The sequence below is a fragment of the Pteropus medius genome, unplaced genomic scaffold (genome assembly GCF_902729225.1).
Source record: "Pteropus medius unplaced genomic scaffold, Ma_sr-lr_union100, whole genome shotgun sequence".
Taxonomy (NCBI): domain Eukaryota; kingdom Metazoa; phylum Chordata; class Mammalia; order Chiroptera; family Pteropodidae; genus Pteropus; species Pteropus medius.
Genome location: NW_024351647.1, coordinates 5,464,303 through 5,608,481, shown reverse-complemented (window position 1 = coordinate 5,608,481; position 144,179 = coordinate 5,464,303). Strand labels below are relative to the sequence as shown.

Below are 144,179 nucleotides of genomic sequence, written 5' to 3'. Positions count from 1 at the left end.
GCCTATGCTTGCTGAAATAACACCATTAAATTTCAGATTCATTTCCATGGGATTGGTTGTCCATGGACTTTCCTGTTTCTCTGTGCCTACTCAAAAGTCATTTTGGCATCCAGCTTCATTTCCCTTCAAACTCGCCTTACTTTACACCCTGCAGCTATTTTTTTTCTCACTCTACCTTTACAGTTTCTCCAGGACCCAGGTCTTGCTATCCCTCTCCCTCACAAACAGCCGAGTGTCTTCTCGAGCCCTCGCTCCCTCCTCTCTCACCCTGTGCTCCATTTCCCAGCCCTTTGGACGGGGCATTCTGCTGTCACTGAGTGAGAGACACTGCTTTGAGTGCCTCTTGTTAATGTCAGCATCACCTCATCACTTAGGCAAAGGGGAAAATCCATAAAAGAGATGGAAAATGCATTTCTTTTTCATTTTATTCTATTTTATTTTAAGAAGTTCGAGGGGAGGGTTGTTCTCGTCCTTCTCAATTTCTCATAGATTTTACTTTAACTAGGACCATTCTTTTGATAAATTAGAAATCAGTCCAGGTCACCAGCTCTGATGATGCATAAGACTAAATTTTTGAAGCTCAAGTAATTTTTCTGTGCTGCTGGACAAATCGACTCAAATCTGTGCAAATATTTTGAATCATAGGCCTTTAATTGCCACTCCATCCTTATTGTTTCTCATGATTCAAACATCTACATGAGTCTGGATCAGAACGTTGATGATTTGTGGTTGTTTTCAGATCAACAGTAACTCGTAGACTTTTGGAAGTGCAAAAAAATAAAACTATAAGCATGTCCAAAAAGTCAACAATTTGACATGGAAAAACATTGGCTTTTCTGTTCAAGTATAATAGACAAATCTGTAGAGGTAATCTTAAAGGATTTTAAGCAATAATGAAGGCAGTTTGAACATGAGAAGGCACTTTAATGACATGAAACCTTACATTACATGGTCTTGGATATTTTTTAATATGTAATAAGCTAATTGAATTCAGGTATTTTTTTTCCCTTTAAATTTTTAAAAGTACGTATTTCTAATTTGTTTGCATATTTAATTTTGTCAAAGCTGGAAATGCTTATTGTTTGAATTTGTAAATGTTATTTGCAACCAAATGAAGTATTTATTTTTAAAAAGAAAAGGTGAAGGAACCAATATTGATTTGTACATAATGAAAATATGTGTGCGTACGTATATATATATTTTTTTCCTCCTTGACACTACTTGGTCACCACATCAAGTGTATTTTTGTACATAATATGTATTGATTAGAAAATGTAGATTGTCTATCCAAAGAATTCTATCTCCGTGATAGATCGTATTTGTCCTAATCTGTAGATACCACTGTTAATTTAAGAGATAAGAACTCTATTTTTTTGGAATTTACAGAGAACTGCATTCATGGCTTCCAGTTGTAAATATGCTAAGGGTATTTTAATAAATCTTGGTTTCATGTCTGTCTGGTGTGCTGTGCAGATTTGTTTTCAAGAGGCATTTAAGGAAGTGTCCCAACAGTACTCTAATGTGATGAATACCAGTCACTTCTAACTTTCATTACTGCCTAAGCTCAGCATTACTACTAAGCTGAAAGAGTTGGGTCTCAGTAAATCCATTATTCACATTTCCTTTTTTCTGTCATATCCACCCCACCAAAAGTGGGCACCCTGGCTAGGCATTCAAGGCTAACATCAAATAGACAAACCCAGTCAGGCATTGTCTCAAAACTAGGCCGACTCAAAATAAATCGTCCAAGATAGGGCATGTGGAAGGAGAACCACAGGGATTGGTGACTTCAAGTTGTGGGTTGGTAAACAATGTACTAGAGAAACAGAACGTAAGTATAATTGTATTCTAATGCTAAACACAAGGTACAAATTCTTTTTAAGCAACGATCTGAACGAAATGCAGGTATTTATGAACAAAAAACGAAGACTTTCAGCAGAATATTTTTCTGTTTAAATAGAGATATGATTGTTCGTTTTTTTTTTTAATTGATTCATTTGTTTAGTGTTCCCAAATGCCATGTACTCTTGAGTTCTAGAAGTTAGCTGAAATATGCCCCAGAGTGTGTAGACATTTAATGAACAGATATAGCTATCATCTGAGGAGACATTTCATCACTAGAAAATCTAACCCTTTTCTTGTTTGCCCCGAGAACATCGCTGCCAGTGCTCCTGGCTGCAGCGTTTACCCCAAGATAACTTGCAGATTACAGTCCTAATCTTATCCCCAAAGTTTGCCATGAAATGTCTCACTGTTATTATTATTTTCATATCGCACTAGTGTTTCAATAGTCTTTGGAAACAAATGACATCATTATAGCATTATAGCATTCTGTTTTTAGTAGTGGTATTTCCATTTACAAAATAGAGTCATTCTCGATCACTAAAAATGTCAAATCCTAGAAAACAGCATTCCTATGTGTGATATTAAATGAATTCTGGCAGCGAGCTACACTGTTTTTTTTTCTAAATGGGAAAAGGGCTAAATCATAGAGTCATAGAGCTGCAAAAATCTTCAGACATTGGATAAAATCTCTTTATTTCACAGAGTAAAAACTAATGAAGCTCACGGGACTTGATGAAAGTCACCCTTAGTGTTAGTGAACATATCGAGACCAGAATCCAAATCTCTTGACCCCAAGGCCAAAGCCCTTCCCACTGCTCAACTCACTCATCATGTGAAACTGTTCTCTTCTTTAAAAAATACTCCATTATGGAGAAATGTTCTGGAACTGTTGATTGAAAAGGATGCTCTTAAGGGTTTGTAGTAACCATTATTAAAGTTCTGTTCTGAATTTGAGCACCCAGGAGAAAATGCAAGCCTGTGTATCTTAAAGACCTAGGAAATATATAAGTCCACCGTAGGAAGACTGTCTCCTCTGGCTTAACCAAGATGACTCTTTTTGCTGAGCATAGTGATACCGGTTGAATTTATAAGCATACATTTTACCCTATTCTTTAAGTCGTCCATGTATGCTGATGGTCTGACTAACAGGCCATAAATTCCTGAGAATGAAAATTCCACTTCTCCACTTCAGACTCTAGCTGCCCACTTTCACCTGGCTGTGATATATTTGTGGAAATAAAAGATTTTAAAGTCGGCCTGCACTGGCCCTGCCTGCACTGATACCTGCCTCACTTTGGGTGTCTCTGAATTGATCTTCTCAAAGTAACATTTGCTTCATGCCAATAATTGTGTGATGACGAATGGTAAGAGGAAGTAACTATATTAGTTATCGATTATTACATAATAAAATATCCCAAAACTAAGTGGAGTAAATCAACAATAATCCCTTCTTATTTTTTTGTGTTTTTTGTTAGTTTGAGGAGAGCTCGAGTGGACAATTCTCTCTTGGCATCTCTTAAGATTGTAGTAATATGTAGTCATCTGAAAAACGGTAGGCTTGAGTGGGGCTAGACATGCACTTCCAAGATGGCTGACTCACTCAGCTGGCAACCGGTACTGGCTCTTGGTTGGGGGCCTCAGTGCCTCTCCACCAGGATGCTTGAGTAATCCAAGGTGAAACAGGTAATACTTTTAGGACCAAGGCTCAGAAGTACAGTTACTTTCATCATATTCTATTAGTTGAGGCATTTACTAAGTTCTGCCCAGGTTGAGGGGGTGAGGAAGTAGACGCTGCCTCTTGATGGAGGAATGTCAACACCACACTGTAAGAAGTACAAATGAGATGGGAATTACTGGTACGAACCATCTTTGGATTATGCAATCTGACTGTGTATCCCGCCCTGCTCTTTCTCTCTGGTCTTCCACTTTCTTGTTCATTTTTTTTTTGGTCCTAAAACTAGATTTGTTTTTCAAAATGTTTTCTACTTCTTTCCCCCAAATCTTTCTTCTGTCTGCCTGCATAGCAGAGCACAGAAATGTTTGTCTTTCTCCTCCAAATATAAGCATTCTTTACCTTGAAGAAAGTAAGGGGACTTTGGAAACATTCATGGAGAAAAAAAAGGACTCAAAGGTGATCCTAGGCTTTTACCCATTATCATAAGCCTGTATTTCTTAACATATGAGTAGTAGAGGTACTGATCCCCACTAAACCTTTCTTAGCCATAAGTAAATAAAATCACACTTATTCAGTGGCTAGAATAGAGTTTTCTTTGACTATTATAACACTATGTAGGTATTAATACAATGAAATAGCCTTAAAAAGGAAGGATTTTATGTCACATACTACAACATGGATGAACATTGAGAAGTAAGGGAAATAACCATCACAAAAAAAATACTGTATGATTCCACTTATATTAAACACAAACAGAAGTTAAATTCATAGAAACAGAAAGTAGGACAATGATTGCCAGGCGCCACGTGGGAGAGGGGATGGGAGTTGTGGTACAGAGTTTTAGTTTGGGAAGATGGAAACATTCTAGACATAAACAGTAATGATGGTTGCACAACAATTTGTACTTAATGCCACAGAACTATCTATACTTAAAAATGGTTTTAACGGCAAATTTTATGTATATTTTACCATGATAAAAAAAAATAATTGTATGTATTAAGGGCTTCCTATTCGCCAGGTGCTATATTAAGCATTTTAAATGTATTACTTTGTTTAATCTTCATAATAATATTATGAGGTAAAAATTACTATTCCCATTTTACAGATGAGAAAACTAATGCTTGGAGAGGTTGCTAACTTGCCCATGCAATTGGTAAGTGGAGAAACCAGTATTCAGACATGACAAAGAAACACTCTCAGCTGCTTTCCTATCTCTAAGGTCACAGAAATAGAATCAGCTGATTCCAGAGAAAGGATATATAGACAAAGTTTATAAGGCCATAACAATAGGTAGTCTTATAATTTTATTTTTTAATATGGTGAACAATTTTTCCTTCTAACAAGATGTTTCTTTTTTTATATATTACTACTCTTTCAAACTTTAGTGTACTTTTTGTCAAATATCTAACCCAAGAGTATTGGAGCTGCCAGAACTTTTGTAAAAACCAAAGAAACTAATGGAATGTATATATATATATCCATATATATATATCCACATATATATATATATGGATATATGGATATATATATATGGATATATATATATATATATATATCATATCTTCAAGAAACAGCGCCAATACCAAAGAAAGAAAAAAGAAAAGAAGCAGCTAAATATACACTTTCAGAATTTTTCTTTCTGTAGATGAGATAAAGTAGGGCAAGACAAAAAAAAACAAAGAAAAGACAAAGAATAAAAACAACCAGAAGTTGGTGATAATCATACGAGAAATGCTGTGTGACTAAGAGAAACACTTTTGGGTAGTTCTTCTAGAGTAACCTGGTAATAAATCAATCTGGAATTATATCTGATAAGGTAAAACAATGTTCTATTCACAGAAAAGAATGTTTAAATAAAACTAGGTCATATAGTGCTAGAATTTCCCAGAGCCCTCTTACTTATATTGTGGTATATCTGTTGGTTGATCTGAGGTCAAATTGAAACCCAGTTGAACCTCATTTAAAGACATTTTGAAGATCCTTGCTGCTGAAATTAAACCCTTCTTTTGAGAGAGTATTTTATTGTTAGTGAAAGAACTACAAATAGATAGATAGTTATATATTCAGTTTTCTTATGCTGGCCAGAACCAGAAGTAGAAGGAAAGAAAAAAATCCTTCAAGAAAGTAAAGGCCCTCCCTTATACTTCAAGTTCTAGATAACGTCAAGAGTTACCAAATTATCCAATACTTTGCTTGATCTTCCAAGACTTCCAGCCTATTTCCAAAGACTGGAATGGTTTTGGTCACCTTTGAGAAACTATTGCATTTAGAGGGATTTGTCCCACAGAAGAAAAATGTGAGCCTAAGAAGTGAAGAAAGAGTGCTAACCTAGAAAGTCAGAGCAGCTCTGCTCTTCAGCTTCTACCTCTAGTTTTGTGTGATGGGTAAAAGAACATTGACACCACCAAGGGCTCTCTGAGTGGTCATCTTACAGCCTCTCAACAGGCCCTTTCTGATATGAGTCCCTCGTCTCATTGGATCCCCACTTAAGACTCAATGGTAACTTAGAGAAAGATGGTCTTCTAAAATACAAATTTATTTTACATGCCCTCGAATGAGAAGTCAACTCTAAGAAAACCATAAGGGCAGCAAAGCATGAGAAAAAATTATGGCTTTGAGGTCAGACCAAATCTTATATCCCAGCTCTGCCACCTACTAACTTGGTGACCTGAAGCAAGTTACAGCATGCTAAACCTCAGTTTCCTCATCTAAAACTGGGGGTAAAAAGATCTCAAACAGATAGCATAAGATTGTCAAAGATGAAAAGAAATGATGCAGAAACTTGTGATACAAAACAATAAACGTTATTTCTTTTTCTCACGTAAGAGAGAACAGTCTCTTATAAGACCAGCAAGTACTGCTTTTGCTTTTCCTTGGACCATCCGCTGTCAAACTTCATAATGGGAAAGAATTGTCCCATCTCCTTAACCCAAACCTCATCACTTTATTACCTGGTTTGCATGTGAGATTGATTCATTTTGGCCCTTCTCATTTCTCTAGAGGCGACACATGCTTTCAGTTCTAGCTATCCCACAACAGTACATTACTTCTATGGACTTACTGCACTTTAATTTCCACATTTGTTTGGACTAGCAGCTAGTATAGAAAGCACTGTATAATCCCTTGTCTTCAAGACATACAACATAGCAAGGAGGAAACACATCACTAATGAAAATGGATGGGCATTTACAGTCAACACATATTCCAGACAGTTATTGAAACTGAGAGCTGAAAACTAGTTTTTTAGACTTTGTCTTGAAGAATGTTTTAAGAGCAGAGAGGGTACAGGCAGGGCAAAGAGAGAGCCTCTACCAGGTGGGCAGAATGGCCCATATGAGAATCAGTATAGATAGAATCCCTTATCTATAGCTCCAGATAAGCCATAAGATATGACAGGGTGTTCTTCAAGCAGCAGGAATGTGTGCACATATATACATCAAATCTGGATCTAGTCTTCACTGAAGACAATTAGAAAAGCAGGATGATTTTTTTTTTAATTTACTTGAAAGACTTTGGGAAAGTCTTTAGAAACTGAAAATTACTAAACTAAGATTTCAGAGTAGATCAAAAACCAGAGAGATAAACGTGATATTTGGTATTGCTTTCCACCTAGGGATTCTGAAAGTGATGACTAAGAGGCTAAACTATGCTTTGGATAGTTTTGATGTGCGAGGGTGACAAAAAAGGAGATCAGGTCCCATTGTGTTTAAACCTGATAAAATCCCTTGTTTGGGGTTCATACAGTGGTTCTCAAATACCAAGTGGCATTTGGCAGTATCTGGAAACATTTTTTATTGTTGTAACTGGGAAGAGGCATCTAGTGGGAAGAGGCTGAGATACTACTAACCATCCTGTAAAGCACAGGACATGCACCCACAATACAGAATTACCTAGCTTGACATATCGATAGTGCCAAGGTAAGACGATACCAGTTTGCTAGTGCTCTCAGGTGCCTGGAACAACAACAACAACAACAACAACAACAACAACAACAATTTTTTCTAGAAGAATATAATATCATCTTAGTTCTGTAGAAACAAACCAACTTTTCAAATAAAATGGCTGTCACACAAGTCTAAACAAGCATATGAGGAGACAACAATCATGAATGAGAATCAGTAGGAATAATGCTCCATAAAAGCAAATAGGGAGAGGCTCTACATATTAGTACTATCAGTTTACTGACAAGCAGTAAAAATAAAGGATTGTAAATTTTGGCAGAGAACTGAAAGCCACAAAAACATGGGGCAGAACTGGGAGAGAAAAATTCTAGAACTGAAAAATACAATAACCTCAACTGAGAATGTACTGAACGGGTATAACAACAAATTAGAAATAATTTAATAGAGAATTGATGAACTGGAAGGCAAATCAGAAGAAAATATTCAAAACAAAACCCAGAGATATGAAAAAACTGAAGAGAAGAAAAGCAGATTACACAGTGATAAGTAATAAAGCTTCATCAGCAGAATTAATGATAGAATTTCCAAAACTAAATAAAGACATCAACCAATTCAAGAAGCTGTAAGAAATCCAAGCAGTATAAATAAAAACAATTCATTCCTAGGTATACCATAATTAAATTTCAGGAAAACAAAAATAAAGTCTTAAAAGCTTAAAGATTTTTAAACAGTACACAAAAAACTACCAACCATAAAGATTGATAAATTTTACTATATTAAAACTAAGAACTTCCCTTCATCAAAAGACATCTTTAAGGCACAGACTGGGAGAAAATATTTGTAATACATATTTCTGATAAAGGATTCCCATCCTAATAATACAATAAAAGAATCAACAAGAAACTAGACAAAAGAGGGTATCCAAATTGCCAATACATTTTGAAAAGATATTCAGCCTCATTACTGATCAAGGAAGTCCAAATTAAAATCACAATGAGATATCACTGTGATTTAATATATACAGCAGAATGATTGAAATTTAAAAGGCAGACAGTACATGCTGTCGGAGAGAATGTAAGTTGAGATGGTTACTTTAGAAAAATAGTTTAGCATTACCTACTAAAACTGAGCAAACACTTCATGACCTAGCAATTTCATTATTAGGTAAATACTCAATAGAAGTACATGTACTCTGGTACAAAGATACACATACAACAATGATTATAATAGCCTTACTCATAATAGCCAAACTTGGAAATGAGTCAAATTTCCAACAAAAGTAGAATAAAGAAAAAATACATTATGATATATATCTATTACCATATTTTACAGCAATAAGACTGAATGAATAACAGCTACAAATAAATAAATAGCAAGAATAAATCTCATAAACAAAACTGACTAAAAGATGCCGTACACACAAATAATATGCCATATAATTCCATTTATATCAAATTCAAAAACAAAATAAGCTATAATGTTTACATATGCATCCCAAGGTGATAAAACTATAGAGAGAAGTAAAGAAGGGATGTAAAAGTTAGGATAATGGTTATTTTGAGGGAGGGGACACGATTGGGTAGGAGCATGACAGGATACATAATTTAATAGTCCCAGAGCAAAATAAAAATTCTATGAAGAATTTCAAAACAGTAGCACCAGAGCATTAAACCAAATGTGGAGCAATCCTAAGCATAAACTCCTATCTCACACCCATGAAGTTGCCCCAGGTAGCACACACGAAAGGCCTTCACAGTGCTGGCAACATTACAGAGGTCTTCGTTTTCTAACAAGTCATAAACTTTACTTTGTTTTGTGTATTTTTCTGTATGAATATGATAAAGCATGATAAAGAAAGCAAATCTTTAAAAGGACCAAAACAAATCACAGAAGCCACAATTTTATTACAATCCAGAGAGCCTTGGAGGCTAATACAGATCAGACTATGTGGCGATAGATGATAGATAGATGATGATAGATAGATAGATGATAGATAGATAGATAGATAGATAGATAGATAGATAGATAGATAGATAGATAGATAGAGGCAGATTGGTAATTTGAAAAGCTCTGAATTCAGCATTGAGAGGCTGAGTTCTTGTCAAAACTCTGCACTATGACTTCAAGCAAGTTACTGGACCTTTTAGAATCTTGCTTTCTCAGTCTGCCAAATATACATTCATACCTCCCTACCTCACAAAGTTAGGAGAATCAAATGATATCTCTCAGATAGTAGCATTTTAGAAAGATTGCTGTACATCATAAGACAGTAGGACTGTACATCATAAGACAGTAGGACTGGAATATTAGTTAAACTTTAAACTTCATGTTTAAATATCCCTATGCTACATACAGCAGATGATTTTTATTTAAACGGTATCACTTGGCTCCCTTCCTCATGTTTTGATTTGGGCTAGGCCAAGGGATGACAATGGAAGGCCGTGCTGAAATATTAATCTCGGTGACAAGCAGTGATCTCTCCCTCGTACAGAATCCAAGAAGCAGCAGCCTGCTTCACTGCTCACGGCATAGTGTCACCTGCAGACCAGACCTCATCACTGAGAGCACCCAATTCCATCCACCAGACTGGCAGTCAGAGGGAGAGCCTGCATGTCTGAGCTAAGAACTGGGGCCCATTCTCAGGAACTGACTACAAACTGAGGTTCTGATTTTTGGGATAAGATCCCACAGTCCCTACATGACTCTTTCTCAGGCCGTCTAAGATAATTTGATGATATAGTTAGAACTTCCTTGGTACTCATTCAATACATTGGAGGCCTTCATTCAGATAGGATGATTTCTAAATTTTTGGAAAAGGATAAAAGTGTAGAGAAGAGGCAGCTGGGCCATAGGTCTGAAAGGATGCCTCATTTTAAGAGACCACTATATAAAACATGAGCGAAGCCAGCCACATCAACAGTTCCATGACGGCTGAGTCTAGCTCCATGTTTACCTATTTGTATATAATCCTGTAGGTGCTGACTTCACAGATTTTTTTTTTTTAAGTGCTTCTGCCACTATTTTGTCTGTAATGCTCTTGGGTATACAGCCTGGGTCTTATATTTTTTTAAAAACATCTGGTATAGTGCTTTGTGACCACGAAGGATAATATATTAGGGAGACCTGATTATTAGGTGTGGTGAGGGCCTGCTTTTGCTCCCAACTTCACAGCCTCTCCCGACGATCCTTTAGTCTTCTAAGAGCTCGTATTGAGGGCTGTCCCCATCAGACTTAAAAGCTTCATCTGTGGCCATCGTTCATATTTTTATATTACCATAAAGTAGAAAAGAGTGCTTTACGACCTAATACCTGATATCCAAGGAATTGATTGAAAACGGACTGGAAAATCTGATAGATGCGTTGACTTGAAGGAGAGCCCTCTGGGATTTTGCTTTCACACTGCAAAGGTGAGCTGCACCACAGAATGAGGGAAAAGTCAGTGTTCACTATTTTCTTATTCCATACTTCTCTTAGTGCTTTCATGTCTTGTCCTTTCTTCAGGGAGAAGTCCCCAGAGGACTCTATGGGAGAAGGAATCAGAATTTTGCTGTAATCACTGTATTACTTTGCAAACACTTCTTACAGACAAAGCTCCCTCCGGTCCTCATGGCTCACAGGCAGAGAGGCAGGGCGAGTCTTATTAATCGGACAGAGCTCTGGAGAAGGTGTCAGGAGATCTGAGTCCCAGTATCGCCTTTGTCTCAGCCTAGTAATGAAGCTTCCGAAAAGCCTTCATCCTTTAGCTCAACTTCCTCATCCTAAAATATGGACAGTGCTGGCTGGCTACCTCACACGTTGATTATTGGGCTCAAATGAGATCTGCCTGTGGAAAGGCTTTTTAATCTAATAAAATGCTGGGTCAGTATGAGTTCACCTAATATTCCAGAGAAAATGGAGATGAGGAGAAGCCAGGACGCACTCAAGGTCACGTAGCTGCAATGAAAACATGTTGAGACTTGAATAACTTTTCCTTCAGTCCTTCTGGTGTCCTTCCCAGAAAACGTTGACTTCTTGGGACCATTGTCCCGCGTTTGATCTCCTCGAGGGCAGAAACTGAGCCAAATGCTTTTCCTCGTTTGAGTGCCCAGTCAATACTGTTCACTTACCATTAATTGAAGGAGGTTTCCAAATGCCATGTAACTCTTCTCTGGGAGTGAGGTTGGATTCAAACATTTGCATCTCTACCACCAACAGGACTAATGAAATCAAGCTCTTGGCCTCATCTGACTGCCTCACACAGGCTGCATCATCAAGGACAGGAATAAAACCTTAGTGGGGGTGAAGGTTACAGAGGGCTGAGAGAAGGGAGACACTCTGATTTAGGTTCCTTTACTTAAATTGGATTCTTCTGCTTTAGTGCTTTGCTGAGAGGGGCATTCTGCAAGGACCTTTTTCGCAAATCTGGCTGGGGCTAGGAGTGGGAAACTTCATTTTGGAGTAAAATGACTGGAAATGAAAAAGTTCCTGCCCCCGAGTAAGTCGTCTTTGTTTCCTCGCAGAGAAATATGCACCAGGCTCCGCTCGGCACTTCTCAAAAGCTACTGGCATTTTTTTGGCCTCCATTGAACCACCCCAGTTGCCTATATATAGCCCTGTCTTGTGTAAAGAATTTAAAAAGCATTAGAATGCAGAAATCAAAGAGACAATAAATTTAAAACCAATCTTATTGTCTGCAGCCTAAAGTGTTATTCAGATCAAAGGGGAGGGGACATCTGGCTTCTGGCTTGCTACAAAAGGCAGATCACATTACCTACCAATTGCTAGATTCATCCACTCTCTCAATTTTGGGGTCTAGAGAACATGGCTTTTTTAGCTCCCAGTGAAGCATATTGGGTGATTCAGTCAAACTTCCTGATACTTTTGAAATGAAACGAGCTCCGCTGGATCACATAAAAATGTACTGATGAGTTCAACCCGGTGCCCCTCTGTTCATGAGTGAGGCCTTCAAGAACTCAAAGCCATGGCCGTGCTGTCATCACACAGTCCATCCACTGACCACTCTTCTCTAGCCCCCTCCCCCAAAGCTAGAACTTTGGGTTTGCAAAGGTAACTTTATAATTGAGGATTCGTAGTCGTGTTAGATTACTTGAAGCTGTTTTGCCCAAGTGAAGTTGAACTGAGTCGCAGAATGTTTAGTTGAAAATTTATGTACTTCTTTTCCTCCATTTGGATTATAAAGCATAGATTTGTCTTACCATAAATTTTTCACAGCTTTGAAAGAAAGCTCAAATGTGCTCTTGGTCTAGAAATTTACCTAGTATCTGTACAAATTGTATACATGATTCAGTTCAAAATTACTGAATAAGATATCTCTTGTAGCATAGATGAGAGAATTATAGCAATTTAAAGGTCATTATTAATATCCAAACCTAGGGACTCTTTAGTCAGTACATGGCTCTGATTTCATTTGTTCTCCTATGAGCAAATATCATAAATGTAGCACTTTTGTTTTCAGATTTTTTCAGAGGGGAAAAAAAATCAAAGAAGTAAGCACCACAATTAAGAACATGTTTCAGTTACTCAGTGCCTCAAAACAACCCTCTCTCCCCTCAACCCCTCACCCCCAAAAGTCTAGAGAGGAATGCAGACAATGACTTTATGAGTTCTGTATTTCAGGACATCACATAAAGCTCCCAGCAGCATTCTCTGATTACTAACATGATTCACTCACTTCCCAACATAATGGACAAGGTTTCTACTGAAGGATCCCCACGAAATTACTTGATATTGCTCAGTACCTCTTGTATATTTCTCTTCCACCACAATTTCCTTTTATTGATTTCGGTTCTCTCCCTGCATTAAGGGCCTTTTTTGGAAAGTTACAAAGAAAATCAAAATTTTCTGTCTTCACTTACTACCTAGGCCTTCTCTTCTTACCTATTCTCGCCTACCCCAAACGTTCAGGTTAAAGGTTCTCTGTCAACCAAAAGTTTTTAAAAATCACCAAGAGATTTGGCATGGTCCTAGCCTGATAATCTTCTCCAAGAGACATGATTCTCTTCTATAATCTTACTTTGTTTTTTACTAAGTATGCCATTTTGTTGCTGATGGAAGACTGTCATTCACAAATACAAAGAATCTTGGGGAGATTTAAAATTTTTGCATGACAGGGTCTCAGAGTAGAAAGATATTTGAGGGGCTTCATTTTCCGAAGGGACTTGGAATTATGATTTTCTTTTCAACTAGTATTTTATCTACATTAATGACTCTTTAATTCTATTTTGAGAGCAATACCTAGTTTTTTTGAATCATAGATGAGTGTCAGAGGTGAGATTTTGGTATGGTCCTAGCATTCAAGTTTTGACAGTGTGTTTGGAGAGGACGTGAAGAGTTGAAATGTTTAATAAAATATAGAGGGAGAATAGTCAATAATATTGTAATAACTATGTATGGCATCAGGTGGGTACTAAACTTATTGGAGAGATCACTTCACAAGCTACATAAATGTTTTAACCACTATGCTGTCCACCTCAAACAAATATAATATTGAATGTCAGCTGTAACTGAATTTGTTTTTTAATTTAAAAATATATAAAAGGGGAGAGACCAGCAGGAAAGAAACTAATCCTTCTAGCCTTGTTTTGAACAACTGGAAAGGCACATTTTCAGTGTTGAATATCAGGACTCTAAACCCAAAAGACTTATCTTCTTTAACACCATCTTCTATTCTTTTTCTTATTTTCTTTACAAATTCAACCTCTCTCTGGGGCTCAGTGCCCCAATCCATAAACTCTTTTCTGATGCCTTCCTGCTCTCAAAAAAGCCTGAGAGGTGAGGTTATACATATCCTAACTACTAACTACTAAACAAAAAACTTAATGCTTATCTCTTAATTAGGGTGTTGATAACATAAAGTTACCTATGGCTCTGAAAAGACCCAAACGGTCTTTTCCAAATACCTCCAAACAGTCTCTGTTCATTATGATATGGCTATGTATTTATTGTGGATACAATAACGAAAATGTTATATCTTCTCCCCCACCACCGCCATGAGGGAGCCTAGGTTTTATTTTGATAGATGTATAATTTTTCTCGGATGTCTAAGAAGTGGACCTTTTTTCTACGACTGCTCTCTCCCATGCCTCCAGAAAGCTAAATATAGCAGAAACAAAAAAAAAAAAAGTGGAGAGCAGGAATGAATGTCTAATAATTGAAAGCATCATAGACCCCATTATGGTTTATGGCCTTATTCTAGGGGTCGGATGAGCACACTGTAAAGAATGTGGCACTAAATTTATTAGCATGGTTATCATCTTTCAGACAAGACATAAAGCTGAGGGAACCCACTTCTTCCATCACCTGCTATCACTATAGATCCCATGGCACCTTCTACAAGAAGAGTTGAGTTATCCTGGCCCAGATCCAGATCCAACTATCTGATGACTTATATTTCCTTTGTAGTAAGCCTGGGAGACATTATAAGATCTTCCTCTTTGAAACTCAGTCACTATCATTAGAACAGCAAAAATGGGCTCCTGCAAAGGGATGTGAGAAAAACTTCTCACATCTCAGCATGTGGATCAAGTGAACAGAATGAGCAGTGTGGCCTGAAGTCGGAAGCTGCGCTAGGTCATCAGAGTCTTCTTAGTTTCTTACTGGTAGGTTCCTGAACCTCCCCACCTCAATTGCATATTTGCATAAAAAATCCTATATTGTGTATTGGGTGCTCCAATGCTATACAGATTCTAGTTTTTCTGGACTTCATGTACTGCGTCTCCCTCTCAAATAAAAAGAAAAACAAGTTTTATTTATTTATTTTTTTGACTTCTTGTCACTTTTAGACTTAATTCCAGAATCTTTCCCTAGAGGATTTGAAAGAAAGCAAATCACTCATGTAACATTGTGCAAATCATTTTATGTCTTTCATTTCAGCTTGTTCGCCTCTAAAATGGAGATCATCTAAATGTCTGTCTTGCCTTTTTTTCAAAATTAATGAGGATCAAATAAACCGATGTATGTCAAAGTACACTTTTTAAATTTTAAAGCACTCTACAAAATCAAGTTGTTTTCAAGTACTAATAGGTATAAATTTTTGTTGGAATTGGATAAATGCACCTTATAAATGTATCATGTTTTTCTTGGGGAACTCTACTAAAGTGAAAGTTAGGAATTTAAACATTATAAACATATAAGGACAAAGAATAAGAAAAAAAGAGACAATAGCAATTGAGCGATTTCACTAAATACTTTAGGAGATGGAAGGCAGACAGGAGAGTGAACATCAACAGTATAATGAAAGAATCTTCAAACTGATTTTAAAATCCTAAGAGAATCAAGGCTCAGAGGCAGGGTGCAGCGGAAGGCAGATGTTACCATGAGCTGCAGGGCTGAACCCAAGGAGATTGAGTCAAAGTTTGTATACAGAACAGCTGAACCCTTATGTCCCACCTCCCAGACAGTGAAGTCAGATGTAGTAGATTAAAGATGGCCACAAATTATTTGACATTTCCTCCCAAGCGGTGAGGATATCCCTTTGCTTGAATCTGGGCAGGTCTAGAAGGCTTTAACCAATTGAATATGGTAGAAGTGACACTATGTAGGTTTTCGGTCCCAACCTTAAGAAACTGGCAGCTTTTAACTTCCTTTTCCTGGAACACTTGTTCTTGGAATCCAACCACTATGCTCTCAGAAGCCTAAGGCATGTGAAGAGACCACTTGAAACTAAGCTTCCAGCTGTAGCCAGCATCCACTGCCAGCCATGTGAGTGAGTCATCTTGGGCATTGACTCCAGCTGAGCCTTCTGCAGTGGCAGAAGAAACAGGCAAAAAGAACCGAAAATGGCTGACCCTGAGAAATGAGACTGAGGAAGGTCAGGTGAAAGAAATGGGACCAGAGACTGTTGCTTTTCATAAAAGCCTTTAAAATCTGTGGGGTTTTTATTTCACCCCTGTGTTTGAGTTTCTTTGGTATGGCATCTTGGCACCTATACCAATATCCTTTCAGATTGCTTTCTGTATTATAGAGCATAGGAAGCTAAAATCAGGCACGTCCCAGTTGCCCATGAAGTTATGTTTATAATTTGCTCTAGGTTCCAATGAGCAGAGCACCACACTAGATGAGGCAGAAGTAACCAAACTGGGTTAGCGACCATTCACAGTAACTCATATCTTCTGTCAAGCACGGAGAGGGAGTCATTGGGTTCTCAGGCATCTGGGTTGCAGTTTCTACATCTGTCTTGAGTGACATAATAGTAAATGGTGGGCAAACCAGTGATGCTTTCTTATAATAGCCCCATGATGTGTAGGGTATGTTTTTTTTTTCCCATAGCTAATTCATTTCTGGATTTTATATTCTTATGTAGCATCTAAACATCCTTGTCCCCGCCCCCACCACAGAGTCTGTGAGCTACCTAATAATTTTTAATATAATTCTTTCTGATTAAACTACCTAGAGTGGATTCTGTCATCTGTAACCAAGAACACTTACTGATATATTTAATAAAACTAAGATTTAACTCTTTAAATCTGTGATAATTTTTCTAGTAAACTGGTTTATAAACGTAATTCAAGGGCCAATTTCTTTTCCATGATTTATGGTCCCTCCCATTTAAAGCATCCTTTACTTTGGTCCTCTGGTATAAATTTTCAAAAATGTGATATTTAGGATTTCAAACGCTCATATTCTTTCTGGAACTTAAATCAAAAACTGAAAGGTAGATAAGTGCTCATTTTTTTCTTCAAATTGAAAATTGATTCCAAAATTTGACCTATGAAGAGGGATACCTGGGTTTGAGATTTGAAGAGGAAATGGGAAGAAATAGAAAGGCAGTGTAACAGTTCCCTCCATGGCACTTTTATTAGCTTCTATCTAGAAAACAGTGCTCTAACCCCACTGGAAGATAAGTTACCTCTGCTATATGTTAAGGTCCTACCTTCTGTAGAACTAGGTTTGGCGCCTCTGACGATATAGATGTAGGACAATGAAAGTAAAACTGTTCTGCCTGCATTAGATCATAAGAGATCAATTCATTAGACTAAAAGCAATAAATAATAATGTCTAAAATTTTCTTAATGACTCAGATATAGATGTTGGTCAGGGCTCTTTGGGTTTGAAGTGACATAAACCCAATACTAACTAAGCCAAAAATTAATGATTCATGTAGCAGAGAATATGTTGATTTTAAAATATGAACACAAATTCTTTGACATTTCTACCTTCAAGAGGAATTAGGCTTTAGCCTAAAAATGTTCCTCTTGAATGTGGGCAAACTTAGTGACTTATTCTGACAAATAGGATAAAGTGGAAGTAAAGCTGTGTGATTTTTTTTAGAGGCTAAGTGAAAGGTACTTGAGTTTCAAGCCCATTTCGAAAATCAATAATGGTAGCACAAGTATTCCGATTTTCCAATGTGGTCTTATGTCACCCCTGTGACTAGAGAGGGAGCAGGGATGAAAGACACAGTAATAAGAAGCCTAAATGACACAGAATGAGGAAAGGGTAGCCCTAAAAATAATAATAATTTAAAGAAAAGAGATACAGGAAGTCAAAAACAATAGACATCTACTTGAGACCCTTCCCGTTTGGATTCCTCCTTGCTCTCTCTTGGATTGCTCACTCTGGAGGAAGCCAGTTACCATGTTGTGAAGAGAGGTCCACACTCTGAGGAGCTGGACTCCAGCCAGCAGCCATGTGAGTGAGCCATGTTAGAAGGAGATTCTGTAGCCCCAGTCAAGCCTTTAGATGACTGAAGCCTCTGCTGACACCTTGACTGCAAACGCATGAGAGATTTTGAGACAGAACTACCCAGTTTAGTCACTCTCAGATACCTATCAGAAAATGTGTGAAATAATAAATGTTCGTTGTTTTAATCTAAATTTTGGCATAATTTGTTACAAAGCAATATATAACTAATACAGGGTGACTCAGAAGTTGGCCTGGCTTCCAGGACAGCTTGATCCAGGGAAAAAATTATTTCATCAAGGTACTTACTCCATCTTTTGGCTATGCTTTTCTGTGCGTAGAGGCTTCATTCTTCAGACAATTTCATCCATAGACCTGGGAAAGATGTCTGTCATCAGATTTTGATCTACAAGCTTATTATACATAACTTGTGATCCTAGAAAAAGAAAAAGATTTTGTTTCTCCCAGTCTCCATATTCAAATCTTAAGGAAGATTCTTATGGACCCCGTTTGAGTTTAAAGCCCATTTCTAAAATCAATCATGGTGGCCAAGTAGAATGAGTATTCTGATTTTCCAGCATGATCTTATGTCACCCATATGCCTAACGCCCAAAGGTAATGCTATTGTATTACCTTTGGAAGATGCTTAAGTCATGAGGGGGGAATCCTCTTGAATGGGATTAGTGCCATAAAAGAGGCTCCTGATACATTCCACCATGTGAGAATACAGCAAGACCTGGAAGCTAGCCGTTACCTGACCATGCTGGCATCCTGATCTTGGACCTTCAGCCTCTAACACTGTGAGAAATAAATGTTTGTTTTAAATAAGCTACCCAGTCTGTGGTATTTTGTTATAGTAACCTGAATGGATTGAGACAGCTCTAATATTTCTTTTTTGGATTCCTTAGGATTTCTACATACAAGATTATGTCATGTGAAAATAGAAATAGTTTTATTTCTTCCTTTCCAATCTGGGTGATGTCTGTTTTCTTTTCTTGCCTAATTGCCCTGGCTAGAACCTCCAATACAATGTTGAAAGAAGTGGTGAAAGCAGATACCCGTAGAGGGAAAGCTTTTAGTCTTTCACCCTTAAGTAATGTTAGCTGTGGGTTTTTCATAGATGTCTTTTATCAGGTCTTTTATCAGAATTCCCTTATATTTGTAGTGTGTTGAGTAATTTTTATCATGAAAGGGTTTTCGATTTTGTCAAGTAATTTTTCTGCTTGATTGTGTGTTTTTTGTCCTTTATTCAATTAATATATTACATTGATTGATGATTAAACCAACCTTATTTCCTAGTACAAATCCCACTTTTTATATGTTGCTAAATTCGGTTACCTAATATTTTGTTGAGGATTTTTGTCTGTAGTTTTCTTAGGTGATGTCTTTGTCTGGTTTTTGGTATCAAGGTAATACTGATCTCATAGGATAAAATAGAAAGTGTTTCCTCCTTTTTTATTTTTGAAGAGGTTGTGAAGAACTGGTATTAATTCTTTAAACATTTGATAAATTCACCAAAGAAACCATCTGGTCTTGGGCTTTTTTTGGTGGAAAGTTTTTTGATTGCTAATTCAACCTCTTTATTTGTGATAGTTCTATTCAAATATCTATTTCTTCTTGAGTCATTTTCAGCAGTTTGTGTTTCTAGGTGTTGTAGACACCTGCATAAATAGAATGAACCTTTACTTAAAGTTTGGTTCAGATGTCAAGACTTATGACACCACATACACACACACACACACACACACACACACACACACACACACACCAATGTATGAAAAGTTTTATTACTCACATAACAAGACTTTCTATGGGGAACAGGGAAGGCCTCCCAACTTGTTCTGAAAATAGCATGAGAGAACAGGGAAAAGAGGACTGACTTGGAGTTTTTTTTTTTATTATTTTTTGTTCTTTTGACTTGGAGTTTTTACAGTGGTTAGAGTAAGGCTGGAAAGAGGGTTCTGACATGCAGGCGGGCCCTTGTATGGTTCGATCATCTCATCAGTGCCAAATGGGAGAGAGCCTGGGCTTTCTTATCAGCTCGTCCAGATGTGGAGCAAGAGGGAGGAAGGAGGCTTAAAAGGTGTTAGTAGTCAAATATCAAAAAAAATACTCAAAATTTTATTATTTTAGGAATTTGTCTAGTTCATCTAATTTATTTAATTTGTTGGCATACAGTTGTTCATAATATTCCCTTATAGTCTTTTTTATTTCTATAAAGTCCATAGTAATGTTCCCTCTTTCATTCCTGATTTTAATAGTCCTTTTCCCTCTCTCTGCTCTATGTCTAGGTGAAGATCTCTCAATTTTTTTCGGCCTGTTCAATTCTGCTACTCAGCCCCTCTAGTAAAATTTTTATTTCAGCTATTATACTTTTCAGCTTCATAATTTCTATTTGGTTCTTTTTAAAGATAATGTCTCTCTTTATTGGTCTTCAGGATTCTATGAAATTTCATTCTCCTATTTTCCTGAAGTTCTTTAGAATGGTTTTTTTTTTTAGTTTTTGAACATATTTAAAGAGTTGATATAAAGTCTGTGTCTAATAAGTCCAGTGTCCGGGCTTCCTGAGGGAGTTTCTTTTCTCTTTTTTCCTGTATACAGGCCATATTTTCTTGTTTCTTTGCATGACTCATAATTTTTGGTTGAAAACGAGGCATTGTAAGTAATATGTGATAACTCTTTAAAGCATTCTCTTTTCTATTCCCCCATATTTGTTGCTGTTTGTTGTTGTCTCTTTGCTTAGTGACTTTTCTGGACTAATAACTAGCATACGATTTAACATTTCCAAGAGCTGGGAGGTCACCATCTGATGGCAGCTCGGTGCATTGCTGAATCACTCTTATCAATAGAAATCTCTTCCTGCTACTGAGCCCAAACTCTTTCTCCCATTTTCCCCTTGAACACCTCAAAATAAAACTATCGTCATTTCTGTGACAGTACTTCCACTATCTGAAGGCTTCTCATAACCCTTTCTAACTCTTCTCTCTAGTTCTGGAAAAAAGGTTGGTGCTTTCCCCTGAACATCAGCTCTCTCCTACCTCTAACTGCCACGGCCTGAGCTGTCCTACTGAAACTGAAATCAAGAGGGATCTGGAAAGGCTAGGTGGAAGAAATAAATTCCCTTTGAGCTCACACGAGATCTAATTATCTTTTTTCTAACTCCTTTCCCATGACAAATGAATCCCTGCCCCACTCCTACCCCGTGAATACTACCAGTTAAAAATACATGCATATACACACACACACACACGCAAACAGAGAAGAGGTTCAATTTATTGGTTGCTCTTTGGGAAAGGTTATATAGAACATAATTTGAGAGAAACTGAATTCTAGTTCCAGATTCATAAAACTTTGCATTAAACCAAATTAGCTTTTATAAGACTATCAAATCCCCCTCATCCTCATACACAGCAAAGTACCTCAATCATAATCTATATAATCCTCTGTTGTTTTTAAATGATTAAAGCAGATATAATACATAATGCAGTTGATATTAAATATCTTGAGAATGACAAATCAATAGAACTACTTTCACTCTTAAGCATTAACTAGTCATTTATAAATGTTCTGCACATACATTTTTCATTTTAGATTTTCTCCTTAAAAGGACTTGTGAACTATTCATTATTATCTGCTATTTGTTTGTACACACACGTCATGTCTTCCAAATAATATTTAAAATTACACTTAATATTGCCTCAGAAATGTTAACCTTTAAGGAACATTCAGTCAAAAAAATAATAAAAGCTCGGGTCTTGACTCTGTAAAGCATGTTCAGATGTGTCAAGGTTATACTGTTTCCCTCTGACCGGATAAAAGCCTCCAACAGCATATAATGTGCCAGCCTCTTCTTTGCTCACCTCAAAGGAAGTCAAATAAGGAGAAAAAAATGCTTGAAATCACAGTGACCAAAGGATTTGAATTAATAATTACATTAAATAACCATAACTTTTTGTTTAACTATTCACATTCCACACAGTGGAAATTATCCTTTCCTCCAGATTTTTCGCTTACATTTTGAACTTTGAAGAACTACAATAACAAAAAACAACTTACAGACTTGCAGGATGTATGTTTTTCTCATTTAATGCCAAGCACAGAGTGTACGTCATAAAATTAATATTTGGTATTTGGCATTAATAGGAAAGACCAAGATTGCAAATATCTTGCCATTAAAAAAATTCTACTATAGTAATGAAAAAACATATCATTACATCATCGGTGATTCCAATACAATATGTAATAGATATGGTACTTTCAATAAATGTTGGAAGGCACATTGTACTTGTGCTAGTCTTAATATAGGCACAGTAAGAAAAGCAGACGTTTTCCTCCTTGGCTAGTGCTGTGTTTTTTAGGGCAGTTACGCTGATTATCCCAGTGAAGTTAATTTCGAGGAAATTCTCTTTACTTAAGCCAAATTCGACTTACATGCAAGACTGTGGTACAAGCTACTAAAAGGAGATTACTGCTGCCAACTTAAGTCAAATCTTTTTAACACAATTGCATGCTTGTGGCAGAGTTAAAACAAGAGAAATTCAGTGTGTGCTTGTTCTGAATGTCATTTTTCCTCTCTAGTGTGGTTTTACATTTCCAGCTCTTTCCCCTTTCTCTTCCTCTCCCCCACCCTCAAAATTCTGGCTTAACATTTGAGTGCTTAATTAAATCCATTCTGTGCTTTATTGTTGGAGGATGTAGACGATAGAAAGATGTAGGGCAAGGGCATACAGTGTATACGAAATGCACAGACTGTGTCTGCACAGATTTGCCTAGTGTAGGATCATCAGTAGTGAGTTTAAAAGTTTTAAAATTAGACCCAATATTTTGGGTGTTCGAAATCACTTCTGCCTCAAAGTATGGGTCCTGTTTAGTTGTTAGATGGGTGAACACTGAACCAAAACAAAGATAAAATAAAAACAGCCTCTTTAGTTGCAATGGTCCTGTGAATACTGGAGCCTTGATGGGCAACTGAAACCCAAGTCTTTGGCGTTTTGTTTCCCATGTCGCACATGACTCAGCTAATGAGGTTGAGAAGAGACAAGGCAAAAAGAGTGTTGGGAGAGGGGTGCAGTTTACAGATAAAACCTCAGGCTTGAAGAGAAGAGGTTAGCCAAACCCAAAATGCAGTAAGGTTTACCCACATAGAACTTTAGCCATCACATAAATCTTACGTAGGTATTGCAAGTAGCCCACGTTTAATCAGAGGACAGCCTCTACCAGTAGGTTCTGAAGAGTTACAATGTTACAGGATGCCCCAGCAGTAGACAGAGAGCTAAGGAACCCAAATGCTCTGATTTCTTACCTGGGGTTTCCTACTAGACCCTCAGAGAGCAAAAGAAGGCCCTTCACATCTCTCCTCGAGGGCATTAAACTACTCGTGAGCCAAAAGCCATCTCCTTTATTTCCTTACCCTCCTCTGCTCTCCAGCTCAAACTCTTATCAATGGCTAAAACAAAGAGACCCAAAACAAACTTCTAGCTAAAATGGAGCAGGCCCTAATCTTAGCCTGGTTCTTTATTGTCAGGTACATTAAGCAGAGGCAGCGTCTATATAATACAGGGTTGTGGCTCTCAGAAGCATTACACAGAAATAATGAACTGGGAAAGAAGTGATTATAACCAAATCAAAAGAAAGCTATTAGAACTTAGTACTTACGAGGTTTTCATTTTTTTCCTATCCCTGCATTGGGGGTTCTGAACTACATCTATTGTCTCCGTGAGGGGCAAAGCAAGAAATGGCTCTTTGAGTTTACCTCACTCATTTGGTTCTGAAAATACACGTTTTAAGTCTGATATTGGGACACAGTTACTTTCAGCAGACCACGGCAACGGCCAAAATTAGTAATTTTTTTGACAATTTCATTTCTCCTCCGTTCGCTTGGGTTCTGGTTAAATATTAGGAAAAACTTGCTGAAGCACGGGTCTCACTGTGTTTTGGGGTTGGCCTTCCAGGACTCTGCACATTTCCCAACTGAATTTTGCTGGGCCCAACTGGTTCTCACACTCGGTCCCTCACTTCTCTCACTCCTCCATCCTTCTTGCCCGTGCCCTTACCAACCTCCCTGCGAGTCTGAAGGGTCTTCTCAAACTGGGAAACACTTACATCCATGATCAAGTGAGTTAATTTAGAACCCTTGGCAAATAGGGGATTAGACTAAAATAGTCACTGAGATCCTAAGCAGGGATGGATCATGGAAAGGAGGAGGAAGGGTGGAAGCAAGCACAGGTTGAAATACCTTTCCCTCGTCTAAGACAGCACTAAAACAGGTCTCTTGCCCTCAGAGTCACCTCTTTCGTTAACATTCATTCTGAAGGGAGACTCTGGTCCCCAGGAGGGCACATGGAAGACAAAGGCAAAACCGGACCACAGCCCTCCCCGCTTGAATGTGCCTCAGGTGGTGTGGGCTTTCTGCGCCGTTCCCTTTGGAAGCAGGTTCATTTAGGTAACAGGAAGTGCCCTCTAGCAGAGACTGTGTTTCCTCTGGTGTCTGCACGCACCCACAGGCACCCAGGCACACTCATGCACACAAACTACACACTAGCAGACGCCTGTCGGGAGGCAGCAGGTGGTCCTTCTTGCCTCTCTCTAGGTTTAAGCCAAGTTAGAATCAAGCTGTTCTAGGCCTGGCTCTAGGCCTGGCTCTGGGCCCGCCCGGGGCTGCGTTCCTAGGACAGGCAGGGTGTCCGGGCTTAATCCAAATCGATGGAGATGCAACGACACTGCTTCACTCGCGTGACTCTCTTCTTCTTGGTGGGTGGCTGTAATTCGGGACAGTTGAGTGTGACCATCATGGTGGTAAATTTCTTGGGCTTGCAGAAGGAGCAGGACTGAAAGGAGCCTTCCTCCTTCCGGATGTGCCTGGGGATGTAGAAAGAGTTGCACTGGCCGTAGCAGAATCGGTTGATGATGGTGCGGCTGTTACAGCCCTCCTCGTGGATGGTCTGCTTGAGGGGCTGGGTTTTGCACCAGTCTCGCTTCAGGTATTTGCGCTCGGTCACATGCAGGGCCTCCTGGCTGGACTCCAGCACCTCCTCCCCCGGCATGGCAGTGCCACGCCCTTGGCCCCGCCCCCGGTTCCTGGAGCCTGGCTGCTGGGGAGACTGAGTCTGCTCTGAGTCATTATGCTGGGCCTTGTCTGGCGGGGGAATGGCACCCTGCGACCCCTTCTTTTTCCCTTCAGCAGCTGGCAGCAGCGTCCCCAAGAGGAGAAGCAGGGCTCCTACAGCGTAGGCAGTGCGGCTCATGCTGAAGGAAGGAAACAGAGGAGGAGACATGAAATACAGAAGAGTTAATTAGTCAAAACATTAACACAGCCACGTGCTGCACAACAGCTTTTTGTTTGATGTCGGACTGCATGAACAACAGTGGTCCCATACGATTACCATGGAGCTGAAAAATTCTTATTGTCTAGTGACACAGTAGCTGTTGTGACAGAGCCCAGCATATAACTCAGGTGTTTGTGGTGATGCTGATGTAAACAAACCACCTGCTGTGCTGCCAGTCATATAAAAATGTAGCACATACAATTATGTACAGTACATGGTATTTGAAAATTATATTAAACAATTATGGTAGTGGTTTATGTATTTACTACACCATATACTTTACTGTTATTTTAGAGTGCACCCTTTCTATTTATGAAAGAGAAAGTTTCCTATGAAACAGTATGCTGTGTTACACAGGAAGCAACCTCATACATGTCATGATTATTACATCTCTTGATTGAGCCATTTTCTCTTGTGCTTCAAGGATTTAATCTCGTGTTGTTCTGTTCAGTAACATGCTATACCATACAGTGTAGGTGTGCAGTAGGCTAGACTATCTAGTTTTGTGTCATTGTGATGTTCGCACAATGACAAAATCGCCTATTATATCCCATTGTTAAGCGCTGCATGTAGCAGCTAACATTTTATCAGGCACTTGTTAAACATTTTATGTAAAATATTTCATTTACTTCTCACAATATCTCTATGAATTAAGTACTATTATTCTCATTACCCTCCGAGCCATCAGGCTATGAGGTCGCTTGCCCAGGGTCACACAGCAAATAAGCCAAGATTTGAACTCAGCCAGGGCCCATGTCTTCGTGGCATGGTCCTGGCTTGACACCAACTACATTTGACTTTGTATTATGGTCACTTAACTGTATTCATTCTGGTATTTGACAATATTTAGTAAGTTCCTACTATTTCAATGCTGGATCACCTTGTACATCTTTGGGGAAAGTTATTTTCTATTTTGTTTTATAGCAAAGATGAATCAGCCTCATTGCCTAGAGGGCTGCCAGGAAAGTCGCTGAGTCTTTTCTCCCCAACTAGCCTGAGTGCTTCCTGAGTTGTGCCTTGTTCAGTTGGTTGGATGCTTGTGAGATGCTCACTGTTACCAGGCATTGGAAGGAGACTGGTGGACTGGTGGAGACCAGAAAGTACTTGACAGAGGGAGAATACTTCACAGAAAGAGCATTAGACAAAAAAGTCAAGACTGAGTTTTTATTTGAAATCCTGGGGTAACTACTTGCTATCTGACCTGAGGAAAGTCACCTTACTTCTCAATAAACAATTTCGCTTAAGCAAAGCTACAAATACCTCATCTCCCCAGATAGATTGTTCGGATCAAATTTGATGTAAAAGTGAAAGCAATTTGAGAACTAACAATATAGTAGTACTGCAGACAAATGAATTACTTTACCAGAAAGATCTCATAACTCAGAAAGACTTCTAACTTTTTCTTATTTTTAATCTGAGAACAGATATTCATTATGTCATTCTTTATACTATGATCTAGATTTTTTTTACTTTATATGGTGAAATACATCATTCACATGTGTGTGTACATAAAATTGAGAAGGTAGAAAATGGGCACAAGAGAACAGGTATGTGCAAACTCATGAATAAATGCCGTAGACATGTTGAATATATTAATGACAGTGAATTAGTGTGGACAGGTCTGGAGTTAGATATGGGTCAGAAAGGGAAGTGGCATATAAACAATGACCAAAAAAAAAAAGAGAAAAGGCAAAAGGAAAACAGTCCAAAAAACAAACAAAAAACAATAAAATAAGAATGGAGAGAGAAAAAAAATGAAGTTAGGAATGTAAATCAGAGAAAAAAGGACTACTACTCTTGGTAAGGAGTTCAGGGAAGGTAGGGCAGACAGAGAAGGAGGAGTAGAAGTCTGTTTTTATAAATAAGAGTGCAAGAGAGAAGCATCAGACTATTAGGAACAGTACTTCTCAGACCCGAATGTGCAGGCATTCACCTGGGGACATTGTTAAAATGCAGATTCTCATTCACTAGGTCTTCCTCTCTAACAAGTTTTGAGTAGCAAGGTCTGTAGCATTTGTAGCCATGGAGTACAGAAGGACTTACTAAAATGTGGAAGGATTTTCTTTTCCATGAGCGCACCCTCCTTCCTCAGGCCATCACACCAAACCTGACCTGAGTTCTGAGGCTTCCCCTGCCCCTAACCCCATCCCCACCATGGTTTTCCGAATTAAGGACACAGCTGTGAAGCACCTATTTCCCAGCTTTCTTCTGAACACCAGTGTTACACATGATAACCGGGAAGTGCAATTTAATAGTAATCTTATTGTGGCCCCCCAAGGAGCTGTACAAGTAGGTATTATTAACAAGAGCAATTACCTTTCAAAGACAAAGGCAGTGTGGAATCTACATTCTCTATGGGACAGTCCCTGTAAGTAAAAACCATGCAACCCTAAGGATAGTTTCAAATTAGGATAATTAAATATTAAATTTAAAATATCCTCAAATGGCACCATCTTCCCAACATTAACCTAATATTGTTGGGCAAATTCAAGTTTGGAGCTGATAATGTGACATTTAGCTCTTTGCTCTGACTGCAGATGCCCTGGCTTTTGTCAGTTTATGTTACAACATCCCTGTTCTTTAAACAGAGTCTTTTTTTGCCTCAACAACAAAAAAATTAATTTCCTTGTTTTGTCTTAAAAAAAAAAAAATCACTCATGAAAAAAGTCCAGTTATAAAACAGTGCTGACTTTCTCCAGAGACCAGGATAACTTGAGCCATGACAATTTAGTCTCCTAAGCAAATATATAGTGAATTTGAGAAGCTTTCACAAGTTTCTGCTATTTGTTTAAACTAAAATGCAGTCTCTGCCCATTTCAAAGAGGAGCACATAAGACAGCCCTAGGCCTACACCCACGATCTTCCCCCATCCCTACTGAAACTGGCCTCCAGGACAGTTCAGCCCTCCTAGGGCAAGACCCCCAGAGCCCACAACACAGGAGCCAATCTGAGATTGACCGGGAATGTATGTTGACTACATATGACAGGTTCACATAATAAGGCCATCCCCTCCCACAAACATCTGTCCAAAAATGCATTTTTTTTTTTCTGCAGACCAACTTAGGACCTCCTTTACACTCAGCTTTCCCTTCCTGGCATTTTCACATCTGTGATTAAATAAATACCTAGTCTGAGTCATGAGGGCTTACTCATCACCTTATCCTCATTGTCTGGCACACAGTAGGTGCTCTTAAATGAATGACTGTCACAGACCATATTGATTTGCACAGTTTCTATTCTTTGCATTTTAAAATGCCTTCCCACATACCAATGACAGCACAGCCAATAGCAACCCTTTTGTTCTGACCCTCAGTATAGCAAACTCCTTATAGTACAGGGAGCTTCTTGATATTTGCCTTCCTTTTTCTAGAAAAACTCCAAAAACCCACTAATTTTTACCCAGTCTCATGCAGAATGCTGCGGGTTTTAAATTCTAATTGAAGCCATTATATTCTCTATGGCAGAAACCAATAATAAAGAAGCAAATCCAAAATTAGTCAAATGTGGTTTTCAGTCTTAGTTTGGACAGACTTCCTATTCCAATGAGAACATGTGTACCCCATAAGCCAAAGGGGTCTAGAGTGAAAGGTTGTTTTGTATTTTTTTATTAAAAAAAACCATAAATTTTTCTCAAAATAAGATTTATTAGATGTAGAGAAATTACGAAATGGTTTTTCTTTTTTAAAAAGCCAACTCTTCAAAGATCTTCAGCGCTTATTGTGAGATTTTTGAATAATTAATTACTTAATTGGAAGTAAAGTAAAAATTGACTTCAGGAATCTCAGTCAACAAGAGACCTCAGGTTTTCAGAGAACAGCAGTTCTCCTAGGGACTCTGCATATTCCACATGAGTAAGAGTGAGGGGGATGAGGACTATAATTAGTACTGGAACCAGGGCTCTGTCAAGTCATTGCGGTCAGTCGCCCAACCTCCCCCCACACCAAACTGTCTTGATTACTCAGTGAAGGAAACAGGACTGTTTTGCTCTTGAAATCCCATTTGTATTGCCACCAAATAATCTGCATTATGTAAGTATCAAAGACATGGAGAGAGTCAAGAAGATGTAAATTCCCTGAGGACAATTATTTTCCCCATTAACACCTAGCAGAGTGCCCCATCATCAAAACTCAATCCAAATGCTAATCCAGATTTAGGCTCCTATGAATTATCACCCATGTTCAACCATGAGCGGAAAAGCTTTAATAATTTGCATTCATGATATGACTCACTCACATCATTAAATTAAAGCTGCATCTCATGAATCCAGAGTGCATCGTGACACCCACAAAGACCTCCCTCGATTCTCCCTTACTGTGTTCTTTTCAAATCCTGCCTCAACTTCTCCTTAATGCACTTCTCCTCTAAGTAATGTGATCATATTTTCATGATGAGCTTTCTCTGCAACTGTTCCCCAGCAGCAAGACCCACCCCACCCCCCACCTTTTTTTATCCCTTTACCACTGTCCTCCCCTCCAATCCACTCGACTCAGAGGGCAGAGATGCTCTCACAGAAGGCCTTCTCTACCTGACGCTTTCCTTCAAGTTTTCCTTAGTGATCAAGAGCAAACATCTGCACGCAAGAGAAACCAAATTAGCTACCTCAGCCCTGTGCAGGTCAGAGTGATTTATTCTAATCTTCACAAGTCTCTAAGAACACATCAGCTAATTCTGGGAAATCAGAAATAAAAATGCTATGTGTGACCAGTTTGCAATGGTCTTGATGTCTTTGGGAACGTTTAGGCCAGCTCCTTTCCACACTCTTCTTGCCATATTTCTCATTTTAGCTAACCAACCTGCTTATAATCAGTTAAATGGAGTGCTGAGTGGGAATTACAGTGAAGAGACAATGGTCAGCAAGCCAGATGTCTGTGCCTCAACATCCGATCAATTCCTCCTGATGAATTAAGTTTCAGAAAGACATTCAACAGGCACAGCATCAAATTATTCTCCCAGCATAAAAAATATGCTTTAGAATGATTTGGTTTTAAAATAATCTACTCCTTTTTCTCAGAACTAAATCTTTGAGAACGGCAAAGGTTATTTTTATTTTGATCTTTACTTTTTAAAAAGGTAGCCAACTTTTAAACTTAAATAAATAATTTCTTAAGACTATACTGGGTTGATTTTATTTTTTTCAGTTGCACCGAGAAGATAAGAATTGATGGTTGGCAAACTATTAGAGCATAAAATCTCATCCTGAACGGATTGCAAGTAGCCTAACCACAATCTCCCAATTTTGAATACCATTCAAACTAAAATAGGCTGGGGCCCAACATGGCATAGGGCAGGGAGGAGACCACCTGGTAGTTAAATATCTCAGGAACTCCATGTTCATTGTAAGATTTTTTGGTGAAATTAACGATTGCATACAATTCTTGCAATCAACAGGAAACAAGTTAGAAAGTAATGACTATTAAATGTTCACTGAGCAGCACTATGGACAGCCAGCCTGCCAAGTTATAGGTTCTGTCGTGGAGTGAAAGATGTGTGTTAGTCTCTGTGTATGTGAAATTTGGGATTTAATTTCAGAACCACTTGTAAAATATTTCAATGGTGTATTATGATACTACCTCTCCTAATACCACAACTAATAACAAGAATTATCTACATTTTTGAACCTTTACTATGCCTGGCATTATGTTAAATTCTGATCAAATTTTATCATTTATTTTTCACAACAAAATATGAGATAGATATGATTGTCTTCCTTCAACATCAGGGAATCCAGACTCAGAAAAGTTAGAAATCTGTCCAAGATCACACAGCGCCCAAGCAGAAGAGTTAGGGTTTGAGCCTAGTGCTATCCTGTCCCCAAACACATGTCCTTAACCATTATTCTATGGACAAACACCCAGCACAGTATTTAACAAAAGACACACAGACTTGTTTCTAATGCAATAAAGTTGAAAGAATATCATAATTTAAATAATTATCTATTTTGTACCTTCATGTTCACATGTGAAGAAAAAAATTTCTCTTGTCCCAGTAATTACTGTTATATTTTGCATTTCTAAGAGCATATGTTAAAAAGAAGAAAATTCCTTGCAGATGTATGACATGGGCTGGTAACACTTGCCAGATCTATGTCTTTCAGTAGATGCTACAGACACTTCTCCTACCTCCTCCCACTTTCCTTTCCATAAAAGGTTTTTGTCCTTTACTCTCTGTTCTAGAACATGCTCCACAGCTTTGCCGCTGACAAGCATTTCTTAGGAGAGGGGTCTCTGGCATAAAATTTCTCGGCATTATATCACTTTTAATACTTAAACATTAAGACTGAGAGCTTCAGTTAGAAGACAAGGCATATGGCTCTCATTCAGAGATGTGGGGACTTAATAACTTTCTATTCTTCCCTATGTAATCACTCACCTAAAGACTATTAGCCAACTTGGATTTTCTACAGATCGTTTCACTCAAAATGAACTTTTAATAGGAAATCTGTGAAATTACGAAGTTTACAAAGACTAATTCCTACAAACACCTGAGGTTACACACACACACACACACACACACACACACACACACACACACAGCAACTATAAAGAACACTTAAATAACTAACCATTGGAGAGTGTAATTTATCCAGTGATAGTACTCAAATCATCTACTGCTGTAGACTTCGGTGTGCCAAGGAGAAGGTGAGAATCTGTAGTTTTCTTAATATCTTCCCCTCATTGCTTTGAAAAATTCATCCCTTCAAGTCCCCATGCCCCTCTTCCAAAAAAAAAAGTCGGGGGAAGGGTAGGAAAGAAAAAGGGCTAGAAAGCTCTGGGGTGAAAGAAGACTCCTTACTCTCGAAAGAGGGTTATCTTAACCTTTTCTCCGCTATTTAACTTGTGTGCACAGATAGGAGGAAGCAACTACTCTGCGGCCCCGGGACAGTTTAAGTTCCTAGTGATTCACTTAAGACAATAGATTCTTTTAATCAAGTAGTGTCCTGGCACCACCTCGAAGGGGAACATAAACAGACGCGCACACCGCTCGGATCTGCTCTTTCTAGCAGGAGATCCAATTACCTACTGATGGTCGCCCCTATGCCCTTGTACCATTTTTAAGAAGAGATTTTAACCCCTAATTTCGAGGCTATATTTCTGTCTAAAAGAGCCGGGGTTCAGAGTCGACAGGGAAGGAGAAGGCGGCAGCCAGGTTCGACCCGGGAGCCCATTTCAGGCCATCTCCGGGAGCGCGGGAAGGGCTTAATGCAGTCTTGGTCACCTTCTGACTGACCCCCACTTCGCCGGGGACGGTCGCCGGAGCCCGGTGCGGGGAAACACCAGGCTAGGTGTCCCCAAAGCGGAGCTGGGATCCGAAGACAATGCGAAGCCAGAGCTGTGGTGCGCCCGCTATTCTCAAGCCTAAAGTCTACAAATAACTCTGGCTGATGAGGTGACAGCCCGATGTCCCTCCGCCTCTGGCCTCGCTCCGCAAGCTGCAGAGGTCAGCGGGGTGAGCAAGGCGGCGAGCGAGGACGAGGGACGACCACAGCCTCGGAGCCTGAGACCAGCCTCCCACCACCGGCCTCGCGTGGTCCATCGTTAGTCAGGCGCAGCGACGCTAAGCAAGGATCCCTAGTACACAAACTAAGGGGTACCCGCGGAAGTGGAACCCGGAGAATTGTCGCTGCCCGACGCCTGGGGGTCCGCGGTTCAGCCGAGGCGGCCGTGGGACCGGGAGACGCCTAGAACAGAGAGCCGAGCGCCCACAAGTGCGCGGCCAGGACGTGGGTGTGCGTGGTGTGAGCACCGAGGGCTCGCTGAACTCCGTGTCTGGGACCGACGGTTCCATCGCCCGAACCTCGGTCTTCCACTGCGGCCGGATCCCGCGCCTCCGCTCTTGCAAGAGCCTCCATCTCACCTTGAGGATGGGCAAATGGGCCCAATCGTTGATTCTTCGGATCCTCCAGCCCGCGGGAGGATCACTCACGCCACTCCAACAGGAGCCCCCAGACGTCCCCAGCCCCAGAGCCCCACCTCAAACACACGAGACCCTCTCAGCATAACTTGCTCCGCGGTCCGCGGCAGAGATGCAGGTCCCCGCTGCTCCCCACTGCTTCCGCTCACTAGCCTTCTGCTCCCGCGCTCACGGCACTGGGACCGCGCGCCCTCGCCTTGCGGGCGCGGCTGCCTCAAGCACCAGAAGCACGTTTAGCGGGGCTTCGGGAGGGAAAAATGGGATGCAGGGCTATAGCTCTCGTTCTTGACATCCTCTTTCCCAGTCTTTCCCTGCCGACCGCGCAAGGTGATATCGCGGCAGCCCCGACCTTGGCAGGAAGGACCCGGCGATGGTTCTTCATGATTCGCCCCAGGGGACCGCGGGTCCTCAGCCTGCGCTCACACAGTGCTGTCGCGCGTCTGCAAGGAGCGGAACGCTGGAGTCGTTTTGCAAACCTCTGCGCGAGCGCGCGCACGCACACGCGCACACACACACAAACACATACACACACACCCCCTCTGACCCGCGCCTCTGCGCTCACCTGTCAGTGCGGCGGGTCGTCTGGACCTGCGCTCTCGACGCGTGGCGTGGTGTGCGGCCGCGGCCGGAGCCTGCGAGGCTCGGCGCGGGGTTAGCCGGGCGGAGAGTAACGCTCTCGCCTCACACTGGGTCGCCCGGTCCGCGGAGGGCGCACCGAGTGCGGGGCATCGCGCAGTCTCCCGTTTAAATGCCGGCAGCAGAGCGCGGCGCCCGGGGCCGCGCCTCTCCATTGGCCAGGCGCCGCCGCCGCCGCGGGACCCGCTATCCACCCACTTTCCCGGTACTGCCCCCGCCCCCCGCACCCCTCCTGCCTCGCCGCGGGGTCCTCTCTCCGCCTGCCTCGCCTCTTTGTCTGCTCCCCCCGCCCAGGGCTGCTGGGAGAGGTCACCCCAGGGAACCGCGCCTGGAATGCACAGCAAATCACATTTTCCGCTCCCGTTGGAGGGGGAAGAGCAGGAGGAAATCCCCCCGGCTCCCGGCCCCTCATTCCTTCTTCGCCCCAGGCTTGGGCCTTTCCTCTCGCCAGCTCCGCTTCGCCTGCGTCGGTCCTGCAACGCGCTTGGTCGCGGAGACGGCTTTGGGAAAAGCAAGTTCTTCGTGAGATCGTGACAGATTGGGCGAGTCTTTCCCCGTGGAGGGAGCAAGACTGCGGCATGCTCTGGTAGAGTTGTCGCCGCGGCTCCGACTCGGCTCCGCCCAGGCCCCCAACTTCGAGAGTGCTGACCCCGGCGCCCCGGTTAACCCCGGCGGGCTTGCGGGCCTCCAGCAGGAGCCTGTCGCCAACATGACACCCTCCTCTCCTCGCCCTCCACAGGCTCTTTCAGCTCAGATGCTGGCGGCCTCGGCTAAGGGTGTACAGAAGGGAATCATGAACGGGGAAGGAATGGGGAGGATAAACCTAAGAAAACCTTCAAAAGTCAAGGTTTCAATTTCTAAGCCATCTTAAAAAGGGAGAGAACAATAGCTAGGAGAGGAGGTTTTCTGTAGCATGTTAAAGATGAATAAATCAGGAAAACAAAACGTCAGACGAAGAAATAACGTCCCAGAAATTTAAGACAAAACCTTCGTATGTGAAAAACCGATGTCACATTCTGTATTCATTACTGAAAATCCAATGAATGGTGGCGAACACACCAAACGCATATTTTTCGAAAGATGAGCGAACACTTTCGTTCGTTCTTTTAGCTTAAAAATTGGTTCTTCAAAGAGGCCGTTAAGTTTTGTGTGTGGCAGTTGTAGCCTGTGCAGAAATCAATCTGGCTGCAAAGTCTCCATCAGCCAGGTCAGACGACGGCTCTGAAGAGAGTTTGTTATAGAAGGAAATTTGAAAGTTTCTGCACAGACTAAAGCAAAATAAACAAACAATGAAACCCATCAAAGGGTACTTAAGAAACATTCGTGATTTAAGTACTTGGCTAAGAAAACAAAACAAAACCACCAAACAACATGATTTTCTTTCTCTTTTAGGCAGGCGTTAAGTGGACAAGGGGACAAGACTCAAAGAACACCTACTAGATGCTGTTAAGAACTTGAAATTGATTTTTCAAAATAAATGAAACAAGGAAATCTGCATTAAATCAATATCTAGAAGACCTTCATTGTCTGAATGTTTTGTTTGTGCAAACGGCAGTTTCTCCCCCTGAACAACTCAGTGATGCACTTAAAATGTTTTCAATAATTTTTTGTTAAATCATCTCGAGCCATAGTTTGTAGTTGCCTGCAGGATATGACTATTTAATAGGACTTAAAAACTTATCTTCTTGGAATGGGCTGCAGGAGAGACAGAGTCACAAATACAGGAACTACTTAGGCAAGTAACAGTCCAGCCAAAGCCCACCACCAAGCTGTAGGAGCCAGTAATTCTCTCATGTGTAAACTATTCCCCCAAAGAAAATGGAACATATTTTACGAATTCATGAACTCCTTCTTATCATCTACAATCAATGCTTTAGTCACTTATTTTTCAAGACTCATAAACTGCCCCAAATAAGCAAGTAAAGAGACAGCGCTTACCTGCTGAATTGGAAGTAATTGTTTTGGAGTCCTGACAACTGTAGTTTTATATATTTCAATCTGTCTCTATCACTCGCTATCTAGTAAATGTTGCTGATAATCACTATGACCCCTCCTCAGGAGGCTTCTCAGACCACACCCATCCCACACCACAATTCTCATTTCACTGCATCATTTTTCTTGTCACTATCTCTCTCTGCCACTAGAATGTAAGCTTCGTGAGCATGGGGGCTTTGTCTATCTTGGTCACTTTGATTACATGAAGTGCTTGGAATACAAAGTGTCTAACATAGAATTGAGATTCAGTAAGTAGTGGTGGATTGGGAAAGGTCAGCACATGCCCAGTAACTAGGATTATCAACTGAACGGAATGTTGAAGATATAACCATCACAAAATGATAAACCCAAGCCCTCACCTCACAGCTATAGCCTAAGTATGTTTGTAAATATTTATATAGATATCCAAGCTTTTTGCCTCATATTTGTGTTTCCACAGCTCTCAACAAGTCATTGCAAACCACTATCCAATCAGGATGAAGGCATAAGAATAAGAACTCTTCAGTCCTCTTTAACCATAATTACATAATTGAAACCTGCCTTCCGTAAGGGGAGAAAGTAGAATGACTCCACGCAGTAGAAGTTAAATTTTTAAATCATATGCCTAAACAATGATGAATAAATAATAAATTGCACTTACAGAAATTACTTTCAAATTACTTTGAGGCTGTTGGGAGAAGTGGAGAAGCTGCTCAGCTACTGGTTTGTAAAAGGAAAGTCCATTTCTCTTGTTTTGCTCACCTATTAAAAGAATTTCTCCATCTAACTCCCAAGATGCTATGAGGGAGCTACTCTCCAGATTTAGAGAAACACCTTGAAGGCCTTTGTAGGGAAGTTTTTGCTTGGATCTGCAAAAGCTACTTATGGCTGATCATCTAATTGCAGAGATCATCTTGCATTGGATTAAAAAAGAATAAAGCCCTTTAACTCATTTGGAACTGGCCTTGTGTTCCCTTCACCCCCCCCTCCCCCCAAATGTGGTAATGAACTCGACAATGGTTAAAGAAAAAGATATCTGCAATAGTCAAATAACAGTCATGTGATTCATATCCAGAATGGATTTCTCTTAAAAATTAATAAGAAAAAAACTCCACAAATCACCTAATGGGAAAAAAAAGTTAGCAAAGCACATGACCAGGCACTTCTTAAAAGAAGAAACCCGAACAGCTAATAAAGATACTAAATGACACTAGTAAACTGGGGAAATACAAACTGAAATAAGAAGATACCTTTGCCTATATAGCAGATTAGCAAAGGTTTGAGTCCGCCAATATCCAGCTTTGAAAGGGGCATAGAGAAGCAGGTACTTACATGCATTGCCAGTGAGACTGTAAACTGGTACAACCATTTCAGAGAGTAATCTCTCAATATGTGATAAAATTAAATAATGCCCCTAGTATACCACCCAGCCATTCCACTTCTAGGTAAACACCTTAGAAGAACCTGAGTGCATGTATGAGGACTAGAAACTCGTGTGAGTACTTCTATTGCAGTACAGTTTATAACAATCTTAGTGTCCGTCAACAGGAAAAAGAGAAGACATAAGAAATTATTTTGCTCATATAACAAAATGCTATATAGCTATTAAAGGAATGGACTAGATTTTCATATTTCAACATAGACCTCAAAAACATAGTAATATTTTTAAAAAGCAGCAAGTTGCAAAATGATACAAGCAGTATGACACTATTATGTATATTTCATATAAACATATAAGGCAATAGTATAAATTGTTTAGGAAAACATACGTGTTCATGTAAATGCATAAATAATGGATTGGAAAACAGACCTTTGACGGTGCCTACCAGAATGGTGTGGGGAAGGCGTGCATTGGGGATGGAAGACAAAGAGATTTCAACTTTATAATGCTTTTTAAAACTTTATTTTTAAAAATCTTAAATATGACAAAAGGATGACAATTTTAATTTCTAGGTGATGGGTACATACATATTTGTTAGATAGTCTATTTACACTGAATTTTTTTAATTTCTCAAATTTAAAAAAACAATCTGATCTTTTTATGACAATCAAAATCATCATGTGGACACTGAGGATTTTTCCTTTCTGTGTCCTCTGTAACCAGCTTCGATCAAGGTAGGCACATTTTCAAAACACATACAAGCCCATATTAGCGTTAATCTATTGATCTCTGTCCTCCTGGAGAGGGGCGGCTCCTGACTATTCATTTTGCTCTCTACACTTATACAGTAAAACAATTACCAGTTTCTTGTATGTGAAGAATGCACGTGCATGTGACAATTCTGAACAGTGCGGGCAAATACTAGTATATATAAGGATGATTCATGCAGACAATTTAAATACAATTCTGACCCAATTCCATATGAGTATTTATTGTGTACACTACATGTCCTGTGCAGTATGCAAAAGGTGAAACCGTAAAAGTATGGACACGGTCCTTCACGGTCAACATGTAGGCATAGTGGAAAATGCATTGAACTTGGAGTCAGAAAAATCAGAATAAATTCCTGACTCCTCCTTGTAGGAACTAAGTACCCCTGGGTTAGATATTTAAACCTTCGGAGTCTAAATTCAATCATCTGTGTTATAGGAATGGTAGAAATACCTACCTCTGGGTGGATGATGGAAGTAAGTAAAATAAGCTTCGTGAAAGTGTCAGATACATGACAGACACCTGGTAAAGAGCAGTGTCTGCAAAGAGACTAGAGTTCAGTTGGAAGCTATAACAAAGACAATGAAAGTATATCAGCATTGGTCATATCTTATGTATCTTGATAATCGCTGTGCATAATGCAGCGATGACACATAGTAGGTGGTTATTAAGCTGCTAAATGAGTACTTGCATAGGGGAAAGAAAGAAAGAGAGGGAAAGAGGGAGGACAGGAGAGAAGGAGGCAGATATGGAGAGGGGAGGAAAAGAGAGGAGGAGAGGGACGGGAAAAGGAGGGAAGGGGAGAAGAGAGGAAAGGAGAGGAGAGGAGGGGAGGAGAGGGGAGGGGAGGGGAGGGGAGAGACTAAAGGAATGATGCCATTCCAGTAAATGGCATAGCAACTTCTATTTTTGGTAAAAACCAGTCAATGGTATGACTACCCCACGGAGTGGCACAGGCAGAACAGCAAACTTTTCTGGTTCTCTTTTGCCTGCGTCATAAGAATCACTTGAACTAATAGTTACAGTTTTCAGGATGTTTCCACTGCAGTGACAGAACCTGAAAAAAAGAGACCAGAAGATGCCTGACCACGTAGCAAGAGAGGCTGAGACTTCCATGCCCAGGACTGCTGGCAGAGACGGAGTGAAACAAGACAGAAAGGCAGAGATAGAAATGTATTTCTCAGCATTTGCACACTCAGTGCCAGAATATAATGGAACTTGCTGCACATGAGGCTCCCATCTTTGTCTGCAGACTGGGTGACTTGTAAAGTCTGAAAAGTTTCTATTTGTTTCAAGCTCTTTGAGGTGACTTCACTCCTGGAAAAAACTGGATGGTCCTTTAATCGGTTCTTGATTTTCTGCTTTCCCTTGGGGCTTGAACTGCTGTGGTTCTGAATTTTCTCAATCTTTTTAGGTATATTTTCCAAGAAAAGCTCATTCTATTACAATTGTAAAATGCCAGTGCTTTGGAGAAAATCTGCTGACAGCACTCGTTAAACCAAAGTTCTCTGAGTTTCACGCCGCTGTCTTGGCCGCCCTGCTCCTCCTTTTACTTTTGCCTTATTGAATTTATTTCCAGGCTTTGTTCCCTTGAGATCTCTACTGTTTACTAGCAGCCATGTTTTAAGTTTTCACTTTTTTGTCCTTTTTTGAGGCACGGAAGCATCTGTGTGATTTCTGTCCTAAAAAGTCACCGTACTGGTTTATTACATCTTTTAAAAGATTTTATAACATTATAAAAAAATATTATAAACTCATCATAGAAAACTTAGAAAATAGAGAAAATACAAAGAAATTAAAAATTTTCTATAATTCTACAACCCCCAAATAACCTCTTTATTCATACACATACCAAGTAAACATATATACGTATATGGATTTCCTTTTAGTTATATAGATATGTGTATGTATCTTAAAGTTGGTTTTTACTAACTACTTAATATGTACCAAAAACTAGACTTTACATACATTATATATTTTGATCTTCACAACGATCCTATGGTAGTGATACTATTATTTGCTCTTTTTAAAGGTGAGGAAACTGATGTCCAGAGAGGTCGTGTAACTATCTCAAGGGTACATGGCTATATGAGCCAAAGGAGGAATTTATGGCTGGCTGATATCTATGCCCGTTCCACTTACCTTCTATACCACACATTGTGTAGAAGAATCTACACTCTATCCTGTGTTAGAACTGATATTGAAACACCATAATTCTCCACAAAAAAGCACCCTAAATGCCAAATGATTTAAAGAATCCAATAGCTGGTATTGTCAAGACATTTGGTTGTATAAAATATGAACATATATATGAGAAATATGAGTTTAGATTCTACATGACTTTACTTACAAAGACTTCTGAACACATGGCCATTCAAAACTCAGATAAGCCCGGTCTTCTTGAGGTTTTGTATAAGTTCTGCCTTATTGCCATTATAATTGTTATTAGTGATAGTATCAGTCTAATTTTTTAATTAGAAGCTCTTATAAGCTCAGTGTTTGGGGATCTACTCAGGGCAGAGAAGCATGGAGCTGGAGGTGAGAAAGTAAATTCAAGACCCGCTTTCCCTTCTAAGAACCAATGTGAGCTGGATCCCAGTGTGCACAGGGCTCACAAAGGGCCCAGATTTAAATCTCTTTTAAATCTTAGTTCCGTCTTCACTCCTTCCCTCCCTAGCTTAAAGAGTGGATCATCTGGAATATGATTTCTCCATCATTTTTAAAAGAAAGACAAAAATGTAAACTGTGGGCTCCTCTCTGCTTATGTCAGAGCAATACATGTGTGCTTTATATAAACTAACCATTCGTCTATTAATGTTTGTAAAGAGCTCCGTAGATATAAGGCATTTGGGACACGCTCTCTAGAGAAATGTGGTGCCTTTGGAAAGAGGATCAGAGAAGGAAGGAATCAGTGGTAGGAGAAATTCCTTTGTATTCCACGGTAAGAGAATGTGAAAAGAAATCTCTAAGATGAGCATTGAGCTGCATTTCCCCCTGTGTTGAAGGCTAGAGCAGAAGGAGAGAAACATTTCCAAGGAGATTTGGCAACCTAGCCTGTATGTCTGTTTCTATATTTTATGTTATTTGTCTGTGTGACAAGAAAGAGAAAATAAAGAGGACGTACTTTGGACTGGACAACATGGCAGTGTGTCCCCAGAAACTGGCTTTCAGATGATGTCCCATGGGTCTCCCAGAGACAGCGAGGGTTTCAGGGTGATCAGCTTCAGCAGTGAGGGACCGTCAGGATCTCCCAGGGACCCACCATGTTGTTGAAAAGTGCAGGGCTGAGCACAGAACAGGCTCTTAAAGACTGTAAAGTGTGGTTCTTTGCCACAGTAACATAGAAACAAAGAAGAGAACCTTTCTGAAAATAAGTCGTAATGATTTCTGCAGCAGCTACTCTGCTAACCAGAGTAATCTATGAATGTCCGTGAATAGATTAGGAGATATTATGCTCCTAGACAAATCTCTGTGGCTACCTCTCAGTACCAGCAACCTCAAAAAGCCTGCCTAGCCAAAGCCTCAAGACACTAGCCTGAGCCCCTGGTTATGTTTTCAATCTTCCCTAAAAGGAAAGAAGAAAGGAGAGAGGGAGGGAGGGAGTCCGGGAGGAACAGAGGGAAGGGGAGGGATCATTCCTTTTAAATAAGAAAGACAAGTTATTTCAGAAAACAACAGCTTTTCTTAATTGGTACCTAAGCTCTGTAGTCCTGTGTCTATTTGAATAGCAATTATTATTATATGAGCTCTGTGCTGTCAATCTGGGAAAAAGAATCTTCTCACCAGGAAGCATTTCAAAGTGAGTATTTGTTTTCGATACAAACATTCGATACAGATATAAAGTTGCGCAAGTACAGCCCTGGACGTGAAAGGACAAGAGGCTGAACTGCAAGTGTCGCTCCTATTCCTGGAGTTCAGGGCTTGACTGACTGTCCTGGTGGAACTTTCTGCAAATCTAATACTGAGCCAAAGGGAACCACAGACTGGTCTTTGAGCACAGCCCTCAGATCCCCAGGCCCATGCCTTCGCTCCTGCTGCTTTCTCCACTTAGACTTACCCAGTCTCATCTCTTCCTGTTGAAGTCATTCTCCTACTTCAAGGCTCCTTCTTAGACCCTTTAGCATTTTCTCTGATTTTTGTCATACTTTTACTTTATTTTAGCTACATATATACTTGACCTATATTCTCCCATGGGATGTAGACTGCTTGAGTACTGGCACCGTTTCTTTTCTCATCTTTGAGTTCCCTGTGTGTCCAGATCAGTGTCCTAAAAAAAAGAAGATGCTCACTCGGATATTTGTTGAAATGGAAGCAAGGATTTCTCTTAAGATAAAGGAGGCTGAGTTGAATTTAACAAAAGTGCTCTGTGTCACAAGTACTATCTACGTAAGAAATGTCAAACCTGTAGAGAATTGTTATAAGTTTATTTGAGCCAAATTGACAATTGCTGGGAATTAAAATCTCAACAGATTGAGAAAACGCTCCAGAGAATGGAGGTTTTGAAGCTTATTTTATACACTGGAATCAAAGGAGGAGGCGTAAGGAGGACTACAAGGAATCTATTGGTGGTCGATTAAAAGGAGGGGAGAAAGCAAAGCAGAGAAATCTCTGGGATTGGATAGAAAGTAAACCAGAGAGGTTCATATTTCTTTTATATTGGTGGGTACAGAATAGTTAATAATTAAAATTACAGCACATAGAGATGGTATTTCAGGAACAAGATAATAGCGAGGTGTTCTGTGGTCTCCTGCTCTGGTGGGAGGTTGTGCCTTAAGGGGTCTGGAAAAAGGATATTACTCTGACATTTCAAAGGTATGTTATCTTAGCTGCAAAGACGATAGATAGGCTCACTTGAGATAAAACATTGACTTTTGTCAAGGAAGCTACAGGCCTAGGACATGACTACGGGCCAGTGCTTGCTTTTAGTTAAAGATTTTTGTGTTCAGCCCATCTTATGTGGTCACTTTAGGTCTCTGAATTTGTAAGGCTGGCCATGCTGAATTCCCCTGAGCTTGTCAGGTTTAGTACGAAGTACAAGTACTAAGTGCTAGAGTTTATCTAAAACTTGGTTGCTGGTGATGCAGTTCATGTATTGAACTCTAGTCAATCTCATATCTTCCCTGCCACCACCCTAGTCCAGATCAAGGTCGTTTCTCATCTGGCCGGCTGCAGTTTTCTCTTCAATGTTCTCCTCACTCCATGGAAGCTGGCACACAGCTGCTGGAGTCAACTTTTAAAATCTCATACCAGATCATGTCCTTCCCTTGCCTAAAACCCTTCCTTCCTAGCTCTTACCAGACTTTTAAATTATTCAGTTTATTAATTTGCTTCATTGTGTCTGTCTCCTCCACAGACCTGTAAGTTCTGTGGAGTAACAACCATCTATGTTTCACTGTCTCCCCCACTTCCAGCATGGTGCTTGGAATATAGTACACAAACCTTTGTAGAATAAATAGATAAAAAGTGCAGAACCCTTATCATTCTCCTTTACGCTGTGAGCTTTGCTCCACCTCCCATTTTCCTTGCTCCAGCTTCGGGTTTCTGCTCTTCGACTGGAACTCCCTGGCGAAATAAGCATGGTGTGGCTCTGGGCTCAAGCCCTCCAGTGGAACCTCAGTCCTTAGCCTTGTTATGGGATCAGAGAGCACATCCCTGTACTCTGTGTGCGCCCCACCCTTTGAGGGACAGCCAATAATGATGGTGCTGCCTCATTCTGGGAAGTTCTCTGCATCCCTAGTAACTTCCCTTGCAAAACCAATCATGAGACAGCATGCCAAAGACCCCAGCAAAGTAAGCTTCATGGACTGCTAGACCGGATAGCAGCCACTCCACTAAAAATACCACGGTAAAATTTTGTGAGAAAATAGTAATGCAGTCTTCTCCTTTGTGTTTCTGAGAAAACAAAGATTTGGGATTGGCAGATATTTTCGTTTTCTAAGCCTGGTGAAATAGGGCACAAAAGAAGAAAGCCATACCATTTTAGAGAAGGAACATTTACATAGATGGCCAGGAATGATGCATATTTTGCCACTGATTTCATTTTTCACTCTTTTTTGAAACAGGATCTAGTAAGTAGCCAAGTCCATTTTCATAGTTCTAAATGCCTCTTCTTTCACTATTTATTGACAGAGGCCCGAGTATATCATCCTAATTCACCCTGAGGAATCGATGTGGCAACAGCATTTTATCATGGTGGTCGTGGGCTTTTGAAAGAACAGTTCCGAACCACAGGAGTATCCAATACTTCTGGAAGGAGGTGGGCTGGTTAGGAAGGTCTGGGGTCTTAGAAATAAATTCAGGTGATGCTAAATATGCTTTTCAGGTGCGAAAGAATTTTGTGAGACTGTTTCTATAGTTTTGCAGGCCGCTCACACAGCAGTTGAGTATTTTACCCTACTTCCTTCTCTCCCCATCTCTTATCTTCACCGATTCTCCTCATGCTTTCTCTGGTTGTGATTGTGGGCTTTGTTTCCCCAAACTGCCCAAGGAGCAGAGTCACTGAAGGAGCTTTTTTTTTTAAAAAAAAAAAGGATTCTCAGAACTTACTCTAGACTACTGAACCAGAATTTCCTAAGATAGAGCCCAAGAATCTGTATTTTTACAAAGCTCTCCAGATGGTTCTGACCAGCAGCCAGGTTTGGAAATCACTGGTGGAGTGGAAAGAATTCTATTTGCCACTGAAGTTCAATCACCAACTACCTGAGCAACTCCAGACAAATCAACTCTTGAACTATCAGGAAAAGAGAGGAAATGACATCTACATCACAGAGTTATTGCAAAATTAGAGAAAATTTTGCATGTGATCTAGCCCTCTGTGTATTTAATAGAATGAGTTAGTTAATACTCTGCTGGTGACTGAGAAGCTTCCCAGAGTCTTTTTCTGAAATAGTGTTTAGCTTCCTCTTCAGTGTTTAATTCCTTATGAAACTTTACTTCTCCCTTTGTCAGTCACCAAGGATAAGGCCATATGTAGATGAATCATAAGACCATTATGCCATGTGTTCCAAGAGCCTTCCAAGTTCATTGCTGCAAGAAACGCTTAACATTTAATGCATATTGTTTCTCAATATCTCTTTCCAAATTGCCAGTGCAGTTTCCATTTCTGGGAAATTACATAGACATGTCTGGATCCAACTCTTTTATCTTTACATTTCCAACTGCTCTGTTTTCCTTCTTTCTTCCCATCAAATTCTCATATTTTGACAGTTTTAAGACCAGCTCTTCCTTGATCTTTTCCTTCCTATAATATATTGAATTGAATCGAGCCCATTCTCCTTGGTGTGTCTTCTCTCCAAACACAAAATACCCTGAAGTTCAGATTCTCTTTCTGTGAGTGGGTTAACATCACAAAAAGTTTGTGGTTTCATCCATCATAAAAAAGAGTGTTTTAAATGAACTGTTTCTTTTCTCCCAAGCATCGCAAAAAGGTTGGGACAAAGTAAAATAAATTTTTAGCAAGAAAATTTACTTATTAAAAATAGTAATGATAAAAATATGTAAAGTGGTTCAGTAGGAATGATTTGTAAAATGCTTTAACTTAAAAGGAAACACTCTCGTAGGCATCCACAGTGAATCAGGAGGAAAACACTCTTGGCCTTTTGAAAAAGCTGTTTACACTGTTCAGTGTTGACAAAATATATCCCCCCAAAAGTCCTTTCTCTTACGATGTGAGGCAAGGAGGCAAACTGCATGTGAGAGTATCTGATTATACTTCATTGAGGAATGTTACAGTTTTGTTTATTGTGTACCCACTTGTTCTGAGCATATTAACGAACATAGTATGAGCTGCTGGCAGTGTTTTATTTATGAAACACATCCATTTGTAAAATTAGAAGAAATATTATATTCATATTTTCAGTCTTCTTTATTAAAAAAAACTACTGCAATGTGGTTTGAGTTGTGCATCTACCGAGGACATCTTTGATGAATTGACAGTCATGATATATGTAAAAACTGATTTTGAACATTTCTCATGGGTTGTTGGGCAGGCGGAGAATAGACTATTGAGCATCTCTTCATTTTCATTCTGGTTCTTTCACTGATTCTTTTCACTTTCTAAGTTCATCTGCTATTACAATAAAAATAACTCCCTCTCTCCTATTCCAACCTCTCTGAGTTTTCCGAGGTGTGATGGACTAATTACAAAGTAATCTGATGTTTTTGGATTACTGGTGCCATCTAAATATAACGGATTATTCCCCATCAGACACTAACATAGCATCATCCAATCTGAAAGCTCCTGAAAGTTGTGGGGGATAAAAAAGACTAGATACCCATTTGCCAAATCAGCAACATCAACAACAACAATGACAAAGAAATAAAGTATAGTGAAAAATGAAAAAGAAAAAATCTTCCATCTTTACCTTTTTCGTTCATGCCATTGTACATCCGGGGGGCGGCGGTGGGGAGCAGGGGAATGGTTCCCGTGTCAATACTAATGATAAAGCTTGAGTTTGATGTACATCTTTGCTGCAATTACTCATTTTCTTTAGAAGACACTTTCTTATTTTATCAAACAGGAAGATTGTAGGAAAAAAAGTCACCTCTAAAATTCCAGGATCTACCATTTGGCTACACTTTCTCCCGTGGAGCTATCATAAAATTGTGAGTTGATGGCTAAACTGAGATGAGAACTGGGCTCTACTTACCCTTGCTTTGGAAAATAATGATTTACTGGTTATATACTTTTGACAAAGTGGAGGAAGAAATATGATGTGGACTACTTTCACTTCTAAGAATAATAGTTTATGAATGCTGGCTTAAATTAGCGTATCTATTATAATAATAGTTAACATTTCAGATCATATCATGTGTAAACACTGTGATACTTTAAATGTTGGATGTGGTCAACTGGCATACAATATGTACTCCCATCACTTTCTGTGTGCCTTCTTGTATTGCAGGGGCTAGAAAGCTAAAAATTACATTAGCTAACTCCGTGGCAGCTAGGATCCTGGAAGTAAAATAGAACACCAAATAGATGCACTCCCACAAGAGTTTGAAGGTAGAAGAGAACAGAGAAAAACTATTTTTCTGTGCTGCTTCTCCTATGAAAGACAGTAGCTGCAGGCAAACCCGGCATTTCTGTGTTGAGAGAACAGCTGCGGGAGTGTCATGGGACATCCACATCTTGATCTCTAGATCCCAACTGTGATAGTGACCTTGAACTGGTTAAGTTCAGCTGTGGGTCCCCGCCCCCACTCCTCCACATCTTCATATAATTTTTTAAGCACCTGATTCTTTGTATTAAATAGGTTTCATCTAGAAATATCCGGAGTAAAGAATTTATTCTTTCCACTGTAATCTGACTAATTCTGAATTTGGCATTCAAATCAAGGTTTAATACAGAAGCTGTATTGCAGGGAATTTAGTCTCACATTAATTTGATAAAGTAGATATTACCTTTCCCATTTGTCAAATGAAAGAACTAAAATTCAGTGAGATGAAATAACTTGCTCAAGATCATACAACTTGTAAGTAGCAGAACCCAAGATGAAATGTAAATCTAATTACAAAGTTTTTGTGCCTAGCTCTGTTGAAGTGTGATGGCACAGGATCAAATACACAATAATTGTGTACAAAGTACTGAAGATTTATTTATTTATTTTGCTATAAACTATAGCATGGCTCAGTATTTGAGGGCCTAAAATAGATCCTTGATAAGTTACTACTGAAAGAATAATTGAATGAATAAATAAATGGTATTGCGTGAATCCTAATCAAGGAAGCAACACCAAAAGATGAAAATCCATATGATGGCCTGCTTGGGGATAAATCACTGTAGTTGCTGAATTGGTTTTATTAAGATGTTTCTTATTCTTCACGTCCTCAATTGCCTCTGCTAAGAACTATTACAAATATTTTTCTGTTTCCTGTGTATATGTTTTTGGTTTCTTTTGGAAGGAATAACTTATTGACAAGTTCTACTACCATATTAAATTCATCTAACAATAGAACATTCAATCTATTAGGGTAGCCTTTTAGGTCTATCTCGTCCCAAATTGTAGCAGCTCTTTTTCTAAAAGATTCTTTCTTTACAACTTATAAGTTTCTAAGACTAACTTCGAGGACATGTTTCTACCAGAATCTTTGCAAACACTTTGCCTCTGCTTATAAACTTCAGAAGCCACGGTATGACATTCACAAATCTTTTACTACTTTTCTTCATGATTTCCTCTGTGCCCACTAGCAATCAAGTTTTCTTTCACTAAATTTCTGTGATAATATTTATTGGCTCTTGCCTTTTACACCAAATCTGCTATATTCTACACATTTTCTTTTAATTGCAAAACCCATGTATATTTTAGGAGGAAATTTGATCCATATGTTTCTGATTCATCTACAATGAAGTCACCATACTGGGGAGAACAGCCTGACAGTCACAAAGTCTTGGTAGAGTCTCTTTTTTCCTTTAGAAACAAGAAGTCAGGTATATGAAGAGCAAGCTCCCCAAGTCCTGCTGTGTTCAGGCTGCTGGTAAAACCCAGGCCTCAGGAGGCTTCAAGGGAGTGTTACATTTTCAAGATGTTAGTCTCTTTATGGAGGTCTGCCTTTTGATGGATCTCGTGAATAATGTCCTGGATGTTGCTTTTGCGAGGCGATGGAACTGACCCGCTCCGATGACTTCTTCGTTAGACTCTCCTGTGCTCTAAGTAAGCCTCCCTCCCATTGATTGGCCAACGTTTCCCAAGGTTTCTTTGCTCTAATTCCCAAGGCTGTTGCCATAGCACTTGATATAGTTAAAGGACAGATTATACCCTGTATGCCGCCCACATGCCTACTGGATATTCCTATAGTCAGAGGAGCAGTGGTAAATGAAAGCCCATGGCGTAACCCAGGACTGAGGCTGCCCACAGATCTGCCCTCATGGTGAGCAGGACCACTGCACTAGTCTGGTCTGTCTCTTGAGTAAATAGATCATCCTTGGAGTGCAGCAAATTGAAGTATTTGGCTGGAACTTTGTGCCTCGAAACTTACTGAACTGCCTAAATTTAGACAGTAACTGAGGGAAAAGGGGAAGAAGAGAGAAGTTCTATTGGCTGGTTTTAAAAGATCCTGAGAATCATATACATAATTTCAAGTCAATCTGTCAACCCTATCAAATTAAGAAGGAATACCACCCTTCCTTCTTTATACACAGTCGAAGATGATCAACTTTTTGTGGCTTCTTTAAAATGTTCCATAACGTTCATTTATTCAGCAAACAGTGATTGCCTCTGTCAGGCCCTATGCAAGGTACCAGGATAAAAAGAAGAGTGAGACACAGTCCATGGCCTCAAGGAACCTATAACACAGTGGCGCCAATCAGACACATAATGTAAGCTAAGAAGTATTGGATAGCAGTGTGGTATATGGTTGAGTATCCACCATGGAGATCGAGAGACCTAAGTTCAAGTTCCAACTCTGCCACTTAATAGTTGTGAAGTCTTGGTTAAGTCATGTAACCTCTCAGCCTCAATGGCTTTGTCTAGTAGGGAGGAAAGATGAAATGAACCAAGTATATAGAATCTGTTCTGCATATATAGTAACTCTTATTATCATGCTCTGTTACAGGACCTGTGCTAAAGTATGTGTGAGGTCCCAAAGAAGCACAGAGGAGGATGGGAAGAGAATCAGGGATACTCAATTTGGGAGAAAGAGTGACCTCTGATCCGACTGTATTTCTAAGTGAAAGTTGCTGAGAAAAATATTTACCCAATATGTTAGGAGTTCCTTTTCTCCTGGAATTAACCTCAAATACTCTGACATCGTAAGACGGAGAGGGTACACACACTCAGTACTGAGACTGCCTTGCTTACAAATAGCTCCTACGGCTCACAGGACCTAGACTTTCTATGTGCCCTGAATTTTCAGCGTTTCTATTTCCCTTGCCCCCTCTTCCTATTCCTTCTTGTCAAGGTTATAAACTTGAGCAGCCTTTGGCCTGGTCTGCACGCTGTCATCAGTGATCTTTTTAAAATATGAACTTGATAATGTCCTTTCCCCTTATGAAATCTTCTTGGAACTTTCCATCCTTCACGATAAAAACCCACCCACTTTAGCGTGGTCCATTTAGCTCTTCATGGCATAGTCTGTCTCCCTTGCCAGCCTTACCTCTTAGCTTCCCACTGCATGTTGCCCTTAAAACTATCACGACTGGACTCATCCATGCATCGCTGTCTCTCTCTCCTTTATGGTTCTGCATGTGCATTCCTTTGCTTAAAATGTTCTGCCTTCCATTTTCTGTCCTGTCTTTGAAAAACTCAAGATTCATCTCGGCTATGACCTTCTGGCTTCCTTTCCTGATCTACCCATTCTAGATTAGCTGTCCCTCTTCTGGTTCCCGATAACACCTTCACAGATTCTGCCATGACTCCTGTCACCCTATCGGCCTTTCTGCATTGTGAGTTTCTTGAGCTCATAAATAATTCCTGTCTTCCCACCAGTCTTGGCTCATGAAATGTTTGTAAATGAATCACAGAACCTTAGAGAAAATCTCAGCTATCTTCCTACTTGGAGGTGCATGAATGTCCTCTGCAGAGATTTAACTGCAGTGCCTAATGAAAGGGCTACTTTGAATGTCAGCCTCCTCTGTGTGTAGGGAGAAAGTGGAAGACTATCTGAAGCAGAGACAAAAAAATGAGTACTATTCCTGGAAGAAGGGCCATTGGCTCTTGTTGATTATCCCAGTGTCCTGGCAAAAGAGTCTAACTAGAATTAATCTCTTTTTGAGTGGTCCTTGGAAAGAGAACAGGGGAGTGGTGGGTGAGGAGGCACACGTTAGAGCAGCTCCATGTGCTTGGGGAGTTTGTTGTACTCTAGAAAGCAGCTGTGACTGGGAACTCAGCAGGTTTTAAGTTCACAACACAATCCTGGAGCCCATGTCAGCCATCCTGGGGCCTGAGTCTGGGATTCTGCCAGATAAATGTCTAGGCATTAGGCAAGACCAAGCTTCACCAACAGGGCTGTTTGGTAGCAAGAAATGCCCGCAGTGCCTGACCATGACCCAGTGACCCCACCCCGCCCCGCCCCCACTTCAGCCTGATGAAGTAGTCTGGGTGTCTTAGATAATTGTTTGGAGAGACCCTAAGGAAGGAGATTTTGGATAATCTGCCAAGTATGTGCTTGAATGATTATGGAAAACATAAACGTTTATGGAGCGTTCACGTTGATTGCACGGTGATGAGGAACCCAGTGGCCCTTCAGGCGCCCCTTGAAGTTCAATGCTCTGATGGGTAGTCTTTCCCGCTTACAAAGATGTTCACTGGCTCCCAGCATCATCACTACAAAAGGGCTCCAGTTGAGGTTTGGCTAAACAGGGTGCAGTTCTTAGGTATCAGACAAAGGGCAGTTCTACTCTGCTTTGTTTTGCTCTATTTTTTGCAGTAACGAGATTACTAGAGTCTAGAAAGGGGGGCTTTCACACATGTGGAATTCTCTAGGCTCTGAACTGAACCCGCTACCACATCCTGCCCAATCTGACCACGGCTCATCCTCTTAGGCCTCCGTCAGCCGTATTTACCATTCCATTTGACTCTGCAATGCCACCTCTGAAATGTGAGCGTGGCCTTGTCTGAGCCCCCATGTGCCTGTGCCAAGGTGGTGGCACCTTAATGATCACCGTGCGGTTCTGTGGCACACACAGAGGATTTCAAACACAAAGAATTTAATATAGAAAATTGGTAACACAAGGGATAGACGAGCCAGGAAGCTATAGAGGTTAGTGAAACAACCCAGAGAATAACGATATAGCAGAAGCTGTGGTTTCCTTAGGTTACAGGGTCTAAGAGAGGAGGACACCTGGCTGGAGCCTGGGGACCAGGCTCACCTGGCAGAGACTGGAGCCTCAGAGAAGATGCGTGTGCTGGGAGAGAAAACCAATTACATTGCTTTCTCCCATTCTCTCACCTTCTACTCTCCCCTCAGTGACCTCACGTTAAACCCAGCCAGAAGGCAGCTGCCAAGGGAGCCTGGGAAACTCAACGTGCTATCAAAGAACAGAGAAGAGCGAGAACGCATCTGAAGGCAAACAGGACAAACACAGGCACAGTGACCTCCCCTCCTCCTGCTTCTCCTACCACTTCCTCCCTCACGACCTCAAAACATCCTTCTTTAGCCATTTTTCCATGCTTTTGTCCAATCTTAGAGAAAGAGATGTCTTTAATTTTCCTGAGAGAGAGAGAACTGGTATGAAATGTAACTAAAATGCCTACAAACCCCAGAATTCATACGGTAGACCCTCCCAGCTTTATACGTCTCTAGAATGTGAGGGAATGAACTACCTTTTGGAATCGGAAGGCAAGAGCGCTTCTAAAATCGTGCTATGGGATGTGGAGAAATTACCTGCAGCAGCCCTCTTGAAAAAAAATGCCTCCTGCTATGAAAAAAGTGCCAATATCTTTCTCGAATTTTAAAAGCCATAATAACAACTTGCATGTTCACTAAATACAGTCAAGCTAATTCTATTAGACAAGTCTCTGACATTTAGACAATGTACACTCATTAAAATTAAAATCGAGAATGATCTTTTTCCCTGAGTGTTTTCTCACTGTTGTCTCCCTTTCGTAGACAGGAAACTGAGGCCAATGATATCAAAGCCTGAAACTGAGGTCTCCGTTAGAGTGAGGACTTATAAATGGCACAGAAATAATCTCACCAGTGAACTGATTCCTGCCGGCCTTTCAGTGAACCGTTTCTCTGACTTGGGAGAACATGGCTGAAAGAAAATTTCATATCTCTTCCAAAACACGCAGGCCACTGCTCCTGCACCCACCATTCCACACTTCAGAGCGTGTAACCCAGATCTCAAAGTGTCTTTCTGTGACTGATGTATCTGGGACTCACAGAAAGACACTTTGAGATCTGGGTTACATGCTCTGCTGCCTGAGGGCCTTACCCTGCTGGTTTAAGCCTGGGTCCCCCGTGCACCCTGAAAGCCCAGCCCTGGGCATGGCATACAGCAGAAACCCAGTATTTACTGAATAAACAAAATAACTTGAACTCGGAGGACTTTAGTCATTATTATAGGCTATACCACTTTCAGCTTTCTGAGGAAGCTGAGTCTCAGTCCTACCATCTGTAAAATGGAGATAATAATATAGCCCCATTTACTTCACAGTATTATTCAATCAAATAAGCTCGTATTCTAGTAACAAAGATATTATTTTTATCATGCTCTAAATAAAACAACTTCCCACACCAATGCTTGCATACACATTTATTAAGATGCAGCCAAGTGAAATGTGTCAGCTCTTCCTCTCAAATACAATCTTCTTTATTGGCGTATTACAATGCCCAGGGCTGGGCGTTGATGAACATCATCATCAAAACCAAATGCCAGCTTTTTATAGACATGGCTCAAACAGTGCAGCCCAAAGCACCATTCTAAACTACAAGAAATCTGAGAACATTTTATTCATAGGCTTGCTTTTTACTGTTGTTGACATATACACTTTATCTTTAACGGTCATTGCAGATTCGCATTTAAAAAAAAAATCTTGTATTCTAATTTAGCAGAAAGCGGAGATATCTCTGTGAAGGACAATAACAATATCGAGATAAAGCTGCTTTTCCACCATACTTGTCTAAATGAGGAACATGCTGCCATTCACGGGGACACTAATAACATGCACGTAAGCAATGCCAAGAACTAACAGGTGGTGTGGGTGCCCACCCAGCATCTTCACTTTACTCTGGGTCCTTATCCTCATCTGAAAAATGAGGGACTGACTTCTTTGCGACAACGTTGTCCAGTCTCTGTCCTTGCAGATATGGGTTGATGCTCTGAAAAAATATATATGGTTTGGCATTATCCCTGAACATCGGATACAGACATCCCACAAAATAGGTGAACGAGAATCATTTCCTGCCTACTAGGTTAACTACAAGGTAACCTAGTGATACCTACCACCTGACAAATGACTACTCCAGGGCATTAACCGATACCTCAGTAGTCAGAGAAATGTTGTCTGACTGACAGATATGTCTAGGTGTGTCTTTTACACGGCTGTAAAGTTCCTATTGGATATAATACATCCCCCACCTTTTTGGCATAAAGATTTGATGCAAATCTGCTAACATGCTCTCACTATCAACTTAGATTTGCAAGTCCCATATGAAAGAGAACTGTTATTCTACAGCCTTATTTAGGTGAGTAAGAGAATCTGAAATGAATTAAATTGTTTTACTTCACGAATAATGTTCTTAAGATGACAGAGCAGGGCCAAGTAGAAATTAGCATCTACAGACACAGATCATCCTATTGTTGTGTTGATTCTTTCATGCCATTATTCTACTAAAGAGGATTCATCAGGGCTCTAACAGTTATTTCCACCTTCCCTCAGTCAAATTGAAAAACTGAAGAAAAAGGAGAAGGTTATATGGAAGGCTCCTTTATTTTTGACTCAAGACTCCATAGTCTGAAATCTCTTTCATCTGTTGGAATTCTGAATGAGTCAAAGTTTTTCCATTCCTTCTCGAATACGTATCTATTTTTTGAGGTTTGGATTTGAACTAGTAATTGCAGCTTTACAACATAGCAGCAAGCAGAAAAATTTCAAAGTTTTGAAACATGTGTTTATTGAAGTTGCCTTCCAATAACTGAACAAAAATATAAGAAAGCTGTAGGTACAAATGATTAGCGATCCTACTGGATAAAAAGTCCCCAAGGGGACAGTTCGAAGGTGGATCTCTCTTGCCCATGGAACATGGTGTGCCCTTTAGAAGGGCGAGCAGACATTCTCCAAAGAGAAGGAATGGAACCTGAGATTAGTATTGGTAAATGTCCTTCCACATTCCGACAGGTAATGAATCATGAAAGGCACAACTTACTCTGCAAAAATATGTCACAAACAAGTTAAGAATTACAAAATATGCAATGTCCTCATAGATCTGAAAAGTGATATATCACAGAAGACTTTGCTAGGAAAGAATCTAAAATGTTTAAAACAACTAACATACTTTTTATATTAGGGATTGTCAACTATAATGGCCTGGCCTACCCCAGGAAATCATACCAGAATCTTTGCATAGGTGGAGCAAGTGTGGACTGAAAAAGTGTATTCAGTATCATAAATATTTTGACTTTTTTAGTCATAATACTTATTCTGAAAATTCTAATATATTAAAAAGGGCACGAGATGTTCCCGTTCATTAGATAAAAGTTTGATAACCTCTTTAAATAAACAGTAGATTGCAAATATTAACAAGATCTATCTTAAGAGTTAAAAAGTTTGCAAAGTCATTTAAAAGTGAGTTAACCTTTCACTCATGAAGCAACCAGGAATTCAATTGGATTTGAGCAAGTATAGGAAGTTACATAAAACCACCTGGGGCTCGGCTATAACTTTGGGGAGAATCTTCTTGGCGAGGGACTTTTATGGAAGATAGTCCTTCTGCCCAGACCCAGAACATGACAAAGATTGGAGGGGAGGGGAAGTAAATTAATGAGCGAGTTAAAGGAGCAGTCAGTTGGACTTTTTTGATAAATGTTTTAACTACTATATTGAATCCTAACTTAAAAGTACTACTATTAAACGTACTTGGTTTTAACTATCTTCTGAAGAACTTGAGGCACTTATATAGTTATCTTCTCCCTTGGGTGAGAGATTGGCTAGGTGACACAGCAAACACTAGTCCCATTCACAACGGGAAGAACCACTGGGCTGTGATCCTTGCTTTTGGTGTCCTCTGGAAACCCACAGCACATGCTGAGCTTCATTGGAGAATGCCTTGATTTTTCCCCACTAAAAAAGCCCATAAATTCTTTATACTGATCTATGCACTTGGGGTGGTGGTTAAAGCCTTCAATTAAGACGGGAACACCCTCTGAGGCCTGACGACAGGGAGGCAGGTTCTGCTTCTCCTTCAGTCCTGAGAGGCCCCTGGTATATGGCAGGAGCATGGGTCTTTGTAGATGCCTGAGAATAGAAAGAACTTGATGCCTCTGGGTCGAAGTGACCCTAATTTTCATAAATTCTAAGCTTTTCCTATGAGGAAGAAGTTGAGTCCAAAGTAAAACCTTTATAACATGTGTCCTAGCCAGAATTCGGAGTTTTGGTAAAACTTTGGTCTCATCACTGAACCTAAATCGTGACCCACAGTCATTACTCAAGTCAGGGCAGAAGGAATGGTGAGCCAGGCAGTAGAGACAATTAAAGTTCTGTGCCAAGTTACTCATTTTGGGTCCATCACTGGTCTTTTTTGAAAATGTCCTTGTTGCGCCATGGGGAGATATTCAAGCCATCTTACTGGTAAATTATGTGTGCTCTGAGCTCCTGGAATAGAATTTCTTGATGTTCTATCAAGACCACATTACACCCTTCAGACCCTTCCTGCCACCATCTGCCAATGGAAACTGTAATCACCCAAGAAAAACCCCTAATAATCCCATTAACTCTCCCAAATTAGATGTTTCCAAATGTCAGAACTACATCTCACATAGAAAACTGGCTGTGGGTCTTCTTTATTTTCTCAGGCATCACAGAAGCTTATAACTCTCTGTTGCAAGGATCTGAGAATTAATACTGAGTCTAGAAAATTCACACCTCTAAAAGCACTCTCTGACAGGACTCGGCAAAACTATTCAGCATGACCACAATGACCACTGTCCAGAGTCCCAAATTTTGTCAGAATCCCGGTACTTGCTATTCTAAATAAATAGTTGGTAGCTTTGGGTATAAGGTTTGGTTTGTATATTTTAACTAAAATGGTTATAATCTGGCAGCACTATGCTATGTAAGAGAAGGATCTTAACTTTTTCTCTATCTGATGAGAAAAAGCTGGCCTATGGCCAGGCACTTCTGCGTAGGAAGGCAACAGTGAATTAGCAGAATGGAAAGTGATCACTCATTAAGTTCCACTGCCATCAAATGCATGGGAAATCCAAAGCAAATTCGACAATCAGCTTTACATGAGGCAACTCTGTAGCGCCTAAGTGAAGCACTCAGACAGACATCCCACCCTGGGGAGCCCTGGGATGGGTAACAAAGCCTAAAGTAAACTCAGAGGTCAGCAAACAAATATAATTGATCTAGTGGATTTTTTTTATAATTAATCTGGCTAGGCCAAGAAAAACGGTATATAGGAGGAATGAGTTTTGTTCATCTCATCTTCTGTGCCCATATTCCTTCAAAATTATTGCCTGGAGCACACTGTTCATCACATCCCGTCTTGTGCATTTATATAATTGATGTGTGAGCAATTTCCTCCAGTGGCCTACAAACCCTTTGAGGAAAGACATATCCCCATGTACTCCCTGCATTCTTCACACCTATGCAAGAGATACAATGTGTATTTCCTGTGTACAATAGAGGTGATGGAATCACCACGCAACTTGGCATTCCACTAAACATCACTTGCAAAAGCCTGAGAAAGCCATCTCAGAAACCAAGGGCAGACTTTCTGGGCATGGCCCTTGTCGCACGGGACCACTGTCCTGCCCTCCCAGGACTGCAGGTGAAAAGATTCTGCTACATTCTAACAACTGAAAATGACAGCTTGTCAAGTGCCCCACTCAGAAGCTTCAGGCATCCCAACAACAATCCCGCCAGCTGCGCATTACCCTCCGCTTTCGTCTCTGTCCTCCCTTCATCTTCTCGTAAAGGAGTTTCTTGTTCTAGAGTAGGGAGAAAAGAAAACAAATGCAGAAGTATGGATCAAATTTGGTGAACATCTATTTTAAAAGCAACACTTGTTGTGTCCCCTGGATATTTGCATATACATATTTTGGAAACAAAACTAGATGAAAGGAATGTCATGTCAGAAAGACAGACCGCAAGGGAAAAGCTGGTGGTTGTGCAGCTTTTAATAAAGTTCTCTGCAATGCCCTGAGGCACATCAGTGTCATCGACAATCATATAAATAGGAAAATGCGACATTCTAAAACACAAGAGGCGTTGGAAACCCGTCTCCTCACTTTGAACAGCTGTTTAAAACAAACAATTTCATCTCACTTTAATTTTATATCTAACTCCCTTTTTATGAGCGTTGTATACATAAATTGTTCTCCAGAGTAGTATCTTACTATTAAAAGCAATCCTCTAGGTAAATAAATGAAACACTCTTCTGCGACCTTTCCTCCTGTGGCTTCAGTCGGTGCACCCAGTCAAGACAATCGGAAAACCATTTGGTCTATAACATTTTTAATGGAGCGAACCTTTTAAAAACTGCCAAAAAACTTCTTGGCAGAAGGAAAGTTATGTTGGGAGGAAAAACGGGATCCGTTACCACAGTTTGTATAAGTGTTTCCACATATTGCTATATTTCAAACACATAATGGACTTAAATGAGCTCTAGAATATCAGACACATGCTCAACAGATTTCCCTTCTGTTGGGATTATAAAAGACAGACACTTAACCTGGAGGCAGAATGGGAGAAGGGGAATTGGGGAGCTTTACTTGTGTTGGGTTTTTTATTTGATTTTTAGTCAGAAGGGAAATCATAGATACTGAGGTGATTCATCTTATTCTAAATAAAATTGATCTGACATTGATATAAAAAAGAGGAGACGACAGAGTTTTGGTAAAGAACAACACTTGTATCCCCTGAACGGTCTGGATAAAAAGATTTCTTTTTTAATGATAGATTTGGAAATGAAAATGACAAATGCCAAGAATGAGCTCCATAATTTTCACATTCATTAAAATCTACCTTACCCACAATTTATAATGCATAATCTCTTGCCCAACCTCAACTATGCAGGGAAGCTGTGCCAGGGAGAGAAGGAGCCTCTGCTACGAAAGGCCAAGACTAGCCACAGCCTCCACCTCATGCTCACTTGGGGAGCTAATCAATTTAATATCAAGCAAAATCTTGCCATTCGCAACCACAATGCTAGACCTTGAGGGTATTTTGCTAAGCAAAATAAGTCTGGTAGGGAAAAGGCAAATATGTCATTTCATTCGTATGCGGAATATATTTTAAAAATAACTAACAAACAACAAAACAAACTCATAGAAGAAGACAACAGATTAGTGGTTACTGGAGAGGAAGGGGGTAGAGGGAAGGCAAAATGGATTAAGGGGGTCAACTGTATGGCAATGGTTGGAAACTAGACTTTTGGTGGTGAGTATGCTATAGTGTATACAATATCGAATTATAATGTTATACACTGAAATTTACATAATGTTATAAACCAATGTTACCTCAGTTAAAAAAAAATACACATATATATCAGAAGGGGGGAGAGGCAGACACGTAGATCATTCACTTGAAGAGGATATCACTGTGAGGCTCATTCCTGTCATCTGTAGTTGCCTTTCTGGAATGTAACAATTCCTGATGCAAAGAGAATGTCCTGAGAGTTCATGCCAGAGCTGGGGAAGGGGACTGGGGAAAGGGAACGAGGACAGAAACTTCTTCAAGTGCTCCTCCACGTTCAGCGGCCTGAGCAGGAGCGGGTGCACAGGACCTGAGAGTTGGTGCCACTGGGTGGGACGGCCAATCAGCTATGACAGTGTTTCACTGTGCCATCAGCAGGACGGAGGCACCATCATTTTAATTACTCTCCTTTAGAAGGTGGTGGGGTAGATTATACCCATAAGAGCCTTCATTCAAAAGGAAACACAAGAGGTCTGAGAAGTCGTCCTCTCGAAGATGGTCCCTGTGTTTCCCTAAGAGCGAGGGTTAAGATTAGCAGCATGATGCTGTCCCACCCTTGCATGAAAGTGGCCGGGGCATTCCAGATTAGTCTTGCTGTATAGGGATTTAAATGCAGCGATTGCCAGGTATCGTGTGGGTAAAAGAAGTACACAAAATGAATGAGAAGAAACCAGCCTCCTCTCCTGACACTCGTTCCTTGTTGATGGGGTAGGGAGTGAGGAGTGGCGAGCCTGTTCCCCATGTGAGTAGCAGGTTCGAGTTCATGAAAAGGGCTTTCCATTGTGCCATCAAGATTCTGGACAACTGCCCAGATGTTGGTTTCAAATTCCATTCCTAAATGGAACCAGGGAAGCTTCTTGGAGAAATGTCTGATTCCAGGGCTAGAGCAGAGAAAGTACAGGATGAATGAAGTTGGAATATCTAATTGGGCCAGGAAGTAAAGGAAGTCCTCAAAAAATGATGGGACATGCCAAAAGGAAAGAAAAGCCAGCTTGCAGAGACTCCCACTGGCTAAATCTAGGACAGTTTGAACACCAAAATAATAACAGGTATAGACATATCCATACTGATATTAAACACAATTGTAGATAGATAGATGATAGATGATAGATGAATGAATAAATAGAACAGAGGAAAGTCTTGCTTAGAGCAAAATGCCAATCAAGAAATGCATAAAGAATAGATTAAGAAAATCACCATTAAAAAACTACTGCAGTTGTAACTGATTCTGGTGAGTATCATCAATGGATATGAAAATTGATGGTTAAAAGTTAATGGGGACAGAATATTCAGATAGTCTCAAAGTATCTCCCCACAGATTAATTATTAATTTGAAAAGCAAAAATGGTAATTTTACACTAGGAAAAAAACAGGCAGACACTACTTTAACCAGGTCCCCACCAATTCTGGGACAAACTGGCATCGTGTGCCTCCTGATAAGAAACCCTAAGAACATCTCAGAAAGGCATAACTCATCTAATCACATGGAAACATGAGATAGATATTGACTGAAGAGCACTAAACTCTTTAGACATGTTGAGGTCATGGAAGGCAAAGAAAGGCAGAGAGGGTCCTTGTCTCTCATTTCTCCCCTGGCTCAGGCTCTGGCCATGATCAGCTGCTTCCATTTAAAGAAGAGCCTTTAATTGCCTGAGCTGGTGATGAAAAGATGTGATAAGTACTTGGAAAAGAGAAATATTTGCTGTCAAGACAACTTTTTCCTGTGAGTAACACTCGGCAATTAACATGTGAAGGGTGGTGGGGAGTGGCATCTACAGCAGCCAGCCTTCGGTCTTGGCCACTCAATGCTGTGGGAACGCACACTGTCTGAAAGGCAACTAGTCTCAGATAGGGCCTGATAGGACTGCTGTACGGGACACATTCTGAGCGATGAGCCATGAAAAGATAAGGAATTTATCCAGATTTTAAAGAACTCTTGAAAACAGATGGTCTGGTTCCAATCCCAGCTCTGCCAGTCATCAGCTCTGTGGTGTTGGGCAGCCTATCCAAACTCCCTAAGCCTGTATTTTCTCATCTGTAAAATGATAGTAATAGGAATGGGCAGATTGAATGAGATAATTCATGTAAAGTATTAAGCATAGTGTCTGGTACACAATACATGCTAAATATTGCTATCTCTTAGCATATTACAAAATAGAACTACTATTCATCTTTGTATTCCCATCACCTAACACAGGCCCAGAAAGCATATAATTTGCATTTAATAAATGTTTCTGGATGCATTAACAAAGATACTAATGCAGGATATAAGACAGACATTGATATTTATATGCGAATCACTGCTAAAATCACCCAGCTAAGCTCTAGCTGATGTCAAAATCAGGGAAATATTATTAGAAAATAAGAAATCAGGGTCTTGTATGTGAAAGATAATTGCTTTGTTAACTTAAAGGATGGTTGACTTTAAGATGAGCTTGAGGCCATCATCATTCTATATAAACACTGAGGAAGGCTTATAGACCCAGCTTAGAAAAGCAAGACATACTCAATTCACACTTCCATGTGAAAATCAAGCAAACCAAGTTTTACTGCTAGGTGGTAATGAGAAAATGAATGGAGGAAATTTTAGTTTAAACAAACACATCATTGCAGATGATAAAGATGTGTAAAGATTGGTCCTCAGTCACTGATCTGTAATAGTACTTCTTTTTTACACTTAGTCCTAACTTCTACTCTTGAGTGCTGACGTAGACAGAGAATAACTGAGGGGGAAAAATCAGTATTTAAAGGATGCAAAGAGAGAATGAAAGATGGTGATTGGTCTCTTACTGGAGTGCTGAGTGTAAGTGGAACTTGATGAGCGAGATCTTGAAAGGTTCTGAAGAACAGGCAAGGAAAATTGGTGAGAGAGAAGTTGTCATCTGTCCTGCTTCCCCAGGTGGGTCTCTGCCCTGACTCACTTTTCTCAGTCTCCTTCCTGCTTCCTTTGGCTCATTTCTAGCCCACCGATTATGCCAGGTACCCTCTCAACTTTAGATCTCAATGCTGCTCTTTTTAGCAATATTGACTTCCTCAATGGTTCTTGTACAGTTGGCCATGGGAGTCCTCAGTCCTGGATCTTCCTCTACATTTATTTTCCATCTTTCCCAGTAAATCGCACCTGATGCTCATGGTACAGCTAGAACACGTGGCTGAACAGTGCTAAGTTGGGTTCATTTTATTGTCATGCACTTCTCAACCAGAAGACTGTAAGCTCTTTGAAGATCAGTACCATGTCTTGATGACTATCGCATCTTGAGCACATAACACAGTGCTTGGAATGAAGAAAGCTCTATATTTTCTACTTGGTCTTTGTTGAATCCACCCCTTGCTTCTGTTTGGCAATACTTTTGCTCATCTCTTGCAGATTCCTTCCCAGTGCTCCTCTGTGATCTTCTACTCTCTCCCTCCCTCTCTCTGCTCCCTTCTTTCCTTCCTACCTCCTTCTCTTCTTCATTCCTTTTTTCTTTAAGATTCCCTAGAGAAAAAGTTTGTACTACCCACTTCACATAAACGTGATATCTCTTCTTTCCTCCTCATTCTATATTTATGTCATATTCCAATTCTAGTCAGTTCCCTGGCCTCCTTCGAAAAGTCTTAGATTCTCATCACGTTGGTGAGATGCACTTAAATTCACTATGTTCACAGCCTTCACAACTGGAAATACTTCCTATATTTTTTTCCTGCCTTTAGTCCCCTCTATTACTATTATGCCAACATAATAACTTTCTTTATAGAAGCCTTTCACGATTGCAGTCTCCTATTCAAGAACCTAGAGATGTTTGCCTATGTAATTCAACATGTTCAAACTCTACTAGTAGGATTCAAAATGGCTTCATAAGCCAATTCTTCCAAACAGAACTGTTTCTGAAACAAAAGAGAAATAGAATAATCCATATTGGAGGAAGCAAAATTAACTTAAGGGTGTTGTTGTTTTGTTGTTTTAAGACAGGAAATGTGTGCATGTTGAAGGCTGCATGTTAAATTAACTCAGTGCAGTGTTAAGCATGATGACGAAAAAAAATGAAAATGATCAAATAGTGAAGAGGAACACCTCTCTCTAAAACAGTGTAAAAGGAAGGGAGAGTTTAGTCCTGAGACAACATTCTTAGTAAAGCAAGAAGCAAAGTCAGTTGCCAGTAATGAGTTGAGAAGGGATCGATAGCTTTAGAAGGGCTTAGGCAGTTAGGAATATCTGCTCATTTACTCATTTATTCACTCATTCCACAGATGTGTTGACCATCTTGATATGTGAATTAACGCTTGGAAACATTTCCCTTTCCAAGTGCCTATGTTTCCATTTTGGTCACATTTGATTACACAGGCCCAACCATAGGGAAATAGATACATTCCCATTTAAACAATATCTTATTTGACTCATTGTTCTAGCCTATAAAATTCATCCTGAATCCTAACTCTGTCGCTCAGTGCTAGCCCGTCCAACTTTGTGTCATCCTTTGAGAATCTGATGAGTACACGTTCTATATATTTTTTATTACAAACATTTATAAAACTGTGGACATGCAGGATACCATGTGAAATCTCTCTCCCTATTGGCGTGGACTCTTTAACAAGCTCCCTTTTGGTGATGTTCTCTTTCCTGGGCTATATCTTGCCATCTCTTCCGATAAGAGATCATGAAAGATCTCATCAAATACTTTGCTGACGTCCAAATGCACCATGCTTGCTTCATTTTCTTCATTAAGCTGGCAAATAAATGAATAATGCTGGCAAGTAGAATATAATTAGTTTGACTAAAACTTGTTTTTAGCAAACCTGTGCCAAATGGTCATGATTTCTCTTTCTAAGTGCTTATAAACAATTTCCTGAACTGGCATTTATAGATTCTTGCCTGATATTGACAGCAAGTTCAATGCTACACATTTTGGACTTTTTCTTCTCTTTTCATAACTCAATTACATACATCTGTTTCTAAGCTTCTGGCATCAGTTTTCCTTGGTTCTGCAGAGGTCATCTCCCTCAGTCTAGAGATAACGTTTGCAAATTTTCTCAGTTACTTTTTTTTTTTTTTTTAATTATATGCTTCCTATAACAGCTTTGTGAAATACTGGTAAGACTTTAGGATGTGTTATGACCTAGGCTGTAGAGTAGACTGGAGTAGAAGGCTCTGGAGACTATAGCTGATGAAATCAGTTCAGGTCATCAGCTCTTCAGATAAGCTGGTATATTGTACTCTAGACATATAAGTGTGGTTTGGAATGTGATTATATAAAGTCCCTCTCAACCAAAGATTTCTGAAAAATCAGCCTCTAAACAATTTTTCTTCTCTCTCCCCACCCACATTGCTCATCTCTGCCATCAGTACCTTTTAGAGCTCCAAAGTATAAAATCTACTAGTAACTATGATTGAACTTACCCACTTGCCCAGGCCTGGGTAGTCATGTTCTGGATCATAAAGATGCTGGTGCAACTGGAATTCTCGACTGAACTCTGCTGTGTCAGGGGTGTTTTCTAGACATCCGTCATCTACTGCAAACAGCAAAAGGTTTTTGAGGAACGGCCAAGGCATTTATCATTATTCTAAGAGTTAATTTATTAAAAACAACTAGACACCCAAAAGTTAGATTCTATTCACATCAGTCACTCTAAGTCACTTACCCTATGGGATTTGCTCATCCCAAACTCTCACTCTGCCTTCTGACAATGAGACTGAGACTCGTTGGCTGTCCACCAAAGTCACCTCCCCTCCCTACTCTGCATGCAGCCAAGTTCTCAGCCTTGCTTTGCAATCAGGTGGCGTTATATGCCTGAGTTTGGGCCAATGGGATGTGGGCAGAAGTGAAGTATTCCACTTCCAGGCCTGGCCTATAAAAATCTCCTGTATGAACCTCACTCCCTGCCCACTCACCCCTCCACCCCCGCTCCTCATTGTTCTGCTGGTTGCATGTGGCCAACCAGGGTAACTGTGGATGTCAAGTGTAAAGACGAAAAATGGCAGTCTGAGTTACTGAACCTTTCACCCCACCACACACACCCTCATCCACCTCTGGCAGGACTTCACACAGGTGAGAAATAAACTTCTATTGTGTTAAGCCATTATAATTTTTTATCTGTTATAACAGCAAGTATTTCCTTAACTAATATACTCCCATTCCATGTGACTCACTTTGTTTTCTCTTAGGTAAGCTTCTTAGAAACAATTTCAGCTTCTTGGAGAAAGTACATTTTACAAGAACAACAACAATGGATAGTACTTGACGTTGTGTGTTCTAGTGGTAATGGGATAAACTTTGAAATCAGACAAGACCAGAGCTCAGGGTTCAAATCCTGGTTCATAAGTGATAGATGGGTTTAGTTCCTTGGGAAAGTTAACTTAGTCTCTCTATGAGGTGAGAATAATCATATCCTTACCTTACAGGGCTGCTATGAGGACTAGGGATGATCATATACAGAACATCTGGCGCATAATAGGTTTCTTATTGGTTTTAGTTCTCTTCCCACTATCTGTCTTTAAATGACAGGGGTGTTTGTTTATTTGTTTGTTTGTTTTGCACTGTGACTACTCTCTGAAATAAAGCATGTCTTCCATTCAAACCCAAGAAAGGTTGTTCCTCTTGGCTGCGGCTGTTACCTACGCCTTATCATTACTAGATACAATGCTCTGAAAATGAGTCATTTTTTTCCTGCCTCTAATGTGCTTTAGGTAACAGCTTAAAAGAGGTGGGCAAGGAGGGATTGTGAATTTTGTGCAGGGCTAGGGAGACGAAAGAGTCCCTTTTCAAAGGGATAATGAAGCTCCAAAGTCAATGCTAAAAGGGATCTAAGGCAGTCAGCCAGGTGGTCTAGTCTCTTGAGACTGCTCTAAGACCTTCCAGCGGCAACATTCAGTCTCTCAGCTCTTAGCAGCATGAAGCTGTTGTGGAAGTCATTAGCATTTTGAAAAAAATCCTTAATGTATCTCTATTGTGGCTCCCCACTTTTCACTGAACTTTATCTAATTTCTTCATCTACAGCAATTAACATATAGGAAAAGGAGAGCAAAAGTTCTGGCAGTCTGCACATGGCAACTTTACAACCTTTTCATAATTGTTTCCCAAGTACCTCTGAGTGGACCCAGACTGAGAGGTAGAGATAAAGCCCGGCTCTGGGAATCTAAGGTGTCTTGGCTTGAAAATGTGCCCTGGAATTCACAGCCTATCTCTGAGAATGGACAATATGGACTCTCTGAGTTCTGCTGCTCTGTCCAGGGTTAGTGAGTCATAATTCAAAGGAAAACATAGCATGGCAGGGAGAAGTCAATGTTTTATTCTTGGATTGTTCGACTGTGTGGTGTCATGATTCTCAGTCAGTGAAGTATATCTCAAGCAATTTCTTACATATTTCTTGCAAATGATCACATCTAGTAAAGATTTCCTTTTTAGAATGCAAATTATGGTAGAACAAAGAATGAGCAATATGTTAACTTAATGGAAAGATAGCAAGGAAATGGCAGATAATCTGTGACAAGAAAGGGTCTGGGAGTTGGGTTTACATCCAACTCTATCAACCCACCTCAATTACTCTGTCTCATAGCTCTGAAGTATTTCATTACATAGATCTAAATTTTTCTTTTTTCAGGATAACCTAGAACTACATGGTATTTTTTTTTTTAAAAGGCATTGACAATGTCTTCATTTTACAGATGAAGAAGACACTTAGGTCCAGGGAAGTAAAGTGGCTACTGTAGTGAAAACTGGAACACAGATCTCTTGGCTCAAACTGGTTCTCTCTCCATTCTCCTATAGCAGTGGTTCTCAGCCTTTACACAGGAATCATGTGGAAGGGAGATTAAAATACAGATTGCTGGGTCCTACCCCCAGAGTTCCTGATTTAATAGGTCTGGGGGCAGGCCTAAAAGTTTGCATTTCCAACAAGTTTCCAGGCAATGCTGATGCTGCTGGTCTTGGAACCACACTTTGAGAACCACTGCATTATATTATATCTAATCCATTTAACCAAATCCCCATGAAGATAATTGGTCTTCCAACTCTGAACTGGTCTTTCTTCCTACCCATCCAAAGCCCTAGGAGCAAGTAAAATGTGGCTAAAGTGATTGGATCTGTGCAGTGATTCAGGTTTTCCTGCACTCCTGGGGCAGCATCCCCACACTGGCTTGGCCACATCCAACTACTTTGTTTATTCCGTCCCAGGAGGGAGGCTCTGTGCCCTCACCCTAAATGAAAAGAAGAGACCTCACCCTAAATGAAAAAGAAGAATATTTTTCAGAGAGACTGTCTTCCAGAGAGAGCCTGCATTATGTTTAAGAAAAGCCGAAGGGCCAATGCTGTCACAATTTTCAGAGCAAGGCAATTTGTCATGGTGATTGAGTGTACTGTCCTGAATCAAGCAGGCCTGGGTTTGAGTCTTGGCTCTGCTACTTGCTACATAGATAACCTTGGGCATGTTACTCTCTAAGCTTCAGTTTTCACATATGTGAAGTAAGGATAATAAGTACCAACTGTTATTTTTATTAGGCTTGGGGAAAAAGACTACTCTCATACTAAAAGTTAACACAAGCCTAAGGAGAGAGATTCATTACTTACTAGTGGCAAAGCTAATTATAATCAGGATGCCATTTAATGAGTCCTTACTCTGTGCTACGTACTGTGCCAAGTGCTTAACATGGATAATATCATTTATTTCCCATGACTCTCATTTTATAAATGTAGAAACTGAGATGCAAAGTGGTTAATTAACTCGTTCAAGGTCACATATCTTGACCTTGGTTTGAATTCAGGTAGTTTGAGTCTAGAGTCACTATTCATAACCACCAAGGCAAGCAGCTCAAAGTCCAGCATACGTGTAGCCCACTCACCATTCATGGCTTTTGGCATTACAGAGCAGGAAAGCGGGAAGGATACACTAGCAGCAAGAAAAGTTTCAACCTTCTTCCTTAGCCAATTTCTTACCCTATTTCTCATGCTACCTCCTGGCTCCCAAAGAAATATTTCAGGATAGACACTAACTAGTTAAGATAGGTGGAATGTCGATTGTCAAGAGAAGCAAGGAAAACAAATGGACGTGGGTAATCCACAAACTAAACAACCAGTTCCAAAGACACTAAAAACAGACAGCAGTTGTATCAAATAAGAGGGGAAAAAAAAAACCCAAAAAACGAAAACCAAACCAATCCTTTTTTATTAAAAGAATAGCATGTGCTAAAAAGAGCATCAGCTCCCAAAGAGGAAGAGAGACAGAAGATAAAGGACATGGCGACAGAATGTTTTACGGGTGTATCTGAACACCAGAACTCACTGAGGATTCTAGAATCAATCTCTCTTTCCAATCTACTTACATATACAGGGGGGCTCATCAGACCATAAATACTATTTCTTGGACTATTTATAGCCAATGTTAGAATTTTAATGTCCTTCTAAAGCCACTACCATCCATAGGGACCTATGGGCACGTCCGTTACCTGTTTTTCCAACAGGACAGGGATTTGGAGGGTCTGGGTAGCCCTGATCTTCACTGAAGTCCTTGGGAATGTTGTCACCAGTCAACTCTGCCACGATGTTTGGGATGTTGCCAAAAGGACCCAAGTGTTGCAGGCCTTCATGAGCTCCCCCTGCCACAGAATCAGAAGTAGGTCATTTCAGTGCAATTGAATTCCTTTCGGCTAATATTTATTCAGGCACACCATACAAGCAAAGCACTGTACTCTATGTTGTGCAAGAGAAAAAGAATCAAACAATTCCTGCCTCCAAGGGTTTAAAAATTTAGTTGTGGAAACAAACACATACTGCATGTATATCATTTCCACGTGAGGCACATAATATACATGCTGTAACAGAAATGTCAATACAGCATTATGAGAGCACAGGAAAGGAAGAGTTTCATTTGACTGATAGTATGGGGAGGGCTTCTTGGACAAGATGAAACTTGAGTGGCACTGACACAAACGGGTAGGGCTTTGGAAGCTGGGCATGGGGCTTGGGAGGTGGGGGAAAAGAAAGGGAGGTGATTGGCATCCAGGCATGAGAACGGACTGAATGACAACACACAACCAAAAAAAAGTAGGTAAAAGTCACTATCCTCCTACCATTCTTGATCAATCACTTAAAATGTGTTATATTTACTTCAATCTTTTCTCCTCTGCATATCATTTTATGTATAAATGTTTATTCATATTTCACTTAATATTAAAACACAAGCATCTTCCCATATGGCTGCATGGTCTCAATTCTCATAACTACAAAGGGCTATGCCAGTATCTCTATCATGGCATATCAATCATTCCCCTGGTGAGTCATTTAGTGTTTCCCAATTTAGTCTTAGGTATTTAATTTTTTCCATATTTTGGCTTAATTTTCCTCAGGATAGATTCCCACAAGTCAAATTACTGGGTCAAAGGCTAAAAATATTTTTATGGTTCTGTATATTATATTGCTAAACTGTTCTCCAAAAAGGAGGTACCAATTTATAAAGTATCATCAACAAAATATGAGAATACCACTTTTACAACATCCTTACCAGCACTGAGTTTTATAAAAATAATTTTTATGCTTTCCTTGCTAATCGAAAAGGCTTTTAGAAAAATAACTGTTTTATTTTTAATATCCTATTACCAAGCCAGTCAAATATTTTTCCATGTGTTTATTTATTAGTTTTAATTTCTTTTTTGTGAGTTGTGTTTATGCTCTTGGAACTTTAGTGTTTTTATTATAAATTTGTATGAACGTTCTACATAAAAAAGATATCGGGCCTTTGGACGTCACATTTCCTGCAAATATTTTCCCATGTTGTCTGACTTCAAATTCTGGATATTGTTACAATATTTTGTTAACATAAGTTTTTAATTTTTATGTAGTCAGATTTATTGCTGTTATTCTCCTTTGTGATTTCTTCTCATCTTTTTAAATTTACAAAATTTTTGTCCCTTCAAAGTACTACCAACATATCAATATTCCTTTTAGTTTTTCTATTTTTAAAATTAAATCTTCAATCCATATGTTCTGAGTTTTAGTGCATGTAAAAGGTAACCGATTCTCTCACCAGAATTTGTTAGGTAATTCTGTCCTTCTCCACTTATTACATTTCTTCAGCAAATAATTAAGTGCCCCGTACATACCCAAACCAGCTCGGAGCACCAAGGCACAGCAGTGCATAAGAACAACTAATACTGTATAACTGGCTTTACTTATATATACAAATGCACATCAATTTCTGGACTCTTCTTTTCTTGTAGACTTAATATTCTATAAGGTACAGGAGCTTTACTTTTCCAGCACTAGAGCAGACCATTTCTGAGAACAAATTCCTAATTCCTATTTATTAACTTTATTGAGACACAGAGGTCCCATTCTCTCAGCTCCCTTAACACACAATCACTCTATACATAGACCTATACACAAAGGGCCAAATCAAAATCAAAAGGTGTGCATGAAATTAGAGTGAAAATCAGGCTAAAACAACTCCACACTTCCATCTCCAGGGGAAGAATGATCTTGCCAGTTGGTCATAGGTCCAGCAGCTGGATAAGGCTCTCTTCCCCCCTGAATGAGCACGAGGGCTGCCAAAGTGTGTCTTCTGACACTTGCTTTTTTTTTTCTTGGCTGAACCAGCTCTACTTTGGATTGATACATATTTTTATTTGGAAATGTTAATGTATTCAGTAAAATCATGGCTAGATCTTAGTGTCCTGGAAATCCTATTGTCTCTCTGAAGTGACTTTTTGTCACTCTGTCTTAATTTATTATGTACGATTAAAATTTATCTTTAAAAGGATAATTTTACCGCCTTTAATTCTAACCCTTCTAGCCCCCAAATAGAGACAGCACCAAGTATCTGGGTTGTTTTGTTTACATTTACATTATATTTCACTGCTTTGTGATGAGAGTGAGTGGCCTGTAAAAGTTCTGCATTTAAACAAAAGGTATTATTTTTGTAAATTTTCCATGAGAATATTTAAAATAAGATGTATTTTTATATAGTCCATAAATATCTAAATGAACTAATTATTAAACATTAATTATAATTTTATGCTCTTATTCATATTTTATTTGTTTAAACTATCATAATTTGGTGATAATATGTTAAAATCTACCAATATCTACCAATAAGTATCTACCAATCTACACTTATCTACTTATCTACCAATAAGTGTCTGTCAATCTCTCTTATTTCTTGCTGTTTTTACTTTAGCATTTTGATGCTATGCTGGCTGGCATGTCCCAGAGTATAAATTCTTCATTTTAATTGTGTTATTAATTGGTTGTTAAGTAAAAATTAAAAAATCATATTTTGTTTCATATTTCTTCGATTAGCATTGCTCTCTCATTCTATTTTATGTTCGGTAAATCTTTGATTATCTTTTTATGTTTAACCTTTCTGTATCTTTCTGATGGTTTGCCTGACTCATACTGTGGTGGCTGGCTTCAGAGACATTCTGGTGATTCATATTTATTACCCAATATTAATCCGAGACATGCAAAAGGTTAAACAGACAGATCAATACACCTGGTATTGGTATCTTTGAAGCTTTGTACAATCTTGGCAATATAGCCACCACTGTACTTGCTATAGGGCATGCTCTCTGGTGTGTCAATACATGTCTTAACTTTTGAAAGCACCCCAGTCTTAAGTGCCAGGAATTATCCAACTTGGCTCAAAGACGAATGCGTGTCTTAATGCTCCATTAGTAATTAATGAAGGAAGCAAACACAGCTTCCTTTATGGAAGGCCTGCCAACGCTCTGTTTACCTCTGTGCACCAGTGCCATTAAAATGAATGCAGCACTTGTTAGGAAGCAACAGATGTTTAGCACTCGGCAGATACATTATAACACAGGCTCTTTAAAAACATTTTATGACATCAAATCAAGAAACACTCACTGAGGCAGGAACTGTGGGAGACATGTAGAAGTAACCAATGCCATCCTTTGCTCTCCGGGAGCTTGAATTTTTTAGACAAGAAAAGTAACCACGTGTAGAAAATAATTTGGTAATTATAATAAATTGATAAGTTCATTATCAGTTATATATCAGAAAATGATATCGTTGAGTATACAACCAAATGCTAGTTATCCGATTCATTATAATGTTTAGATTATACTTATCTATTACACCTGAAGCCAAATCAACCAAAATGTTATGATGCTATGGATGTTATTTGGTCTATTTGTCTCAGTCTCAACCAAACACGTATTTATTAATTGTTCTGTATGTTTAAAAATGTGTATTGAGCATATATCAAGACCTGGACTAAGGGCTAGAGGGTCAGTGATGCACCAGATAAATGTGAGCCCTGTTCTCACAGTATTTATAATCTATAGGGTGATACAAAAAGAAACAGATACATAAAGAAACAGATACATAAAGAAATACTTAAAATGAGAGTTGTGATGCACTTATAATGTAACTGGAATACAGCAAGATGGTACAAGTGTGTAGAGGAGAAATATCTAACCGAGATCTAAAACGTGGAGGACTTCCTGCAAGAAGTGACATATCGATGACTATGTTAGGTGCTATAGAAGATCTAAATGTGAAAGACAAGGTTCCTGCTTTCTAGTTGGTTCTTCATTCTCACTGGTTATTTAAGGCTAACACAATAAGACAGTGCTACGTGATAAGACATATTCCCCAATACGATTCATTATGGTATAGACTATAAATGATGTAGAAATTCAAGAAACTAGGAACTTGCCAGGGAAACTTCCTTGGAAGAGGTGACACTTGAGTTGAATCATGAAATACAGAATTTATCCTTACTGGTGGCAAAGGAAAAACCACAAGTGAGGTGACAGAGGTAGGTGTGAGCACGGAATGTTTGAGCATCGGTGATGAGCACTGTTGGGGAAGGGAGGAACTAGATGAGAGGGGAGAACAATGCCAAGCAGAAAAAGTATGAATTTATATAATGATAAGCAGCAACCAAACTTTCTGGGCAAGAGAGCAATGCAATCATTGGAGGTTGTGTAGGATATTACTTTAGCAACAGTTTAAAGCTCTGTTCCTACCTAGGGGTGCACATCAGAATCACTTGTGGAGTTTAAAAAAAAAACTCCAATGCCCCCACTCCAAATCCAGTGTGTCCAAGTGTTCTTCTGAACACCACTATACAAAGGTAGATTGGAGAAAAGTTAAGAAGGCCTGCTATAGAGCTACTGTGGAAACTCGGGGGCAAAGATTGGGGTTAGCATGGCTGCAACAGGAGTAGCAAAAAGACAGATTTCAAACAGTGCACAAGGGAGAAATGAGTCAAGAGTTTATAAGCTTTCCAAAGTCTAGAGGCTCCCCGATTTGGGAAAATAATGCCATTGGTAAAGACAGGACCTTTCATTATGGCTTTGAAATTTTTTCAGGCAATTAATTAATTCTAACCTGTAATGATGCTTTACTTATCTTTCCCCATCACAGCCATAGCACTCCACAAATGTCTCTAGAATAAACAGAAAATACTTAATTCTTGCCAAATAAAATTTAAGCCCAGTTTTGTTTATATAAAATTTGCTTTCAATAAGATTGGTACTGTGCAGCTGTTTATTTCCAGGCTCTAGATATTAAATTATTGGTAGGTTTTCTTTGCATCATTTTGGCAGTTAGTTGTCATGTTCAAGAGCAGTGGAGGGCAAGGAATAAGGAAGAAAGGGAAGGAGACATGGGTTGGTCTGATCTGGGTCAGAGGCCCCAAATCTCCTTCTTGATCTGTACTGGAACCCTCCCTAAAAATCTGCTGAGGCTGTATTCCACATCTTGGGGGATTTCTTCAACAACTTTCAGCTCTTTTCTATGTTCCCATCCCAGGCTATGTGCCTGAATTCTCCTTCCTCTGCATGGTGATTCAGCTGGGTGGTTGAGCTGTTTCGGTTGGCTATCTAGTCAACCTCTGGTCCATGCTTTCCCACTATGGACTTGTCTGGTCCCATCATGGCAGTTCCCAGCAAGACTCATGTCGATTAACAGCTGGGATCCAGTACTTCCAATACACCCTTATCCAGAAAAGTGTACTAACTTTTCTGGTTAATTAAAAACTCCATTCGGTTTCAAATCCATTTTCCTGACTTAGCGACTTTGAAGGTCAGTTGCCAGTGTCTAATGAATGAAAATATGAAATTGATCCCCCAAATTTTACCTGGCTCTGAACAGTCATGGATTATTTGTTGTAGTGGTGGTCATACCTTATCTTGATGTCATTTGACTCTCCTAAATGTACTGTATAAAAACAAAATCTGAATGAATCGAGGTTTCCAATTATAGTAACATCTCATTTATTTTTTTACTGGAGAATATGGTTTTCCATATAGTACTCGGATCACTGATGCATCCCTTTAAACATCAATATTTATTTAACCACATTAAAGGAAAATTTTCACTATGAATTTTAGGTAAATAAACAGTAGCTTTGAGATATGATTTTACCCCTTCTTGATAGTGTTGTAGCAGTGTGTTCTCACAGAGTATTAAAGTGTATACCATGACATAACTATATTAAATGGTCCCAGCTGCTATGGCTTTTGTCTCCTCCTCCCTTGTAAGCTATTAATCCTAGTCATCTCAAATCCTTTTCATAACGAAGTACAGTACTTAAATAAATAAACCAAGAGTGCTCCTAGGATTAAGTAAGTCCTGTCTTTTAATTTGCTTTACCACACACATGAATCATGTGGAGATCTCATCAAAATGCAGACTGAGTCAATAGGTGAGGGGTGGGGCCTGAGACTCTGCATTTCTAACGAGCTCCCAGGTGATGCCGATGCTGTTGGTTCACAAACTACACTTTCACTAGCAATGAGTTGGAAATGAGCAAGCCAGACTTACTCGAATTATATGTAAAGTAAGATCAAATCAGCTCTGAGAAAGAATTGCAGTAACCATCTTGGTTCATGGGGTTTGTGACATCCAGTGTGACTGCCGAGAGGCCTTTTTAAAAGGCACTTGAGGTTTCAAACAAGGGAGTTGTAGCTACAGTTGAAATCCTTTTACTTAAGGTTTTAACTCTAATAAAAGAAGTCCTTTGACTTCAAGGTTTTACTCTAATAAAGAGGCACTCCTCACATTTCACAAGAAAAGGATTCTGCAGCACCCTTTCTCATTCAAGCTAATTCTGTGGGGAGTGCAGGTAAATAACTCGCTCACGAAGGTAAGTTCTCACAGTATAAGTGATGTCTTTTATGATGATGCGAGAGCCCCTCCTGGCTGGGGCTGGTGGAGACAGTTTTGACAGAAGTCAAGGTTGGTCGGAAATGAAGAAAATAAATGGGGACCTGCACCACTCCCCCGCCCCCGCCATTTTTGTAATATCATGGTTTCAATAGTTTCAAAGTACTTTTATATCCTTATTAAAAACATTTTAATGAGGTCAGTAGGACAAGCATTACTACTCACAATTTTAAGTGCGAAAGTGCGTCCTGGGAGTGTTACTTGCCTAAAGCCATTTAGCTAGTTGGTGCTATTTGGAGACTGAGGATCCCAGCACTGTTTCCACTCCACTGATGGCACTAGGAGACCCTCCACGGGGCCATATGAAGCCCACGCAAACCCTTTACAGTGGGTTTCCATCCTCCAAAGATTAGATTAGCTCTAGTTCCAGAGCAATAGTTGGTACAATGACCTGTCAGAATAGGGGCCTCTCATGTTTTCTAGCTCACTCTGAGGATCCAAAGTGTCAGTGACCAAGGGGGTCGGTCAACTTCTCACTCTAGCCAAGCACCAGCGGAATGGGAATGATGCTGAGATGGGGAGCCAGCCACTGTCCTCGCTACTGTGGTTCCTTCGAGTCTGAGTGCCAGCATCGTGCCAGAAGATAGATTTAGAGCATCCAGACACAGCCCCTGCCATGTAGTCTCTGCCTCACAGTTTGGTAACACCCTGACAAGCTTGCAGCCAGCAGTCTCATCCATACCCCCACCCCTGCCCACGGCCCCACGCTGGGGCTGCCTGAGGAACTATGCAACTGAGCACCAGTGCTGGGCAATAAAGGAGAATTGTGGCAGGGCAGCCGGGTGCCAAGGAGCCAGTCACTCACCTCATAAAAAGGGAGTTCCGTCAGGAGAATCTGGCAGGCAGTGGGCACACTCTCCTGAATACCAGCCATTCAGCTGAAGGGAATGGGTCCAGCAGTTTTCACTTATGTTACCACAAACAGCAGACGCTAAAAATACACTGTGGTCTCGGCCTTCATTCCTCCAGCACGTCGCGATACATCATTTATAAAGCAAGGACCAGTTTTTCTTTTGTTAACAGTCTGGGAGACTGAAGCAGTCAAATAGGTCATTCTAACTAATGCACCTCCTTTTTTTTTTTTTCTTCCCCCTCAGACTCCTGACGGAAAGCTGAAGGGGCAAAGGAGAGAGCACCTGAGGAAACAAGGAAAAAAAGTGGGGAGATGGAAAAAGCCCCCAGATGAAGCCAAGAGGAGGGAAGATTAAAGTGGGGCAGATGAGGTGCCCGGCATCTCGTTTCAGAGGCCGCAGAGCAGGGATGGAAGGGGATGAAGCAGGACACAGTCAGCACCTGTGTGGACACGAGGGGACGAAGAGAAGCCCCGCGTCCCAGGAAATCCCGAGGACCTTACTGCGAAAGTTCTGGCGGGCCCCCAAAATTTGAGTTTTTTTCCACGACTTGATGTAAACACGTACGCTTTTACAACAAGTGCAATCACTTCCCAAAGATCAGTGGACTAATCTGTCACCTATACAAGCCATGCCTTGAGTTTCTCCTCCTCAGAACAACATTCAGGCAGTGTCACTATACGTATTATCTGCCCTGGAGCAAAGAGGACAGAAGCAGGAGAAAAGGCTGTAGAAAGACAAATTATCTCTTATTAATGGGGAGGAAACCACCTGAAAGAAATGATCAACTTAAGGGTGGGACTTAAAAATTTAGATGTCAAATATCGATGTTTCATCCCAAATAATTTAAGTGAGCTAAAAGGAAGAAACAAAAAGTATTAAGCATAGTTTCTGTACATGTCCATCCTCAAAATCAACTCCGTGGCCTTGATTTCTGGTGAGAAATGAGAGCCTCCAAATTCATACTTAAGAAAAGCAACTAATTTTCATTAACTGAGGATCCACAGAAAAGAGAGAGCACCTTTTATACACAGACCCCTTTTACAGCCGCCTGTCGTTAGGGCGCTGGGTTCAGGTTCACATTCTGCCATGCACCTGATAACATCCCAATCTCTTTGGACTTCAGTCTTCTCCTTTTTTAACTTGTGAATGGTATGCTTGTGGGAGGATCAAATACAATATGTAAAATGCTCAGTTCAGTACCTGATGTACTTGTCGTAAGCACTCAATAAATGTTAGCTGCTTTTATTATCCAATCAACATTTCCTAACAGCACAATTAACAGAGCCCAAATTAATGATCCTATGTATTTTTCATTCTGGTGATCACAGTCCTGTGTTTGCAACAAGGACTCCAAACAGCTGAGCATTTTATGAACAGCAGTGCCTCCTTCTCAACTTAAAATGAAATAATTAAATTATTACTTGGACTCACCCTACTTATTGTTTTCAGGAGCAGGCATCCCCCAACCCCACCCAGGCGACATAATCTCTCAAGGATTTGTGTCCAGTTGCAGGGGACAAAACACATCCAACATCAACACATATCTGATGTATGTGTCAGTTCAGTGGGGGAAACCATGAGCCCTATGGAGACAGAGAAATATGTGTCCTAGAATGAGAAAATGAGCATATGGTCGCTTACAATTAGAGATGGATGTTATGGCCTCAACTCTCCTCCTCCCTAGTAACAGAATTTAGTTGAAGCTGTTTAGAATGGTGAGGACTTATGTTGCAATATCCACATTCTCTAAACCCATGACAAGTGACCCCAAAGCACACAGCATTTGGTAATTGAGAAAAACAAAGGAATGATTCTATCTATGCTGAATTGGCTTATTCATCGATTTGCCCCAGGACAAGGGGCTGGTCCAAGCCAGCCGTTTGCTAGAGCTATCCTAATGCTCTGAGTACAGCCCGGTCCCTCACAGGGACTTCCCCACAGGGCCCGCAACGTGGTCAAACACACCGCACTTTGCTGGCCCCATCCTATACGTGTAGGAGAGGTTTGAATTGAGTCTGCTGGCACAGAGGCAAAATAAAACTCATTGTTCAGATATTTTGTCTTGAAAGGCATTTGTTTTCATTCCTTTTCTTTCTTTCTTCGGCTTCCCCCCTCATACTAGGATCTGAAACACACAGGCTCCTTCGGGACCAGAGGCAGTATTATCATCATCTACTTGGAGGCACGCAAACAGCGAAGGCAGAGACTCAGAGTCTAATGTACTGCATTTGTAGCTTTCACATCTACATGTGGTCCCAATTTAGGATCACAAGCAGAGTTGTTTATTTTAGAAAAGCTTTTTAGTTCACTTTTAAGGTATTTTGCTTAGGCATTGCTTGCTTTTCAAAAAACGAAAATGTGTATTTTTTTTTTTTTCCAAAGCGGTGTTTGTTTTGGCTGTTTACTCATTTACAAAAGTTCAAATTTTATTCTGTGAATTTAACTAATTTTCCTGCAGCCACCAGGAGTCCCGCCCCTCCTCAACACACACATACAACAACCCCAAATTAACATAAAATACATTAATTTGGAAATGAGGCATTTTTAGGATAGCTGTGAATTTTGTAAGTTTTGAAAAAGTCACTTTAATAGGCAATTTGCAGGAGCACTTTCAGCGCCTTCCTGTAATTTCATTTGCTGCCCGAAATGAAGTCTCAGCAATTTGTATGGAGGCCAAGTCTGTTTTTGTGCTGAATTTTTATTGGCTCTTTTGGGGTCCTTTAAAATCTTTAGTCTATGATTCTTGCTGAAATTATATGACTTAGCTGGGAGTCAGTGGAGCTTAAGCTGAGGTATCGACTATTGTTGAAAAAATAATGGGACATAAAACAAAATTGTGGTGGGGGCTGGGATTAGGCGAGGACATGGACAAAACTGTGAAAAAGTCAACATTTGAACTCGGGCCCTCTAGGACCTATTTTCATTGAGAGTCCTGATGTCTTTGATTATTTAAAGCCCCCAACTGCATCTTTCTCTCTGAAACTTCGCTTAAGGATGGCATCCTTTGTCCAGAGCCTGTGCCACACATCTCTATTCTCAAAGATATGACAAGTCCAGGGTTTCATTCCTTTGGGTAAGGTCCTCTACTAACATGCTAATGAGTACTAACTAAATGCATTACTCTGCATTTAGAGAATTTCTGGGATAATCATTTTATCTTAAAGAAGTGACTTCACTAACAGGAATTCCAAGCCTCCCGGTGGACCAGCTAAAGAGATAAGCAGGACACGTCAAGTTTTCAGGTCAGGGCAAAGCGCAGGGATAGTGATGATCCCAGAAGGCAGGAAGAAATCAATGTAGGTAGGACATCGAAGGCTATACCAAAGCCAAGTAAATGGATAAGAGGTTCATAATTAATGATCAAGGGTACAAGGAGATAGCTTCCAACACAAAAGAAAAGAATAACGGAGACCTGCAGAAGCCTAGGAAACAAGGATACACTGAATGGGTAAGCAGACTGACGACAGCGACACCATAGACATCGTGATAATGGAGGTGGTCCTCCACTGCCCCAGACTCAAAGCTCTTTGATGGTGTTTGTTAAGGCTGAACTTTTCCAGCCAGCCTGGTCTTTCCAGGGGAAGTAGATCACTGGAAAAACATGGCTGAGGAGGAGTGCGACTAAGGGGCAGCAGAGGTCATAATGGGCAGCAGAGGTCATAATGGGCACATCCTGGAGAGTGGAGGAGGGTGGTGGCAGGGCTGTGCCAGCCCCGAGCCCCTTCTGTCGACTGGCTTGGTGTCAAAAGTCTCCTTTCTGAAGTTCTGCACTGACCACAGGAGCAGCACCCTAGCCCAGACTGGGGTACAAAGCTTGAGAATGAGATGATTTCAGATGGCAGTCTCTTCCACTCACTTATGGATTAAGACAAGGGGGCTCGATTTGAGTCAAGGGAAACCTTCTGGGTCACGACAATGAACATTCTCACTTGGCCATACGGATTCCTACCTGCATTAATTATTGATCTCTTGCTTCCCTTTCTCCATCCAAAGCTGCTGTAAAAAAGTAAACGTCTTTTATAAATAGCTAGCATAAATATATGTTTTGGACAAACAGTGACCTCCTTGCAAGACATTCTTTTCTGGTTCTGAGTTTCGTCAGCTATTACTTTTTTCTATTTTTTTTTTTTTTTTTTAAATTCTCAACTCAGGAGAAGAGGGCAGGTGGTGTGTGATTGTGGGGAAGGGGTTCACTCAGACTAAATCTTCTGCAAACTTTTGGTATAGTTTTTCTGGCCTGTAATTTTTCCATCTCACACAAATATTCCCAGTTTCTTCCTTTTGTATCCATGTGACCTCTGCCTGGGAATTTTTTTTTTTTAATGGCTTCGACCTCCTCACCTAACCACAACCAAAATTTTAATTAGAACTACCGATGAAAAACAATGTTGGCCTGAGTAAATTTCGCAGTCTTTCTTTACTTGGAATAACATATAGCAACATTACCCTATAGAAATACGTGACTACAGCATAGGAAATATAGTCAATAATACTGTAATAATTATAAATGATATCAAATGGGTACTAGACTATCGGGGGGATCACTTCGTAAGTTATATAAGTGTCTAACCGCTATGCTGCACACCTGAAACTAACATAACGTTGAATGTCAACTATAATCGAAAAATATTTTTTAAATAAATAAAAAGAAGAACTAGCCAAACAAAAAAGAAATATAATGTGAGACACACAGGTATTTTAAAATTGTCTAGTAACCTACTTTCAAAAAAGTTTAAAAAGCAGGTGAATTAAATGTAATTATTTTATTTATCCCATTATGTCCAAATTATTCTCATTTCAACATGTAATCAATATAAAAAATGACTGATGAGATGTTTTGCATTCTTTTTTTCATACTTCCTTCAAAACCTGGTGTGTAGTTTATAGTCAGAGTGCACCAGCCACATTTCAAGTGTTCAGGAGCCACGTGTGGCTGGTGTCCATACTGGACAGCTTAGTACATAAAGGAGGATTGACACGATGGGCAAGAGTACAGGGTCTACAGTCCAACTGCTAGTTTCAATGTCGGCCCATTGAACTAGCTGTATGACATTGTCTGTAAAATGAGGATACAAGTAAATGCCAATCTTAAGGGGTTGGTATGAGGACAAAATAAAATGAAATAGTCCTTGGAAGGCTTTTTGCATGGATTCTGGCAAATATTAAGTGGTTGTCATTTTACAATGCACGAGCTCTATACTTATGTAATCCTGGACAAGTCGTCTTACCTCTTTGAATACAAATTTCCTTCTCTGTAAAACAGGGTGATAATAATACTTTGTTGAGAAGATTAACTGGCACAAACATAGCACTTAATAAATGTTCATTTCTGTCTCCTTGGATCGATTCAGGTGTCAATAAACAGAGAAATAGCCAAAGGGCCAGCAGAATGGGAACAGAGGTAAACGGGCCTGGATAGTTGGCAAACTGGATGGTCATGAGGTAGCAATGCCACAGGCAGACATCCAGATCGTTCCAACCTACCTCAGGCGGTTTTAGAGTGCCAAGTGGGTGTGCTTCTCTAGTAGAACCTTTACTAAAAGCTATGTAACAGCACGCAGGTTCACTGTTTCACAGGCTGATGGAGGATGTATCTGCATTTTCTATGATATATCCTTATGTATGCCTTATTCAAGTATTTTAAATAGCTACAACCATGACTCGACTCTCTTAGTGTAAATAAGAAAAACAAATAAACGATTTGTTTATTGTATAATTCAAAATCTCTCACGGTGATGGCTTTGATTGCTTTCCTACTCAGAGGCTTGTTTTTTCAAATTAATGGCTTATACAAGATTTTGAGAAAGGAAACATAAAAATTTTAATTAAAACCATATCCTAAATATCCTTTTGCTCCTTTTCATATTTGTTTATTTTTTTCTTAGGATTGATTTGTTAAGAGTTTTGGAATTACCATGGAAGAGCTTGTGAAGATGTTTGAAATTCATAATTCAAACAGGGAGGGACACATGACTGATGAGATTGGTTATGACATCAGGAGTAACTGGCCCCTCCTCAAACCACTAGCTCCGAACCCTTCATGGGGTTGCTGTAAACCCTCGGAAGGTTTTAATGCCTCTTCATGCTGTAACATTCCAGAAAGCTCGTTTCTGAATGACAGGAAATCGCCATGAAAAACAAAATGAGTTTGTGGATGACGCTGAGGGCTCAGCCATTTCTCCCACCAATGGAAAAGGAAATTTTGATAAGGCACAAACTGTCCTGGGCTTTACCTAAAGGGACTTACGACCTCACTTCTCTACAAGGATACAATAAAACAAAGTGTAACAATAAAAAGCGAAATAAAACAAACAAAACACCCTCCACTAAACTAGTTCCCCTCCTGACCCTAGATTTATCTCTATTTCCGTGTTATCTTTCAGAAAGTGGCAGAAACCTAGCTTTTTGTTGTTGTTAAACACAGGAGCTAATGCTAATGTGATTGTTTAAATAGAGTTGGGTAAAGACACCATCTTACCGAAATGGAAATAGAATAATTTTTTTGAGAATATGCAGAAAGACTATTCAGGACACGCATGTTATTTGAATTATTTCAGTGGTATTAGGCACATTTTAGGAAAAAGTTGCCCCATTGAATAAATGTACTTTTAATTCATTTCAAGGCAGTGATTTGAGACTTAAAGGACTTTGGGGAGGTGGGGATGGAGGGGTATAACTACAAAAAGAATAATTAAACCTTGAAAAGTTTTCAGCAGAAACCCCAAGGGGTTTTACTCACATTGACATCCATTCCCTGTTCGATAGAAGAAGAAGAAGAACTGTGAGAGAAAGATTCTCGGAGAATTGGAGACACAAATAGTGGATGCGGCTCCTTTAGTCATCACTGGCTCAGACCAGCTGGGAGGCAAGACTGGCATCAGTGTTCGTTATTATTCCTTTGAGCCTCATCTCCTAAGAGAATATAGCTTCCTTACCTCCCTCTGTCCTTTCCAGTGTTCTTTACATGGAGCAGATACTTAATACGCATTTGTTGACAGAATGGCCTCCATTCTGTGCAGCAGGAGATGACTAAATGGTTCTCAGCACGACACGTGTTATTTATTTATACAAATAAAAGAATCTAGCAGAATACACAGGATTAGGGTTCTTGCTATTACTATTCTTAGAAGTGGGTTTACAGTAAAGTGAACAAAGTTTAAGATTCAGGGCCCTTCATTTGCAAAGACTGATTCTAAGGCCCTGGAGCTAGTTTTGTATTTGCAGTTTTGTATTTTTCTTCTTAAAGAGGATTTCCAAATTGCATAAGCTTCGGGCTTCATAAACTTGGATCTGCTCTGGGCTGTTCTGAAAAGCCGTCCATGAATCTTGGATTTTTCATCTGTCATTATTTTAACTCCTGCTCATCCAAAGTAAATATAAATCAATTAGGTCTGTAACCACGAACATATTAGACATGGGTTTCCTCACCTCTGAAAATGAAAGGAGACTGGATATGATTCCTCAGGTCTCAAAAGAGAGATATGTGGAAAAGTAAGAAGGGGCAAAAGATCTGATCCCCAGCCCTAGTCCTGACTGTACTACTAACAGCTGGTATATGACCTTCAGTGAGGAACTTCACTTCTTGGGACCACAACCTTCTCTACTATGAACGGAGGGAAGTGGACAAGATGCTCTCTAAAATCCCATCTTGTCTGTGATTCCAATACCCTAATTTGTGCAGTGTGCCACATCTTACACCCACTCCCTCCGGATGCTCACAATAGCCTAGGGAGTATTCAGTGGAATACTGTGGCAAGCTTCAGACTTCTCCGTGTTCTTTCTGCTATATCACACACAGATATCTCCCAGCTGAATAGTAAATAAGACCAATAGCAGTATTTGATGGCCTTCAAATATGCACTGTTGTCCTGCTGAGTCAAAGATGACACTGACATAAACCAGCGTTGTAGCACATCAGCATGCGGAATGATGAGGGTGCAAGTCCTTCCCATATGAGGCCAATTTACAGGGAAAGGCCATGTTCTTTTCATGCCTCTATTCAAAACCAGATTTCCTTTCCTCCACGACTTGCTGCCCATTGCTGACAGCTAGACAATCATTAGAATCACCTGGGGCACGGGGGGAAAAAATCCTATAATCATTCCAACTTCCCAGAACTACCAAATTTAAATTCATGGAGAGACTGGGGCTGAGAATCTTTCATCTGAAAGCTTCCCAAGTGATTCTGATTATCTATCAGGTCAGATAATCGCTGTTCTAGGTAGTTTTCTCTATCCTAACAGGTTTGGAAATCTATAGCACTTGAAATAGCTTATCTTGCTACCCTGATGCCTCTTTGCCACAAATTAAACTAGGGTAGTGTTGGCTGGGATGAGTAATAACCAGAATACAGCCCTATCACAGAGGACCACCTATTGTATGATTCCACTTATACAAAATGTCCAGAGTGGGCAAATTCATTAAGACAGAAAGTAGATTAGTAGTTGCCAGGGTCTGGGAAAAGGAAAATGAGGGGTGGGGTAAGGGGGTAGAGGTTGGGTTGGGGTGATGGCTAAAGTGAATGGGGTTTCTTTTGGAGGTGATAAAAATATTCTCAAACCGATTGTGGTAATGTGAATACACTAAAAACCATTAAATTGTATACTTTAAATGTATAGTGTGTGGATTATATCTCAATAAAACAGTTATAGAAATATTTATGTATTTAAAACCAGCCCTAACCTTCCTCCCCTCCACCCCACCCCCACACACAGGTGCACCAGGCCAACTCATGATCATTAGTAGGTCAATTAAAAATGTCCAAATAGTGAACATCCTATGTGTGTGACTGGCACTCAGCCTCCTTATCACCTCACTCATCTCAGGACCACTTATTAACATTCTTCCCCAGCTGTCTGCGACTGAAGAAACCACTTCATCCTGGGCCGGTGGCACCACCTGGTGGCTATCCCAGGAAATCCCTCACCAGATATTTCTGCACGACCTCCTCTCTCACCGTCCGCGGACCTCACGCACAAACTATTCTCCCCTCGTCTTCTTCCAACTTCAAGATTCAGTTAATTCTCGTTTAGGTAATCTCCAATTTATACACAAGCATTCCCTTCCATCTCTTCCCCCTAACTCTTGCCCAGAGTCTCCCTCTATTGCTGCTAAAAAGCTTAAGGAACTTGAATTATAAGTCAGCGCTGTGAAAAATAAAAGTAGCAAATCATGCAGTGGTTAGACACAATTAGACACAAAAGGCAATCCATCTCACTAACAAGTATTTTGGAGATAAGAAAAGCAAATAGCTAGATAATAGATGGAAAAGCAGTCACTTTTGTTGGTAATCAAATTAAGACAATAAGATGCCATTTTTGCCTGTTAAAAGATTTTTAAAAGGTGATACTTGTAGTTAGCAGGAGAAACAAGATTCCCATGAAATACATGGAGAGAGCAGCCATATTAATCCAACATTTACAGAAATGACAGTTGGGAGGAAATGGAGCCTGAAAATCTGCATGGAGCTTGACCCAATTTTTCTTTTCATAGACATGTACACCCTAGAGAATTTATCAGGAGTCTACAAAGATTTATATACAAATATGTTCATTGAAGCAATATTTATGATGGGGACAAACTGGAAAAACTCTAAATGTCCAACATTTGGGGAATGCTAACCAGAACTGTGGCATAAACATATAATAGAATATAATACAGTTATTAAAACCAAGTGGTTTTAAGGGTATATGAAAAGGCTCTTGATATAATGTTAAATATAAAAATCCATATAAAAATATTTACGGTATGATTTAAAAAGCTACATATATACACAGAGAAAGCTACTGGAAGGCAACACACCAAATGTCGAAAGCGGGTATCTCTAGGAGGTAAAATTGTAAGCAATTTATTTTCCAAATCATCCACATGGCCTTTATTACTTTATAGTAAGAAAAATTACTATAATCATAAGTCATTTATACCACCTATGGTCTTTATAGGTAATCCTAAATTTCCTTCTGAATGTGCAATGGCAGGAAAAATAAAGCTTGCAGAGTGGTGGTTTTCCACAGGGGGCGATACTGACCCACAGAGGACATTTGTCAGTATCTGGAGACATTCCTGCTTTTCCCAAGTAGGGGGATTCTCCTGACATTTAGTGGGCAGAGGCTGGGGGTGCAGCCTCCATAACAGAGAATTCTCTGGCTCAATGTCAAGAGCGCTGACAGTGAAAACACTGCTCTAGAGTCAAACGCACAGTTTGAATCCAGATCCTATCCTGCTGAGCTGGTCAACTCTGTGCCGGTTACTCACTTACTCTACACCTCAACTTTCCCTTGTAAAAGGGAATCATCACAGAGCATTTCTGAGGACAAAATAACTGTCTATCTATGTCTGTCTATCTATCTATCTATCTATCTATCTATCTATCTATCTATCTATCTATATCTATCTATCTATCTATCTATCTATCTCTCTCTCTCTATCTCTCTATCTATCTACCTACCTACCTACCTATATCTCTATTTCTATCTCTCTATATAGATAGAGATACAGATAGAGATATATTAGGGGTCCCTAACCCCTGGGGCCTCAGACCAGTACTGGTCTGTGGCCTGTTAGGAACCAGGCTGCACAGCAGGAGGGGAGCAGCGGGCGAACAAGCAAAGCTTCATTTGTATTTTCAGCCGCTCCCCAGCACTAGCATCATCGCCTCAGCTCACCTCTGATCATCAGGCATTAGATTCTCATAGGAGCATCGGTCCCTGGTGCCAAAAAGGCTGGAGAATGCTGAGATATAGTGTCTGGTGCACAGTATTTTCAAAGTAAATATTAGTTTCTTTCCCCTAGAACCGCATTTCAAGAAAGAACACTATTATTTAATTTTGTGTTTTCTTAGGTTAGGTATTGTAAAATAGTGCTTTCTAACTTTTTAATTACATCTTGATTACTCATTTGAAACATAATCTTAGAGTCCAGTAAGCTTTGATGTGCTCTCCCCAGATTCTACAGCCTTAATATTCAGGATAAAATAATGAATCTTTGGGTCTAAAATAGTGATTACCGCAAACTCATGGAGGCAAATGATCTAAGTATTGGGCTAATACTTATGAAAAGCTAATCTCCTGCCCAGACACTGCCCAACTGGGTCCACCGGGCAGTTGAAAGGCTGAGCCTGGACAGAGGTGCAGGGCACCAGAGGACACAAGCCCAGGTGTCCTGTGTGCACCCCTCACTAGCGACCAAAGCTACACATGAATGATTTAGGGCTCATCCACCCATTTGGGTTCCTTGCACTTTTTCCCCTTCCACTTAATGATTTAAGATCTATTTATAAATCTGCTCATAGAAATTAAAAATGGTCTGGAGAGAGCAAAACTCTATACCTAAAATCCTCCTTCCTAACTGCTTCTACGTCAGAACAGTATTGGTATAATCTGGAGCAGTAGGACATCCCACCAGCTGCCTCTCAGCAAGTCTGCCTAAACTGGGGTGAGGCTGATGGTCATTTACACACTGTCCTCAATGCTGTAACTGAGGGTAAGGGAGGTGATCTCACTTGCCTTGGAGCATGGATAAACATTGTGAAGCAGGGTCAGGAGGCAGGCTGTGGGGAGAGCTGCATGGGGACTAATAACTTAACTCTGGTCACAGGCATGGATCTAGCAGTCTGGGAGTGAGTTGACCAGTTCTGCCTGCGGGTACATCTTGCCTATCCACAGCCCAGACCCACAGGCACCAAAGTTCTGCCTGTAAAAAAATAAATAAAATAAAAATAAAAGGGCATTTAACAGGCTCCAGTATGCTGTATAAGGACCAAGTTAAATGAGAGCCAACTGCTAAAAATTCTCTTTACTAACCACGCATCAAAAAAAAAAAAATAAATCCTTTTGATTTTAAAATAATGCATCATTTACTGTCAGAATAACTCCTCTTTTTTCCCCTTTCCTTCTGAAACACTTTCAGACAACAGCACCTGCATGGTTGCCATATTTTTGCACACTCCAGTGACCAAGGACTATTCAGAGTCTGAACAAACCGAACAAATGGTTCCTCCCATCATCTGCTGAAGGATTTTTTTTTTTTTTCCTAAGGAAAGAAAGCAAGAGACAAAAGAGACCCGCTGTTTCAGTTCAGGAGACAGGCGTCTTTGATAGTTTATAGCAAAGGAATTCTTCCCAGCAGGCCCGGCCATTCCTGCTGCTCGGAAGGAAAACGTTAGTCACCACATCTTGTCCAAACTGTGCAGGGCTTGGTTGACACAGGCCTGCTGGGCTGTCGTACCAGAAAGATGGCATCGGGAAGGTCCCCTGGGCCTCTGCAGGGCGGGCCAGCCGCCTGGACTGTCATCTCAGCCACATTCTGTCTCATACAGAGAAAAACTTTGACAGGCTCCTGGGAGTGATGACCAGTAGTGCCATGAGCCTGCCACAAATCTCTGCTGGAGGGGCCCACCCCCGTGGTCATTTCTGACCCCGGGTAAGTATCGCTCTGCCCTGGTCAGGCCAAATGCCAGTGGATGCCTTCTCTTCCCACCACATGCTGTGCCACCACCCACTATGGACCCAAGTATGCTCCACAGTGCTGTGACGGGTCAGTGTTTGACCCTCTGAGAGCTTCCAATCAAATGTGTCCAAGTGAACGACCACATTGTGTCTCTGTCACCCATAAATGCTGCATGACTAAAGAAATCCTCACCTCCATCTCCTGAGATCCCAACGGTGTTAGTACCGGATGTGCATGTATTTGACCAAGTACAAAAAGAAATATCCAATGCAGCCTCCCACCCAATACCACTATTGTCACCAGAGAGGGAGCCTCCAAATTTGGAGCAGCCTTTTTATCTGCAAGGAGAGAGGTGCCACAGGACACTACAGGCAAGTTAACAGGCTGTGGGAGGCAGGGCCTTCCCTGGGGGACCTTAGGGCCCTGAGTAATACAGACCATGTGCCCATGTGCCCCCTGTCCCTAGATGCTCTTAAGTCTAGAAGCCTGATGACACCCTTAAAAGTGTCCAGCCTTCCCCGCTGCCACAGCCCCTCCTCCTAACCACCCTGCACGCAACACATACTGGCTAAAAGGTATATTTCTTCCTACCTCTTCCTGCGTGAACCTGAGTCCCCATGATCCGCATTCTACCCCTTCTCAAGGAAGTCCAGCTCAAGTTCAGCTGACCTGAGACATCTTTTCTGGGGGCCAACGCCTTATTCTTCTCCAGAAGTCCTTTATCAGTAACTGTTTGACCCACATCCTGGGCGCTCAGCTTCTAGCCCAGCATGCTGTAGATATGCATTTCAATTTCTATGGCTCTTAACCTCCTCTAGACTTCAGGTTCCACTAACAAGGGCTGCAAGTCGCAGTAAGAGAAAAATGGGCCCTGCTGCCTCCCCGTCCAGCTCTCTAAGATATCAGTTTGTGTGGCACCCATTTAGCTGGCTCACCTCCCTGGAGTGAGGCGGGATATGAAAACAGTTCATCATTCCCGATCTTCCCTGTGTTCTGTCATTCTCACACCTCTGGATGCCTCGAGACCAAAGCACCAATGGAAAATGCAGCCAGAGAAGAGAGAAGTAAGGAGAAAAACAGTCTGATGCTGCTCCACCCCCGATTTTCTATAAAACTACTCAATTCCTCTGGTCAGAATTTAACTTTTACTAACAGGTTAAAAGAAGATAATGCCTGACTCTTACCTATTTCACAAAGATCCTATGTAAATAAATTAGATATGTGTTTATTGGTTCCTGGCATGTAGTAGACACTCAATAATTGCTTATTAAATAAATAAAAATGGAAACATGCTAGACGATGTTTTGATAGGATGCACAGTTCAGGGGAAGTATATTGATCACAGCCTGCCAGACACGCCAGCCTCAGACAGTCTGCTCTCATACCGCTGAGAACACGCTTTCCAATCCACCTGCATCCCTCCTTTACAATGACAGCTCTTATGTCCACAGGAGCATGCTTCGCTCTTGGCTTGGCAGTTGACCAGCTAGTCTTCTCGACCTTAAAGATGCTTCTATAACCTATTTCATGGCAAAACACAATATTTATACAGCCACAAAGACAAAAAAAAAAAAAAAAAGAACTGAGTACAGTTGAATATGGAAAAGTTGAGTATGGAAAAGAATTTTCAGGAAGCGTCCATCCCCACTCTAGACACATGTTGCTAACATTTAACATCAACACTGACGAGGAGCAGAGCACTTCACAAGACCAGGGGAAACTGGTTCCTCCAACGTTAAACATGCAACTCTTAGGGGCAGTTTTCCGAGGCCAAGCCCAGAAGGATATATGGGCACAGAACATAAAATATGACCATATTTATGGCCATCTTTCAGCCCTGAAGCCATTTCCTCTGGAAAGACATGTGGTAGAATGAAAGAAATAATGACCACAAGAGTGATGCCCTGCATTCGTGGAATTCTTTATATTACTTTCATACACATTATTTGGCTGCCTTATCAACCCTGTGGGATGGACTGGACAGCTTATCTCCTTTTTCAGACCGGAAAAATAAACTTCATAGAGTTTAAGGGACTCGCTCAGTGTCACACAGCTGGTCTAAGCCAGGGCTGGATCACCACGTTTCCTGCCTCAGTGCTCTTCCTGCTGCTATACGGTGACCACCCACCCTCACTGTCCATACCACATGCCCTATCCGCTACTCCAGTCACATGGCACCCCACGATTAAAAGTTCACACTTAGTGTTCGTTGTGGTGCCAAGCGGTGGCTTGCTAAACCCTTCCAGCCTGCCTCAATAGCTTTCTTTACGAGCTGTAGTGCCCAAGGTATTTGTACCAATTTGTTCCAAGAGGGCAGTTTGTCAGAAAATTTGCTTCCTGAAGCTTTACGTCCCTGAAACACCAACTGCCCAAATCCACATGTGGTTTACCACGACTCCCAGCATCATTATAGCTTCTCCGCTAAATATCACAGGATTATACAAGTCTACAGGGATAGAAGACAGCCGGTTGGAGAGAGGCAGTCAGACCTAACACAGCTGCCTTGCCAACTAACTCATAATGCTCACGCTCTGTGATGTGGGTAACTTTAAACCTTTTCTTCACTGTCGTAAAGGTTATATCAAAATAGACAAAGTATTTTTGCAAACCATAAAATATTATGTAAAACTTAGTTACCACTATTCCATTTCCTACATGTGCATCAGCCACTTTGTCAATTATCTGTAGAAAAGTACACCGTGGCTTCCTTGGTGACTTACTTCTTGCTACTTTGCCCCTTTTCCAGATGGCACGTCTCAGGTGACGTGGAATCAGGTCCTAGTTTGAACCTTCTCTGGGCTTCAGCTAGGACAGCATGTCAGGGCTTAGTTGCATGAGGAATTGAGATGCTTCCTTGGAAAAAGCTCACACAAAAGAAAAGAGCAGTCTGGCTTGCTGAGCCTGAGGCAGGGGTAAATCACACCTTTGTGGTCAATGGGGAAGGAGGGGCTTTTAGCTTCTATGGTACCCAATGCTTCTTCGTTAGATTTGTCTCCCTGTCCAACTGCTTGTGTGACTCCTATGGCAAGCACAGCAGGGAATGGAGGAGTTATTGGGAACAGAGAAATAAAATGGAAAGCTCTGTTTTCCTAGAAACAGGTGCACTGAGGGATCTCCCCCTGCTCTCATCACCAATACTTTACAACAGAACTCCTGGGGCTGCAACAGCTCAGGGGCTAAAGGACAAGGTGGCACCCAGCTAAAGGGACAAGGAGAAGGAAAAGGGGGAAATGAGGAACTGCCTGATAGTAGTGGACCAATTTATTATGTTCAGGATCATAGATGGGGTATGCTCTAGGAGCTCTGGAAATATTTAGGGTCCTGAGTGAGTAGGTGTGAGATGAGCCAGTGAATTTTGGATTATTAGGGTTAAAATGCTCCAATGGTAATTACAGATTGCATTACAAGCAGGATGATTCTGACTGAAATAGTAGTCTCATTTGCTGGTGTCCCAGAGGTCAATGATATTTCAAAAGAACAAATACAGAGAGATTATTTCTACAGACATTTAGTGAGCGTCTGTTATGTGCCTGGCCCCGTCTAGGTACAGCTGACAAAAAGCCAGGCAGACATTGTGTCTGCTCTGGCAGATTTTTTAGTGTAGTGAGGAAGGTAAGCAGTGCCTTGTTGTAAATGCTGATTCATAAAGAGTCTAAGAAGCAATTCTAAAAAGAATCAACAATGAGCCCAGGAACATGGATCATCCTTAAAGATAAACCTGTTTCACAATTTGGTCTAAGATCAAGCCTCTCCACGCCCATATCTTTCATCAACTAGCCTAAGAGACAACGTGCTGTGTTGGACAGAACAGAAGAAAACACCAGGGCTCTGAACCCACACGCAAATACTAGCTGCATCCCTAGACAAGTCTGAGCTTCTCTTTCTACATGTGTAAAATGTGGCAAGAAATACCCACCCTCCTTGACTGTCTCAAGGAGTGTTTGTGAGGGGGGAGCATGACACTGTGTGTAAAGACTATCTAAAATCCAGAATCTATAAAGAGGTATTCAAAAGCACTTTGTTGTCTTTATGTGGATTAGAATCATTTTCCTTAGAAAATAGTGGCTTGCTGGCAACTGTGTTACTGTGGTATTCATCTACTCTGTTGTGATGGTTAATTATATGTGTCAGCTTGGCTAAGCTATAGTGCCCAGATGCTTGGTCAAACCCCAGTTTTGATGGTGCTGTGAAGGTGTGTTTGAGATGTGATTAACATTTAAATCAGGAGACTCTGAGTAAAGCAGATTATCTTCCATAATGTGGGTAAGCCTCATTCAATCAGTTGAAGGCCATAAGGAAAAAGACCGAGGTCACCCAGCGAGGAAGGAATTCTGCATCCAGACTGCCTTCGGACTCAAGATCACATCAACCCTTCCAAGGGTCTCAGCCAACCAGTCAGCCCTGCAGATTTCAGATTTTCTAGCCCCACAAGTACATGAGCCAATTCCTTAAAATAAATCTCTTTTCTCTATCTCTTTTTAATAAATTTAATCATACTTTATTTGACTGCATCTTATTTAGACAGTTTGCACATGTCGAATCTCATTAAATTTCTTGCTCCAAAAGGAAATGGTGCGGCAATATCCAGTCACCAAACAGCAGTCCAATATTTTGAGATACATGTGATATTTTCTAAATACTCAACTCATATCCGATGCCAGTATAATTTATCGTTATGTTTTTACAAACCTGAAAGCTCGTAACATCCTAGCATTATTTTAGCGATGTCATGGAACACTGAAAAGTAACTCTGATGCACTGCCAATCTGTTTTTATCTGTGCTCCTAGAAAGTGGTGAACTTCATGATTTTTAGATATCATAATAAGTATGTAAATATATACACATCCAGTCTTAAACATGTCGGCCTACACCTGGTATATATATACATAGAATATAAACATATATTTACGTGGTATAAATATATTGAGAGAGAGAGAGAGAGAAGAACAGGTCTATTTATAAATACAGATATATACAGTTTGTTCTGTTTCTCTGGAGAACTGTAATACTTCTGGGTTCTACTCGCTTCCATGAAAATACACTGAGGCTCAGACTCATCTAGGCTCCAACCCGAATGGAAGTGAGCACTTCACAAGGATTGTCCTAGAGTCAGACACGTGGCATAGCAATTAGCAATTGTTTTACAGTAAACTTAATTTCAGTAATTTTGCCAGTTTTCTGTGTGTCTCTTTTCCATTATAAGATTGTCACATTTTATTTAAGAGATGAACTGAAGATCTCACATGATTCAAAATTCACATGATTTAAAAATAATCCTAATCAAGGATGATTATCAGCTAAAAAGCAATCAGCATTGTTTATAATTACTATCTAAGCCCATTACTTTAAAAATTATGATTCTTGACAAATTGTTACTTTGTGGGGATTCGTATTCGCATCTTGTGCATTCAAGGAGACTGCATTAATTTTTATATTGTGTTGTTGCAAAGTCACTTAAAATGCACACATTATTAAGATTATTTTCCACTTTTGTTCTTGATTTATGCCTCATTAAAACATTTATTACTATTAAGTAAAAAAAATAAAAAAGATGACACTATCTAGATCTTTTGATCTTAGATTACATTTACAAGATATCTTGGAGTTATATAATGTAAATATAAAACATTTATAATATAATTACTAATAACTATTAGTTATATTATACATAAAAAGTTAAAACCGGTCTTGTCTGAAATTTTAAAATATCAAAAAACATACAGGTAAGGTATATGAGATGTATAAAATGGAATATTTAGGAGGTTGATTGCATTTCATTCTTATTTTAATTCTGAGCAGGTGACTCGAAAGAGTACCGAGTCTGCAAATACTAAGGCCAAAACCTCTGAACTTGACTTCATCCCGAGGCATCTCTGCCCTTCCCTTTGTTCCCAGTGGAGGAAAGACCCTGGTCTCTACCTGTGCTCCCACTCTCGTCCCTGTCCACCCCCTCAGGAACTTTTACCATTCACTCATCTGTTCTCCATCCCGGAACATCTTCAACTCTCCCTCTCCACTGGTTCTTGCCAATTAGCACTTAAACAAGTTTAAATCTCCAAAACGACCTAAACAAAAATCTTCCTCGTCTCTGTATCACCGTCCTCCCAAATCCCTCCATAACTATTACTCAGTCTTCTCCCCCTTACCAGGAAGACTCAGGTAACAGATTTTTACATCACATCTTCTCCTTTTCCTGCAGTGTGGTTTCTGCCCCCACTACCCCACAGGGCCTTTGGTTCTGTCCAAAGCTCCCAGTAACTTCAGTATTGCTATGCCCAGTGAGTACTCTACACCCAATGGTCCTTATTTCATGCGACCTCTCTGCTGATTTTGACCATGGTGACCACTGCCCCTTCTTGAAACATTCTTTTCTTGTGTTCTTTACACTTCACCTTTCTGGTTCTCCTTTATGTCCAGTCTTTCTCGGTTTCCTTTCCAGATTCTTCTTCCACCTGGCCCTCTGTACTGAGTCTCCCAAGCCTTTTTCTTAGGTGCTCTGATCCTCTTCCTTGATACTCATCCAGGGTAACCTCATCTATTCCTGTAGCATCAGCCACCATTAACATGGAGATGCCTCCCAAATAAATCTCTCTCTCCACCCGGACACCTCTCCTGTGTTACACACACCTACATTGTGTTTAAGATGCCACCAGGGCATCTTAAACACAATGTAAAAAGAAGTCATCATTTTCCTCTCTCTATTCTGCCCTCCACCGACTCCCCCCGCCAAAAGCACCAAAAATTTCTCCCTATTCCTTCTGAATTTCTTATCATTATCTGCAAAATTTCCCAAGAACGAAAACTGGAACTCATCCAGGCACTTTTTTAAGGATTTGAGTTCAGCGTAGGCTCAACGGAACCCCAAATGACATGGGCCAAACCCCTGGCCCATTCAAACCCTCTGCTCTCACTGGTCCCCAGGATGGGGATAACCGAGAAACAGATTTTAGTTAGGATACCTGGATCAAGTCACCCGACTCCTTCCTCTAACTGCAGAGAGACTAGCCAGAAACAAGTGAGGCCCTGTCCTGTTTGTTCTTCGATATTAAAGTCTCTTCCCTCCGACCTTCAAATGGGAAGCACTGCTGCCACCCTGTGGCAAAGTAGAGGCACTGCAGCTCCCTTATCCAGGGCAAAGGTTGGCTAAGTAGAGACTTCTTAGGATCTGCCCCTTCAAGTAGGCTTTATCTTAGAAAAGACTCTTTCTCCACTTGGTATTTATTAAGAACATGATCTTGGTTCTCTTTGTTTTGACATGAAATAACTGAGGCCCAAAAGTCAGTATTATAAAAAATAATTTTGATATTTTTATGATTGGCAATACAGTCATCCCTCAGTGCCTATGGGGGACTGGTTCCAGGACACCAGTGGATGCCAAATATCTGAGAATGTTCAAGTCTCTTATATAAAATGGCATAGTAATTGCATATAACCTAAGCATGTCCTCCTGTAAACTTTAAATCATCTCTAGATTACTTATAATAGCTAATACAATGCAAATGCTATAAAAATAGCTATACTGTATTGTTTAGGGAAGAATGACAAGAAAATAAGGTTTGTACATGTTCGGTACAGAGGCAACTATCACAGGGCTAATTACATAGTACATATAAGCAACAATGTCACAGTCTTAAAAATATTTTCAATCCGTGATTGGTTGAACCCAGGAGTATGGAGAACTGACTGTTTAAAAATATAGGTTTAAAACTATTCATAACTATCAAACACCAATATTTATAAATTTCTGTCTCAGTGGTTCAATATCTGGTGTAATCACAATGCTAGATATCTGGTGGCCTGCCACAGTGAAGAAAACAAACCAGTGGCACTAAGGAGACTCTCTTTGGCCTGAGGCTGTTAACACTGTGAAAAAGAAAGCACATTTTCTGGTTGGATTCATCAAAGGCCAACAGTAGTGTCAGCTGGCATAGCCAGTTCTGATTCCCAAGAGTCTCTATCCTGAGTCTCTATCCCATAGCAAATGGCTCTCTGAACCAATCCCTTAGACAGCTGGTAGCTTTATTTGTTTCTGAGGATAATAAAACAGTAACCACTTAGTTATGTCATAGGAACCAATGAGCAAATTTGGGTGTGGGGAAAGACGGGCACTGTTGAAATACAAAGGGCACTGAAGCATATCTGAACTGTATTGCTAACCGGATGAGTAATTGAAAATAATATCAAGGGAAAGCCATTAAGATTGAAAATGTGCTACTGATAATCCCCAAAGTGAGAGGAAGCAATTCAGTTACTAATAGCATCCACTTATTGCATGCAAGAGGATGAGTTGGAAGCCCCACTTTATAGACAAGAAAACTAAGGATCAGAAAAGTTGCCAAGATCACCCACAGGTAGTAAACAGTATGGCCAAGACTCAACCCCAGTTTTCCTTGCCATTAAAGCAAGTGTTTCTTCTCTATAAAACAATAAATTGGTCCCTGTTTGTTTTGACTTTGTGTTCTTGTTTTGCTTTGGGCTAAGAATTTATACATTTAAAAGATGCTCCTTACGGAGTCATGTTTAAGTTGCAGATGGAGAAGTAAAAAATAACCCCCGATCCTCTCCGAATGCTTTTGGCAAATGCTTCCTCTCAGGTGACCGCTTAGAGCAAGTAACGGCCAGGAGGCTGGCTACCAGGTTTCAGGAATCCTGGGATATACTTTGAGTCTAGTTCAACCCCCTGCTGGTTTAGTTCCAGAACTACAAAGAGTCCTTACGGTTTCACAATCCGTAGCTGTACAAAGGGCACAAACCAGGGTAACCAGTCATAGTCAAAGTAAATAACGAGCTCTTGGCAAAAACTTCTAGGTAGATTTTTTTTTAAACAGAATAGAAATGGAATATTTTCCTTGAACTGAAAAGGAAAATGTCTAAACAGATCCTGATGTCATGTAGTATTTATATACTTATTGCTGCCAGATATAGTTTTCCCTGATATGATATATTCAATCTTCAAATATTTACTTAGTGTTGTATGGGTTCAGAAAGAGTCACCCCAAGATATGCCTCTGTGGTATGCAAATTATTTTGAGCTAAAGGCAAGAGAGATCCCCGTGAGCTCAACATAGACTTCTGCACCCGGCACTGTTCCCTTTAATTACCTAGAAGAATTTGAATTAGGGGCCTTGCCCATAATAAGAGGTTATCAGAGATAATTTTTTTTTAAACCTATCTATATGGCAGGGCAAACTATTAATTACTAAACATCTGCCCTTTTTATTGTCCTGCAAAGACCCTCTGAAGCCCTTCGTCTTTAGTTTAGAATGTCAAATATACCTAATTTCCTCTTTCTGTCTTTGAACCTCTTATGTATGTGAGGTTCCCATGCACACACATGCAATTAAATTTGGTTATTTTCTCTTGTTAGTTTGTCTCATATTGATTTAATTAGCCACAAAGAACTGAAGAGGGTAGAAGAAAGTCTCTTCCTCCCCCATGGTGCCTACTATGTGTCTGGTATAAAGCAGTAAATAAAACAAACATAGGCTCATGGAGCTGACATTCCAGTGGAGAGATAGACCATAAGCAAGGAAACAAACATTAATTACAAATTACTAAAAAATGCTACAGAGCTTAAAAAAAAAAAACAAAAGAACATACTGTGACAGAGTGGGGGATACTCAAATAGCACTGTTAGAGCAGGCTTCTTTGAGTAGGTGACTTTGAAACTGAGACCTGGAGAGGAAGATTCAGCTATGCAGAGCAGAAGGGGCACACGGCATAAAAGCCTGGAGGCGGGAAGAGTCTTGTGTGACCGAGGGATTAAAAGGAGCCAAGGGACTTTCACCCAAGGCTGGAGGGCGGACAGGAGATGTGGATCCTTCTAGGTCATTGCAAGAAGCCACCGACTGACTTTCAACCATGGGAGTGACGTTGATCAGATTTAAACTTTTAAAGTTTAAATTTGTCTTTTCTGTGGAGAAAATTTTGAAAGAAACCAAGAGTTTAAGCAGGAAGATCAGTTAGCAGACAATTTCAGAAATCCATGCCAGACACAATGATATCCTGAACTAGAGTGTTTGCAGTAGACTTGGAAAGAAGACAGAACAGGCAAAATAACAGATATATTTTAAGAACAGAAATTAAATAAACTGCTTATAATTTGGGTGTGACATGTGATGGAGAAAATCTAGGTTTCTAGCTTACATATGTAACACAATAGTGGCACTATTCATTTACACAGAAAAGATTGCTATAAACAGGTTGAGAACGGTGGTGGTAGAGAAATCAGGACTGACACATGGTAATTTAGCAATTCACATAAGTCTACAGATAGACAAAAAAGAAGTTTGGCTGAAAATACAAATACTGGAGTCATAAGAAAAGAAATGACATCTAGAAAAATGGCAAGAGAATAAGTGGGATCATCTAGACAAAGAATTTATAACACTAAGAGAAGTGGACCCAGTACTGAGCCCTGGAGAATTTAGCAATTAAAGGCTACATTAAAGGCAGGAGAAGCAATAAGCAAGAAAACAAATGAAAATGAAATTGAGAAAAAATGGTTAAAGGGAATGGGAAAAGGAGGAAAGCCAAAAGTGTGCCATCATAGTGTATCCTGACATCTTGGCACCAAAACCAAGGAAGAAAAGGGTTTTAAGAAGGGAATGGGAGGTAAACTGTGCTGAATGCTGAGAGGCTGAGTAGGATGAAGGCAAAGAAGTTGTTGGCCGTGACAAGAAGACTCTAAAAGGCATCTCAAAATTAACACGTGCAAAACTGTACTTGAACTCTTCCCCTTGAAGGTCCTGTTTGCTCCTGTTGTAGAAAACTTCTTTTCCATTTCTTCAGCAGAAAATCCTGGTGTCACCCCCGACTCCTCTCTTCGTTTCAGTTCCTACCTCAACCTACCAGCAAATTCTGTTGGCTTGACTTCAAAATATATCCAAAATCTGACATGTCTCACCACTCCTCTCGCTATCAGACCAGTACGTCTCTCACCCAGATTATTACAATAGCCTCTTAACTCATCTCCCGTCTCACAGGCTCCAGACACACTAGCCTCCTGGCTCCTGTCTTACTGGCTTCTGCACTCGCAGCTCCTTCTGCCTGGAATGTCCTCCTCCATATATCACACAGCTCACTCTCTCAACTCTCTGAGTTTGGCTTATCTTCCCAGAGAGAAATCCCCTACCCCTATTTTAAATAATCTCCTCCATCCCTCTCCTCTGCTTTATATTTTCTTAGCACTTGTAACCATTTGACTTATTATACATTTTACTTATTTGTTTAAGGACTATATCTCCCCTATCCTGCCAATCTTTGAGGTTCATGTTTATTTCCTCGGTACTTAAAACCATGCCCGGCATTCAAGAAATACTTGTTGACTTGACAAAGGAGTGGTGAGAACAGTAAACTACAATGAACTAGGAGAGAATGGGATGTGAGGAAGTACGATCAGTATGTGTTAAAAGGCTGCTGAGAAGGGGAGCAGGAAAATGTTACAGTAACTAGAAAGTATAAGGGATTAAAGAAGAAAATTTTTTTTAATAGGCTATATGACCTCAGTAACTTAATGGCAATTTATACTGATACTATATCCTATATTAAAGTAGCTTATAATACTGTTTGAGAGCTAATATGCATCTTTGATAATGAGAGCTAATATGCATCTTTGATAGTCAATCTAAAGATCAAACAATTAATTAATGAGAGTAGACAAAATATGAGAAAATTGTCTTGTATGTGCCATTGATTAGAAAATGAACAGCCCTGCCTGCAAGGAACTGAGAATCCAGTAATTGTCATCTAAAGCGATGATGATGATTCATTTAGAAATGATTTCACAATATTGCAGTCATGTATGCTAAAACTTTATTTTTGCTTCTCTGAACTGGAATGTTACCTGCTTGCAGGTGTGTAAATTTAAATCCTACCCCCAAGCTAAACGGAAGCTTAGAGAAGTTAAATAATTTGCTCAAGGTCACATCACTAATAAATGACAATGCTGGTATTTAAATCCGGGTATCTCTGAGAATAGTCTATGTTAAACATGTGTTAAAATTCTTACCAGAATACACATATTATGTGTATTCTTTCTATACAAATTAGGAAAGAAACTTTTCTCATTTGGTCCTTCATAATCAAATCCTAAAATAAATGTTGGAAGGGATATGGAAAATATTCCATACATCAGTCAAAAGCCTGGGAATTAGCATAAGTGAATGTCTGAGTAGAGACAAAGCAAATAAATAGATGAGTGGAAACAATGCCACACTCACTTGAATGAGTATTAGACTACCCAACGAATTAATGCCAAGGTTCAGGACTAGGAACCTAAGGTCTTTGGACTATTTTCTCTGCTAAGCTTGCACCCAAGCTGTAATAGGCAGAATTCTAAAATGACCCCCAAGACCCCACCCACTGGTGAACACGCCCTGCATAATTCTCTGCCTTTGATTATGTATGGGACCTGTGAATAAAATGGGATATCTTCGTTAAATGACAAAAGTGATGGGATAGTCACTCTCGTAATTACATTATTTTATAATTACCAGACTAATGGGATATTTTCCCTCTGGCTTTAAGGAAGTAAGCTGCCACACTGTGAGAGGTCTGCCAAGTGGCTTACAACCTGAAGGTGGCCTCTAAGTGCTAACAGGGACCCCCACCAACAGTCAGCAAGAAAAAGGAGACCTCAGTCCCAAATGGCAAAAATACTGAATTCTGCTGACAACCCTAATGAGTGCAGAAGACGGCCTGGCAACACTCTGAACAGAGAGGGCCCAGCAAACCAATGCCTGACTCCTGAGCAATAGAAATCATGAGATAACAAAAGGCTATTGTGTTAAGCTGCTAAATTGTGGTAATTTGTTACATAGTAATAGAAAACTAAAAAACAAGGCAGTATTCATCCCTTGCACAGACATTGTCAGAGGAGACTTAACATGGTTTATGACTTCACATTACCCCAAGGGTAATAATGGAAACAGAGTTTTTAATTCTGAATTATCCTAATCGTGTTCTTTCAAACATCCATGCCTTTCACTTGCCATTTCCAGATGAATTCCTATTCAAACTTCAAAACCCAGGTGAAATGTTGCTTCTTCAAAGAAGCATTTCCTTACAGCCAATCCCAGCCACTCCCAAGCAGAATTAATTACTCCTATTCTTTGCTTCCATGGCAGTAGCTTGTCTGTACATCTACCCAAACACTTGCCATGATGCATTGTGATAACCTGTCCTTCTCTCACCCCAAGAGGGTGAATCTTTAGGGCAGAGCTGCCCTAGTCTCCTGCACAGTATCTGGCATATGGTGGGTACTAAATAGTTGGCTATCCAGTGAAGAAAATGAGGCTCGGGATAAACACAGGCTTTTGATGCCAGAAAACTGCTGTTTCTTTTCCACACAGATGATCAGGCCTTAATGGAAACTCAGGAAGCCTTCTCCATGGCAACAGCCAGGTGACTAACCAAGCACTTACTGCATTAAAAGGGCAGATATTTACTGTCTCCAAAGCGCTGGTCTGAAATGGATAGGTGTGCTTGATGCAACAAGTGGCAGGTCCCAGGAAGGATTTAAATTCTCCTCAGAAGGGGCGTGTGAAGCCTGTCTGATTTCTTCTGATTCAAGCCCTATGCTAGGTTAGAATGCTTGCTGATTCAAATAATCTGTGTTAATCCATTCCTGAAATCAAATGTCAGCCTAAATAGACAATAACCCCACAGAGTTAGTTTTACACAATGGCTTCAAACTGTGGGTAACAAGCTAGAAATAAGGATCACATATCAACAATATCCATGGCATTTACAGGACCCCAAGGTAGAAAGCATTTTTAGGAAATTAAAAACTCAGGCAAAATTAGGCATCATCATTCCATAGGGAGTAGCATTTGCTGGGTGTGTATTTTGACAAAACCCAGAGAAAGAATTCACACCTTTCCATAGGACCCACTCCTGTGGGCAAATACTTGACACACTCTCTGCAGTTAACCTGAAATAACCATGCTATTGCTTTAGGGCTCCACCTGAGTGGAGAAAGAGATCAGAGAGGATACAAAGCAAGGCATGAAAATAAGGCACTTGGCCATAAAGTGCTGGTCACCAGCCCATAAGAGTTAGAGTTAGATTCTCTTTATACAAAAATCATTAAACAACAAAGTGCTGCTTTTTAATAAAAGTATTATGACCACATTATCAGAAAGTTAGAAAAAAATCTGGGAAGATTTACATTTACATTTATTATATTTTAAAATATATATATTTTAAGTATCTAACATAAACTCTTAATGTTAGTACCTCTTTTGGCTCCTTTTGGGCTTATATGATGTCATCCCTAAGAATCAAATAAGATCCTTTAGGTCCTACATTTTTGAGAATCTTCTACAAGTATTGGGTGGCAGTGACTCAAAGAGGCGGCCAGCTGGAGGATACAATTTCCTGAAGATCAGTGTGGGAGAAGACATGAGTCCTGGGTTCTAATCTTTCCTTAGGGATAATGCTAGATCTTCCTTCATTGATTCAATAAATATTAACGTACCAGACTTTGGGCTAGGTGCTAAGGCTACCACTGTGAATTAGATGGATAAGGTCCCTGCTCTTACAGGACTTGTATTTGCATGTGGATATATGTGTATATACATACATATATATGTATATATGTATACTGCATAGGTAAAAAGAGAGAACGGAGAGAGGAAGTAGAGTTTCTTCAATATGTATTAATTATTTTAAATGCCAATAGAACCTTCAAAGTGGCAGAACACAGTAAATACCTTCGATGCTCTGTGGGCCCACGAGATTCATGGCCTGGTGAGCTGGATACTCTACCCGCGGCCTGGCAATGCCCAGCTGCTCCATAACGCCATGGAGCAGCCTCTGGATATCTGTTTCGGAGACCCGGTCAGGGGTCCTCGGGCTATAAGCAGATGTTGAAGTCCATCCAAACGTCAACCAAAACACTAAGCCAGATAGCATGGTGGAGACCATCCTGGAAACCATTTTTAACCTGCAGAAATAAGACTAAATTATACTGAATGGCCACAATGGGCAATTGTGATGATGGAATCATGCAAAGAACTAAGTCAAAGACTATCTACAAAGGGATCACAATGAAAACTTCTAGGGGTTTGCTTTTGCCTTAAGTGTCCACTCTACTTAGGACATCTGCTGTGAAAAGGAGTTAAAAAATAAAACAGTTCAAGACAGCCAGTTCCCTCTGTACTCAAATTCTTGGGAAGACTAGACCGAAACGGCTGTTCTCAGTCATTTTTTATCCTCTTTGTAGCTTTCTGAAAGTTCTGCATTACCCCTAATCCCATCACTCTCTTCCTTTTATATTAAAACAACCACCAAAAAAATCTTACTTCAATTTCGAGAAAGGGAGAGGGGCGTCTTGAATTTAAGGCTCACAGGAAGGAGTTAGAAAAACACAAACAGCAAAGAATCACAAAAAAAGTTAGGAGTGGTGGAAGGGAACACTTTAGCTTAGCACACATCTAACACATTTCAGATCCTGTGGGAGTGAAAGCACACACAGCTCAGGCCCATCCTGCAATCTGGAAGGGAAGATGAGGTATGCTTGCTCCACCCACCACATACTAGTTCAGTGGTCTTAGGCAAATGCCTCTGCTTCCTCCTCTGCAAAAACGGGATGAGAAAAACATCTATCTTACAGGGTTGTTGTGAAGAGGTGTGAGAAAACAGGTAAGGATTAGAACTATGCCAGACATAGAGCCTCCTACATAGCTATTAATATGTTGGCAATATTGCCTCGCGGTTCTGGGGGTTAGTCTTTGGGGAGGCGGAGTGATGAGAGGAAAGACAGGTGAAGGAGAAAACTAGCCTGGGGAGTTAACCTGTCCTGAACGTTAGCTAGCTTCTGTAAGACAAGAAGCCTGCAGAACAGGGAAACAAATATTCATGCAGTTTCCCTCTGCAGCTGCTGACCCAACTTCTGGCAGTGGCCATACAACCCTTTTCTTTTGATCATACATCTACGCATTTTCCTCCCTGAAACCTAAATATTCTAAATATTCATAACCCCTAATATATATATATATATATATATATATATATATATATATATATATATATATATTTTTTTTTTTTTCCCGTATAGAAAAGGCTTTTCCTAGCCACCGCTGGATGCAGAACCTTGCTCTTCAAAGAGCAAAGCCTGCAGTTCCGACGGAAAAGGCCTGAGGCAGACATAAGCCTCCTCTGCCATCTCCATCTTTCCCTCAGCCTGCGCTCAATGCAGAATGTCTTTCTGCTTCATTTACACGCCTGGCCAACACCGTTCTGATTTGATGAGCTACGCAATATCCTCCCTCAGTACTCTTTCCCTCGTATTTATAGCCGAACCTCCTAATCCCGCACCCATCCTTTGACCCCAGCCAACAACTCAAGGATTTCAGCAGGATGCCCTCCCGGACTCCCAATCTTGAAAAACCCGCATGTATCGGCTGTATCCGCTGGGCGTCAGGAGTTCGAGCCGGCATTAGCAGAGGACACTCACCGAGGGACGAAGGAGCCTGCTGCGGTCTGGGCCTGGCTGGGGGTCGGGCGGGGAGCGGGGCGATGTGTGTCGCCGGTGCGTCACCTCCCTCCGCATCTTAGCTCCGCCCCGGCCCCTCCTCCAGCAGGTGGAGGCCGCAGAAAGCAGCCCAGATGCTGGTGCCTTCGGCCGTGACGCCTACGGCGTTCAACCCACGCATCCCACTGACATCTCCCAGAGATCCTCCATCTGTCGACCCTTGTGGAGGTAATTCACCTTTTCTCGAGCAGTTACCTAACAATGTGCCAGATCGCCACTTTGTACTTTGCCCCCCTTCCAGCTTATTTGTCTTTTAGTTTGAAGAGGAAAGAGGTAAAGGGACAATCGTAGAAGAAACAAAAGATGAAGCGTTAGAACCTAAGAGTGAGTCTTAAAAACTTTTGATGATGGCGACGATAGGGTGTCATAAAGGTGCTTCCAAGGGTTCTTTCATTGAGCAGGGAGATTATAAGAATATTTAATACAAAATGCTAGGAACTTCTGTTAAAGCGATAAACCCAAAACACGTGAAAAGGCCTGGGAATATTAATTCTGAGCGTTATTTTTAAACTTCCACACCAACTATCAAGTAAAATCATTTTGGCCTGAAAAGAAACCACACTCCCTGCACATCGTAGTTTATCCACGTAGATCCAGAATTTTTGTTGAATTTTTATAGAGCAAGCTTGAGCATTTGAATTTTGTCCAAAGACGAAAATTGAAATGTAAAACTACACTATATAGTATTGCAAATTTCTTTTAAGACCAGGGATTACTAAAGTACTTGGGAGAACGGAGGGTCTGAGAATAACTGAGTAACTGGCCGAGGTTAGACTCTAGATCTCTTGCCCTAGTTCTACGCAGCAAATCCATCATCTACAGCGATTTTAAACAATGAAGGGCACACAAAATTCAATCTTAAGACACATGGCCTTTTGGTTTGAAGCCAAGCCTTCCTAGCGCCTTTTCTTCCATGGATGCACTTTCATTGCCAGCTTTTTGTCTCAGTGCGTGCCAAATCAATACTAGAAATATCTGTTGGTTCTAGGCCCAAAGACCAAGCTGGGGTTTAATATTTATTATTCATGCATACTGTTTTTTTTTTCAGTACTCAATTTACTTTAACATCATTTACTGTTGTCTTCATTTTGTACTTGGAAAAATGGAGAAGTCATTACAATTTAACTGCTTTTGTGGTAAATGAAAGCTTGAAATACCCCAAAATGTGTATGCGTATGCTTCATATGAAATTTGACATTTCAAAACTAAAACATCTACCATATATATCCTGGGCTTGATGATTATCAAAATCCTATGTTAAATTCTTTGCAATTGTTTGTTGCCAAGCAGCCTACTAACTTCTTTTTAATTGTATTGCTTGTTGCTCATAATAATCAAATTAATATTAGATCTTGTAAGAACAGTGAAAATAATCTTTGAAGTTACTGCACATGTCAACACATTCACTTTCAGCAAATAAAAAATGGGAGTGACATATGGGTAGTTTTTAAAATCAATAGCATTATTATTGATTCATCTTTCAGAAAGCCCACTAAATCAGGTGATCTGCACAGCTAATTCTCAATGCTTTTTAATTGGTCTTTCAATTCAGCATTTCACCCATCTCTACAGATATAAAAAGACATTATTTTTTAAAATTTAAAAAATTTACTTGAACCAGACAACAGGTATCACAGTTTATATTTTCTCTACTACCAGAGAAGTACCATAAACATCTGAAACGTATACTGTCTACATTACAAACCTGTTTTGATGCCAGTTAAACATGGTTTATATCTGCAGATTTTTTCCAGTCTTGATTTAAGTCAAATACTTCCTAACTCTGAGAAAGGGCTGATTCTTAGATAATGAACATAGACAGGAAATAGTTTTGAAATAAAACGGATAAACTACTATCAAGTAGAACTTGGTAAAGCAAACATCTGATGACTTTAAAATTCTTATATACATACTGTCTGGTTGCTCTGAGTAGGTGTGCAATGCTGTTTTATTCTGCCTCAACATTTGAATGTGGCATTCTAATAACTGATCTGCAAAACTATCTTCAGTGGTTGATTCTACCTGCATATTCTTTCCTCTACAACTTAGATATCCTCTATTATTATTCCTTCCTCAAAGATTTATAATTTCTAATAATTTAAAATATAAATTCGGATAGATTTGCTTGATAATTTGGGTCAAATTCTAAAAGGTACTTTGAATTTCAGTAGTCTCAGGCAAGTCATTTTTCAGAAAGTTATCTTTAATGTCTATGCTAAATAAATAACATTTACATACAAGACAAAACCATCACAGGCTTTTATAAGAATCCAAAGTAAATGTGGAGCTGCAGTGACTATTTCAAATTCTAAAATCAGCATCTGCATGTAAGAAATCACCTTGGTTAAATTATTCAAGCTTAATTATTCCTCCATCTTAAATTCTATATTGGACAAAAAAGGACACAAATGTATTTGTGCAAATTACTTTAAAAATATATTATGGCTTAAAAGTCATCAATTACTCCTGAAGCATCATACTATATGAACGCACTTAAGTCATTAGCCATTATTCTTAATTCAAATGAACAGTCTACACATCAGTAGGCAATAGAAACCTAATTACTTTGTCCTAAATAGGAATAAAGGACGAGGACGCTATTGAAACAAGTTAATTCCTAGGGATTTTGGTAAAGATAATAAACATTAATTAAAGAAATAAGATTTGCAGGGCTTATCTCTTCGAAGCCTTTACATATTAGAAATTGCTCGTAAGAAACTTATCTGACTTAGGAGGAAAAATGACAGGAAACAGACACAACTTGTTTCACTCTTCCTGTCACACTTAAGAAATAAAATTCATGCAATTTTCAAAAATTTCTTTTAAAGTATAATCTCTGCTTTAAGAGATCATAATAAAAGTTTAAAATATTGCCATAATTAAGAAAAACAAAGTAGTCATTTATATGTAAGAATCCATTTGCGTGTGCAGTAAAATCATGTAACCACCATCCTGAGCTACAGATTAACATGTAGCAAGTCACATCGCCAATTGCTAATTTTATTTACATCAATGACAAGTATAACATTTACCAATTATAAGTCTACAGGTTTACTTGTTGGTAGTAGTTGAGCTTTTCCAATAGGATTTTTGGGAGAACCTTTATACCAGGCCCTTTCTCTTTCTGACGGTTTCCTAAGGACCCTGTTATTTATCCCAGGAGAAAAGCCTGTATTATTATTTATAACAGATTTTAATACAGCATGATTTGTCAGATCATCCAAGGGAACCTTAATTTGGTCATCCGATATTACTTTCTGTTTATCAACTCTGGGAGACCTAAGAGAAGCATTCAGAGAGTCTGGATGCCTCTTCATCTGAGAGAAAGAGTTAGCAATTAATTCCTTGCTTGATTTTGAAATTGCATCAACATTTGACTCTTCGCATGATGTAGATTTCTGTTTTTCAGGACCTGACTGGGCACATGAAATTGAGGAATCTTTTGATGTACTTTCTGTACAAGAGGAAAGAGCACTGTCACAGCTCACTGATTTAACCAGAGGAGAAGCAGTATCACCAAGCTGTGCCAATTTATGCCTTATAGGTTGTCTGTTATACTCCAACAAAGAATTAATTCTTCTGACAGACTGATGGACAGGCGTACGCTGAAACTTAAGCGGTGACTTAACTTTTGTCCTGTTTGGTTCATTTAAAGAAAGTTTATTAAACCACTGTATGTGGTCTGAAACCTTTCCGTGCTCTGTTACTTGTAATCTTTCAGAAACCGTCTTATCACACGTTTCCACCAGTGACTGCTGTTTAACCATTCTCACGGGTCTAGGTTTTGATGAGTTGGTTATATTACATGTACTAGGCTCTGAGGAAGAGGTGTTAGCCGCATCCTCTTTAGAAGCTGTGCATTTTAGTAGGTTCTCTTCAATCATATTCTCCTCCTTTAACTTAGTATTTAGTTTATCTCTTGGGGTCTGTTTTTTTATTTGATCATCACCGGGCAATTCTTGCTTGCTTAAATAATCGTTTAATATATCTGAATGAATGCTTTTTTCATGTTCCTGTTCCACTTTCATCTGAGTTAAGTAACATTTTATAGTTGCTTCTCTATCCAATTTTTGAGTTTGATATGGTGACAAGTCTCTTTCTGAAAAACTATTTTCACCTTTACTAGTGTGATGTTCATTTGAACCTATCACAGTCGAATCATTAGTTTCTAATAGATTTTTCTCTGGGCTATATGCTCTAGGTGTTTCATGTAATGTTACTTTCCCCACATTAGTTATTGATGACTGCCTGTGATTTATCAATGCATGAAGATTACTTCCAGATTCAGAAAATGCTTTCTGAATTTTCACTAAAGTCTCTGTGCTCAAGTTATTTTCATCCCCACTAAGAGATCTTCCACTTATGTTATTATGCTTATTGTGGACATTAGAAGGGGAGAGTTCATATGAATTAATAGATGACTTTTCCTCTGTAATATCAGGCTCCAAAGAATGGTTGTTCACCTCAAGATTTCCCTCTATTGGAGATGCTTCATTTGCATCTATTTCTCGAAAACCTGAATTACTAGGTCTTGTCCATAACATCCGGTAACTCGTTCCATCTAGTCGCTCTGGAGTTAATAAGTTTTCTTCGGATTTACTAATCTTTCTGGAACCTAAAATAAAGCAGTTCAGGGTTTTTAATCACTTAAATTTTGTCCTAGTTTTGAAATATTATCCAAACTCATGGTAAATAAAAATACTAAGCATTTAATTCCTAAAAAGTAAATTAAAAAATTTTAAATTCCTAAAAATTTAAATTTAATTTAAAAAATTAAATATTCATATTATAAAATTTAAATGTTGAACATTTTCATATTTATAAGTATCCTCCAATTGTTCACAGAAAAATACACTGCCAATTTAAATATTTTCATCATTCAAACATGAATTTTAAATTTCTAACACAGTAAATTAACATTTTATCATTAAAAAAGCAACTAAAGGTTATGTGTCAATCATATCTCAGTAAAGCTGGAAAAAATTTTAAAGCAAGTCAGTTTTTTAAGTTAAATCTTAACATTACCATGTAAATGTATCTTTACCTTTCTTTGTTAATCTTTCATCAATATCTGGGCTAAAAAGCAGACCTGTTTTTACAGATCCAACCCTATTTTTTAAACTTTGTTGATTTGCAAGTCGTCGACCAACATTTTCACATCTATTGATACCAGAACACCCATTCTGTACAGAAAAGTTGAAAAAGACTTGGTTAAGAAATAAATCAGTGAATTTCCAAAACATTAAGACTAAGTAAACTTTTTGTAATTATCAAAATCCTCTATAATTAAAAAAGAACATATCATTGAGAAACATTTTTATAGCAAACACAAATATACTTGTATGCATGCTGATGAAAATTATAAACATGTGACTTGGCTATTAGTTGATATTTTTATGATCTAAAATAAAAACAGCTTCATGTATTCATTAAAAAAAATAATTCTTATAATGATGACTCTGTGCCAGGCAGGGCCTGTTTAAAATAGTGAAAGGAAAAAGAAAAACAAACCTCAAGACCAAAATCTCACCCTCATGGAATTTATATTCTAGATGGTAAGATTTAGACCAAAACAAAATATACAGTCAATTATATTGTATAATATATAATACATAAGATGAAAGTGCTATGTTGAAAAGTAAAGCTAGGTAAGAAGAATACGGAGTGTTAAAAAAGGGGGGTGTAATTTTAAATAGCGTGATCGTCAGATAATTTCTGAATAAAGAAAAATGAATGTGAGAGTCATAAAGGTATAAGGAGGAAGAACATTTCAGAGAGAGGAAAATGCCAGTGCAGGCTCTAAGGCTGAAGCCAGATCTGGCATATTTGACCAACAGCAAGGAGGCAAGAGTGGATGAAGCTGAGTGTGCAAGGGGCAGTGGCAAGAGGAGGGCTCAGAGAAGGAGGCTGGAAATAGGTCATGGGGAAGGTTGCAGTCAATCTAAGGACTCTGGCTTTTATTTCTGTGTGAAATGAGGAGTCCCTGGAGGGTTCTGAGCAAAAAGGTGACATAACTTAGCTTGAGGTTTAAAAGGATAATTTTGGATATAGTTCTACAGCAAGGTAGAAGCAGGTAGACCTACTAGTAGAAGTTTATTACAGTAATCCATGTTTAAGGTGACAGGACTTAGAGAAGGTTAGGAATGTAGTACTGGTAAGAAGTGGTTAGTCTGTATATGCTCTGAAAGCAGAAGTTAGACAGGATTTCCTAATGGTTTAGGCAGGGCATGTGAGAGAAAGTGAAGAGTCAAGAATGTCTACATGGCTTTTGGCTTAAGTGATTGGAAGAATGAGGTGCCACATAGAGATGGTGAAGACCACAGGTAGAAGTGTGGTTGAGGGAGAGGGGGAGGAGCAGAGAAATAGTGGCGGTGAAAAAATGCATCTTGGAACTCTATTTGGGACAGGTTACACTCGAGACATCTGTTGGATCAACATCCACACAGGGAGGTAAGTAGGCAGATGTTAAGAAATGGCTAGTTGTTCAGGAACACATTCTAGGCTGGAGATATAAATTTGGAAGTCTCAAGTAAATATATGATGTTTAAAGCTGATGATCACCTTGAGTGAGTAGAGAGAGAAAAGAGAAGTCCAAGGGTGAAGCTTTGGGCATTCCAATACAAAGAAATTGGAGGGGTAGCCAGCAAAGGAAGAAAATCATGAGTACAGTGTCCTTGAAGCAAAGAAAGTATACCAACGAAGAGCGAGTGATCAGCCGTGTCAACTGCTGTTAGGAAGTCAAGTCAAACAAGGACTGATATTTGTCCATTGGCTTGAACAATGAATTTAGTCATGGGTGACCTTGAAGAGAGCAGCTGCAGTGAGTACTGGGTATGAAGGCCTCAATGGAATCAATTTAAACAGAGTAGAAAAGGAGAAACTGGAGGTATTTAAGCGTAAGAGTTTTGCATAAAGAGAATGGGACAGTAGCTGGAGGGGAGGCAGGGTTGAGAGGGTCTTTTAGCATCGTCTAGCTTTATGCTAATATCAACATCAATAAAATGGTGAAAGATACTTACTACATCTTTGCTACTTTTCCCCAGACTAAATTTCAAACGAAGAGATCTTCGAACCTTTTCTTTACGACCGATTTTAGGAGAAAAGCAGCCTGCTTTTCCTGATTCCACCCTTAAAAGAGCAGAATTACAAATGTTGGTTTGTAGCGTAAACCTCGAGAAATTCTTGAAAAATGAAATTTGAAAGAATGTCCAGGGCAAATCGTATTGCTAGTAACTGAACAGAATAATTTTTAGTTAAGCTTTATGATACCATCTGTGAACACACTGTATTGGCATATAAAATGATCTCTCCTGTCCATCACAAGTTATTTAGTCACTTACAAACTGGAATCATTAGGGTAGACTAGCTTTTAAACTTAATCAGAAATTCAAAAATTACACTCATCAACATGAAGCAGGATTTTAAGCAAGCAAACTGGACTCAAATCGGGAATTTTCCTCTGGAAGATATATAAGGGGTACTTGATGAATAAGATTATAAAGGCAGAGGGACTTTTTAAAAATTATGATTCCTGATATAAAGACAAAATATTTTATTAACTATATATACCAAATGCCCAATAAAAACAAAATGTCCTGGATAAATTACCTGCAAACTTTTTTGCTTGCAATTCTTTTACTTCGCCTTGGCATATCTGTACTGATCAAATGATTTCCACTGATGGCTACAGGAGAGAGTGATCTCTGAGATGACCCATCTGGGCTTGTATCAATGTGAACTATAAAAATAACCACATGTAATATACCACACATACTTATTCTTTTTCAAAATATAAACTATTAATAGCAATTAGACTTAAAGTCTTAATTTCTACTCCTAAACCATAACAGAATCACATAATTTCTGGTTAAAAGTTTCAGGGGCCAAATAACCCAACTCAAAGAGAAAATAAGTATCAATTTTCTACTTTATAGGAGCCAATTAAAGGTTAAATTAACCATTGCTTTCACATTGGAGTTTTGCTTTAAATTTGTTTAGTAATACAAAGGAGGGGTAGGCACTGTGGCAGATGGAAGAAAGGGAAAGCTTCCAGGACAGATAGATTTGAGTTTGTCTCACCACATACTAAATTGCTTTAAGCTCTGAAATTGGACTTCTGTGGTTGAATATAAATATTTTTGTAATGTGTATAAAATATCCAGCAGAGTATCTGATACATAATATTAATTAGTGCTATTATCAAAAATAAACTATTGAGAAACAATTTAGAGTCTGAGTATCCAGTATGCACATGCTAGTCAACTGTTGTCCACCTGACTCCGGATTATAATTTGTCCGACATTTTTGGCAAACAAATCATCTATAACACATGTCTAACCACTTGGCTGCTGCCATGTTCCATGCTAACAACTGGTGGTTACAACAGCTCATTTTGATTAAGTTATTTAACACTGTATCATGAAGAAAAGCTCTATATACATTTGACTTATACTTGGATCATGCCAAGATTCTGAAAACATGAACACTCTCAACTCATTACTGGTACTGATAAAGAATTCACACAGGTACCCAGAGACATCTATGTTTTCTTACTTATTAAAACAGAAAATAATACAACCATTACAGTGACTTTAGGGTACATTTGGCTAAAGAAAACTTTGGAGGCAAATATAATATATCCAATGAGACATAGGTAGTTTTATTCTAGGGCTATAGTCTAGTAATCTTGAAAATGTGCCAGTGATCACAAGGAGGCAGAGCTAGAATACATGGAATGCAGTTATTACACATATATAAATTATAAATAGGTATTCTATTTTAAATTAATATTGTTGCCTTTATACATTAAAAAAAGCATTTTGCAGGTGAAATTTACTGAACTGTGCCTGAGAAAGTAGGATCAAAGAAAAATGGTGAGTTAAAATAATAGAATTAACTGTTGTTGAACTTGTTAATCTTTTTATTTAAAAAACTTCACTGATTAAGCTGGCACATACGAATGTTACAACACAAGAATGTTTAGCCTATCTGTGGGGAGCTTGGAGAGGAGGAATCAGCAGGTCCATTTCTTGGGGAAGATGCTATAATGCTAACAAGCAAAGGCAGGAAGAACTACAATTCATATGTGCTATTTGGAAAAAGTCCTTCAAAGTGGAAAAGCCTTTAAATATTAAAAAAAAACATGAAGTTACTTTAAAGGAGTTTAAGTCTCCAAACTCTGAATACTAAAAAAGCTATAGACAGAGCCTCAGAGTTCTTATCATTGACACTTTAATGAATGATAGAGAACCTGTAAAGGACCGCAGAGAACAAGTTGCTATTCTGTTCGATTTTTTAATGAAACGAACAAAGAAAATATAATCCTTTTGGATAACAAAAGAAGCTTTTGAGAAGATCTCATAACCCAGCTAATGAATTCAAAATGGAACTCTTAATATTGTCTGAAACCAATAAAAATCTAGAAGAATCACAGATGACTCACATTTTGAGTAAATATGAGACAAATATGAGGTAGATGACACTGGGGTTAATTAGGGTTTCATTTCATTTTGGGTTGACCATAAGGTTAACATGAGCCAACTTGTATTCTACACATGCTAAAGAAGCCAACTCGGCCTAAAACCACACTAACAAAAATGTGGTATTCAAAGTGACATGATTATATTATCCTCTGGAGGCTCTGGTTGGCCACAATTAGGAACTTGTAGTTCATTTGAAAGAAAATGGCTGGGCCAGTAAGGGATCTGGAAATCATACTACGAGAAACAATGCAAACGAAGTTTTTAAAGCGTTTATAAAAGCTAATTGAGGATAAAACATTAAAAATATCTCCCGCCCCCAAAAATGCAACCCACAAGAATTACTCCAATAGTAACAACCTCACTCTGGATTCAGAGATAATCAAACTTCTGGCAACCTCAACTCAACAGAAGAAAGCATAGCTATAGATCCAGAACTAAAGCAGTATTCAGGATGTCCAGTCACACAAAACCTGAACACCAGTGCTATCCACAGAAGCCCAAACTCTCACGCCAAGTTATTTATCAAAACTTTCAATGGGCATAGCCATAAATCACATACACACTAATTATACTGAGCAGTGTCCATTTTAAAAATTAGAGAACTTCATAAAAATTCAGACTTGATAAAAGATAGAGACTAAAGCTCTGGCTCCTAAAGGGTGGTATTAATTGGAAACAGCCTTTTGCCCAGAACAGGCACTCGTGTTAATGTTTACAGACCAATTATATACATTATATTTGCTACCTGATACTGGTGTAGAACTGCTGCTGAAGAGATTACTTGGCAATAACTCAAAGTTAAAATTGTGCTTGATGGACTTCCTTTTCTTACTTGAGAAACCCTGAGAAGAATCTACTGGCAGTTTACGCTTAGCATTTGGTGTAAGAATCATTGGTGATTCGGATAGCTGGGCTGGAAAAAAAACAAACAAACAGTTGATAAATACAAAAGCTTTATTAATTTATTCTTATAAAGATATTACTTAGAGCTATAAAAGAATGAGGGGATAGGATTAGATTATCAAATATTATATAACTAAATTAACACTATGCAATTCCATAAAGTAAAAATAGGCAAACTGCAAAGAGGCGAGATTCTTAATAGTAATAACTTAAACCAAATAGATTAACATGCATATAATTCACATTAAAGAATATTAACATAAGGGAGAAAATCATAATCAAGGAGTTGAAACAAAAACTAATCTAAATGTTATTTTTGCTTTTCATTATAATTGAGTATTAACCATTTAATTTATTCAATCTGGAAAACAAAACAAATGATTATATTTGTTACTAGACTGAATAATTTCAGCCATGAGCCTGTCTTTGGCTCTTCATTGAGCTTTTCAGTATTCCCTGGTTTGTGTCTATTTCATTTGAGGGTGTAGGATTTCTCAATAACACGTAAGTGAGCTATAACTGAACTTAAATTTAAATAACTATTTTGAGTAATTAATCAGGTAAATGAACATATTTAAAAGACTTTTGTGTTTTATTGTGACTGAAAATTAGGGGCATATTTTTACATGAAAGTCTTTCTGTTGAAGTCATAATTTCCCAATAGCTAAATCCAATGTGCGTGAGTATGTGTGTAGACACACATACACACACACATTTTGGCGGGGGGCTTGTATTATTTAGAATCTTTTCCTCCCTGATATTTTTTTCTTTCTTTCTTTTTTGGAGGAGGCGAGGTGGTAATGCTGTGCTTTTATTGCTTCCCTGCCTCTTTAGCCATTTGTTCTGTCTCATTTTCTGGATTATCTTTCTCTGACACCTCTTAAATGTTCCATTCTTCCATAGCTGATCTTCTTAAACTTTTTCCTCCTCTTAAATGATCTCATTTACTATATTTTTTTCCTGTATCTGAAATATTTATTGAAAATTTGGGTTGGAATTTGAAACAATACTCTGAGGGCTTTTGTTGAGGCTAGGCATTTGATATAGATTCTCTGGAGATGACAGTGCTGGAATTTGAGCTCTTTCTGGACTTTTGTTCTTGATCAAGAATTGAAGGTATGATTTGCTCAGAGAGATTGCTCAGAGTGATTTGACCTTGTGACCCAGAGTTGACTAAGAAAGTCCTAGTCTATGGTTTATCTCATGCCAAGATTTCCCTTTAGAAATATGAGCAGTAGTAGTGGCTGGAGGTTATGACTTGGTCAGGCTTGTTATCCTTTCTCGTGTTCTTCCTTTTTTAAATGTTTGATCAGATCAACGAATTGTTGGCAAACAGACTTACCCAGTGCTTAAAAATACTTAGATTAACTGATGCATGACTACAGTATGTTTGGTAAATATCAAAATGTACGGTAAACGCCTAATAGTGTATAACGTGCATGTTAATTCTCCAATAGTGAAGACATGGTCTCTATCTCCAAAGAGCATTAAACCAAGATAAAAAATTGGAATATACATTAATAAACTTCTGGTTCTAAAACAAAAATGTGATTGAATTACTTTCATATATTCAATAGCATCCAACTTATAAGCAACAGAAAAGCATGATTTAGAAGAGTAAAGAAATTAAATCTAAAAGAAATTCTTACCTACAATTTTGGGTTCATTATCCAAAGTATTAGCAATGTCACAACACAGTACAAAATCTCCATTGAAAATAATATTAGATTTGATTAAATCAAAATAAGTCAGAAATTTTCATTTAAATAAATACAAATAATACTTACCATTTTTTTCCTGTTGAGGTGTAATAGAGGGTGTTCTGCTGTATTTAAGTTTATTTAGTGCTCCACTAACAAAATCTGAAATGCAAGGCATATATAATCATATAATCAGTTATAACTTAACATTTACCTCTCTTTCACTAATAATTCATATTGATATTTGTGGTCTTTGAACATCTAAGTTTGTATCAGATTATACATTTTAGTCACTTAAGGCAATGCTCTAACTGGCAGGCAATGGCTAATCAAGCCCTTCATGGCACCTGGACAGAAAAATGAGCTTATAATGGAAGAGGAGAAATAGAAAAAAAGAAAAAAGAGCAATGAGAGCTGAGCAGAAGAGAGAAGAAACAACCAAGCAACAGACTCAGCTTCAGCACATAACGCACAATTAAAACAACACAGCAAAATCGGGAGAATAGAAAGACAAACTATTCCCTCTATAATCTGAAACCATCCTGACTGCATTATGTGCCAAAGTACAGATCATCTTTAAAGAAAGGGAAAAATTATGTCTCAATCCCTTAAATAGTCTTGTGAGCTTATTACATTTCAGGAAATTCCATGCAAAGAACAGCATCATATTATATCAGCTCAGCAGTGCATCTCTATCCATGAAAGACACTTGTTAACACAGTGACAATAGAGAGAAGCGTGCGCACACACTCACATACACAGGCAAGAACAAGAAAATTATGATAGACCAAATCCCTCTTGCTTATTTTACAAGTTTGCTCATGGAATTTGTGTGGAATCTGGGACAATACAATTATTGAGAACTGTCATACCCAGCATAAAATTAAGCTAGAGTAACTAACTCACTTAACAAATACCAAAAGTTCTGGAGATTGACTGCACAGCACGAATGTACTGAACACTACAGAAGTATACACTTAAAAATGGTTAAGATGGTAAATTTCACATTATATGTATTTTTCCACAATTTAAAAAGAAGTCCCAAGATTCTTCAAAGTAACTGCAATTGGATCACATGGATATTTGTGGTATTTCAAAGTCAAATGCAAAAAAAAATAGAAGGCTAGCTATAACATAAAAAGTAAACACTGATGGTCTAGAGTTCCTAAACACCTATCATAATTTGTTTGAATGAATAAAGTACCTCTGGGTTTAAGCCAAATACTGGTAACTTGACTTATGGATTCATTCAGTAGTTTATGCCTATTCAATACAAAAAGCACTGTGTTGGATACAATAATATATAAAACATGGTCTCTATCTCCAAAGAGCATTAAATAAGAGAATCATGCACAAGAAATAAATATAAAACCATATGAAAACTAGAGTCTAGAACATTATATAATGTAGGAAAAGAAAAGAGATTATTTTCCCACTAAAAAAAGGGAAGGGGGAAGCTTGTTTGACAAGGCACGTTGGGCTGAATTTTGACAACTGGATATACTTTCAACAAAAGCAGTAGGTGGAAGTAAGAACATTTTATCAATAAACGGTATAAGCAAAAGAACAAAGTATCTAGAAAACCATAAAAAATAGTTTGACTAAATTATAGATTGCATAAAGGAGAAACAAGAAACAGTACAAAGGCATGCTAAAGCAACCCTGTGAAAAACCAATTAATGTCTGGCTATAAGTATCACTATTATCAATGAAAACTTCTGAAGGTTATATGGTTGAGATACATGATTTAGAGTTATGCATCAAGAATGTCAGATTTGACAGCAATAAGCAGGGCAGATTCAAAGATGAGGCACAAAGACCAAGTAAAGATGCAGTAAACACTGGATAGAATCTATGGAACTTGGAAATTGTGTGAATATAGATGGTAAAGATGTAGGCACCTATTGTTTAAGGTCTGAGGGATGAGAGAATGTGCCTTTAATAGCAAAAGGAATTCAAGCTGAAACAGTTTAAAGAGGGTAAACATCATTTTGAAATGCTGATCTTAAAAGGTGAAGGAAAAGCAAGATGTGAAGGTGCCTGCCTAGTAGGCCTTTACTAAAGTGGAAATGACATTTGTGAGATAACAGTGAGAAACACCCCATTTCTCGTTTGCCCCAAGTATACTTGCTAGCAGTGCTTGCAACTGTAGCATTTATCCCAACAAAACTTGCAGATTAGTCCTAACTTTACCCTCCCCAAAGTCTGCCACAAAACATGTTGCTTTTACTATTTTCGCATCACTCTAGTATATAGTCTTTGGAAACAAATGACATCATTCTATTTAACATTCTGGTTTTAGTAGTGATAATTCCATTTACAAAATATAATAATTCTCAATCACTGAAAATGTCGAATTCTAGAAAATGTAGCATTCCTATATGTGATGTTAAATGAACACTAGCAGCAAGGTGAACTTTTTTTCTAAATAGGAAAATCGATAGAGACAATGTTCATTGACAGCAATAAGCAGGGCAGATTTATTGAGATGAGATTAATGAAAGTGAGTAAATGAAATCATAAAGGGAAAGAGGGTAATAAAGATAATCTGTGTCCGAGAATATCTACTTTTGGAGTAGGAAGTTTAATGGGTTGAACTGTGTCCTCCAAAAATATACGTTTAAGTCTTAACTCCCAGTACTTATAAATGTGATTTTATTGGTAATTAATCTTTGCAGCTGTACTCAAGTTTTGTTTTAAGCCACCTAGTTTCTGGTGCTTTGTGACAGTAGCCCTAGGAAACTAACAAAGAAGGCATTAAGAGAAATCTACAAAGGAAGCAAAGAAGATACAGAAGGCAGTATCATATAAGCCAATAGATCAAAAAAGAAATGGTATAATTAATAACAATTGGTTCTGAATTCAAAAGATAAGAAATTTCCTAAGATAATCAGAGGACCTATAGACAGCTTTCTTGATCGACAAGGAGATAAGAAGTCTTATAATTGATTTCACCATGATGGAACTCTGGGTCTTTTCTATTCTTCCTTAGTAATATTCCTTCATTTACTTCATACTCCTAACTAATTCATATCACTTTTCAAATCATGATCTCACCCCTGGATTATTGCACACATTTCTGATTTTTCTCCCTACCTCCAAGTCTCAATTCTTCAAACTTTCTGAAATATTTTAATAATGTTATGTCTCTTCTCATAAACCTTCAATAGTTCTCTTAATACCTAGCTTAATATTCTAATTCTTTAGCCTGACATTGAGGTCACCATATATCATCCTAATCCTTAGGATTAATACTTCAATCAAGTCATGCTGGTCTTTTTACAGACACAGACATTGATTACTTCTTCTTTATAGAAACTTTTTTTCATAGCATCCTTCTCCACTGGACTAGGAGATAAGCATTCTGAACCTCCACTCAGTTTCCCTACATTCTACCCATTTTTCAAAAAGGTACAGTTTGAACTCCTATTTGAAGCGTTCCCAATCATTACAAACTGGGAATTTTCTCCTTTGAACACATTTTTTTTATGCTGAAGATATGACACAATATTAGATTGTATTGTCATTTTTACTTTTCACATGCATGTCACGTCTTTCCAACTATGCTGTAAGCACCAAAAAGGCATACACCATAGTTTCTGCATATTTATGTTCGAACGCATTTCAGATAAAAGAAAATTGGTGTACTGCCATAAAACAGATTGTCACTGCCACTTACCTCCTACACTTTGCCTTCGCTTTCTCTTACAGTCACCAGGAGTTTCACATTCACCTTCTTCAAAGCCTTCTAGTGATGGAGTAGCACAGAGACCATCAATACCCAGCATAGCTGGTATCTTCTCCAGGACGAAATCTGGAACATGCCCTAAAGGAAAATGTCACAATTAAGATTTTTCCTCTTATTCCCCTTGAAATGCTTAAATAGTATACACCAACTTTCTTAACAGTTGTCTTCATAGTTCACTTGGAAGAAGCTGGGATCTCCCTTATTTAAACAAATCTCATTGCTTCATAATGCAAGTACATCTTACCAATATCTGATGCATAATCAATAAAAGTCTGTACTACTGCAGCCTGTAATCGTAGTTTTTTTTCTGTGTTAGCAGACATCTTTTCATGTCCTTCACTTGTCTGAAGAAGGTTTGGTGCAAATATCACTGCAAGATTGCTGCTATCCATCTTATTCTCACTAGACCTTAAATGAAAAATAATTTTATGAGATGGAGCCAAAGATAAAAATACAGAGTTAAAATAATGTATTAAATTTTGAAGACCTCTTACTTTACCAGTCAAACAAAAGTGAAAATACAGTTCCCCTTTATCTACCCATCTACATGATTTGGCTTGAAATAATAAACGAGAAATATACAGCTTCTGTAGGCTTAAATATGTATCAGAAAAATTATGCAAACCAGAGCCCACACTGTTTTTCCATACAAACTGAAGATGTTTATTTGATGTTCAAATCCACACACAGAACATTTGAAGTATTAGAAGGAAGTATGTCTAGAATAAGCAGTCTCACTGACAGCAAGGAAAGGGGACAAATTTGAAAAACAAAACATAAATATTTTAAAAACACTGTAATCTGAAATTATTCATTGGATGAAAATCCTATAAGCATCGATGAGCCATTAAGGCATTCACAATGATGACTCTAAGACAGTGAAGAAATATCAAATCGTTTGTTTCTTAAACTATATAGAGTATACTTCTTATAGTAAGGAAATATATTTTTTAAAAATTTTCCATTTCAAATGAAATTCATTATCTAAAGGGTAAATTTAGTCATTTCTCAAGACTTTTAAGTACCACTTACCTAAGAGAAACATTCCTGAGGAAGTTAAAGAAATATCTTAATATATTAATTGTGTGGTCAGGCATAAGACAGGAGAGCAACAATGTAGCTTTATTTTTCTCCTCTGTTCCTAACTGTTGAGCTTTGAGAAGTGCTTCATGCAAACCAGCTGGAAGAATGGGCTCTGGCAGTTCCCTAAAAAACTGCTTAAGAAGTCCTGCAACATCACAAGGAGGTGCAGAAGACAGGCCACTTTCACCATGGTCTAGTTTATTCTGAAATAAATAAAATAATCTTGAGCATTTGAGAGCTTAAGAGTACATAGCAAATAGTGTCCTTTCTTATACTCTAAAGAGCTTTCTCCAATAAATTTCTCTTAATTCTTGTTTTAATATACATATATCTCCCTTTCAGAAGGCTAAAAACAATTTTGCAAGTTTTTTTTTCCATTTATAGGAACAAGTACCATGAATGTGAAAGTACTCTTTTGAAGCATGACATAAATAGCTTGATTGTGATAATTTCATGATGTTTATGTAAATTAAAACATCGAGTTGTACATCTTAAATGAATTATACCTCAATAAAACAAAAGGCATTATATGATATACATTTTCTTTTGAAAAATAAAGTTCTTCTGACATAAAAAATATTTGCAAATTCAATTTCTGTCAATAATTCATGTAATGCTTCTAAGTTTTTCAATCATAAAAACTAAATCAAAATGTGGTACAAAATAAAAATTAAAGTTCAAGAATATGCTTACCTTTAGTGCTTTTAGACGAATAACAGATCCTGATTTCCTAAAAAGCCCTTCTGTATGGATATGCTCTTCTAAAGATGTGCAAGCATCAACAAGAAAACTGAAAGAGAGAAATCTTTTCAGGTGGCCAGATACACACCTTTCTAAATCCTATCATTCTGCCAAAGTACATCAGCAGACCAGGCACTACACTCCTTTCAGAAGCTCTGATTGCACAATTCCCTGTAATCCCTGTGATGAAATGTTGTTGGCTTCCTAAATTCTCTAAGACTCATCTTTTTACCCATAACAACTTCAATGAGCCCACTCAATCCTACTCCATTTCCCTGTTTCCACTGAGAGCACAGGATTTGTCATTTTTACTGCCTCTACTTCAAATCCCAGTTTCTACTGTACCCTCTCCAATCTAACTCTTATCCCCAATACTCCAACAAAACAGCTCTTGTCAAGGCTATAAGGGCCTCTCCCTTGTCAAATCCATGATCAATTCATTGTCTTCATCTTGCTTGTTCTACTAGTATTTAACGTACTTGATTACCTCCTGCTCATCTTGAAAATACTTTTTCACTATTCTTCTGGTTTTCCTGCTGACTCCCTGACTGCTTCTTCTCTAACTCATTTTCTGGATCCTTTTTCTGCCAGACCTCCACATGCTAGGATGACCCAGGGCTCTAAGGCCGTCTACTTTTCTTTATTCTCTCTCCATGTGTAAGCTTGCACAGCACACACAGCTTAAAATATCTACCATCTACTACATTAGCTCAAAAATAAGGAAAGGTTTTATTTCTCAACCTAACGTTACTTGTCAGAGAAGCCGGATATATCCCAATCCTTAGAATCCTTCTCATATTTAAAGGTATGTGCTTAATTTCTTTATATCGAACAATTTTGAACAACGTTGGCTTTAGATGCTTAGTTAACAGCCAGTACCAACAAAGTAGAACAGATGTCAGCTGCAAGCAACTGATAGAATTCTACTGGTACACAGTGGCTGAATGTCATAGATGTTAACTGACAGTTTTTTTTTCTTTTAAAGCAGGCAACAAAGATGTAGTTCTTATTACTGGGAATATGACTTTGCAATTCTAAATGTTGAAAATTACAAATGAACATTTGATAGGTCATTTAAAAAGCAAAAGAGTGAGAAAAAACCTTATGAAGATTGTGAATCTAGACCTATGGGCTGAGAGAAAATGGTTCTAAAGCAGCAAGGTGTTCAATAAATGCTTTTGGACAATGTATCAAACACCTAGGTTATTGGACTAGAATAGCCAGAATGAACCCTACTTGTGCATTTTTAAACTATTTTCATTAGATGTAAACTTCCTTAGTAATTTCTGATGCAGTTAGTCTAAAGGTTATTTATAAATAAATAGTAAGTGCCAGAGAAAAGCTTCGGTGTTATCTAATTTATATTCACAAGTACTCCTATACCTTAGCCCAAATATACTTTTATCTAACATTTCTAAAAACAACAAAAAATATCAAAATTACAACTGAATTGGTAATTCAGTATATTACTGAATATAATCAAAATTGTGGCAAAAGAATTGGTATTGAACTGAAAACTGAATAAAACAAAAATAATTGCCTTTCTAACATTTATTCATTTCTGAACCTTAAAATTCAATCCTGGAAATGAATACAAATTAAAAGTTAAAATGTGTAAAAGTTTAAAAAACTTTTACATCACTCTTAAGAAATTAAATCATTTGCTAGTTCAAAACAAATGTGTGAGTCCATCACCTATTTTTAAACACTCAAACACCAGTCTGAAATAGTTATTCTTCATTTCAAATTTTGCTTACCTTGGAACGTGTCCATATTCTGGTACAATGGAATGGGGCAATGCATTAAAAGGTACTCCAAATATTTTACCCTAAAATGACAAATTTAGTTACTCTAACGCAAATATTAGGCATAATATAAGTTTTCATAAACACTAAGCAAGTTAAAAACCTCAGGAAATAAAAACAAAAAGCAGAAATAAACTATCAATCAAGACAATGAAAACAATTATTTCAAGTACATTTGGTAAAAAGTAACTACTATATATACCAGACATTATGCTAGGTACTGGGACTACATAGATGCTAAAGATTAAGTCACTGTTTAATCTTGATAAATTCCATCAGTTTCCAATGCCATAAAGGAAAATCAATCTAGTTGGTGCTTAATCAGGAAATCTTAATCTTATTTGGCTCAAAACACTAATATTTTCTCCAAAATACTACCAGTTCCTTCAGTAGCCTTATAAATGCTGATTTTATAAATACCGACTTTATATCTTCCTTCAGTCACCTCATAAATACTAATTTGAACAAAGGGCTAAGTCGATTGATAATGGTAATTCCTGTCACTCATTGAGAATTTCTTAAAATTATTTCAGAAGTGGGTATTTTTAGACCTGATTATCTTTTCCACACTCTATGGAAAATTGCTATTCAAACTATGTTCTGATGGACCCATGGTAGGGATTCTGAAAACATTTAGTTCGAATTTCATTTAACTATTTTGAAAACCACCTTTTAAGTCATATTCAAATGTAGTACTCACATTTAAATTTTAATACATTGAAGATCTCATGAGTATAAATTTGCATGTTGGTTAACTTGCATGTTTGTACACACCTTGCCACTAGTTTTGTGCATGCATTCAAACTTCTTAAAAATGTGTCACTGATTAAAAAGGTGGTAGTTTATCACTGGACTTAAACAAATAAATTGAAGCCTGTATATATCTCTTACAAAAAATTAAATAAGTGGGTATATCTAATCTCATAAATGTTAATTTAGCTTAGATGCACCCGCTCTCCATGAGTGCTCTAGAAGCAATTATGTTTTAAGAGCACCTTATTTAACCTTATATTTACAATAAGAAATCATTCGACATTGTTAATGATTCAACAGAGTTATTAGTCCTTTTCAAGCATCTGGCTCCATTTAATTGATGGTTATAGAAAAGACAGTGTGGTACAGTGCTTAAGAAAGCAAGTTCCTAGAGGCAGGACTGCCAGATTTTAAAATCCTGGCTCTTCTACTTATTAAGTGACCTTGATCAAATTAACATTCTCTATGTCTCAGTATCCTCCCATAGGTCCTAAGTCATAGTTGTAGAAAGAATTAAATGAATAAACGATGTTAAACATTTATATCAGTGTCTGACACAGAGTAAGCATTTAAAGAATATTGGTTACTGTTATGATTATCATTTTAAGGTGAGCTACTTAAAAAAAAAATTGTTAGCATGGGCAATCTCTTATTTGGGTAAATTGGAATTTGCCTGATACTGTGCAAAATACAAAAATAAACCAGATGCTGAAGCTGATTATAAGTCTAAAAATGTCATACATAAATAGAATTCAGGGTGATTTTTTTTTCCTTCAGTCTCATTACTCAATACTTGGCTTCACAAGTAACTGCTATAATTTAACCTCATAAAATAATATGCTTTTTAAATTTTATGATTGAAATATTACTTACAATATCATCTTAAAATCATTGCTAGTACTTTTCTTTAAAAAGTACTAGCTGGTACTATCGTTTGCTAACAAACACCAAAAAACTAAAGAAATCGAGCTTTCAAACAATTACCAATCCTGTAACACCAATTTCAAACAATTACCATTCATGTAACACTACAATGCTGTGTAGTTCTTCATTAGAATATTTTATTAGGGTTTCTACCATTACTATCAACTAGGATGCAGACCACTTATGGTAACAACTATCATTAGTTGAATAAGTGGCTTGTGATAGGCATTGTGTTAGTCCTATCTACAGATCTTAATGTTTTTTTAAATCCCCTAAACAACCCCAAAAGTGATACTATTATTATCATTTTATAGAGTGGAAAACTGAAGCTTAGAAAAATTAAACAATCAGCCCAAGGTCCCAACTCTAACATGGGTAGAGCAGGATTCAAACTCAGGTCTGACTCTAAAGACAGGTGTCAGTTTTTTCTTAAGAGGTGGAAAAAAAAAAACCACCCATGTACAAATTCTTTCATATACTCACAAAACCAACTATATTTGAGATCTTGGAAAGCCAGTTTTACAATCCAAAGAAACCACTATAGCTTTTAAGTATAAACAAGTATCTTGTCATTACGATGCAAACAACAAAAACAATTTCTCCAAATTTATAAGAAGTATATAAATTGTCAATAGTTTTCTTCTCCAAGTACTTACTATCTTTCAGAAATTATAAATTAAGAGTCACGCAATTTAATTTTATTTTCATCTCTAAGTACTTAGAAAGTACGATAGGTAAATTTAAAATTAAAATGTGTTATGTTCAATTTATTTTATGAAATTATCGATGGTGCAGTAGATATAAAAATCTCATTCAAAATACCCTTACTTTGACCACCCAAAAATCATCAACAGCTTTTTAATTATGCCACTTTGGCTTCTCAATTTACTCATTAAAAAAAAAAAAGCTTTATGTCTCCAAATATGATACAGCCAAGAAGTTTTTTTTTTTTTTTTGAAAATGAGTGTATATGGAGGCATTATCTGAAACCTATTTCTAGTGTTCTGTCACACCTCTTCATCTACTGATTCATTTTAGGAAATGTACTGCTCTTCCTTGCCCCTCTCCAAATCTTACTCTACAACAGCGGTGGTGGGATACTGTTTGTCTCCCTTCCCATGTGCTACTTGTTCAAAATACAAGAGATTGGCAATATCTGGAGATTTTTTAAATTGTCACAAACGGGAGATGCTACAGTCTGGTGGGTAGAAGCCAGAAATACTGATAAACATACTTCAACGCCCAGGACAGCTACCCACCATTCCTCAATTATCTAGTTCAAAACATCAAGCTGCTAAGGCTGAAAAACCGTGCAACTTTCTCTCAGTGACCAAAAATATCTGTAAAGAATCAAAAATGTCATTCTTTAAATTTCAGCAGTTGACCATCTGAGTTGAATTAGACACACAACCACATTCGCTTTTGGATCTATACAAACAAGCATTTAAGCATGATCTGGTAATAAGTGCTGGTACGGGGTGTGCCTTCTTCTTTTTTTTTTTTAACCTAAATCTCCTTCCCCAGAACTTACCACTGTTTCCGTGGCTACTGTTTCATGTTTCCTGCGATCGCACTGCCTACTGCCACCTTTGACTTTGATGCCATAGACAGTCCGAAGCTGCTGCAACAAGGCCAACCTCACAAGCCTCTGATCCCACATGCCCCGCACGTCGCCCACTCTCCGAGGCAGAATCTGAGTCCTGAAACCCGTTCGCCACCAAGGGTTCCAATTTCCGAACACTCTCAGGTTTGCGCTCTGCTCCGTTGCCTTCCGGCCAAGTCTAGCACTGTTCCGCTCCCGGACCCCAGCCACTTCCACGACTTTTTCCTAGTTCTATCCACTTCCACCCACCGTCTTTTCTTAGTCTTTCTATCTAGTCACACCTCACCTTTCCTTTACTTACACAGACCTTTCTTGCCACCCGACCCTTTCAGCTACTTACACAAACTTCCCTTCTTTCTGATCCTTTCTGACCCTTGTACCAACGCCTGTTATCAGCTTCTCACCACTTCCGGCCACTTCCTAAGACTCCCTTTTTTCCAAACCTGACTTTGCCCTGGTCTCTAACTGTAAGGACGACTCTTCTCGTCCCTCCTGTCCTGGCAGAGTCAGCTGAATGTTCTCTCTGTACCCGCGGCCTCCGCCGTAGCCCAGCCGCCGGACCAGCCGGCTGCTCAAGCGTCTCTTCCAGTCCCGGTCCCCGCCCGGGCTGGTCGCCACTGTCACCCCGTTTCACAGGCTGCTCCTTCCCTCCCCCTTCGGCCTGCCTGCAGCCCCCGGCGTGCACATCCTGGTGCGCTCACTGAAGCTAATCAGCACTCCTCATGCCTCCTCTCCCACCGCCCCCGCGACAACCGGAACCACCGTGAATGTCTTCCCTTCAATTCCAGCCCAGGCTCAAATGGCAGCGCCAAACAGCGCTCCGTATTCTGATTGGCCCGCTCCTCTTTTCAAAATCAGGACCCCAGGGGGTGGCCAGATGTCGCCTGTATAGTGAGGTGCGGGCGAAGGGGAAACCACGAACGGTAATGACGGGAAAAACTAAGAAACGTGAAAAAAAGATGAGTCCCACTTCCTCCTTTATAGCCACATTTTTGGAGAAAAATACTTTATAAAGAGTATTGTAATACACCTGGCCTGCGCCTAAGACAATATATTCGGGGAAATGTGATAGACACCTCATTCTCATCTTTTCAGAACTTGGCGGAGGCTGAAGGCCCTCTTACAGAGAAACTGCTTCTACGGATCCCGAGGTGAGACAACTTGAGTCAGGATTCACAAACGCTGATTTTTAGTAACTTAACTGAGGGCCTTTGGTAGGAACTTTGGCAATGGAAACTGTTCCATATTTGGGGGACAGATGGTGACGCTCAAATCTTAGCGCATAGATAATTAAATAAAACAAATAAAACCTGTAATGAGAGAGTAGTGTGCGGGAGATGGCAGTTGCAGAAGCTTTATTCAGTGGGAAATGGAATTAGGGAACACTCGAGAGGAACCTGGCTTGGGGCTCGCGCATTGCTGAAAACTTGGTTATCTTTTTGACAAACACTACTGCGCATATCCAGTTCTTGTTCCCGCTGTTTTTCCATTCTCAAACGTCTGCGACCCCGTCAGGATGTTCTCTTTTCCGGGATGAAATTACGTTAGGGCTGCTATTGAGTGATCTATTTACACGCCTTACATTTCCTGCTCAAGGTCTAAGTCCCTTAAGAAGGCAGGAGCCAAGTTCGTGTTTACTTCCTACAAAGTGTAGCCCAGAATTTTGAGTGTCAAAGTTCTCATTTAGTGCTTTTTGAATGAATTTAATGAGGGATTCAGCTGCCACTCTCACACAGTGGGGTAAACAAAGCAAAAAAACACCTTGAGGATAAAAATTAAGAATCTAGATTTGACATGAGAGGAAGCAGGAAAACCTGTATACCAACATGGCTATGTGCACAGACTCCAGATTCCTAGTTCTGTGGAGTTTTAAAAAGTAGACCCCTTGTCAAATAAATGTGGGAGTTTAAACCAGTTTCTTTGCCATGCGATCTCTAGGGGCCTTTAATACACCACTGTGCACTGGGAGTTACCATTAAGAGGAGGGAGTTAGGTTGCACTTCCTAGTATTTGACTGCTGAATTATTTTTTCTCTCATTATTTCAGAGTATTTGGTAATTGGTGTTTCAGAAATGAGCTCTGATGCACTCTGCATCTTGTTCACGTAAACCCATAGAGAAGACTTCAGGACTGCTACTTGGTGGGCTTTCCTATCTTTGCACTCAAACTGTCTCCAAGGTTTAATCAAATGTTTCTGTAGTCTCCCAGAGCTAAGAAATTTGGACATAATTATAGAACATATATGTTTTATTATTATTATTATTAATTATTATTAAAAGGAGGAAAATGAGTGGGTATAGGAAAGTAATAGTTTGAAATCATCAAAGGCCTTTCAAAGACAAGACAGTCCATCAACCTACAACATCACTTCTTGCTTGACCTTTGAGGTAAGCAGACAAGGATAGGGAGGTTTATGCCACTCTCCAGAATTAAGGCAGGATTAGTGTGTTGTTTAGGTCCTCCAAGAAGCAGACACCAAGACGTGATTAGATGTACAAGAGATTTTGAGGGGGAAGTGCTTGTGAAGGATAAATGGGAGGAAGCAAGAGCAGCCAGGAAGAACCTGTAGATTATGATACAGGTCATGTGACACCTGTTAATGGGGAGGTGGGAAGGAAGGATTCAGTAGAAAGAACCTGTACTATAGCACAGTTCTAAGACATTTTGGCCAAGTTAATGGGGAGATCCTCACTTAAAATCACATGTTGGAGGAGTCTTGTATCCAATAGGAATGGGCCAGTACTAGTAACCCTCAGTCATTGACTGAGAGCAGCCCATGGTACAAATGCCTCCGGTAAATCCAGAGGGCTAACAGCTGGAGCTGTGAGTCAGCTATATTCCTTGCAGCACAAAATCTGAGTTGTAAATTTTTATGGCCACTGAGGGAATGAAGTCAGATGACCAGGGTTTGATTCCAGCTCTACCACTTAATTATGGGAAAGGTATCTAACTTGTCTGAGCCCCAAATTCCTCATCTGTAAAATGGACATCAATAAAGTATCCATCTCAAATAACATGACTCATGTGGAATTCTTAGCATTTTAGAATTGGTACATTAAAAAATCTCAAAAATATTAACTATTGTGATTAGTGGTATTTGTAGCTGGTACAAAGTCAGAAGTCTCAGCCTTCAGAGAATTCTGACATCTAGATGAAATGCTGAAAGTTTAGAGTCTTTACCCTGTGTGCCTTACTGTGTGGATAGACTTCTATTCCAAGGTCTTTCAAATGTGATCCTTTCTCCTTGCTCCTCTGAACAAAGGCATTCTCTACTGAATTTCACTTACATACTTTTAATGTAAGGGAAAAGGAAGCATCCCCATTTCCCTGCTAGATTGACATGGCACCCCTCCCCTACTTTGCAAGATTCCCTTGAAGAGTTTATTGTGTTTATTTATTCCGTGTTCCTCCTGTGGACATCAATAACGCTATAAACAAAGGAGAGCTTCAGGCTCAGTCAAGCAAATTACAGAATATTGAAAAGGTCATGGCAGTAAAGTATATTACTATAATCCACAGAATAAATGAAGCATTAAAATCCTAATGTGTTGACTTTTGATGAGAATTTATAGGAGATGAGAAAAATGAATTACCTCAGTGCATTTTTATGGCCAAAATTAAAAGAGGGGGTGGATTCACTTAACCCCTGCCAGCAATCTTAAATCCATTGAACTATCTTCTGTCTTCATAGAATTCTGTGTGGAACCCGATGTGATGGGGAACTGTTATTGCTTTGGAATTTCCCCTGAAGTTGAAAGGAGAGACAAGAGATGGGTGATAACAGAACCAGCTGGTGAGATATCTTCACACACTTGAGACCAGGCTAATGGCTAAGGGAGTGCTGATGGTTTCTCAAGGATGTTGGGCAGCTGATCCCCTGGGTCTTTTCTATTGACTGGCTCAAATGCATGACCTGTCCTTCCATGGACCATGCAACAGGAACAACTCTACACAGATTCTATTCCTCTGCACTACACCAAGCAGAAGTGTTTGTTAACTAGAGATAGTGGCTTCACAGACCACGAATAGAGTAGTCAGAAAGAAACATGAAGCTATGTAGATATCTCACATCCTGAAGAGAGTCCTCGATACCTACAGGAGGTCTGAGTGAAGCAGCTATGGGGCCTGATTTGGAACTATTTCTAAGAAATACTTCCTATGAAAAATTACATAGGAAAGAACTTATTCACCTATAAAATCTCATAACTAAAATTATTAGTGGTGTTACTGTCTAACCTTCTGCAAAACTTAAATTACTCTGCCATCTGAGGAGCTCCATCAAGGGAAGAGGCAGAGGGAACTAGCATTTATTGTATACAGCATGTGAGGCATTAACCCTCACAGCAGCCCTAGGAAGTGGGTGTACAGATGAGAAAGCTGAGGTTTAAAAAAGTTTAAAAAATCATACAAGATCCTAAGCTGTTAAATGGCAGGGCTGGGTCTGCCTGCTCCAAAATCCATGCTCAGTCCGAATCACAAAACACTTGTGACACCTCTCCTGGGAGACACTGGTGAACTTGAAAGCAGCCTCGATTCAAAAGCCACCACCTTTCGATTTGAGAGATAACTGAGTACCTTTCTATTTAAAAAGATCTCCCTCACTAATCTCTGTAATTTTCTCTTAGGGCTTGGTTGCTTTGGCTTTAGTTCGGATTTTCTTTTAAAATGTAAATTATCCTGAGAGATGAGACATTGAATAATTTTCAGATACTTTATTTATAATAAATTTCAGATACTTTATTTTCTAAAGGGAAACTACAGGTCACCTGAGGAACAGAAAAGGGTTTATAGAAAAAATGGCAAAAAACGCAACAGTTGGAGGTGCCAAGTTAATGAGCCTATTTCAGAATTTAACTGAGGCTGAACACAGTGATCCTTTTTGCTTTTTAGGAAAAATAAGTTCTATATTTTAGAATGTGCACACCTACTCCATGGTATTACTGTGAGAAAAAAATAAGATATACATATGTACAAATGTTTTATAATATATATGGATCAGTATAAACAAGGTGTAATGCTATTTCAATTTGTAAATGAATTCAGTCTTAATGGCTAAATACACTCTTTCTATTCTTTGTGTCTCCATTCTCTTGACCATGCCTTAAATATAAGTGGGGGGAAAGATAGCTGGACACTAGAAACAAATTATATGGACTAAGGATTTGTTCTAGAAAATAATATTTAATATTTCACACTGAAAGAATTGAATTTTAGAAAAATATTGAATACATTTTTTTGTGATTTCAACATTATCTCTTAATGTTTTAAAAACACAATTTATATTTCTATCAATTTGATTTCAAAAAAAAAAACCTAAGTGCTATCTTAGAATTTACCAGCAGAGGGGAGTAAAGGCACACCAAACATCTTTCAGTTTAGGATAATTTTTGTGAGTAAACAGGGAGCAAAGTCCTCAAATCTATGCTTTTTTTATTAGCCAGTGGATTCACGTTAACACAGTAAAATTTATTTATATTTCAATCTGTAACTGAGGCAAACAAATACAACTGTAGGTCACGTAGGCATTAACTTTTGATCAGAAGTTATAGGAGATAAGAATGAGCCACCTCAGTGCATCTTTATGGCCATGTTTGCCAAGTGTGACATTTTATTTTCCAAGTTTCTTGAAACTATAGTGAAATCAATTTTACTATACTAAAACCAATTTATTTTCTTAATTTTGTATGGCTATCTTTGAATATTCATTTGGAATGAAATTCTAGTGAAATGTATTTTTAAAGGCAGCTCTATGTCATTTTGGATGCAAATTTGACTTTCACAACTTTATCTCAGATATAAAGTCTTTATTTATATCAAGGTAAGAAACATCCAAACCTGTAGAGAATTTTTATAAAAGTTTATTTGAGCCAAATTGACGACATATGCCATGTAGCAAGATTTTAAATGCTCCAGAGAATAAGTTTTGCAGCTTCTTTTATGCATTTGAAATTAAGGAGGGAACATAAGGAAGATCATGCAGAGGGTGTGAGAAAGCAAAGCAGGAATTGAATTATAGGATAGTTAACAAGATTATGTGCTTTCTTAAGCGTAGTTATGCTTTTGAGGGGTATTACTTGTTGCATCTCAAAGGTGTTAACCTAGATGTACAAGAACAATGGACAAGGCTTGTTTAAAGACCTTTCACTAAAGAAGTTATATGTCTGGGATGTGACTACCCACCATGACCTGCCCAGTAAGGAAATTATAATTTATTACAGCAGCCTTTTTTCATCTACATTTAGATAAAGAGGGTATGTGGGAAACTAATGCCTGTTTAAAATGTATCAGAAGTAAACACACACCTTTGAGAATCCAGTTGTTTACCTCTAGGTAGATGCTACTTAATGTTCCAAAAGCTCTTTCTCTAGATCGTGAAGAAAGGTGACTTTATAGATTACAGTATATGAACCTTTACCTAGAGAGAATATATCAAAACAACCATTGTCAACAACCTGAAATATATATTGAGTGGTTCTTGATATAGACATTAGAGACACAAAGACATCGAAGAAGAGACCATTGCCTTGAGAAAGAACAATCTAATTGAGAAGGTGAATGAAAGTGTGTTTTGCAACAAATTATCTCATAGGGCAGAGAAGACAGTCACCAATAGTCATCAATATCTATCTATCTGAGGTAGTATTCACCAAGTTTCTGCCTCATATTCATTCAATCCTTAGTTATTATAGAATGGAGTTAAAAATTTCGAGTTATTTGAGCAAAAATTCATTCCATCGGGGTAGTTAGGAGCACTTCGCTGACAGGAGCTGGGGAGACTTTTCCACAGAAAAGGCAGAAGCAAAGCAAGGAAATTATCAGTGGGTTATAGCTTCAAGCCTAGTTAACTATGCTTAGTTGTACTTAGGTTTTGTTTTACAGGCACTTACAGGCTTAGATTATGGTTTACTTAGACTGCCCAGGCATTCGAGCTGTTTCAGTCTAATTTAACCAGAGTTTTGTGCTTTTACTGGAGTTCTAATCTGGTAGGCCAGAGAAGTAAAATGCCAGCTTCAGATTTCATTGCATGAAATGTTCACTTATAGATTTCATTGGCTTTTTGTTCAAGATCTAGTAGTAATACTGTACTCTTTGCTTTAATTAAAATACTGCGTACATTGGTACTTACCTGGCTTAGCAGGTCTTCTATTCATTTGATTATTTTCTAGTCTTAGAACTTGAGGTCTCCATAGGAGGACTTGATATCATATCTGTTGACCCACCAGGGTTCCAGAATGTGTTGTCAGTTGATAAAATAAGCTGGATTTGTTACTGGTCTTAGAGCTTTAAAGGTCAGCACACCAGACAATCAGGGAATTTGGGGACTGTTGGGGAGGGCTTGATAAGAAAACGGAATGGTAGAGAGCTTCAAAGACAGCGTAAAAATAAGAGTATTAAAAGGGGAGTCAAAAAGCAGTCCAGGTAGGAGACAGTGCTTAGTAAGAAAGCAGTTTGATAAAGTTAATTTGTATTCTGGAACCCACAAAATGGAGGCTGCCACAGTGGCCCAGCCCACATCACAAATCTAAACCTAAGTCAGACTGCACTTTTAGGAAACACCTGCCAAGGAAACCTGACATACACCAATCACAACCATCTGGTTCAGCTTTAGCTGCTTACAGTTACCCTAGAAAATAGGACCTGCTAGCCTTCTAAGGAAATCTCCAGCTTCCTAGTCAATCATGCTCCGTTTCCATATTGCCTTTCCTAACATTCTATAAAAGTCTTGCCCCAAATCCTTCGGAAAGAGCATTCTACTGCTTGTGAGGCACTGTACTCTCCCCATCCATGGATCATTTTCTCTTAAATAAAGGACATCAGATTCATTACTAAAATTGTTTTAGTCTTGTTATTTGAGAAGTTATATACTAGAATGTACTCAATGAGTTTAAAGAATGACGAGTAATGAGAAGGTTTAAGTAGTAAAGATCACTTAGTCTTTCAAAGTTTAAGGGATGCCCTACTAAAAACATGGAAAAAAGAGAGGAGACTTCATCTTGGATCTAAAACATACACCTGAGAACAACTTCAATAGGTTTCGCTCTCCCTAAATTAATTAATGTAGATGTATTGAATAGCTAAGGAAAATAACTATTTCACAGGTTTGGAGATAAACGAGATTATGTAGACAAGTTTCCCAGACTACAGTGGATACCCAATCAATATTAGCTCTCTTTTCATTTCCCCAATCATCATAATCCATCTTAGAAATACTATTCTCCAAAAAAAAAAAAAGGTAGTCGGTAAGCATTAAATGTTATAAATCTCAGAGTATTACACAAAGTACATGATCATCGAGAATTTTAATAATAAATATAAGCATAAATAATATATTTCTCAATTACCTTCTCATATTCTATGCTCAAGAAAATAATCCCTTGAAGCTCTTAAAAAATGTTCATACTTAAGTTTTGTCTATAATACTCTATGGCAAATCTTTTCTGTTTTTCTCTAGCAGTAAACATTATGCATATGTATAATGGATAGGAATGTTTCTAAATAAAATCACTATAAGAACTGTTAAGAATTTCTCTTGTTTTCTGTTCTGGAATGGACATAGGTACTATTTTTGCATCTTGGGCTAAATGACTTAACAAATTTCAGTGTTACGAAAATAAATATCCTTTGTGTTTTATGGCAACTTTTCTCTTTCATAAAGAACGCCAAATTTATGGGGGACAGGGGAGGGAGCAAAATGAAGTGTGGAGTTACATTTGCACTTAAAGTAAGGCTATTTCCTGTGTCAGGCCATTTTGGTAGGTAATGTTAATTATATGGTTGCCTAGCAACCCTGCCGTCAATGAACTCTGGATTCCTGTTTTGCTGGGAAATCCTAAAGAGCAATACCTAGGAGAATTCTTTTATAGTTTTTGGATCATTCTAACTAAAGGTGATTTTTACAAAAGATTTAATTGGAGTTTAAATGGCTAAGAGAGGAGTAGAAATTTAGACCCTGGGATTTGTATTTCTCTTGTTTTAATAATAGAAAAAGATGTTGATCCACATTCCATCTTTGCCGAGACTCGAGATAAAGTACAAGAAACAATGATTTTACTTACATAAAGGGAGATGTGGGCCCCGGAACATCTGTTCTTATCTCCTCTTGCCTAATGCTAATGATTCCACTTACGCTTTGAGCCTATCAAGATTTTCACTGAAGGATCTTGTTTCATCAATTTTCAATTTTTCCTTCTCCACTGGTTTCTTTCTCCCAACCTAAAAACTTACTCATTCTGGAAAAATAAACAAAAAGTAAAAAATAAAAATCTTTTAGTTCTTCAACTACCCCTCCTACTCTCTCCTCTTCTTACAAAAGCCTTGAAAGAATATTCTACATTTATGGTTTTCAGTTCCTTACCTTCCTAAGGACACTGCAATCTGAGTCCTCTAGACATCGATCCACTAAAAATGCGCTTGCCAAGGTGACAATAACATGTTGCCAAATTCACTGGACAGTTTTTAGTGATTATCTCACTTATTTGGCCAACCAAGAGAATTCTTTTCTTCCAACTTCCTGCTTCTCTCACCCTGTAAATGCCGGGCTTCCCTGGAGTTTTGTCCTCAATCTTCTCTTTCTATTCTGCTTGGTCTGCTGAGTGATGTCATCCTCTCCCATGAGCTTTACTAATTATCAGTGGTGACTTCCAAATCTATGTTGTTCTGGCTCAGACCTCATTCTGGAGCTCCAAGCTCATTTTTCCAAATACCCATCTAAACATCTTTCTGTATTTAACAGGTGCTTCATACCTCTTCTATCTCCTTGTCATCCTTCTGGGTTCCCTGCCCCATTAAACACCAACAACCTGCATGTTCTTCCTATTTTCTCATTTTAGTTACTACTATCACTATCCACCCAGTTTCTCAAATCAGAAATCTGAGAGTCATCCTGGAGTCCTCATCTTCCATTGTGTGCCACATCAAACCATTCATCAGAGCCTATATTAACTCTTGAGTGTCATTTGAGTCTGGCCCTATATTAACATCTCAATTTAATTCAACCCATATAAAGACAATTGAAATTTCTGAATGATCTTCAATCTTGTCTTCCCCACCCCTTCCCCAGCCCCATTATATTTTCTATTCATGTCGCTTCTTTGATTATGGAAGTTACATCCTCTTCTGGAGCATGACATACAAGGCCCTTTATATCTGGCTCTTGCCTACATTTTAGCATCAAATCTCATTTCCTTTGTCACACTCCTCAAAATATCCTATCTATATCTATATCTATATACATATACTGGGTGGATGGTGATAGTATTAACTAAAATGAGAAAATAGGAAGAACATGCAGGGTGTTGGTGTTTATTGGGGCAGGGAACCCAGAAGGATGACAAGGAGATAGAAGAGGTATATTGATATAGATATAGATATAGATATAGATATAGATATAGATATAGATATAGATATAGATAGATATAGATATATATGGAACAACTGTTATTTTCCTAAACTTAAATTCCTTTCACTCCTTTGTGTTTTTGTACATGCAACACCCCTAGGCCTTTGCTTTCTCCTTCTATCTTAGGAAACTTATGCTACAAGAATAAGCTCAACCATCATCTCCTTGGGGTTCTCTCCCCAAACAGTTAAGCGCTTCCTCCTTGGAATTACCCTGTCATTGTACTTGAATGCATTTTGACACTTACCACGTTGCTTATGTGATGCTTATTTGTAATGTGTTGTATCACATGTAAGTACGTGATTATAAGTCTGTCCCTGATGAAATTGTTAGCTCTCTGAAAGCATGCAAGATGTCTTTTTAAAAGGTCTTTATATCCCCTTATCCCTGGCACAACGAAGGCCAAGCGAATGAATGAAAAAATATAAATTAAAATATTTCAATAGTAAAGATTGCAGGACACTAAAACAGACCATAATAGAAGCTGTGGAGCTTGTTAGTCAAAAATCAATAACACACCAATTAGGATGACTGCTATCAGAAAAACGGAATATAGCAAGTATTGGTAGGATGGGGAGAAATCGGAGCCCTTATAGACTGTTGGTCAGTCTATTTAAAGGTTTGACCACTATGGAAAACAGTATGATTGTTCCTCAAGAAAATTAAGGTTGAATCAGCAATCCCACTTCTGGGTACATATCCAGAAGAATTAAAAGCAGGATCTCAAAGAGATATCTATATGCCTATATTTATAGCAGCACTATTCACAATAGCCAAGAGGTGGAAGCAACTCAAATGTCCATTGATGCATAAATAGAGAAACAAAATGTAGTATATATATACTATGAATATTATTCAGCCTTCAAAAAAGAAAGGAATACCACATGGATGAACCTTGAGGACATTTTGCTAATTTAAGCCAGTCACAAAAAGAAAATATTGTATAATTCTGCTTATATAAGTTACCTAAAATAGCCAAATTCTTAGAAACAGAAAGTAGAATGGTGGTTGCCAGGGGCCAAGGAGAAGAGGGAATGAGGAGTTGTTTAATGGGCATAGATTTTAGTTCTTTGCGAGAAAAAGTTCTGGAGATCCATTGCATAATAATGTAAATATACTTGACACTGCTAACTGTATACTTAAAAATGGTTGAAATGGTAAATTTTATGTTACCTTTTTTTCCACAATAAAAAAATCAATGAGAGAACAATAGATAATGCATTTGATATAGAATAGATGTAGTCTGGAGGGCAAGGCTTAATAGGAAGACTAAATATTCATAATTTTAGCTTTTATGGGTCATATCAGCCTGAATGTCTTTATATCATCTATCTTCAATTTTGTAAAAAAAATCCATAATACAAATAACTTAATATTTCAATATAATATAATATGATGGTATGAATATGGATTATAATATGATATGAATAACCACAAAATTCCATTTCCTTTTTCAGGAAAGGTGCTCTCCTTTACCATCTCCATCATGCTTATGTTTTGAATACCAGATAATAATAGAGTTCAATGTTAACAGACCTAGGAGTAGTCCTGTTGAACCTTATAGCCCAAAGTCTATGACCCCAATGCAGACAATTATTTAGAAAACTTATAGATGGAGAGTTGTCCAAAGGGCAAACATGAAAATACACACATACACACACAGACTTACACCATTTGCTGAAGCTCATGAAGCATTCATAAGTCAGGTTTTTGAATAATTAAATAATTTAGAGAAAATAATTAAATAATTCTATAAAAGGCATATGCTGAGAAAATGTTTCTAAAGAAGAAAGTGGAGCTGGAACTTCAAAATGTCTCTACCAATCTTCATTGACTTAAAAAAGGTTGACATAAAGTCTCCAAACAGCAATCACCAGTCAACCAAAAAGTAGACCTCAGTTTGAGCTGATTCTTTGATCTTTAATAGTACAACGTTAAATTACAGGAAACATCTCAAACTTTCCCATGAGGGTTTCAGAAATTTCCTTTTCCTGAACCTACACATTTTCATCTCTCCCATGGAAAACATAAACACCACGGGTGAAATGGATTTCAGGATTCTTAAATGATGCCCTACTCTAATGTAGCTCATTTTCCATCATTGAACCTTTGGGGTTACTTCAATAAAAAAAAAAGCCTGTTAGCCACTGAAATTAAGAAGTTGATTCAAACCTGTGAAACTGACAAAAAGAAGACCTGTGAATATTGCCATATGCCTAGGGTGCAATAGACAATCCCTGATATAATACTAGTTCCCTCTATACCTATAGCTGAGGCTGAGCACAACCCCCAGGCCTGGCTCCTCACCCCTGCCAAATCTGGGGGAAGTGCATCTCTGCTAGTCTGAGCCCTGCCATTTCCGAGTTGCCTGGGAGCTATGGGAAAACATCATTAACTCAATCTGTGTTAACCTGAAATGCTGAAAATAAAAATAGTATCTAGGAGGCTACTTCCCTAGATTCCTGTTATTTCATATAAAGATTTTATTTTTCCTTGAGCTACTGTTGCTTGCTGGCTATTTTCCTCATTACGGCTGCTTTTATTATTCCATATGTATCAAGCTATAACTGACATTTAACATTGTATAAATTTAAGGTATACAACATGATGATTTGATACATGTATATATTGCAAAATGATTACCACACTAAGGTTAATACATTCATCACTTCACATAATTATAATTTTTTTTTGGTGGTGGTAAGAAAATTTAGGATCTACTCTCATTATAGCTGCTCTTTTAAATTTGTAATTGCATCCAGTTCTGCTTATAAACAAATTTACTTGGGAGAAGGGGAAATAGCTTTCTCCTCTCTGCAGAGGCAGGACATGGGAAGCAGGTCCGTTGGTCCATTCATTACATTGTGAGATCTTCTCCCTAGCCCCACATGTATTTATGCAGATGGAGCCAAGTAAAAGTGAATTCCTTTAAAAAGCAGACTTAATGGGAGAAATCATAAAAGCTAAAATCCTTTAGAAACCCTTTAAGGGAATAAAGAGAGAGGTTAGGTATGGATTTAACACCATATACTTTGGCGGTGCTGGAGGGTTTCTAGGTTGATGGTGTGTGTGTTTGTGTGTGGTATGAAGGCCTATAATGATGTACTATTGTGCTGGCTGGAAAATTACTGTTTGGCTATCTCCCATGGGAACATAGGCTGTCACCCATAGGAACATAACATTCTAACAATAAGCTTTCTGCTTCTGTACCCCCGCTTGCACATCTGACCTGTGGGTCGACAGGTAGTGAATAAAAGAAAAATAGACCTTTGTGTTCAGACAGAATGAAGAATGGGATTTGGGGCTTAAAAACCCTGTACTTCTACATTTTACGGCTGCTTAATTTGGGGTCTGCGTACCCCTAGCAGCTAGCAGACCCAGCTGGCTGAATAAAGAGCGTGTTTCCTATAACTCACTGAGTTCTGGTGGTCCGTGTGTCTTTCGGGGGCTGGCGGCTACAACACTATATCTTGTGTTTTATTTGCTTGCTTGTATGTTTTAGGTATAAGCTAGCCACAGAACCACTGACACTTGGCTCCTTTGCTTCTTTAGCAAATCGTCCTGGGAAACTTTTTTGGTTTCCTGATCCCAGCTGAAAGTAATTTCCTATAGAGAGGCATGTGACCCAAACTTTCCTGTAAAGATGACCATATAACTTATCACATAAGTCAGGACACATTTCAAAATCAAAGCAGCCACTCAAAAGAATTAATAGACAGTAATTGATCTATAACAGGTAAAAACTGATATGTGTGGTCCATAGTTCACCATGAGGCACCTGGGTAAAGGCAGTAAACCAGACCCGGTTTCTCAAAGGATTTGTGAGGGACACTCTTTCTCTCCAAATACCCTGGAAGCAAGGGTGAAACTGTAAGATTATCGAGCCATTCTGTTTGTGCTTCACACTGTAGCCTATATTTAAAAAGTCACTTATTTTGTTAGTTCAAATCCTTATTAACAATTGTCTATCATTGTCTGTACATTGTCTGTACCGCCAAAACAAAATGCCACAGACTGTGTGGCTCAAACAACGGACATTTATTTTTCAGTTTTGGAAGCTTTAAGTCCAAGGTTAAGGTGCCGGCAGCATTAGTTTCTTCTAAGGCCTCTCTCTTTGGTTTGTAGATGACAGACTTTTCTCTGTGTCCTCATATGGTCATTCCTCTGTGCACATGAATCCCTAGTGTCTCTCTGCATGTCCTAATCTCCTTTTCTTACAAAGACACCAGTCAGATTGGATTAGGGCTCACCCTAAAGGCCTCATCTTAATTTACCTTTCTAAAGGCCGTATCTCCAAATACAGTCACTTTCTGAGATACTAAGCATTAGGGCATCGCGTATAAATTCTGGAGAGGCCCAATTCAGTTTATAATACTGTCAGTGCTAAGCTGACCAAGAAGGGAAGGTTTTGGTGGTGAGATGCCCAGTTGAAAGAATACTTGAGGGGTTGACATGAGTATGAAATGGCAGGCACCAACTTTATTGCGGGAAGCACATCTCAGCTACTTCGTCTTCCCCTCCTGCTCTCTAGGGGACCGCATGGCTCCACACATAGCAGAGTACAATAGTAGCATTCAGCCACACATGCATAATATAATAAATAAGCTGAAGCATGTTTACATAACATTCTAAATCTGGGATCTTATTCCTAGCCATGGGCCTGGATCACAGCCAGACCCTGGACCAGCCAGACCTTGGACCAGTCAGACCTTGGACCAGCCAGAACTTGGATTCAGCCAGGCCTGGCACTCACAAATATTGCCTCCTTTTAATCTAACTCTCTATCATGTGAAGGCAGTCATTTGTGAACCAGGAAGCAGACTCATCAGATTCTGAATCTGCTGGCACCTTGATCTTGGACTTCCCAGCCTTCAAGCTGAGAAATACATGTGTCGTTTAAACCATCAGTCTACAGTATTTTTGCTAAAGTAGCCTGAGCAGACTAAGACAAGATCTGATCATTTTGCAAACTGCAAATACATGGATTTATTGAGAATATCTGTTTGAGGCGGCATGGTGCTATGCCAGGCCTCCAGTAATAATGGTGATATCATCGAAACTGAGCCAGGTGCTGAGCTATAATAAAATGTGATCTAGGAGACAAATCACATCGCAATACTACAGCCAAGTTTCTGGGATGTCAAGGGCCTACTGAAGTCAAAAAGTCTGTTCTCATTATGGCCCAGAATTAGGGAGCCCCATGGATGTGTTCCAGGCTTATGGTGCCTTGATGCTAGTCAGTGTATCAGCACTCATTATCCTCAGGGGGTGGCAGCAGGGGATCTCCCAGTGACATTTCCTTTCTGAGAGAGGGTGTCAACACGATTTCCTCTGACATGGAAAACTGATCTCCAGGGATCAGAAATTTGAAAATACATGCAAAAAGTATTATTTCGCTTTCATTGTAGCATTTATGGGCTGCAGATAATTAAATCTAGGGATGAAATCATTAGAATTGGAGGAACTAATAAAGGATGCCAAATCGAAACTAATAAAGCATGGGGGAACACTGGTGATGAGATCTTTTGGCCTCAGTGGCCAAATGTGATTGATTTGTCAATATAAGAATGTCCAAACCTGTAGAAAATTTTTATAAAAATTATTTGAGCCTAACAGAAGATATAACTGGAAGCAAGAACTCAACAGACTGAGATAAATGCTTCAGGGAATAACAGCTTGCAGTTTCTTTTATGCATTTGAGATTAAAAATTACATGAAGGTAGGAGAAAGGAATGTGGGGATCAGATTATAGGATAGATAAGATTACTTTCTCTCTTAAGGCTGGTCAAGCTTTAAAAGAAGGGATCTGAAAAATAGCCTAGATGCACAGAAACAATGGACAGGGCTTGCTTAAGGCAAAGATAAATCTTTTACTAAAAAAGTTACATGCCTGGGGCATGACTAGCCATCATGACT

General features: G+C 39.1%; 4 protein-coding genes and 1 long non-coding RNA gene across 7 annotated transcripts in view; 2 read left to right on the top strand and 3 right to left on the bottom strand.

Annotated features, from left to right (window-relative positions):
- The window catches only part of FMN1 (formin 1), a 370,346-nt gene extending 368,892 nt beyond the window's left edge, over positions 1-1,454 (top strand). Inside the window, 1 exon segment of the mRNA XM_039843982.1 lies at positions 1-1,454. This exon segment is cut by the window's left edge and continues 7,136 nt beyond it. The gene's annotated coding sequence lies outside the window, so the exon portion shown is untranslated.
- Positions 1,455-21,295: 19,841 nt separating this feature from the next.
- Positions 21,296-34,008, bottom strand: GREM1 (gremlin 1, DAN family BMP antagonist). Of its 2 annotated transcripts, none has more exons than XM_039843983.1 (2): positions 33,841-34,008; positions 21,296-25,287 (listed from the first exon to the last, which is right to left on the bottom strand). In XM_039843983.1, the coding sequence occupies exon 2, from the start codon at positions 25,284-25,286 to the stop codon at positions 24,732-24,734; it is 555 nt and encodes a 184-aa protein (XP_039699917.1). In that variant the 5' UTR covers position 25,287; positions 33,841-34,008; the 3' UTR covers positions 21,296-24,731. The 2 variants fall into 2 exon arrangements, with proteins under 2 accessions (XP_039699917.1, XP_039699918.1); XM_039843984.1 differs by lacking the exon at positions 33,841-34,008 and adding an exon at positions 33,628-33,718.
- Positions 34,009-53,221: 19,213 nt separating this feature from the next.
- SCG5 (secretogranin V) lies at positions 53,222-107,155 on the bottom strand. 2 transcript variants are annotated; one of them, XM_039843980.1, is made up of 6 exons: positions 105,045-107,155; positions 103,300-103,532; positions 68,539-68,688; positions 64,498-64,610; positions 57,581-57,634; positions 53,222-53,802 (listed from the first exon to the last, which is right to left on the bottom strand). In XM_039843980.1, exons 2-6 carry the CDS (start codon positions 103,523-103,525, stop codon positions 53,707-53,709), a joined length of 639 nt encoding a protein of 212 aa, XP_039699914.1. In that variant the 5' UTR covers positions 103,526-103,532; positions 105,045-107,155; the 3' UTR covers positions 53,222-53,706. The 2 variants fall into 2 exon arrangements, with proteins under 2 accessions (XP_039699914.1, XP_039699915.1); XM_039843981.1 differs by having other exon boundaries at positions 64,498-64,607.
- Positions 107,156-107,545: 390 nt separating this feature from the next.
- ARHGAP11A (Rho GTPase activating protein 11A) lies at positions 107,546-128,617 on the bottom strand. The gene is made up of 12 exons (XM_039843979.1): positions 127,793-128,617; positions 124,537-124,607; positions 122,732-122,828; positions 121,988-122,241; positions 121,200-121,363; positions 120,887-121,033; positions 117,295-117,369; positions 115,350-115,517; positions 112,731-112,860; positions 112,142-112,250; positions 110,167-110,305; positions 107,546-109,737 (listed from the first exon to the last, which is right to left on the bottom strand). Exons 1-12 carry the CDS (start codon positions 127,919-127,921, stop codon positions 108,158-108,160), a joined length of 3,063 nt encoding a protein of 1,020 aa, XP_039699913.1. The 5' UTR covers positions 127,922-128,617; the 3' UTR covers positions 107,546-108,157.
- Positions 128,618-128,680: 63 nt separating this feature from the next.
- On the top strand, positions 128,681-132,937 carry LOC120587223 (uncharacterized). The gene is made up of 2 exons (XR_005648895.1): positions 128,681-130,004; positions 131,556-132,937. It is a non-coding gene; the product is annotated as an uncharacterized LOC120587223 (long non-coding RNA).
- Positions 132,938-144,179: the final 11,242 nt, after the last annotated feature.

Excerpts from the sequence above, each read along its gene's own strand:
- GREM1 (XM_039843983.1), bottom strand. The coding sequence starts at position 25,286 with ATGAGCCGCACTGCCTACGCTGTAGGAGCCCTGCTTCTCCTCTTGGGG.
- SCG5 (XM_039843980.1), bottom strand. The coding sequence starts at position 103,525 with ATGGTTTCCAGGATGGTCTCCACCATGCTATCTGGCTTAGTGTTTTGG. Across the intron at positions 68,689-103,299 it reads GGGCCCACAGAGCATCGAAG|GGGGAGCTCATGAAGGCCTG; the intron begins GTATTTACTGTG and ends ATTCTGTGGCAG. Across the intron at positions 64,611-68,538 it reads CTGTCCTGTTGGAAAAACAG|TAGATGACGGATGTCTAGAA; the intron begins GTAACGGACGTG and ends TGCTGTTTGCAG.
- ARHGAP11A (XM_039843979.1), bottom strand. The coding sequence starts at position 127,921 with ATGTGGGATCAGAGGCTTGTGAGGTTGGCCTTGTTGCAGCAGCTTCGG. Across the intron at positions 122,242-122,731 it reads TTCGTCTAAAAGCACTAAAG|AATAAACTAGACCATGGTGA; the intron begins GTAAGCATATTC and ends TATTTATTTCAG. Across the intron at positions 115,518-117,294 it reads ACCTCAACAGGAAAAAAATG|CCCAGCTATCCGAATCACCA; the intron begins GTAAGTATTATT and ends TTTTTTTTCCAG.